The sequence below is a fragment of the Toxotes jaculatrix genome, chromosome 7, assembly GCF_017976425.1.
Source record: "Toxotes jaculatrix isolate fToxJac2 chromosome 7, fToxJac2.pri, whole genome shotgun sequence".
Lineage (NCBI taxonomy): Eukaryota > Metazoa > Chordata > Actinopteri > Toxotidae > Toxotes > Toxotes jaculatrix.
Genome location: NC_054400.1, coordinates 25759701 through 25903879, shown reverse-complemented (window position 1 = coordinate 25903879; position 144179 = coordinate 25759701). Strand labels below are relative to the sequence as shown.

Sequence of the window (144179 nt, the reverse complement as noted above, 5' to 3'; positions counted from 1 at the left end):
AAGTTTAATAACTAATACATCAAAATAATCAATTTTGACTGTCAGTTGGAAACAGGAAGCAAACAGCAGTGTCCTGTGTATTTTTGTCGACCTGTCCATCCACAGCCTGACCCCGTCCCTGTGCAGGCATTGTCACTATAACAGCGCCACCTGACTTCCTCCTTTGCTTCCATCATAATTACCACAGCTACTAGAGTCTAATGTTGTTTTGGGCCATTTAATGAAAAGACTGATGCTGTGTGAGTCAACGTCTGACACTCAACAGTAAAACAATGTAACTATGCACAAATGACAAACATACAAAGTCATAGAGAGCTGACGTGAAAGCAGAACTCCATTGAAACCCTGAAAGGCAAATGAAAATAATAGAAATGTTATTATTTTGATTAAAATGTCTACGTTGATGCTGGAAGGACACCAATCTCGAGTTCCATGAATGAAAAAGCAAAAAGGGCCTGTTCGTCTGTGGCTAAAGTTGTTATCATGACAATGCAAACACCCACAAACATCAACAGAATAATGATTTGTACTTTGGTTGCTTTTAAAGGTCAGCCTAAAAAGTTGCACTTTAAAGAAAGCTTACTGGGACTCGTCCTCTGCACCCAGTGGCTGAACATGTGAAACTTCTGACGCCAGCGTTTCAGGACGTCCAAAAGGCAAATTACGTTCCAACGCCCCCCTGAACTGATGCAGTCATTGTGAATATGCCTCAGTAACTCTGAAAGTTAACTTGACTCAGAGCTGAAGCTATGGAAAATTGAGGCCCCTTTTAATTAGTGCTTACAAGCTGTCTTTTTTTCTCTTTGTATCTACAAGAGCTTTCCATTTTTGTTCCCCAAACCGTTGCTTTCCTTGGCAGAGAGGTGAAGGGGCCCGGGCTAAATTTAGAGGTGAAGTCTGGGACCGGAGTTTTTCCCAGGAGAGTCTCATAATGACAGGCTACTGGATGGAAAAGGCTTCTGGTGCAATGGGTGCCAGATGCCTAGTGATTGAACTTCCACACACACACACACACACACACACACACACACACATTCTCTCTCTCTATACATCTTATACTCTTTCTATAGATTTCTACACATGCATGCATCAACATCACACACGTTAGACACTAGACGCTCATACACACACACTTCAGGCCACCCACTGTTGTTATGCAACTACAGCTCTCTCCCACTGTCTGCCTCTCATCACACCTCCAGCTCTCAGCCTGTAAACTCAGTGAACCGAGAATTGTCTTTCTGCACAGAAATGATTAACTTTTTCATTAAATATCAGACGTCAGCCAGAAAGTCAGGGCGATGGAGGTGACTGGTACCACACACAGGCAGCCACACTGTGAACTGACTCTCTTCACATGTGGTGTGAGTGAATTATTTAGTGTGTTGGGAAGGTGCTGACAGCAGAGCCCATTGATAAGTGGAAAGACTGAAGAGAGACTGTTTGTCTGGTAGCTGGGTGTTCACTTTGTTCCAGGAAACACATGTACACTCAATGGAAGCACATTCAAGGATCAAGACTTCTTTTAAATGAAAGACGTGGTCAAAAGGAACTGTCGACGCCTCCTGTTTTTTCAGATATCAACCTTACACTGCCATCTGCTGACATAGTATTAAATTGCAGCGCATTAACCTGTGCTACATTTCTGTTTTTTTCTTGTATCTCCTGTTTGTGTTTCTTCAGAACTGTCTGATCCGGGTGACGTCTCGGGGACGGGAGGCCCTGGTGACAGACTTCGGCCTGGCCAGGGAGGTGGTGGAACTACCAGTGAAAGATCCCGGTAGGAAGCTCTCACTGGTGGGCTCAGCGTTTTGGATGGCCCCTGAGATGCTCCGGGGGGAGCCATACGACCGCAAGGTAGTGGATAAACTACTGTTTCTCTACACATGAGAACAATTATAAATTTACTGTCAAAGAGAGTTTACTGAGACAAAGATAAACAGCAAATTCTAGAAGCTGGACCATGGTAAAGTTTGGTGTTTGTGCTTCAAAAAATAATTAATCAGTTATCAAAATAACAACCAAAAACAACCAATATGTTTGGAGTTTTTTTCAGTATCAATCTGAATGATTGCATCCTGTTTTACTTGTTCCAGGTGGATGTTTTCTCCTTTGGCATTGTGCTTTGTGAAATCCTGGCCAGGATTCCTGCTGATCCAGAGATCCTACCCAGAACACAGGTAGAGCTCAATGAAAAGCACTATCACAGCAGAAATCACATCAGGCTGCTTCTAAAGGGAGAGCAACCACACGCACACAGTCTGGAAAAAGATCTCATATCACTGCTTGGCAATATATTTTGCCTGACGTTAACCCTGATTAAGGTCTGTGTCATAGAAATGTTGTTTTGTAATTAAGAAAAGGATCTTCTGACCCTTCTTAGAACATTTTCTTTCACCACCAAAAAAATCTTCAAATTGTTTGCTCCAGGTTAAAAACTTAACAAATACTCATTTTTTCTTTTTTTTAATATATATATATATATATCTCATGACCATTTGTCACAAATGGAACTTGTTCATGAGTCAGTTGATCTAAGTACAGAACTTCACTCACATGATAACGAGTGGATGATGTTACAGTCTCCAGTGTTATGGCTGAATGTTCCAGGAAGCAGTAGCAAATTAACCTGAAGTTATGAATGTTTATCACAGACCAAAGTTGATTTAAGTATCTGTAGATTGATAAACTCATTTCAGTAGTAGATGATATTGCCCCTGATCAGGGATCAGTGTGCTCGTTGCCTTAAAGGATTTATTTGCTGCCAGTGAGATGAGAGGATTGTTTCCACTCTCAGTCTTCTCATCTAACTGAATAAGCCTGTTTCCCAAAATGTCTGTTTCTTTAAAACAGACTTTATTCAGAAATAATAATGGAAATAGAAAGAAGAACATGTATAAATATTAAATGGCAGCACTGTCAGGCCTTAGCAGTGTTTAACATTAAGCACTGATCTGCTTATGAGTCAAACGGCACCTTATGTATCATTTATGAACCAACACAAATGAGTGTTCCTCTTTGAAACAGCATGTGAATAGCAGCATATGTTATGTTAATACGTGTTGTTACCAACTTAACCAAGCTGTGAAAGGGACACAAATGTTCATTGTTCCACTTGGAGCACACACATGCACACAGCGCCTGGTAAAGTGTGTGCTGTAGCGTGCCTAGCTGCTCTGACTGTTGATGTTAATGTGTTTCAGGACTACGGGCTGGATGTGAAATCGTTCAGGGAGCTGGTGACCGACTGTCCTCAGCGTCTCCTGGAGTTAGCAGCCAGCTGCTGTATGGTAGGTAGATAGAAGAGGATACAGGGAAACACAGTAACACAAAAACAAGATCACAGCATTGCCATGTTGCCATGTTGAACAAAAAAAGTGCCATGTGAATCAGAAGGTATAAGACCAGCATGTTTAACACGTGAGGACAAATGGAGAAAACTAACTGCTAGACATGAAGTAATTATGTATTAACCAGTGGAACTTTTGTAGCAGCTCTAAAGCCACTGTCTTTCCTTTAATCTAAGCTGGAGTCCTTCAGGCGACCAGCGTTCACAGAGTTGCTGGATGAGTTGGGAGAAGTCGCTGAGACCCTGGAGCTGCCACCAAAATCTGATCTGACCGCAAGCTGAGCTGTCCATCATCTGGAAACAGCACCTATTCAGCATCAGGACCACAGGGTCTGGGTCTATTCGTCTCTGTCTGGACAGGAAACTAGACTGTCTCTGAGCAAAACAAAAAAACAAAAAAACAACACACACCTGATCAGCGTGATCAGTGTTCAGCACTCTCGGGCTTCACTCTCACTCTTCTCTGAGATGGTGCGGATATACAGTGTTAGATGTGTTTTTGCTGAGCGGTGGAAACTATCCTGACTTCTCATGGACAATATGCTTTGACACATTCGTGTATATATAAATAGCAGTTAGACTCGTTAGGAGTGAATATACAGCTTTGTTCTGTTATGGTTTTTTTGCCACACCTCTTACTTGACTGAAAAGTTACCCCGCCTGCCTCCTCTGTTCCCCCTGTTCTTTGTAAGTGGTTTGTTTTGTAACCAACGAGACAGATGATCAGGTCTGTCGATGTATTTTCTGCCTCCTGTGTCTGCTTGTCCGTCCCTTGTGATTCTGCGAGCCTGGATTCTGGTTCAGTGCTTCGCCAACAGGAAATTGCATTTGTTGACAGAGCGAGAACGTTCTGCTCTCTGCTGGGACTTCAACAAAGAAATAACCGGACATCACTTCATACTAGATGGGACACAAAACTGTTTGAGAAAGCGGAGCAGCCATGGATACACACAACCAATGCAGGACTAAGGAAACAGGGGCTGAAGAGATTATAGGTTGTTTTGTGGATTCTGAATAGTTGAAGCATCTAACAAACCAATGTCAAACCCAAATATACTTTGTGTTCAGGTTCACAGCTCATATCCATGGTCATATTTAATCTAATGTTTAATATAGTAGGTATTGTATTAAACTGTTTGCAGCTTAATATGATACCTATTCTTTAGCTTTTGTTATTTCCATGAAAGTATATTTTTCTTGAATAATACTGAAAGCCTCCAACATATCCGCTTCATAGGGACAAAGAAAAACATTTTGAGACCTCTAGACTTTATTTAGCATAATGACGTTGCATTTTTTGAATTACAGCATGGATTTTCCCGAAAAGATCCGACACTTTCTCAACAATAATACGATAAAAAAGCAGCCATTTTCAATAACCATATGCACAATTTAATGTCCTCATGTCTTTTTCCTGTGATATATTTTGTTGTTGTTTTTTTATAGGGTTACTTTGAGCTATGTAAATAATGAAGCTTTTCTCTTTAGCTCAGATTGAAAGTGTCCAGATTCTTTCAAGTTTACCAGTTTTGACTACTTTCTGGTTTGTGTGTGGTCTCGCAGTGATTTTTTTTTTTTTTTTTAGGCAGCTACAACACAAAATGAACTGAGAAAGGCCACTTCCAGTTTCTGCCTTATTAAAGGACCAGTGTGTAGGATTTAGGGGAATATACTGGAAGAATGTCTGAAATGGAGAAAAATAAAAATAATCCGCAACTTTTATTTTGCATTTAAGCATTTCAACAGGCAGTTTTTTTTTCCATTCATGGTGAATTATCATTTAGAGTCACTGTTTCAGTTTTCATCATGGATCATTAATGTAACCATTTTCATTTATTCTACTTCAATAAAAATGGGAAAACAGTTCATTATTCATTATTTCTTTCAGCTGTGAATTCAGTTTATGACACCTGCTCTTCTCTCTACCAGTGTGTGGAAGATAAGGGGATTAAGTTTTTCTAACATCTATTATTCCAACCATTCATCTTTTCCTGTAACAGTTTTCTTTTCAAACTCTTTTCATCCTCTTTTCATTACTTCATATGTGACAAGGAGGGGGGGCTCAGAAAGGGAAAAGCACGACTCCAAGCTGGTCTTTAATCCAGACAAGGTCGGTACACAGAAAGGCAGCCCAGAATCAGGCACAGGTATCAAAACCGTAAGGGAAAGGGCAAAAACCACAAGGAGCACAAATTAGGTCAGAACACACAAGGGGCAACACGAGGGATCAATGCTGGAACACTTGACTAAACAGACAAAGACCATCTGGTGGGGAGGCCAAGACTTAAATACACTAGGAGGCGGGGAAACAATTACACAGGTGCAACACATTAGGGGCAGGACAGGTAATCACAAAGGTAGGAAACAAAGGAGGACAAGAAGTGAATCTACAAACTACTTTCTAAGTTACTTACTGTAATTATTACTAATCCATTGCTCTTATCTCTTGGTGTCTCGCAGTCTAAAATCATTTTCTTCAATTTTTTAAATTAATTTTTATTTAGTACTCAATTTATACTTAGTTTTTTCTTTCACATTCACAGAGATGATAAGATGACACAGGAAATCATGTATATTTAAACTGATGAAGTAAAATGAAGGATAAAGAGTAGATAGTAAGAACAACTGTACTGCCATGTCTGAGCCTGACTCTTTAAGAGAGACACAGTTCTACGTCAGACAACAGGTTCTTTAAAAACAATTACAAACTGCTACTAAATAAAGAAAAATTTGTGGGAAATTTAAGATTTTTTATTTTTGTATTTTTGTTTTTTTGTCATTGATCTTATATTCCATCCCTTCACCCCTGATGCCCACCTGACTTGAAGGTCTTTTCTCTCTTGTGTATCTGTTTAAAGCAAATCAGAAACCCCACATACCCTCATGAGCAAGCACTTGGCGACTGTGGAAAGGAAAAAAACTCCCTTTAACAGTGACTTGCAGATCTTATTCTTCCTCTTTTCTTGTTCTGGGTGTTTACATTCAAAACCCCAAACTGTGATTAAAATGTGAACAACAGGGCCCTCCCTATCAACATTCAGAACAGGTTTAAAACCTGCTTTTGATCCTAAACGGACACTATGCTTTACCACGGGCCAACACATTAGGTTGAAAACACAGGACACAACCTTCAGATAAAATTACTGAGGGGTGGGGGTACGGAAAAAAAATCACAGTAAACAAAAAAACAGTTCTTGTAGAATAAATGTCAGTTTTTATAGTTATTTATAACATTAAGTGCATTTTCAATAGACCTGTTTTTACCTCATTTTCAATTTGCACATAGAAAATCCTGAGTGGAAACTCTGAAATGTTGAACTTAAAAAAGTAAAACAATATTGCAAAAAAAAAAAAAAGTTTTTAACACTTGGCAGAGGTGGAAAAGCATGCAACATAACATGAAGCTTCTTTACCATGGCAGAGACAACAAGTGGTGGCAGACAAAAACATCTGACCTGTGTGGAACGATGAGACAACTGTAACCTTCCTCAAAATAATCCACAAAACATACATTAATGCCTTATTTCTATCATGGGTTCTACTCTTTTTTTTCCATTGTTTGAGATTTGACTTGAGCTAATTGTCTCCTCAAACTGTTTATCTGTCTGACATTCGTATTGTCACATTGCTAATATGGCTATAAAGTAAACCATGGTTCATATACGCCCCTGTACAGCTGCCTGCTTTGCCTAGTGACTAATCCAGCCTTGATCCATTAAAGCAAATAATAAACCAATGACTTAACTTTTGTTTACTCTTAAAGTTTTTCTTCTCAGGATCTAAGAAACATCTGTGGCTACGGCTGTGGGTGAACTGCTTTCATGTCTGGTTACTGGAACACTTAGTGCCTTCATAGGAGCCGTTGTCCATGTTAATCGTGTCTTTGAAGCAAAGCTTTTTAGCATAATCAGTGTGGAAACATAATGAGAATATTTCCAATTAATGGACCAAAGTGAGGCTTCCCTTTGAGCTGTATGAAGCAGGTTTCCTGCTGCCTCTCAAGACTGTCCAGCCCCCCATCACCAGGCCACAGTGCCTACGTGACATTAAAGCACCGCACAAATCTATCAAAAGATCATGAAAGATTCAGTGGCTCTTTTCAGGGGGTTTTCACAACACGCTCTGTCTGCCCTCCACCTCTCCCCCAGCATCAGAATATAAAGAATAGGCTTGATGAGGATGAATTATACAGACGCTGATCTGTTTTTTGTGTGTGTGCTCGGTCTGATGAGGGTGATGATAGGTTGTATCTCTCTCTGAGTGCATAAGGTCAGACAGGGCATCATTTTACCTGAAAACAAAAATTCAAAACATTTTGTGATATAATCAGTGCAGTCTAACAGTACCAAGCAACAGGTTAGTAAGAAGGGACTGAATTACCATACAGAATTGGTCCAACTTTACACAATCGCTTCAGAAAACAAGAAAATGTCATGACTCTGTATCATGGACAAAGTAAAGATAGAATTAATAATGTGCCTTTAAAATCAGGGCCCAAAAATAATCAAGTACATGTACAGAGGTGAGTTCCACTGAATCGGATGTGAAGCGTCCTTAAGCATTGCTGAGCTTTTGCAATGGGTATAAAATGTTCTCAAAACAGTTCCTTTTAGCCTGTGAAGCTCTGAGTCTGTGACCTGTGAGGAACCCTAACAGGAACAGTGGAGGGGGTCAGACGGGCCTTTCAGGACATTATTGTCCACTCTGCTGAACGCCTTCAGACAGCGTTGGGTCGGTGACGGTTGCTGCTGTTGTTGTCCAAAAAATGTACCAACTCAGTGTGCAGTATTACTGTGAAGGATGGTGTGGTGTATGAAACTTCTCTGAATAAAAAGGGGAAAACATTTTCCAAAATCCATTCAACTCTAAACAGCAGACGATGATGTAGGGTTTAAGTTTATATAATCACATTTGAAAGAAGTCACACACAGCTCTTTTCCAGAACATCAAAATACTCAAAAATGGAACATTTCATATGAACCCAGCAAACACTCAGTGAATATTCAGATCTCTTCCACCTCTCAATGGCTTTATGTCTCGTTTCTCATTTCACACTCTCTCTAGCTTGAAGTGCCAGGTTGAGAAAATCCAAATCTTATGAAGTAGCCTCTCTGAATCTGCCCCTCAATAAGGAAACAGTGAAACTGTGCCACAAGCTCATTGGCAGCAGTGTAAATGATCTAAGATTCTCTATCAATGATGAGCTAAACATAAAGTGCAGTCTGTCTTACTCTCTTACTCTTAGCCTTTGCTGGGAGTCCAGTAACTTTGGTTTCACGTCGGTACAGGTGGCATTAATAGTGATATGCAATTAGTCATTGGCTTGTAAAACACAACTCACTTTCTATTCTTAGAACAGCAGGTTGTTGTTTTATATCTGACGGTCATGGTGGCAGTGATGACTCTGTAACTTGTCTGTTATGAGTTTGTGAGATCTTTTTTGGGTTTTTCATTTTTGACTCATTTGTACTGTTTGTACACCAAATTACCAGTCACTGGTCAGTCGTTACAAACCCACGCAGGAGAGGCAAACTTTGGAAAATGTGTAAAACTGGTGCATAAAATGGTGCAGCCATAAAAAGTGGTCACTCTGAAGTTTGTAACAGAGTTTGAATATATTACTTTTTTTATTTTATTATTTATTTATTTATTTTTACATTTTTTCCCTATATTTTATTGAAGAGCTGGGCAGAGTCAACATAGAATAGAACTAATGTCATCAGACAGAGTGGAGCAAGATGGTTTTAACAACCAGAAAAACTGGAAACTTGTATGTTCAGAGGTTAAAGTCTACAACTCCACAACAAGAAGGACACACTCATGCTGCGCTCTGAGCTGACAGACATTCTCCTGACTGGCCACAGAGTGGTGGTGTTTGCTCAACCAAGACTCTCTGCCACTTCTTTCACTGCTTATGTTGCTGTGAATGGAAGCTTCAGTGCAACTATAATGTCAACAGTACACTAACTTTAAATGGCAGGTTAAGATGAACAACAGTGTCAGTCACTGTGAACAAACACACATGGCCAAAATGCCACTGATTGTGCATGAGTAGTGGAGCCACGTTGTTTCTCCACACCTTGTTAAAGCCACGTTTCCCGTACACGTGTCACCTCATTATACAGTGTGTCTGGACACTTTTGGTCTTTGGTCTTCATGAGAAGAAAGACGTTTTATAAGAGTGGTTGAATAAATATGCGGAAAAGCTTTAAAACATGTTCTGATTCTACAGACAGCAGGAAAAGGACAGAAAAAATAAAAAAAAGCACTGACATCAAAACTCAAACATTAAATTATGCTAAAAGCTCATAGCAACAAACACAAAGAGAATCATCAGCTAATTGCACTCCCCCTGAGCTCCATATTTTAGCATCTTTTTACTACTGGTTTTGGATTTTTAAAATTTAAATGCTCCCACAAATGTACTGCTTTCACTCAGTCAGCCCTGCTCAGACAGTAAGTAGTTCAGTGATATGGTCTGGTGTCATATCATGCAAACCCTTGCATGTGATTAATAGTAAATGGGTTCTTAGGGAGAGTGTAATGAAACCAGGACTAGCGTTCTGGGTTCTATTCTGGCTGCTGAATTTTGAACAGCTCGATTGTTCAGAAAAGGGAAACTAGGCATTACTCTAGGCAATCTGTAATTATTAATTATGAATTACCTATAATCTAAGGAGGATATAAAATCATATCTAATTTTCTCTGTGTCACTGAAGGACAGAATCAGTCTCATTTTGGATAAATTCCACTGTTGATAAAAAAAACACTACTGCTGGACTACTTTCCTCATGTTGCTCCAGGCTACAGCCAATAATACCTTATTTATGGTAGCTGACTTTGTGTTCGGGGTGATGGTGGCATTGAGTGGCTGTATGTGTTTGATGATGACGAGTCTGATTTTAAAAAGTTATGGGACATCTAGTCTTTTATGGCGTGAAAGCAAAGCAATATCAGTGATTTCTTACATAAGTGAAACGTTGAAGCCGCTCCTTGGCGTCACAGGCCTACAGTTACCTACAATTCACAATTGCTGATCCTGACTCCCAGCCTCTTTCAGGGTAAATAAATGGCTATATTTAGTGAGTGTGTGTTTGAATGTGTGTCTGCCCACAGCAGCACTGCTCAGATTTACCTTGCATGACGTCTGCCCTAGTTATTAGTAACAAGAAGGTCTTGTCTTTGTCCTGGTTGGGAGTTTGAAGTGGTTAAGGTTTGAAAAGCAAATATCTTTGTGTGTGTATGTGTATGTGTATGTGAATGTGTGTGTGTGTGTGTGTGTACATGTGTGTAGCACATGGATTTAAATGTGATGAGCCCACACCTGGTGAGATAATGAGTTTCTGGACTTGTGGGTGAGACCATAAAGATTAATCTCCCTCCTGTCTCACTGAGCTCATGCAAAACGCCGTACAATCCCAGCAGCCCTGCAAACAACACCTTTATGAGCCAGTACAGCATGTACTCTCATTTACTTTACAGTCTGTGTGTAAGCTATGTCTGCATGCCCGTCTGTGAGTATGTATCTGTGCGATTCATGTGCCTGGGTGCATGCTTTTCTGAACTTGGTAAACTGTTACTGTGTGTGGTGTGTGTTAAAGTGTGTTAATGCGTATCGTAAGAGTCTGGAACTGAAGTGAGATTGCCATATTAAAGGAACTGTTAAGCTTTTTTTTTATGAGTCGTCCTGCTGTGGGATGTTATGAGGGCAATAATCACAGCCAGTCACACAGAATCTATTTCAATTTAATGTTATGTCCAGACTGAAGGTGCAAATGGGAAAACTCCTCACTCCTACAGGAGTAAGGCACGTTTACACTGACCTTCAGCTTACACCTCGAAACAACACAGTCCTGTGCAGAATGTTTACATGTGGCAAGTAATTACTAGGATAAGACGGAGACCGGCTTTAAACATTCATAGCCTTTTAGGGGCCACTTGGCAGCACCAGAAAGGACACTGACATAACTTTCTGTACATTGGGTTTATAAGATCTTGTGTACTTTAACAGGAGGGTTTGCAGTTGAAAAACAAACTTGTCAGTTTGTACATGTTGTAAATATGTACAACAATGTCTTGCTGCTCATAGTCCAACACATAGTGACGTATATGTTTTTAGCAAGTATTGGCTCATAATACCAGCTACATATTTATTAGTTTTGCTCTATTTCAGATCAGAGTAAAGAAAAACTGAATGAAGCATAAAGGGTGTAACAGGAAAGCTCCAAAGTGTTCTTTGAAGAGCAGCACAGAAAGCTTTAAGAAAGCTCACACCATCATGTTTTGTTCTAACACAGGAAGCTCCACATACAGAATACAACCCATATCCATTCTGAGCCTTAACTGAGCTTCGATTTCTATCACCGCTGATACACAATACACTAGCCACAAGAAAGAGAGAGAACGAGAGCAGTAAACAAACAGTCAGAGCTGGCAGGTTTCCAGCTGTGTTTCTGACTTACGTCACAGTCAGAAGCTCCGTAGAGCAAAACCTTTATTTCAACATGAAACTTTTCTTTCACAGTCTCCATCAAAGCTCACTTTAATCTCTGTTTTTTTTTTTTACTATGCTGTTATGTCTGTTATTGGAAGTTGCTTGTGTCCCTTCTGAAGCAGGTTTCCATTTTGTATTGCAGCGTAACATTCATTTTCAATGCTGGCAAAATTTAAAGCTAATAGATATTTTACCCTTTGTTTGTGACCAGTGCTCTATGACAACAAACAGATGCTACACAACTGGAATCAATATTCTTATATCAATTCCGATCATCCCACAGTACGCTAGCTGCCAGCACTAAACATCAGACATAGCCTTTCTTCCACTGGGCCAACATTTAAGTACCAGTAGGAACCAAGTGTTCCTGATCATTGTTGGCATAAAATCAGTAGTAAAACCATGGGCGTTCCATGCCAAAAAAAAAAAAAAAAAAGAAATTGCAGCAATGATACAACTTTAATCTGTTACAAGCTTCAGAGTGACAAATTCTACAAATTGACTTCCTCCACTTACACATTTCAGCAGTGTTTGCACCTCGGCTGGCATGTACCTGGCTCTTTCCTATCAGCCAACACATGGAGCCTTTGATCGATGAACAGCCTGGAAATGTCAGACCCCAGGCATGGAAAAAGCAGGCCAGAGGGATACAGCGGGATGTATGGCCTGAACGGTTCAGTCAGATGGGGTGTTTGTGAAATAGTGCATGAAGGTGTGTTGTGGGAGATGGATTTTAAGATCAATAGTTGGAGATAAAAAAAAAAAAGAGGGGGGGTTGTGTCAATGATTAAGTGTGTAGTGTGAGCAATAAGATCCTGGCTGATTAGAATGTCTTGTGACGTTGTGGCTATTTTGTGTGTTTGTCTATGTGTGTGTTCATGATAGAGAACAGGAACATGACAGACTATTTTGTGTTTCATTCTCTGAGTATTAAATAGCCCAGATAGCAAAGTTTGTTTTGTAACAGAAGGTTTTGAGTAGTTTTCAGGTCAAAGTCAAGAGTAACAAATTGCTGTTGTGTGTGCGTGTGTGCGTGTGAGTGTGTGTATTTGTGTGACTAAAGTAGGCCAGGAGGAGACTCTGTGGTCTGCAGAGAGGGGACAGGCAAAGGTGAATTAATATCAACGAATGAAGCACAAATTGATTTTGGAGGATGGATTTCTGGAAGGACATTTGTGTCAGAGTGAAGCAGCGTGTGCATTTTTTTTTTTTTTTAAACCCTGTTGGACAGACAACCAGTTTACCGTGGGGGCCAACTCCCTATCCATCTAAACTGGCAGGTGCCGAGCACAGGGGAAGGTGTTTCCAAGCCTCCAAACTCCTGCACTTTTTTTTCCATGTGGATGTAAAATCTGACTGGAATCTTTTCAAATCTGCTTCAGTACCTTTACTACTGACAGCAAGTTTTACTGTTCACATTAACACAATGTTCATAAGAACAGATACATCATATAAAACACATTTGGCAGCTTAATATTACAAAACATGTTGTTACAGCTTTACAAATTCACTGTGGTGAAATGTCCCGATTTACTGACAGCTGACACTGAAAGATGTCTGTTAATCACAGACGTCAAAGGGACACAGGGACAACAAATACAAAATACACACATTAATACTGACATTTCTCTGTTTAACCCAAGTAAGACTCCACCGCAATAGGCTATATCAAACATTTAACTTCAGACCAGCTTCAGAAAAACACTAGTGCTTGGTTAACACACACTAAGACATGTTAGTTTTGTAAGCTAAATAAGCTTTTCTCTGTCTGAAGAGCCGAAGCCTCACGAAACCCTATTACAACTAAAACTGAAAAATGAAATTTTGATTGCATCAGGATGAACAGTGGGTGGTTAACTGTAGAAGAAGAGGGCATAGTAAGATGACATATTTAATAGTGAGTTCGTCAAACCTCAAACGGTGCAAACCCATGTGTTTATGTATTAAAGTGAGGACGTTTGCAGGCTCCTAACCGCTGCTTGCAGATCTTGATGTTCTTATCTCTTCTGGAAGTTTGAGTGACAGATAAGTCACAAGCTCTCATGTACATCATGAATCATTATTTTGTTGATAGGTCAGCCTTTTTTCAGTATTTTGACTCAGGGGCTCCTGAGGACAACGGAGTGGCGCAGCAGAGTACGGGGAGCAGCCGGCAAGAGGAAGCGATGCTCACAAAAACAAAAGAGAGGAAAGCGGGCAGGCGCGCGGGCCCAGCTGAAGGCCAGCAGGCCGCCGGTTACAACTCTCTTTCTGGTCAACGTCCGCTCTCTGGACAACAAAGTGGATCTGTTACGTCTGAGTGTTTCTACAGAGATGAGGAACTGTGCTGTTCTCTGCCTCATGGAAACCTGGCTAAACCACAACATGCCGGACTCAGCCTTCCAGATCGACGGACATACAGAGCTCTTCCTCGCCCTCCTCTTGGCCTCTCCGACCACATCTCCATCCTGCTTGCACCAGCTTACCGCCCCCTGCTAAGACGGATCAGGCCAATTAACCCCCGACAACATCCCAGGGTGGGAACTGAGGGACTGTGCTCATCAGCTGTCTGAGGTGCTGACGGACATATTTAACACCGCATTGTCACTGGCATCTGTCCCCACCTGCTTAAAGACTGCCACAATTGTCCCCGTCCCTAAGTGCTCCACAGTGACAGGCCTCAGTGACTACCGACCCATAGCTCTGACCCCGGTAGTCATGAAGTGCTTTGAGAGGCTGGTCATGGGCCACATCAAAAACTCCATTGATGTCACTGTGGACCCCCACCAGTACGCCTACAGAAAGAACCGCTCCACTGATAACGCCATCTCATCAGTGGTCCACACAACCCTCACCCACCTGGAGAGCAGGAACTCGTACGTCCGTCTGCTCTTCCTGGACTTCTCATCTGCCTTCAATACCATCATCCCACAGACCTTGGTACAGAAGCTCTCCTTCCTCTGTCTGAGTCCCACACTGGGGAACTGGGTCCTGGACTTTCTGACCAACAGACCACAGACTGTCAGAATCCACAACACCATCTCCTCCTCCATCACCCTCAGCACTGGCTCGCTGCAGGGCTGTGTGCTGAGCCCCCTCCTGTTCACCCTGCTGACATATGACTGCTCGGCGAGACACCCCAGCTGACATATAGTGAAGTTCACGGACGATACAGCAGTAGTAGGACGCATCACTGACAACGATGAGTCAGAGTACAGAGAGGAGGTGGAACATCTGGAGCAGTGGTGGAGAGACAACAACCTCTGCATCAATGTGAAAAAGACCAAGGAGATGGTGGTGGACTCTCCAGCTTCAGGTACCTGAGTGTGCACATCACAGAGGACCTCACCTGGAGCACCAACACATCCCATCTGGTCAGGAAGGCCCACCAGCGCCTCTACTTCCTCAGGAAGCTGCGGCGAGCTGGACTTGGAAGCTCAGTCCTGAGGAGCTTCTACCACTGTGCCGTGGAGAGCGTCCTCTGCACCTGCATCACTGTGTGGCATGGCAGCTGCACTGCTGCTGAGAGGAAGGCTCTGCAGAGGGTGGTAAAGGCTGCACAGAGGACTGTGGGGAACAGCCTGCCAGCCCACCACCTCAGACCTCTACACAGCACGATGCAGAGGGAGGGCCCTCCGCATCATGAAGGACTCCACCCAAGCTGATGCATTTGTAATCATGCAGTTTCATAAACCTTCTTAACAATATATCTGAAATTTTTCACAAGCCTAAAAGGCCTAATGATGTATGAATGTTTCCACTTTTAAGAAGAACTAGCCTCATGAGCACTTACTGTGCACTTTGTCTGCTAAATATATTTAGTGCTTAGTTCTCTTTAAGCTCTATCAGTTAATGAACAGCATGTGTTGTGTGTGAACGCCTTCAGGTAAAGTTCATCAAGTACTGAGCCATTCAACTGTTGGCTCAGGGCCCCCCTGTTATTCTTTTGTCTCTCTGCTAATGACTGACTCTTAAAGTGCTGAGGCAGCTGGAAAGCATAGAGCCTGACTGCAAAGGCATCAAGTTAAAAGACAGTCGGAAGGAGATGTCTATAAAACGTACAACGATGTGAAGGGGGAGGGGACGTAAAGAGGGAGTCTGACCATTCCTCGAGGTCAGAAAGTACAGATGACCCCCCCCCTCCCCCACTCCCCACGAGAGCTTATTCAGTATTCTGGGAAGGCTCTTCCTGTGCTTTCAGTAGGTGTAAACGGGATTGTACATTACTGTTGTTTTCTTTAATTGGACTGCGCTCACTGACGGAGGATTTACTGGTGTGCCAATGACTGAAGATAGATCAGGGCTGGCAGAGCAGCAGCGGACTGTCGTTGGGCCTTGGTGACAGTGTCGTTTGTTATCCACCGACAACTGGCCAAAGCTGGCTCGATGCCAGCACGAAGACTCCAGCAGCGAATCACGAGCGAACAGTGATGAAGTGCAGCTGGAAAAAGATGATGCTGAGGGAATGAGTGTAATGGAGAGTTTTTGAACTAAAAAGGGGGTTTGTAGGTTATGTTGTGGTTAATACACAATGCACATACAAACACAACACAAATAACCCACAATGTCACTGTCTTAATGTGTTAATAAATGGGAGGACAGCTGCTGGGACACAGTGCAGTGATTTTACTGGGTTATGGGTCTAGGTCTCGTCTAATGATGTCATAATTTTATGTATTAATACTATGATTTCCAGCTGAGGAAGACAGTTTGTGTTTGTCTGATGCTGTTTATGTCTCTACTGTGGAGGACAAAGGTAATCGTAGCATTAGCAGAAGGAGGAGAAAATGGGATTAATTACTGCTACAGCTTGGAGAAAATGTGTCAGGTTTCCTCAAAGGAATGTCTGAGTATATATAGGTACATCAGTCCCATGGGTGTACTACACACACACACACACACAGTCAAAACCGTACAGAAAACACATAAACATATACAGGTACAAGAAAATGTATATTGTCTCTTTGTCCATATATTGAGGACTTGTTAGTGCTGAATATATCTGCAAAGTTCATTGACAATGTTTTTCCATCTGTTTTCTCTACATCATGGACCTTAATTCAACACAGCCAGTCAGACCTCGCACCCTGCTACACAACAGAAGAGCCACAGACACTGAATAACAACCCACATTAGCCTTCCTCCTTCTCATCTAACTTCCAACTACGAACACACATCTTGTCCTGCACCTTAGCTGCCCCAAACATCCTCCGGGGAACAGCACACTGCTAACATCAGTCTGCAGCCCAGATATGGAAGCAGCTGCTGAGCTGCAGCACATTAAACAGCCTGTAGACGTAGCTGTAAATGTCTCTTTGTCCAGTTAGATGTTGGTGTGGTTCTCACTCTTCAGCACCACTAACAGCACACTGTCTGCTCAGGACATGAAGCTACAGCCCAAATTTGTTTACTGTGTGTCTTGTTCTCTACTGTGTAACACACTCTGACTCTTTTGTCAGCTGCTGTCAATCAAACACAGACTCAGACACGCCCCTCCAGCCAGCTGAGAGGAAAAGGAGCATTTCTGATATTTCCCCAAAGACCCTCTGTTCTTCCTTTTGATTGAAAAAAATCTATCAACAATACATTTAAAAAACATGTTTACCTTATTTTTGACCACAAAAGAGACCAAATCTGATTTCAGTTGGACTTTAAATGACATTTAAATGTAACTTCTAATGGAGTATTTTTTAAATACAGCAGTGCTACTTTAACTTACGTACAGGATTTGAATGTTTCCTCCACCTCTCACTTTTTATTTAAGCAATGCAAAAGAAAAGATCATCATCACTATCACTACCATTAACAGGTTCATGTGAGAATCAATAACAGAGTAGAATTAAACCCATCCATGCATACATAGCACAGCTTTATATATGTGTGTAGAAATACTCAGTATATATATATATCCTTAATTACCTCTGCCCTTCACACAGTGCAGAGGAGACTCTGTGATGAACTGATTGCTGGTGTGGCTGAAAGGTCAAAGGCTCTACAACTATGTTATGTAATCTTCTTTTGAAATATTTATTGGGTTCTCCATCACACAAAGACCCACTTATTTTGCTGATGATGATGCTGATGAACAGGATGCCGAAGCCCGACAAGCAAATAAACATTGTCCAACAGAGAGTGGATTTTAATTAATTTTTTTTTTTCAATATTAGAAAAGAATTTATAAAAAGCTGGTCAGCTAAATGCTATAAAATCTGAAATAAAGTGTTGTTCAAGGACAATGAACTCAGTAAAGCACTTCTGCAAGTATTACATCAATATCTTTTTCTTGTGCTCTGTCAATAAAAAATGAACAGTTTTAAAGTTGTCAATTTTTACTTGGAAGTGACCAGTTAACAGACTAAGGCAGGACACAGGACCAGTAAGACAGACAGATGGAACTGGAAATGGGGTTAGAAACTGGCAACACTATTGCCGTATTTATTTCTTCTGCCATCATTAATTACACCTATTGTTGATGGCTTTTTGAACACTGTGATAGAACAGTGCACAGAAATGCACTGAGATAAAACGACTCACATCAGTCTGTTCGTGCTCTAACACCCTTCAGAACTGGACAAACTGTAAAAAGATCTAACTTCTACATACACCCTGAGAATGAATACAGCAGTACTGGCAGAACACAGATGGTATAAGTCACCATATTATTAGTTTCACAGGATTTTTCCTCCACAGATAGTTCAAAAGTGGCTGCTTCTCTCATTTTATTTGCTGCCTCTTGGTCCCAAAGCAATATATTTCCCTCCCCCCTCCCCATTTGATGGAATTTTCTAATTTCAAGGTTCCTACAAACTTTTGCCAGTAATTTTCCATAACTTTTCCAAAACTCTGTGGATTTACTAATTTTTCCCAAAAACCTCATGGCCTGGGAATTGCCATTGAAATTCCGTAATTTATATGCCAGTATAGAATAGAATAGAATAGAATAGAATAGAATAGAATAGAATAAAATAAAATAAGATTAAGTAAGATTAAATAAGTTTAGTGCTATGAATTGTGTAATTCAACTGCAGTAAAAGCAGGCTCCACAGTATGGCCTCTGAACCAGTGGAGACTCTCCAGCCCAGCAGACATCACATCACACTAGAAAATACTTACCTAGTTTTAAGTCTTCTACTCAAAATCAGTGAGCTGTCGGAGGAACGCTGTGGCCTGGGAGCTGACACTTGAAAACACCTCTCGTCTTGTGGCTTGTACCAACGTTTGCCATGCACTCGGTGCTCGCATCCCTGTTGGTCCCTATGAAGAATGCTGACAGAAACACAGTTTTTAAATTTTCATGTTAACATATAGAACAGTCATCTTTTATTCCTCTCTGTAACGAACTGCTGGGTATGGTTTTGTAAATATTGTACACAGGGAGGTTTGGTATTGATTGTGTTTTCTAAATAACTTGATGACCATGTACGGTAATAACAGAAGGCACTTTATTAGGGGAGTTTGCACATAACATACATTTGCACATAGCATATTTGCACACTGGGAGTTTCTATGTATGGAACATGTAAGGGCAATATTTATTGTATATTATAGCTGTTATGATTGAGGAGTTGGCCTCCGTCGGGTGCCGTGGTGGCCACTGGGCTCCGTCTGGGAGGGAGAGGAGGTCCGTTAGAACACGTTGGCAGCGGACTGTCCGAATTGACGGACACAGGTGTAAATGCAATTTTATGGAACTTATATTCCAGCAGTTATGTGAAGGATGGTGCAAGTAGCGCAAGCGCCTGAGCAGACATTGTTAAAATTATGGTTTAACACCTGCCTTTCCGTGTCCTGTTTTCGCTCCGGGGTGCGACGCTGAAAAGAGTCCCCTAGGTAAGCGGGCAGTGTTAAGAACGTTCCGGGCGCGACCAAGTTGCAGGACAAGAGAGGAAAGTGCTATAGTCTGGAAATTGTATATATTTATTATGTATGTATATATGTATATATTTATTGTAATTATATTTAGGCTATGGAGTTTGTTTTGGGGGTTAGATTACAGCAGGCAGGTAATTTTTAAATATTTTTGGTTTAATATAGTAATCACATTTTTATATAAGTCATTTATGCTTATGAATGTATACTTGGGAACACCTGTAAATGCATGCATCCAATTGGACCTTCCAGAACGCAGTATAAAAGGGCGCCGATTTATTTATTTATTTATTTTTGCTGGTTGGGCCTCACCTTTGGTTTGCTGTTGTACCTGTGCTGCTGCTGAAAAAAAGAAAGAAATCTATGTGTCAGCACATCTGACCATCGCCTTAGCATTTTCTTCTGTGTGTGTCTCAGTCGTCAGAATGGCCATTCTAACACTCTCCTTACACTGCATCTCACTTAGCAGAGCCTGGATGTCTTTGTTCAAGATCCTGAGTTTTCCATGAAGTACATTTATATTTATCCACTTCTGTTCTCCTTGTCTTGATGGCAGAATCATCACAACTACTGATATCACTGGACCTTGTCCTTGGCTGTTGTGCTATATGTGTTCAACTGTTTGAGAAGAATAATACCCACATCCCTGCTACTCCCCTTCCTCAGTCTTATCAGCAAAACGTATCAGGGTACATGGATACAATTGTTATAGCAGCTTGTTCACAGGCAGCTTTGTTTGAGGTTGGGGTTTGAACTGTTGTACCTGGACTGTTTCAACAATAGTTCTTATCATTGTTTCCCTGTCTTCTGAGTGAGCCAAGTTACATCTTTTCATAGCTTGTAACAGTCGGGCTGGCATCTTGTCCAGTCAAACTTCTTTTGGCTTGAGGAAGGTGGTTGACAGTGTGTGAGGCACAGGTGGTGAAGTACTAGGTACAATGTCACCCTCTGAAGGACTTGAAGCCACTTCCCCATCTGCTTTCACAAAGACTGAAAGATTTCAGAGTTAAATTTCAGAGTTTGAGAGAGAACACAGTGCTTGGGGAAATCATACCCCTGAAATGATGAAAAGGCCGTCAGCTGTGAATAAGATGGATAATAAGCTCTCACTATTTTTGAAACCTCGAATAATTTTTTTTGTCTCTGAGTTAGAAAAGAATCAATGCCATCGGTTCCAGCAAACACAAGGTCTTCTCTCTTTCTGACACCAGTACCATCTCTTAGGTGCACAACAAGTGTCCTCGGTGTCTGATCTTCCAGTTCAGGTAACGTCTTGTTAATTTCACACTATAGATTTTCAGCATCAATGATAAGTTTCAAGCCTGAAATGTGATATACTGGCAGAGGGTTGTAATCACACAAACTGTCAGTCTGGTGCTTCTGCAATAGCACCGCTCCCACGCCAGTGTCTGATGCTTTGATCTCCACTGTGAACTGCTGAGACCAGGCTGAACTAGGAGGAGGCGCAGAGGTAAACAACTCTTTGAGGCCAGATGAATGGTGATGTGGAGTCTGATCAGAAGGGTAATCCGCTGCTGAGGTTTCCAATGAATGTCTGGTAGAAGTTGGCAAACCTCAGCAATCTCTGGGGTTGCTTACAGGCCACTCTGCCACTGCTTGGATTTTTCGGGCGTTAAGTGTGCATGCTTAAATACACTTAATCACAGCAGCCGTACAGAGAGATTTTAGCATTTCAGAGAAGCTAAGATTTACAAGTGACCCCACAGTGTGGCTTGTTGGTGACCAGAAGTGATACAACGTGCTTATCACAGTGTCAGACGTCTGAGGTAGTCTGCTATGGCTCCCAAAAATTGAGCTGAAGTTTTTGGAGTAAACCAGCTTCCTGGTTCAGTTGCACTTGAACAGTCTAAGTTGCATGTTAGGTTTACTGAAGGAGGATGACTCAGGGATCTAAACCATTTCACCTCTGACAAGAAAACCAAACACACAAAGGAAAAGGGGAGAATAACGTGCTCAGCAGAGGTGTAACAGACCAGCAGCTAATTTTCTCTTTCAACCATCTCTCTATTTTCCTTCCATGCTCCCCAAGGTGCATAGATGTGCTACTGAAGCAGGTTTTTTACTGCAAAAGCAGGTGGAGAGCTGACAGCGCAGAGGGATGGAGCAGTGTTGAAACAGCCCTTTCAAAATCAGGTATTTCTAAAGTGTCATGATTTTATGAACTCAACAACAGGGTGAGCTTAAGGAATCAGCAAATCTTCTGAAAATTGCATTTTATTTTTATTTTTTTTGGAAAGTTTTACTCTATGAGCTGTGCACTTTTTTGAATAGTACTTAGTACTTATGTCTGTACTGTACTGGAGCCTGAGTGTTGTCCCTCACTTGTAAGTCACTTTGGATAAAAGCATGTGCTAAATGAGTAAACGTAAATATGGTTAGCATCTTCATCCCTAAACCTTGAGCATTCCAGCAGTATGGATCTTGAATCGATACAATTTTACCAAATTCCTCAAATTTTAACAACTGCAAATGACAAGATCACTCAAATAAATATTCTTTCATTTGATGAAACCTTTGTTTCACTCTCTTCATTTTTCCCTCAATTAACATGGTCCTGCTAGGAAATTATTAGGAATCTATAATACCCTAAAAGCTTGAAGAACTCACATGGTGATTTTTTGCCTGTGCAGAGAGCTGAAGCATGTTTTAAGAACAGGGCCCACAGGACTTCAAAGTACACTATCATAAAGGACACTATCATAAAGCACACTCACATTTATCGTGTTTTTATGGCACCCTGGCTGACCGCTCATAAAAACACAGCCAAGGCAGGGGAAGTGGTACCTCAGTAAAAAGGTTTAAAGGAATGCAATATTCATCCCTTATTCTACAATCAAATAAGCACTGATTCCTGTTTGTGTTGCTCACCAACATCCACCGCATCCACAGAGGGCTCTTTTGGACCTCTTTTCTAACTTATACACCCGGGGCCAGACTTATCTAACAAAAATAAATAATCAATCCCTTGCACAGAAACTGTAACTAGCCTATTTTTTTCCATTACACCCACATAAACTTCCATAATTGCCTTTATGCTGTATTTAGTCTGAATTATTAATTTTCTGCCTTCAACTGTCTGCAAATGATACTACCCATGGTTTTCATCATTTTTCTTTTATATCACTGCATCATGATAATTCTAAACATGAAAGACACAAATAAACTTGACACTTAATAAGAAATCTAGGCTTTACAGTGTCTATCTAGTGTAATCATTAGTTATATTTTCCCTGTCTTCACAGATAGATGCAGATGTACCCTGAAAGAGTCTGCACCTATAGGTTAGCCATGATGGCTGTTCCTGGGGTCTATATTCTGTTTTTATTCTGGGTCAGACTCAGAGACAAACATTTGAAACATTTATTCTGTAAGCTGTGGGACACTCGTGCTGGTTTCCCCCAGTATATGCTGGTTTGCATGAGATCCTGTTTCCCCAAATCTCAGCAATAGAAGTGACAAGTGCAAAGTTAACACAACACCACCTTAAGAGCCACATCGGCTGTATGCTTGCCCAACCACCTATCGAGAAATCAACAGCTGTGCCAAAGGAAAGACGTGTTGGCAGACCTCCACAAACCTGAAACAACAAATGAACATTGGTAGAGCCTGTCTCCTTGGTAACCCACAATACCTTCAAGAAGATCCGCCCACAGTTTGCTGTTAAGGTTACAAACTACAACCCTCCAACTGCTTTGGGCTCCGGCTGAGAGTCGTCAGGTCTCCAATAGACGTAGGTGAAGCCATTTTTTATTTCTCTGCTCATGACTGGGAGGATGCTGGCAATAATATCTTTATTCTTAAATTTCATTCACAGACATCTCAGGATCCATTAGAAGAAGAAAAGGCATATACATATCCCAAACACCTGATCTCCCACCATCAATCAGTTAATCACACTGTTCACTTCATCAGCTACAAGTTAACACTATTTATTACATCTTTGTTTGGTATCAGTCATTGCATTTAACATGTGACAGGAGGCAACAGCCAATACGTTTTCTTTATTCCAACCCAGTTGGAGATGCATTGAATCCATTGAATTGGGAAGTCACAGCTTCTGATATCAGACTGATTAAAATTCATTTCCTTCAGTAGAAGGTGGTGGCCTCTAAACAAGTGCATATTGAAATAAAATCCAAAGTTGCTATAGGGTGTAATAGCACGCAACACCCTAACCTGTGGCAGTCTTCCTGTTCTCCTTCATGTTGTTTTTCTGCTATATAAAGAAACTTTTTATTAAAGTAACAATATCAGAGGGAGCACAGCTGCATTCATTTTTTCTCCTCTGTGGTCTCTGTCTCCTCTGTCCCTGTGTAAGCCTGTCTAGTTTGTCCTCAATTTCAGCATGTTCACCCCTCAAAAGCTCAACCTCTTTATTCAAAACCATCTACTCTGGTCAAAAACCGTGACTACTTTGGCCTGTTTTCTTTTTATAGTAAATGGTATGAAGGTTGTCTTTTCTCTTCTCTGATTTCACTGTTCCTTCATCCCTCACAGAGATCCTGAGCTCTGCTTTCTGCTTGAACTACTGCCTGAACTCATCAGTCATGTACTGCTCACACTTTTCCATCACTTCACATATTTTCATGTACATTACTTTTATTCCTAACTACAGTTACTGTAATTGAAAATGTGTTTAATGTGCCTTATTAATTTGTGATCATAGTTTTCTGTTATATTGAATTTCAAATAAAGCTACTGTAAGGTAATGGCACTGAGTGTATTTTCTATTAACTACACAGCACTTGCCAGGTCTGTCCACATTTACCATAAATCTCATAATGAATCTAACAGGATGCTTTGGTGAATTAGTGTTTTCAGTGTCAGTGATACTGATATAAGCTCACTAGTTTCTGTTATGGGCAAAAATCAGTACTCCTGCTAGCTATCATTAGCTAGCTATCATCACTCTATCCAGTCAGATCTCTATTTATAGTAACATTCATATTTACATCTATATCACACAACACTCCATTCTGTACATTTACTATAGGGATAGTAGGGACCTGGCAAAGGAGGCCAGCTCAGTTTGAGACTGGAACAAAGAGGCTCAGTTAGATTACAAATATCAATGAATGTATTTTTCAGGGTAAATATTTTTTTTAAATTATTTGTTTAAACAGATGAAATAAATTCCATTGTTCTTAAATCCTCACTGACTGATATGTGTGTCAAACTGGCAGCTGGATCTTTCAGATTGTCATTGACGATATTAAGATACTCATAATTCATCGATAAAGACTTGTTCATACATGTTCCCAGAAGTACTGCGCAGCTTAATAATCAATTTCTTGTTCGTCAAAAAATAGTTCCAGCCAGCAATCAAACAATCAGAAAGAATACAGCAGTCCATGTGATGAAACTATCCTGTTATTTTACATGTGTCTTTGAATCTGAATTAGATATGAGATGAAAGGGACTTTGAATTAGAGCAGGTGAATGACTGAACCTAATACTGAAAGCTTTAAAGCATTCACATTTAACATGCTACACTTGTCTCAAAGAAATAGTAGCATACTGTCCCGGATGCCTGAAGCACATGGATCCCTTGACTGTAATTCATGTTTTTACAGTCCACTATAAAACTGACTGATGGTCATGTTTTCTGCCTTTTTTTTTTTTTTTTTCAAATGCCTGGCCCCTGGAAAAAATACTCTGCATGTTATTCTTTTATTTTCCTCCACAAAAATCTGGTTTCATAGCAGAATCCAGTCTGCAGACTGATTGCTGATCACTTTATATCATAATTCAACCACAATGGTGTTATTTTCAAATATTTAATCACAGGGATTTATAGTGTGGTAGCAGCTGTCGATGCAGATTCATAAGTTACTGCTCATTAAAACGCAGTGTGAGGATATTTAATTTTGAATTAAAGTCTGTTCAAAACAGAAAACCCTTTCACAAACAAGATATTATCTATTCTAAAACCGTCCATATGAACACTGAATTCACCACAAGTGATGATTCACCAGGGCCTCATCCAGACAGCAGAAGTCTGAGAGTTTGAGAGGGATTTAAGCTTGTGTTATTGTAAAGGCCTTTTATAGAATCTATAAAATCTGGTCTGTGATCAGCTTCCAGGAGGAAGAGTTGTCAGTGAAGAGGAGGAGGCTGAGAGGAAGGCTGGAGGTCAGGGCTGCAGTGAACTGTGTTGTATTTTACACCACCCATCTGCAGCAGGGTGCCAATGAAAGCAGTTAGGCTCCACTTTCAATCAGAGAGCCCAGGATGCTCCTCATCAAATGTGGGGTAACGACAGATTGCTGAGGAAAGGATGGCTTTAGTAGCTTTAGCCTCCCCCTTGTTATTGCTCCCTCTTCTTTAGCACATATCTCTTGGACATACAGGATCACAATGTAAAGTTCAGGTGGTATATGACCTAAAACTGTACTAAATGACCATCAGTCTCTGGATTGACGGTTTAATGAAAGCTCTTCTGTTGTCACTTTAAGGTTTTGACACTTTAGAGACAGCTATGCATTGGGCTTAATAAAAATCTACCCATGAGCTTGTTTTAAATCAGTGTTTACAGTGTGTAAAGGTTTCAGGGACTTTGGGGCTACGAACCCAAGGAGAAGGGATTTTCAAAAATCCTCCACACTTTCCTCTTTCCCTGCTTCTTCTCTCCCGCTCCTCCTTCTCCTCCTAACCCTCCTCTCTCGCTCTTTCACACATTAGATGGTCCTCACTCACCCCTCGCTCTCCCTGGCTGCAGCTCATCTCCTGGCTCTTCAGCTCTAACTTTGTTCTTGTTCTGGTGTGGTCTAGTTCACTCCAACCTCTCTTCAATTATTCATCACACGCTGGTTACTGTGAGGCTGCCGACTTCTGAGGGCTACAGTGTCCCTATGTGTCTCTGTGTGTGTTAGTGTGTGTGCTGTAGTACTGTATCTATGCAGTGAATTCATAATCATCTTATACTTTCAAGTGTTTTTGTTTGGTCTGTACCTTTAACATGCTGAACCCAGTCAGTCACGCAGCCAGTCAGGAGTTCCAGCATGATTTTTAATGAATCTTCCATTTTCCTGACTCGAGATAACAATGCACATCTGTGGCTTCTGCACATATGTTGCCTCCATCTGTTAAGTTAATAATAACATTTGTTAATCACAGTGGAGCTACTATGCATTTGGATCACTCCAGGACACATTTATATTATGCACAGTAAAAATCTCGGTGATTCTTAAGAAGTGGGAAAAGGACACGCGTTGATACTTTTCACAGTAAAGTGTCTTTGGAGAGAGGCAGCCCACCAGGAATGTAGGTGACTTCTCTCATCTCATGTGGGGTGGAGAAGAGGGAGAGAGCACAACGTTGAACGTTGAGCTGAGCTTTTTTTATTTTCTTCAGAATCTCTTCAGCTCTCCAGGTCCCCAGTGATGGGGCATGAGTTTTCACCAACACGGTGACTCAGTAATATACAAATTAGTTTCTGTATATTACTGAGTGTTTTATGTTCTTCATAGGATGGATGTGTGGCCGATTGTGGGAATCATTTTATGCCAATCTTCAATTCTTTTCACTCAGTCACGCAGCTCTCATCCTGGCTGAACAGCCAGGGGAGGGAGAAAATGATTTTGCTGCCAACCATAACCTGCCTGCCTCCATTCTGGGGCCTCTTACCTCCCTCTCCAGCGCCACAGAGACTGTGGCGCTGGAAGAGGAAATGAGGAAAGGAGCCACAACTACACTGTTTTCCTCGTATGGAGACACACAGGGGATTCAACCTCTGATTTTTCGGTTCATGGAAGTTTGGGGACAAATGTGGCTAATAGTGGATCTGCCCATGACTTTGGACTGCTCTGTCATAAAAGTTTTTTTTTTTTTTACTGACAACATCCACCATGTGACTGGTTAATTGCCACAGATGTGACAGTTACATATCTCTATAGCTCCTGCTTTGCCACAGGAAATGGTAGTTTGCCACCGGAGAAGGTTTTCAGCTCTGCTGTCTCACCTGTTTTTGACTGTTCTCATGCATGTGTTTTCAGTGTGTAGAAACTGCACCCAGTCCTGTCAGAGACAGAGGTATCATGCTGCTGAAATATCTGAGCCAATCACAGTGAAGTAAAACAGGTCAACATGTGAAGAGTCGGCCTCTCCACAAAATCACATTGTTGTCTGGATGTTGCAGAGACTTCATTTGAATAACCTTCCCATCTGGTCCTTTCCTCCCATTTCTGGATCATGTGCGCTGCACTTAGTACCAAAACACACAGACAGTCAAATGCTAATTTGAAAGTCAGGAAACAGAGAGAGCACTGCTTGTGCTCGTGGTTAGAATCAGTACCCAGAGGCTTCTGTCTCCCTCACTTGCTCATCCTGTCTCACCAAATTAACACATTAGTTACTGCATCCAAACAAAAATCAGCAACAATCAGCAACCCAAGTAATTCACAAAAAGCCTCAGCAAAATATTTCCACAATCATTTTGGGGAGGCCTATGGTCTCTTAACAGTACCGCCTATGGCATAACATGTGAAATCTAAATAGTAGTTACCTGGATGTAACTCCAGTTCTATGGTTATGTGTGTAGTCCTCTAACTATAGGTCCAGTTGGCCCCTGTACAAATTGTACATTGTACTGTAGATGATAAGTGAAATATAAACTATGAGTTTAGTAAGAGTATGACTTCAGCCTTCTACATTATTCCTGCTCCAGTTCAGCACTGTGGTGAATGAATGTTAAATGGACACCACCTATATGTTACTTTAGCAGTTTACAAAGTACTTTACAGTTTTTGCATTTCCTCCACACACCAGAGGCAGCAGAACTGCCACACAACTTGGGGTTCAGTGTCTTTCCCCGGGGAGGTGGACAGGAGGAGCAGGGGAACAAACCACCAACCCTGCAATTAACAGGCAACTCGCTGCACCACCTGAGCCACAGCTGCTGGAATGAACTTTACAGCTGTGCACAGGATCATCATCTGCTGATTAACTGCTCATGATATTGATTTTGAAAGGATCCTTACTAAACTTTTGGTGTCTAAAAGTTTTGCACATTACCATATGATAATTACTTGACCTGTACCATCTTTCCCACTATAAATCATCTGTCTCAAAACTCAGATGAAAATCAGATGAGATCTGTAGAAAGCATATTACCATGCTAGCATGAACACTTACTACAGTCTGACAGAGCCTGGCTGTAGGTTTTAAGCCTTGTTTTTGATTTTGTGATACACATGCAATTTAAGAAATAAATACTTGCATCCTCAGTACTCTCTGTAAATTAGTTATATTATATATTATTCTCTGCTGCACTGATATCAAATCTCCACAGGGACTAATAAGGAATAGTTTTATGTAATCCACTGCATGAACGGTCAGGGGGGAAATTTCATGCAACTTGCACACAAATTGAACATTAATAAGTTGGATAATTTATTGGAGACTTTCTCTGCGACCTACTGAGCTACACTGAGACTAGAACTCTAAACCTTTGTACTGTACTAACTCATGTCACTCATTCAATAACAAGACAGTGAAACAAGCGGTGTAGAACTAAGGTTTACTGGAAAAAATGCCTGAAAAACGATCATTACCGACCAACAGTGTGCAATGCAATCACATTTCTTTGCTAGTAGTTCAGATACGATATATTGCCACCTTGGATTAAAGTTCCAACTATAATGTCTATTCTAAGGAAGAACCCAAAAGCTCATCAAAGCTACCCAGATATATCTGTAACTTTTACTAGTATCAAAATCACCAGATACAGTACACAGTAATGTTAATTGCTATTATACCTTTTTCATAATAAACAAGATTTTCTTCATCAAGACATAAGGATGATGAACTTGTTTTTGAACCTTATTGTAACATCTATCACTCCTACAATCTCTAGCTATTCCAATATATAATGCTCAGTGAGAGGACTTAGAATTTGAATAAGTGAAACAGTTGCAAAGTGAAACAGACATTACATAAACACGTTATTTTCCGCTCTTCTGAAAATACAATCACAGCCCGACCGGCAGTGTCAGGGTAATCAAAGCAGCATCAATCCATCATCCTCATCAAACTCAATCACACTCCCAACTGAGCCCTGGCAATCTTCATGCTTGGGGGTGGAAATTTCCTCTTTTCTCAATGGTGACACAGTTTCATTTGGAAAATGACAGAAGAGGGGAGGTGTTCAAAGATCAATCTGTTGATTTGTTTAATTTCTGTACGTTCTCAGGAAATGGGACTGACTCCTAAAGTGAGGCAGCACAGCAAATCAATCTCTCTGTGTTGCTTGCATGGTCAACTCCAGTGTAATGGATTTATGCTAATGTGAATACGAGATCTCATTAAGGAGTCTCTTGACATCTCAGACACTGCGCTTGAGATATAGTTGTTACTGTAAAGTTGCCCACAGCCACAGAAGATTGCCAAGGCTGTCCTTGCATGACTCCAAGCAAGTACCCGTGCTTGACTCCTTCAGTGTTAGGAAAATCATTAGGCGAGGTCTCCTGCTTCCTCCAGTGCACAGATGCACAGTAGAGCTATTTTTTCTCTTACAGCTGAGCGATATATTCTATATTAACAATTGATCAGATATCTGTGTGTAGTGTGAAGGGGATCTTCACTGCATCTCTTGCAGTGATGAACACACAAAAGAATCTGGATCCAGCTCTGTCGATCCTCTCAGCCTATATGGAAGACGGTGACTATAGCAACTAGCTAATGCGGCCCTAGATACCAGTTGCCAAAAATACATCTTCATATGAATATTTATGTTACTGTGTGTCTGTGGGTTGTTTTTACTAACACATACGTCATAACTTATCAAGGTGATAATAAGGTGATAATAAAATAAATAGAATAAAATATGTCAATATTGAGTCTTCAGCTTGTTTTGTTGCTCCCATGTAGCCAAAAAAATAAATAAAATTAATGCAGCACTAAACATCTTGGACTGTACACCTAGAGTTAGCTTGCAGCCTGGTTCATCATGATTGTATCTAATAATGGAGAAATATAAAGTAAACCACCACCAGGAGTGGTCAGAACATAGACCTGTCTCATCTGTCCTGAAGCACTGTTCTGATCAGCTGTCTCCAACGATCACAGACATCTTTAACACCTCACTGGAGACATGCCATGTGCCAACCTGCTTAAAATGCTCCACTCTTGTTCCCAAAAATCCAAAGACCACAGGACTTAATGACTACAGTCCCATGTCCTGGCCTCAGTGGGCATGAATGCCTTGTGCTGTCCCACCTCAAAGCATCACCAAACCACTCCTGGAGCCCCCTGCAGTTCACCCACAGATTGACCATCTGGTGACCTGGTGCAGGCAGAACAACAGTGGAGACAGTGGAGAAAGCACCCCGTGCTTCATGTTACAAGTTCTGCTTTGAGTTCTGTGTTTCAGAGAGGTGACTGTCTTATCTGATCACAGCCTCAGGGAGAATTTGCTGAGCTTGGTGGTAGATAATGGATCTCTGTTTTCTCTGTGATCAGATAACTCAACAGAAATCTTTAGGCTCGTGTCAATTTTAAGTGTAACTCAACTTGCTATTTAACCCAACACAACCGCAGGATTAAATATATTGACTTCAGATGCAGTTACAACAGTTGAGCAGGAATGTAATTAGCCTCTGGGGTTTGGACTCAGTTTGCAAACTGAAAGCAGAGGAGAAAGCAGAGGAGTCCTCTATGAGCAGGATCACTGCTGGACTGCCCTCCAGTAAAAAAAATATGAAGGAGCCAAGCAGCAAGGCTGCATTCTGCTGTGTCAAGTCTTTCACATACTTCTCACTGTGTTTCTGCCCATCATCCAGAGTACTGAAAAGCAATAGTCGTTAGATTCAGAGGTATTACAGACTAATACAATACCTTGAACAGTGTACTCTATCCTGTACATTAAAGAAATGTAAATAACCATACAGAAATATTCTTACACAGTATATTGCTACAGAGAGTTGAAGAGCAGGTGATGTTTAAACAAATACATATCACCATGAGGCAAAATCAAGGATGCACAACAATTACAAAGGTCAGATCCAACCTTTGAGCAAAGAGATAACTGAGCACACAAGACAGCAAAAGGCCATGAGGTTCAACAGTCAGGGTATAATGATTTTAAGTAACCTTAAAGTGTTCTATGAATTTAACATCAGTGGACATTACATTCATTTTGAGCTTGGCATAAACACTGTGAACACACAAGACCACCAACATGAGTGGTATTCCCTACTGGCAGGAGGAAATTTAATAAAAAACAATATAAAACTGTGTACATTTTTGAGGGGGCAGGGTGGAAATACCTGAAATAGTTCACAATAGATTCACCATGATGTACACTGCCACGGCACTGAGTCCATCAGTCCATAACCAAGACTGAAAAAAACAGCAAAGTGGAAGTCAAAATTTCTGAGAGACCCTCAGGGACAGCAGCGTGATGAGTATAAGACTCAGTTGTAATACTGATGGAATCAGTGCTGTGAAAATGTGCAGTATGTTGTATTTTAAGACAACAGATTAAACTAGAGGAAGTTTTTCATTAACAGCAAACCTGCCAGTAAAACGGTTTCAAGGACAGTTTCTTACTAAAACGGGATAGAGGATACTCATAAAGAGGGGAAATTCAAATCGAAGCCCTGTTCCTGTTACAAATAAAATGCCTCTCTGCACTTTAGATAATTAAAGGACCTGACTACTCTTTGAGGATTTATGGTATGCTGCATGGATTAATGGCACAAACCATCAAGTTTGTCTCTTATCAGTAAAACTGCTGCTTCTCTTGGGCAATGTTAGTATTTTTAACCCATGCACACACCAGTGTTTCCAACTGTAACAGTTTGGTGTTGGCATAACCAACCACTATGATCTTAGCTGTTCACAGTAATTACACCAAATTATCACAATTCAATTTGACAGAGATCTAGTGACACATGCTACTTTGTGGCACAACAATAAGTTGACAGCAATATGTATGTGTAAGCATTTTTTATGTGACACCAGCACAGACATAAATCATAGATTACAGTGTATACACAAAAAAATATCAGCCCACTTTCATAATAAGGACCCAAATAATGCAATGGCCAGTATCAATGTTACTGAGGACAGTCAAGAACAGCTCTTTTCCTTTTCTTCATCCACTTAAAGGGCCTCAGTCCATTATACTATGAAACAGTAACTTCAGTAATATTTAATGGCGTGTTTTACATCCCCACTGGCAATAAGGGAGTATTTCAAATGCCTCAATGGCCCATTTTGGACCAAAGCTCTCCTTTTAGAGCCCATATGACCTCATGGATGAAGTAAGAGCTGCTCAAAACCAGTGTTCATTTCAAAGCAATGAACACTTCTTCCATGTCAAATGACTCGCACGGATCAGGAGGCAACAACAATAAAAGACATGAAAGTACAGATAAGCAGTGAAAGGCTCAGTCACGCAGACACAGGTCACGACACGCACTTACATGTGTGTGGGGGAAGCTGGGATATAACGTTAGGAAGCATGTGTGGATAAATGACTCATATGGTGTTACTATACTATATAGTCCATCCCTGAATCACTCAACTTTAAACTAAATCCACATTCCAATCTTGATCCTGCAACCAAGTTATTCAAGAAATGAAAACACAAAAAAAGTCTTCGTGTTTAGTGGATTCTACTCATTCTTTCCTGTCTTTGTGAGGACTCTGGGTCCGCAGGAGGAAGTTCAAGAACACACACACATACAGCGAGTCTTATTAAATGATGACGCTGCATATTTGAGGGAGAATGTTATAGCAAAGGACATGGCCACCTCAGCACAAGCTTGATATGGACATATGTAAATGCCACTCATCCTATCTGACAGTACCAATACCAGCAGTTACACTGTTCCAAAATCTTTTCAAACAACACACTCGCCAAAAACTTTAACTGTTTAAACTTTAAAGTAGCTTTATGCAGCAGTTCCTTATTCACCATTAGTGTGATTATTTTGTAGCTATACAGTACAACAGGGTAAGCCCTTGCTTTAAAAAACTAGAATTGCTTTTATAACAGGTTAGGCCAATAATGCAGCATCAGGGTAATACTGGCCTATGTAGTAAAATGGGTTACAGGAGCTTAAGTCTGATATAATGAACGATAATGAGTAAAACCTTTACTCATGCCTGCCTGGATTTTATAAGGCAGTTTATCATCATGAGCAGAAGTACTCAGCATGTGAAAACAGGTGTATAATATATGATGTCTGCTGTATGTGTTTTTAAAGTAGGGGGATAAGTGTCTGATGATGCCACCCAGGTTTCTCAGTTTGGGTCTCAGACTTCCTGAAAGCCTGAGTTGCAAAAATTGAAGGTCGGAGGTTGAAAGACATGGGCATTTAACAGGCAGGGAGGGTCTAATAAAAAGACGCTGTCCAGTTGCATTATGGGAAACGTAGGATCCAATGTTTTTGAAGTTTGGCCCACACAAGGGATTTAAGTCAGGATCCTCTGCTGCACTGAGTTTTCCTTACTCTACTCTTTTTTTTTTTAAACCTGTTTCTTGCAAGTCCACCCAACTTTATGGAAGCCTGATACTAAATGCGCCTTTAAGCTTTTAACAGTAACACAAAATACACATCATTTCATCTCTATGATGACAAATCTAAAATCTAAAACGTCCTGATGTTTTACAAAATGGACATTAATGCCAGACATGTGCATGGGAAGGACTGTATTTTGAGAGACAGACTTTCATATATTCATGAAGCAAAAACAACAATTTGGTGGTGAGGAGAAACAAAAATAACTCAGAGGAAAGCATCACCTCTACCACTCCATTGCTACTTTGAATGATTCAAGCTAAGTTTTTAATAAGAAATTCTAATTTACTCCCCAAAAAATGTGAGTAAATCGAGTGTTGAAATAAATTAAATGTACAGTACAGTATGAATGTAACCATTGTGTGTGTATTTTTATCCGTTTCTTATAAAGACACTGCCAATGGTGTGCAGTGTCTGGTGTCATAGTCTCAACCTGCAACCTCTTTAAAGAGTCATAAAATGCAAGTAGGATATGGACTCACATACAAACACACACAATATAAACACGCTAAAAAGGATCAGCGCCCACGAACCAACCGCTCAAGAAAGAACAGCACGTGTTGGCTCAGCAGGGTCAAATGTAATGCTGTAATGTTAAGAAACATGCACGGATACATCTGCCTGTTCAGCTACTGTTGACTCGAAAGACTATGAAAATGTAGAAAACCTCCACCCCCTCACACACAAGCTGTGACATCCCTGACGGTCATTACGTTTTACAGAAGATGGCTCTGTGTGGAGTACGTAGGCCTTGGATTCTGATCTACAGTATGTTGCAAACAGTAAGTACAATTCTTAGTATCAAACAAGGGATTTAACCTGAGTTAATACAACAGTCTGTACAAAATGATAATGCAGTTATTTGAAGTTTAAAAGAAACTATGTTAAATAGAGACCTCTAATTCTTTATCAGACTAATTCAATGTCTATGATTTCACATGACAGCATGGCGAGAGATGCTGGGAACTGATTCTCTAATGCTCCAGTAAGCACTTGTTTATTTACATATAGGCTCTAATTCCCTTGCAAACAACTTTCACACCTGACAAAGAAAATCCTTCCACCCTATAAGCCTCCATCTTAACAGATGAGGCAAGAAAGGCAAAAAATAAATAAATAAGATCTGTCACCCTCTAAACTCAGAAAGGAGTTCTTTCTGTTCTCTGCTGTCACCGTTTTGATCTAACATCCTCTCTGAACTCAGGAATCTAACTCTAGTTAGCGTCGTCTGACACATTTAGGATAGGGTGATGAGTCCCTCGCTTCTCCTCCTTTTTCTTGTCCCTCTCTTTCTCTTTTCTCAGAGAGATAGGCAGAAAGTGAAAATGGATACGGGAGAAAAAGTACACCACTGGCTGAATCTACAGGGCCACTGTGTTGCTTCAGAAGGGAAAAACAGACCCAACTGCGCTGCTGCTCCAGCTCCGCCACAGAGCCGCTCTGGGTGCCTCTAAGGCGCCCTTCAACCAAACTCCCTGTCACCGCACAACAGCAGGCTCAGACACGAGATAACCGGCCGACAAGCCAACGCAGGGTGGGCCACGTCACAAGAGGTCGTCGTAATCCAGCAGCTTTGAGTGCTGACGGCTTTTCCACAGGCGGAACAGACGGAAGTCAAAGTACATTTCGATCATCTCTTTGCCTGCAGGGAAAACAAACACACAAACAAACAAACAAAAAGAAAATGAAGTTAATAGTACAGCTACTACCTGAGAAAACCCGACCTCATCAAGCATCACTGCAGAAATTTTTATCACAATCTATATTTACTTTTTTTTGCACGTTATAAGTTGTTTACCACAAACCAACACCACCACTGTGTTCCTAAGAGGGCCTCACTGTTTTCAATATTCCATTTAATTTCAGTGCAGTTCAACTGGGGTGTGTTGTGGGTGGTGTGGTGTGTTAAGACAAGCAGTGCTTATCCAGTTAAAGCTAAAAACAGACATCACTTAAAACAATACCGAAGAAGAAGTAATATCTCTCCTCAGAGCAGAGTCTGTTTGTATTTATCATTACTGCCCTCTTGTGGCCACGGTAGGCTTTTGTCTCTGGAAGCTAGGTGGACTAGCGGCTGTCGCATCTATCATTTCTATTATTTTTGTAGCCGTGTCCTGTTGACAAAGGCTGGGGCTTGTCAAGCAGAGGGGGAGCAGCATTTTTTGGACCTGTGTACACTACGGATAATCCTGGGATCTCTGAGGGGCGCTCACTGCATGAGGTCCTGCAAATTACGCAAGGGCCCCTCCCCCTCCTGTCAAAGCAGGTGTCAGGTTTTACAACGTCAATGAGAGCATGAAGCGGAACTATCCTTCATGTCCTGAAAAAAGAGAGAGAAAAAAAAGCTCAGATTTACCCAAACGGATCAAACCAAGGTGGAAAATGAAGCAGAGGCCAATTAAACCAGACCAAACAGCACCGGTCTGAAAACACTCAAATCTTCAAAGTTTTAGTGAATGTTTTGACTTCTTGTATTGCAGACCTGGGCAAACTACGGCCCGCGGGCCACACCTGGCACTTTGTGCGTCCCTGTCCTGCCCGTGTGTGTCCAATACACAATCATTAGTAGTTATGCACTAAAGATGGAAGAAAATGGACATGAAGCCTAAATAAAAAACACGTTAGGACACAGTTATGCATGTGAAGTGTGTAAAAACAGTGAAATGTGATTAAAAGCGTATCTGCTCCACCAGGCACCTGTGTGATGGGTTACTGAAAATGTGTGTGAATTACTGTGTGATGCCGAGTGTACTTGGAGGTACTTGTCACTCGAAACTTGAAACTTAGTTGCATTCAGTCTATTAAACCCTTGCTGCACATACAGCATCAGTAAGGATCAGGACTCAATTGTTTAAAGACAGTGGGAAGTCTGGGACCGCGGGGTGGACCGTGGCGATGTGGTTGACTGCTTCGATTACCTGGCTGTAGAATAAATTTCCCTTCAGGGACTAAAAAGATTGAATTGAATCGAGCTGAAGAGTGCCATGAAATTCAAATGAATATATCCATATATTAGAGGTCCCATATCTTGAAAATGGGTTTCGAATGTGTTTAGCGTTTTTTTTTTTTTTTTATGGACTTCTAGCTCCCCCACAACAAGACGGCCCCCCAGCTTTACAAGCCAGTTTCCACATTGAACCCAGATGACCTATAAGCAGGGTTAGACAGTATAAACAAACGTGTGCCGGTAAATGCTTAACAGACACACATAAATGATGCAGATAGAACCACAAGTGTTAAAATATGGGACCTTTAAAACACGTAGGGGGTATAGAAATTATACCTGGAAGGGTATAGAAATTGCAAAATCACATCTCACATTTATGGAGTGTTATGGGCGACCTTTTTTTTTTTTTTTTTAACCTAAGATGATTCAGTCTAATGAATTCTTATCTAGTACTTTCTGATTTATGACCTCGTAAACAAATGCTCCAGTCTGTTCAAGAAAAGATATGTGCAAGTAATCAAAATGCAAAAAGCGATCTGTGCTGCAAAAGATGACCTCATATGCAAAATGCATAGAAAACAGAGAGCAGGCAAGATCTTGTACAAACATCTTCTGGGTTTTATCAGACACTGAGGTTGAAGGGCTGATCTCCTCCCTGCACTGATAATTCATTTAGTTTTCTCTCAACATTCAGTCCATATGAATAAAATAGTGCTGAAAGCTTCCTCACAGCACCACAGGTTGTACATACATGAAAAGAAACACAGGACAGGAGAACACACAGAGGCGATAATGACTTTTTTAATAGGAAAACAATTAGCATGGCATCAATACATGTCAGGAGAATGACTGATGAGGGATATGTTGAGAGCTCAGCAGAGTTCACACCTGTATGTTTGCTTGCGCTCCCTAATGTGCTCTCTTCATTGCTGAGCGGCTTACTGGCATTGATTAATGCCCACTATTAACATTCAGAGGGTGTGCTGGTCAGGCCGATAGTGCTAAATCAATACTGTATGTACGTTTTCTTTTTTTTTTTTGTGATTGTACATGATGTGGTGCGTGCAGCTGTTTTGTGGCACACATGGAACAAGCATGCATTATCTGTGTAAAGACAGCAGTGTGTGTGTGTGTGTGTGTGTGTGTGTGTGTGTGGTGCTCTCACCCTGTGCAGACAGCTCTAGTGGGGACTTGAATTCAACCGAGGAGGGCCTCATCAGCCTCTTCAGAGTCTGAATAAGCTACAGGGAAAAGAGGAGAGAGACACAGAGAGAGAGAGTGCGAGTGAGAGAGCACTTGATTCCAAACGCCATCAGGCATTTTGAAATGAAAACAGACAAAACCAGCACTGACGCACAGATATGACTGTATGGGAAGAGTGGGAGAAGGCCCCGCAGCACTTTGATTCTGTTCATGTAGCACTGCAGCTGAGTGTATGTGAGAAGGTCAATGTGCCACTTACAATGCAATAGCTGAGTATAAGTGAAAGGCACTTATGGTAATGTTTTCTGTCCATAAAGATGCATCTGTCAGGGTGGATCTATAGTGGGGTGAGGGCCTGACAGAACAGGGTCACATACAGGGAGGTAGTGTGGGGTAAAGCCACTTAACTCACTGTACCTGCCGCGAAAAGCTGACACAGACCTTTGTGTTCTAATTTAATGAGGTAATTCATGATACAAGTAAGAACCTGATGAGTTTGAGTGAGAAAATATATTTTAGAGAACAACTCGGCTAATTTTTTCTCCACCTACGAGCCTTTTTCAGACACGGAGGACATAATACTGCTTTATCTCTCTATTTAAGTAAAGGTTTTTGCTCATTTCACTGGTGTCTGTTTTGTAATGGCTATCTAGACATGAAAATATTATGCGACCACTGTGGCTTGTGAGATATTTGACACTTGGTGCTAAGAAGGCGCTGGGGTATAGCAGTGAATTGAAAAGTAATGATCTATGAAAGAAGAAAAGTGGTCTGAGTTCTCTTATAGGTGGGAAACTTATTTTGCCATGGAGCAGTGATTAATGACCATGCCAGTGTAAGAGATGCCCCCGCCCCTTTTTTTTTTGGAGACACACCCCTAGAGGAAAAATCATCTTAGCCATGTTAACATGGTCCCACTGACGGCAATGCTGGTCTGTTGGTCGGTCCGCCACTTTGGTCCAGACATTTATCTTCCTCTCAGGATAAACTGTAATCATCTTTACTGAACCTGTGATTTTCCATCTAGCGCCATCCTCAGGTCAAAATTTCACAATAAACTAGTGACATTCCCTCTGCTGCACTTCCGGTTTAGTACTAAATAGCAAGTGTTATATATGTTAGTGTTATATAATATTTCCCATATGTATTGGGAAATATGATCTGCTAACATCAGCATGTTAGCCTTGTCATTGTGATTTACACCGTTACATTTAGATCAATAGACAGTAGACATTTATTCTGGTTATAGACTCATCTGACATGAGAAGAATTCCCTTAACCTAAACCCGGCTCATTCGGTTTTTCGTGGTTTATAAAACTGATTTTTTTTTCCTCTAAGAAATGATAATTGAGTGCTACATTTATGGCAGTGCTTTTCCTTAGGTTTTATTTTTACCTTTATTTAACCAGGTAGATCCCGTTGAGGTTAACAATCTCTATGTCAGCATCACAACTTTCAGACAGAACTATACAACATTAGGCACATAAATAAATAGTGAATGGTGAATTCATTCCATTCATTGTTGTTCTTTAATTTCATTTCCCTCTGTGTAAATTAGTTCAAGTGGCTGCAGCAGAAAAGATGAAAGCTTTCTTTCACATCTCTGTCCGTATGCTGAGACACAGAAACAATGCCGAGAGAGTGAGATGCCAGTACAGAGCATAATGATGATGTAATGGTTTTAATCTGGTGACTAATGCACTGTGACAAACACTGTCCAACATATGAAGTAAAAATGCTAGTTCATGTATAAGAAGCCACTGCAATGAATAACTGGAATGAATGTGGCAGGAACCAGCCTTTTCCTGGTTTCCAAAGATAAACAAGATTTTCAGTCTTCAGGTTTTCAACATGCTGCTTAGAAGAGAAACATTCATCAAGCCAAACACCAAGATATTTATAACAAGTAACATCTTTTTTCTCACCCTGAGTTGTCACAGCACCAACAGTTTCTGACGGTTTTTTTTTCCTTAAATAAAAAAAATCACATTAACTGGGTTTTTTCTGTATTCAGAACACGCTTGAGTTGAATTAGCTGAAACTGTATGATATTAAAGGCACGCTGTAGTTTATGAAGTCCCTCTGTGAGCAAGGGTGCACAGTTACATAAAGCCACATCATCGGCATAACAATGAGTATAAGTGAAATGTGCATTAATACCTAAATTATTTATATAAAGAGAGCATCACAGTGGGCTGAGCACAGGACCTTGGGGAACTCCATTAAGAACAGTAAGTTTGATTTGAGTCCAGACTGATGCTCAAAGTAGCATTGGCATATAAAAATGTCAGGAATTTTAGTTTGCAGACAGATTGAAAATAGGCCTATAATTATTTACAGAGGAAGAATTATGAATGTGTGAGAGAAAAAAAGCAGTGAGATCTGCAGCAACATTTAAAAAGTAAGCATCTACATCATCTGGAACAACAGGTTTCCTTAAATCTAATTTTTCTTAAAATTCATTCACTTTCTGTATCAGTCACATTGTCACTGACATCTGCTGCATTTGCAGTTAGAGAGCTAGTGCCAGAATGAAAAGGCTGGAAGAGGCAACAAAACATTGACCATCAAAATGACTATCAGACACTGTAGCTTCTCACTAATGCAAGGAGGCAGATCAGGTTTTGTGAGCAGGTAAGGATTTAATTGATATCCAGGCCTTTCTGGGGTCATTAAGACTGTCAGTTGTAGCCCGGAAATAATTTTCAGGTTCTGCATTTTTAATGTTAGCTGTGCGTTGATTCTTCAATTGCCTAAAATGGAGCCAATCTAACTCAGAGCCCGTCGTTCTCTTTTTAGCCAAGGCTTTCTTTCTTTCATGCAGCATGTTTGACAGATCATTGGTCAAACAAGGATCTCTTTGGCCTTTTATTCAACATTTTTAAAAAGGTTCATGTTTATCTAAAATACTAATACTAATAGAAAAATAATCAGTGAAGAAAGTTTGACACAACCAGAATAAAACAAATCATGGAAGAAGCCTGGTTTTACAAAGTGCTTCATATCATATATTTAATAATTAATTTAGGGACCTTAGTGTCTCTTATGCTACAACATATTGGTCACTCAATTCATTATGAAACCCAATTTTGATACAAAGCTAGAATAAAGATGTTTCTTGAAATTCTGCAGGTCTATGTCTGTGTCCATATTGAGGTCCAGAGTTAAGCTAAACATTTTGGGGAATCAGGTGTAACAAGACCATAAAACATCTGTGCTTAGTTCTTCTACAAGATGCATCTATATTGTGATCCACAAAATCAACAGCAGAGTAAATAAGTTCTAGGCAATAAGTCTAAAGAACGATTTGCAGCCAAATACAAACAGGTCTCGAATCAGGAGAAGTAATGAGACATTTACCTGGACTGCCCGTCCCGAGTAATAAACCAACACATGCCTCAGTGGGTTCAGAATGATAAAGCTTCCCACACTCCAGTCACCACTCAATAAAGTGAATTAAACTGAGATAAACACCATAACTGTCCAAAGAAACGTGGTCATGAAATGTGGCTGTGACATAGGCTATTTATGTTGTGTCATCTGTGTCATCACAGAGTCACTGTAGTGAGTCAGAGACCGTCATAATCCAAAAGCTGTAGATACTGACATGCCCAAAAACATATGCTGGAACAAGATTTCCCACAGAGGTGTTATAAATAAAACCCAGCCTACACTGACACAGACAAAGGATGCGCTGCCATCTTGGGAAGTGAAGTGTAAAAAGTCCTGGCGCCGCATAAGAAGATGGAACAAGATGTGAATTCAGTCTCTGGGATCATTTAACTTGTTTCAGCCTTTTTATCTGACAGTAATCATTTCAGACATGTTAGAAGTGACAGAGAAACGTTAAACAGTCCGACCTCGGATGATTGTAATTGTGACATAATGAGCTGCATGTGAGAAGAGGCTTTAGTATAGAAACACTGGATCTGTACACAAACTGCAAAACCTTGAAAATGTCTTTAAAAAAAGAGTTAAAGTTTCCTTCTACTTCATTGAGCATGAATTGTATCATACAAACAAACTTGCCCTGTCTTCCCACCACATCGCTGAATCCAAGAGCTCCACTAGCTGTGTCCCATTTTTACTGGTGGCACTCTTTAAAGGATGTGGCCTATAAAGGTGTAGAAGGCTGAACCTGTGCAGCCAAATTAAATAAGACCACAGAGGATTAATCACAGCATCTTCACTAGCTCCCATAAACCTCAAAGACCAAAACTGTCTCACGCTGGGTTTGGGACATTGATAGAGCTTCTCTTGGCCTCATTTGAGGAGCCTTTGAAATGCTCTTTCAACCCACTATGACATGCTCAGTGTTGAAATGTGGATTTGATAGATGGCAGGTCTCTGAAATGGGACACAGCATATGTCTGTGCTCCCAAGTCACCAGCCTTTGCTGTGTGCTCATGCACTTTTATTTTCCACTTCTTTTTTGGTTGTTGCAAAGAGTTTTACATTGGAAAGACTCTGATCACGTACTTCAGGTTTCTACAGCACACGTGTCTCTGTGCACCTGGAAGCCTGTCACACTTGATGACATTCTTGCTTTTGGCTATCTCCACACTTTCCCTGCCTCCTCCTCCCTCTTGTACCACCTCGTCCTCCCTGTCCTGCCTCTCACTCCCTGGGGTCTGGTCCAGTGCCAGCTGGTGTGCCATCACACATGGAGCCTCGCCACATTTGCAGGTTTCATCTCCAGAACAGCGTGCTGTGCACCCATCAGTACAAAGAGGAAAGGGTCAGATTTCTGCGTACGCAGTGCTTTTTGCTTTGCTTTCCCTGATGAAAATAAAACTATTTCGCAGAACTTGTCAGTAAATAAATAAATAAATTATCAAATAAAATAAAAATGGATTAAATTTATGGCAGGTTCAAGACTTCACAGTTACTTTACAAAGAGTGGAAACGGGGAGAACAGCTGGCTCAGTTCCAAGGTCAAAAAAATCCACCAACCAGTACCACTATAGTTCAATAACTAACATATTTCATCTCCTTTGTTCAACACATACAAAAACCAAGTGTAATGACAACATATATTGCCTATATGTGTGGTTAAGTCCTGGACTATTTCTTAGGTGGGCCCAGGTCCTTCCATGCGTTCCTTCATCATTGTAAATGAACATTTAATCCTCTTTATTGATTATATTACAGCATTGAATGTGGACCAGCAGGCAGCCACACGATCTGCTGAAAACAGTGGTGGTACTGAATGCAGAGGGGCAGTACTGGAGCTCAGTACAAAGGTGAAAGGTCACGCAACCTGCCAGAGCCTACGTGTGTTGCTAATGCAACCTGCTCTGGTGCTCAACCTCGACATTTCCCTGTGGCTCTATAGCGACAGGCCATCAATAGAGCACGACTTTTCAAGCATGGGGTCAACGCTACAAATGCTAATGCAGGGAAGCTGTGAGCAGGTATTAATGTTTTACTGGAGCAATCAGTCTGAGCTAATTAACCTTTCTATTGTTAAACGCAGGCTCTGATCAGACCCAGTAATAACATGTGTCTCAGGAGATTGGATCACAAAGTGGGAAGCTCTACGTGCAGGTGTGAATGCACCCAAGATGCATTGAGGACACATTGAGATCTATTCAGACCACATTTGGAGGTGGTCTGGGCTCCATATGGCCACATTCTATTAGCAGTGTGTATGTGAATGTGTCGTGGGCCACACTGAAGGACATTTTATATTCTACTGACACACTTTGCATAAGTGTAAGTTTGTACTCATTCAGTTGGTTGTTAAATCATGTCAGCTGGCTTCATGCACAACATCTGAAAATTTCAAAAAGCCCATAGAGACATATTACAAGTACTTGAGTACGTGACTGGATGGGCTCGTAAAATGTGTGCTGCAATTCATTAAGGCTAAATGCATATGTTGTTTAAAACACTGAAAACACTATGGTTTTAAAAAATGTTGCAGGCAATATGTGTCGCCCTTAAAGCTAAATCTGACAAAATGAATACTAATCATGAAGGTAGATAGCAGGAGCTGTAAGGACTGATGCTGGGTGGAGTGGAGCATCATCTGAAGGTAGATCAGTCAGTCAGTCTATTAATAGTGGCTCTCCAGCTGAGCTTGCAGGAGCGCACACAGGCAGCAGCAGGGGGAAAATTGTTAAATGCAGCGAATAAGCCCTTCCCTGTTCATATCCCTCCTTGTGTTACTTGCGCTGAATCACTGTGGAGAAGATGCCAAATGTCACAGTGACTGTCACGGTGCACAGCTAGAAGCTCTTTACATCCAGAACGTACAGGCCCAGGGCACGGCTGGTTCACATGGGAGACTGATTCCACCAAATCATTTTTGTACATTTCTTCTAATGTGTTTATTGCACTTTATGTGTGTGTGCGTGTTTGTGCATGTACACATGGACAAAGCCAGTGTAGCCACACAGAGACGTTCTGTTTGCCTTCTTCCGAGTGTTAATCTCCACCATATTTGCAGGTTGTCTGGATTCACAGACTCCATTTTATGTATTTTGCTGTCAGTGGAGCCAAGTTCTAACCAGGTATGGAGAAGTTTTGAAAGCAGTCTATATTCTTAAACTGAACTGAAACTGAACTTTATTAGAACTGTAATATATAATATTGTGGGTCAACTGGTTACAGACTTCATTGTATATATTTTTGGGTGTCATTTCTCTGATGAGTTTTGTTTAGAACTCACGCTCAGTTTTGTGATTATAATTTCATAGTAGTTTAACTGAGAAAAAAAAAAGTTTATGAGTGTAAAGGAGGGAGCTGAACAAATCATTTCCAACACTTGCCTGTAATGACCACAAACAAATGGCTGCAATTAATGCAAAGCCACAGAGTTGTTGTTGCTTGTGATTTCCTCATTAAAGCTACATTTCCCATAAACCCAATTACTTTTTCTTATACCAAGTTGACATCATACTGTACAGACTGTAATTAGAAGCAACCGAGTGGCAAAACTCCTTCATTAGCCTCCTAGTTGTAATTATTAGTTTACATCAGGAAGTTGTTACTCTGCAGAGGAGTAAACAAACCCGCCCACCCCTGGTGCTGCCACCTAAATAAAATCAAATATTTACACTAATAAACTAAAATAAAAAGTAAAAGTTTTTTTTTAGTAGCTTGACATATCATATTAGGAGTACATGTGTAATTAATACCATTAATAACAATAGTGTAATTAGTACTAATGATGGCTCACTGACCTGACTTCATGAAATTTAAACAGAGCAGGATAATCATTATTGTTATTAGTTACTGGGCTTAGGATTCAATATCATTTTCTGGATCTGAATCATTTCTAATCTCTCACAGACTGTAATCAGGCCCAGCTTTGAACATTTGATTACTGAAGTTATAAACAACTAAAACTCAAAGATTCAGTTTATATCTACAGTTGGCTTTTGTTGACAGAGGAGGATGAAGTACAGGTTTGAGTGGCAGCTTGTTCTGATTCACTACTGTGACTTGTTCATGATCACTGTGGATGTGGATCGACTGGAGCTCTTTTAATGACATCATCTCTTTTACATCCTCTTCTTCTTCAGTGTTTTAACTGTTTATCTCGATGTGATCAACGTCTGATATTCACATAGCGGTAATGTACTGGTAGTGTATATAAGCTCACATTAATTCACATTGTCTCTTGCAGATTTTCTGGAAATATGGTTAACATTTGCTCTACATTTAGATGTTTGAAAATGGCTAGCACGCAAGCTAACAATGTTTATTTTCCATTGTCCTGAAACTCATGTTTGCACCATGCACATAACTACTGCATTAACCAGTTTTTACAGTCCTGTGGAAACTTACTGTATATAACTTAGTTCTGTCTTTCTGTACAACTCTGCAGCATTTCTCTGTTTACATGTATCTGCGGAGCGTATGCATTTTCATGTGTATTGCATATATATTTTCAAAGTTCTGAAAATGTTTTCCTTATTTTGTTGGAGTTTGATCTATTTGCTTGTGTTTTCAAATAAAACTTGCAGTATTTCCATCTCTCAACCACAATGACCTGAGCAGATTTCCAAACTACTGCAGAGGCTGCAAATCTTTGCAGTGATGGCTATTTTTGGTAATCATTAAAAATCTCAAAATTAATAAAATGCTACATTAATATTGTACTACATGCGGCACCATTATAAGGTTTATCAGTTCCTCAGTAAACATCTGTTTTGTGTTATCAGCGAGTGTCCTGACTGCCCTCTCAGCTTCACACTTTTCCAAGCGCTGTAGATCTCACAATTAAAGTCAAGAAGAACACAAGAATTCAATATGCATTATACGCTCTGCACCCATCTCTGATATCATGGGATTATTGCTCATTTCAAATTCAGATTTCTTTAGGAAGAGACCAGGAGAAGCTCTACATAGGTTTTTACCACCAAAGTGCAGAAGAGTGAGTGGTCAGCAATCATAAGAAGCAATGGTACACTGGTTCTAAACGGGGCTGCAAGAGAAAGTATGAATATTTCAGTGTGTGGGCATGTACATATGCTGTATGTGAGAGTGTCTGCATATAACAAGTCTGTATCAGTCTCTGTTGGGTTGGAAAGGTCGTGGCAGGAGTACTGGAGAAGGTGCGTGAGTGCATGTGAGTGCATGTGTGTGTGTGTGTAATTGCAGCGAGGGTGAGTGGGTGTAGCTTAATTGAGTGGATGTCAAGAAGTCTATTTTCCTGTCACTCCAAAGTGCTGTGTGTGTGTGTCCCCTCTTTTTCATTGTCCTCCCCCCTGCCTGAGCCGTGTCGCAGCCTGACAGCAGGATCAGAGCTGCAGCCAGGCAGCAGAAGGTGCTGGTAAGGTCAGATTTCATACGCCTGCCTCTAAGATTTATCAAAAAAAAAAAAAGAAAAAAATCTTTTTCCAATACACTATTATATCTTTAGCAGGCACAAAAACTGCTCCCTCTTTCATTATTTTACCATGCATATGCAAAAAGTCGCTCCTATGCTCTGAAATATCAAGAGACAAAGCCAACAGACCATCTAAATGATTTATCTGCATTGTGCTATTGACAGCACATGGCTTTGAGCGCGTGTGTGCATATTTGTGATCATGAGTGAGTATTCTGCAAATGCATTCAGACATTTTAAGCAAACTTTTATACTAAACTAGCAGAGTGTGGGAGTTTTTATTTGCTCTTGAGGCTCGTCATGACTCAGAGGACAAAGACAACTACCTTTTCTCCATTAGCGCTCCCCAGCACATAGCAGCCCATGATGTGGATGAGGTTGGGCTCCGGGTTCAGCTTACTCATCAGCCTGCTGAGCCGCCGCCAGAACCTGGTCACACAGCGGAGGCAAGAGGTTAAAAGAATCAGCAACAAAGAGATATGAGAAGCTGGGGATAAAAGTGAATTAGAGTCAGAGGGTTAAGGTCAAAACTGAGTGATGGTTTGATGAGGAATGAGAGTAACTGCATGATAGTCAATTATAAACGCAATTTGGAGGCACATTATAGTTGGAGATTTTCACAATATGCTTTCATGCAAACTACAATCATTCAAATGTAATTTACTGAAGTCTGTGGAAGAGTACAAGCTTCATTTTTTCAACTATCCGTACATTGCTGTCTTTTAAATTGTTGTATAGTATAATTTGTTACCTTATTATCCAAACCCACACTAGCTAACATGTGACCAGTGACTAATAAGATATGATTTCCTCACTGTCAGCATGCTGTTAATTGTTAATTTATGATAGTTACAAAAAAAGTCACCTTTTTTTTTTTTAAAAACATTTACTCCTGTGGTTGGTGATGTACCCAGCCCTGAACAAATACCCACACATTATAGGTTACACCTACAAAAATGAAGTAAGTCTTACTGGATCATGTCTTCCTCCTTCTCCACCTTGGCAAAGGTGGCCACTTTATTCTTCAGCAGATACAAATGTCCTGGACCTCCCTGGGGAAAGGTGTTTGCATTACTACAGATTCATGTAAGTACAGATGTCACCTCATTCCTTCAGATGAGGTAGAACTTGAATCTGTAATATTTCAGTTCACCACAGTGATCCATCAGCCCCCACACAAACCAGCATTTACCTCCAGTTGCTGAAAATAAAGAAACATGTCGACCACAATAACTCAGTAACATTAAGTGGCTTTCTAACCAATTTCAATTCCATTTGCATAAGAATAACAAGGCTAAATGTGGTATTTGATATTGATTAGGCCTAATATATTTCACAAAAGCAGCAGGACGTGTTACATTATTCAACAGGACTGCAAATGAGAGCAACAGGCGGGTGTTAGACACTAAACAAGTACGGAGGCACTGAAAAAAAATTACTTCATTTCAGTATTTCTTTTATAACCTTGTACAGAAGATATGCATCTGTGTAAACTGTGTAAAGTGTCCAGAGTCCCTCTGAATAATGGGACATGTAGACAGAATATTTATACCCATATCAGGATCACACCTAGTTCAGCAGAGTGTACCTGTGCTAACAGGCCAGTTTACAGCTGTGAAACTAGAGGCCTAAGTCTTGTGTTTGGCCTGTAGTTTTATTTAAGGCTGAAATGATTTGATTTTTATTTATTTATTTTTTTTAATCTAAGCTGCCAACAGCCAGAATCTGTTACAAAATATAAGACACAACTTCTAATATACCAGAAAAAAAATACAAACAAATTATCTTTAGTAGCTTATTTCAGTTTATCCTTCAGTCCATAACAGCTAGTTAGAAAGTACTAACCTCACTTATCGTAACCAAACTCTAATTCAAAGGAAACCATGACCCAGTACTGTCATAATATTTCTCCAATCTTGTCTCTCCTGTCACTCACCTGGCAGAAAATGAGCATGTTCCAGATTTTACAGCCTTTCCTGTAAGCAGTCAGCTTTTTCTCTATCTCCTCTGGTGAGAGACAGTTAGAGGGAGGCAGTGGGGAGGGGGAGGAGGGGGGAGGGGGAGAGAGAGGTGTCACTTTTCCCACTCAGCTATAATGGTGAGACGCATAAACTGGCTGTCCCTTGAGACACACACACACACACACACACACACACACACACACACACACAAACTCATAAGTAGAAAAACAATGAGTCATCTCTGCACTCCAGCAAGCTCAAACTTATTCCACCCTCATCTGTTCACTGGGAGAGTAATTTTCACTTGAGAGCTAACTTTTTAAAACACAAACTAAACAAATAATTAAAAAAAAAAAAAAAGGAAAACTGTCACACTCACCGAGGATGTCATCAAATGTGGCACGTTCATGGTCCTTTAAATGGAAAATTAAAACAGAATTATTTTTTAATGAAAATCCCACTGAGCACAGTTTGATTTAAAAGGTAACAACCTGCTGATTTTAGTTCATGTACAGTCATTAACGGAGTCAGACTTCATTTAGACTTTATTCTAAGAGTGCTGATTGCACTGTTTCATAATTAAAGTCTGTTCAGACTTTTGAAACGTGGCTTACAACAACAGAACAATAAATTCAAATCTTCAACATTTCATCTCTGTCCCCTAGAGCGGTGGTACCCAACATCTGGGTTAGGGTCTTTCCAGAGGGCCACAGGGTAACTCTGAGAGGTAAAGTGATTAACAGGACAGTTATAGTATCTTTTTCCATCCTTGTTTTTTACTTGTGAATTACAGAACTACTTGACATTTTCAGGAGTAAATCAGGGCGACACAGTGGCGCAGTGGTTAAAGCACTGTCACCTTACAGCAGAAGAGAAGGTTCTGGGTTCGAATCCACCAACCAGGGCTTTTCTGTGTGGAGCTTGCATGTTCTCCCCGTGTTAGCATGGGTTTCCTGCCGGCTTCTTCCCACAGACATGTGGATTAGATAAATTGCCAACTCTAAATTGTCCATAAGTTTGTCTCTATGTGTTTGCCCTGTGATGTTTGCCCTGGTGACCTGTTCAGGGTGTACCCTCTCATCAAATGTCAGCTGGGATTCACTCCAGCCCCCCTCATGACCCTTAAGAGGATACTAAAAGACACTACTTCCTGACCTCTTTATTTTATTTTGCAGTGTTTCTGTGTCAGAGCAGACTGAGTGCAGTGAGAGACAGACAGACAGACAGAACAGAGCTCCTTTCCACAGAGCAAAGCATCAGAATTTAACAAATGCTCAAATATTCAGTATAATCGGACCTATTTTGACTTCTACAGGCCTCTCTGTGTTAGCTTCAGCTTTAGTCAGACTTCTTATAAATATGAGAACGTACGCTTGTATGTTTCCACTCACATAGAAGGATCTGGAGATGAAACAATGGATCTGTGTCAGTTTTGTGTCCTGAGAACAAGTGATTCGATTTTAGTGCCTAAAGAACGTTGCATCATACTATAACCCTCTAGTGTTTTGTTCTCTTTCCTGGAGAGAAATACCAACAGGAACACAAGCAAATGATTGTCTTTATATTTTTATCTGACAGCAAGGTGCCACTTCACACAATCTCAAAGCCACTGGGTGTGTCTGTATATAGGAAAGACATCATTTTAAGTGGATGATTGACAGTGTTCCTCTTATCCGAAGCAAAATTGAACCCTGCACACTTTACTGAAAGAACCCATCACATACTGGGCTGTCCCTGGTTTTGCTTATAATTGTCAAACTGGGAAAAAAAAATGCTGGTTTGGAATCTGATCAACTTCCTGTTGTAAATTTTCTGGATAGTTAACGCATGTCAGCGATAGAACATATGACAGTGGTGTATCCTCATTAGCTGATGCACATCAAGTATCAACTAAGCATGTCCAGATTCTGCCACTGTGTGGACAGGTGCGCACTCAGAGGGCTGGGAGAAAATAAGAAAGAGATCTTTGATTTTTGCAAGATAGGAGATGATTCGCAATTTTCTTCCTGCAAAATGCAAGAGAACTAAAACATGACTGAAACATCATATTATTGTAACTTCATGTGAAAGAAAAAAAACCCTACACTACCTGCTAGGCTGTTATCATGCATAATACATGCCATTTCATACAGATGTCAACTGTTAATACCGGATGCTTTAACTAAGCTGAACATGAACTTTAATATTGACTTTCAGTCCAGTTAGAGCAGAGGGGTCAACACACACCACACTAGCTCACTGGCTCCTACCATTTGTATTTTGAACACAGCTCAGTGTGCACAGTCTTTATTCGGTCTGTTCCTCTCTTAGATGTGACCATTAAATTCAGTCTGAGGTAGCCAGAGCAGACGAGCCACCTGGAGTCACAGCAGTCCCATAAACTGCGTGAGGCTAATCACACTACAGGTCACGGGACTGATGTGACTGTAGCCATTTAGCATCTACGTAGCATCTTTTTACACATCGTGCAAAAACACAAATTTTGTGAGATATCGACCCGCTTGACTGAACTGACACTTTAAGCTAACCCTGGCAGGTTGAGTCTGAGCCATTCTTCCAGGCAGGCTCTAAGGTTGTAGCACGTGCACACTGCAACCACTGAATGGCTGAATAAATAAAATCCAGCACATGTCAATGTCATAAACCTAAATACAATGGCAGTGAGAAGCTGTCGGCGGCTGCTACTCACATAAAGAATGGGGATGATGGAGGGGTCATCTCTGCGGATGATGTTAGGAACATACTCAGCCTTCGGGACCTTGGAGGATATCAGCTATGGAAAATAGGGAACATGCAAAGAAATCTCATTGGCTGCATAAAAATCTTTAGGGATTTATTTTGTTCAGCTCGACTCCATCAGTCTGAAAGCTGATCGCCAGGATCCTCACCATGATTTTTGGCGGGATGAAGTCCTCTCCTTCGCAGGCCGCTCTCTCCATCTCCCTCTCCTCCTCCCACTCGGCATCCTCATCCAGCCCTTCATCTAGTGTCCCTGAGGAGGTCTGAAGCTCACCACCTGGCTCACACACACACACACACACAGGAACAAAGGGCGAGATGAAAGGATAACACACAAATGCGATTAGAGAGGGTGCTCCATTTAAACGTGCCTGAGGGGAGGAACGGAGCAGTTAGAATCAGACAGCAGACGACACAAAACAACACAGTAACACTCTCCTTATGCACTCAGCCAGATGCACACAGCGACAACACAAAGCAACAGGCAGATGGACAACAGGTTGAAAGATGTGGACGGCTGTGTGGATGGAGGGCAACAGCCATGTAAAAGTACAAAGAGTAGGAGTACAGACACAGGCAGAGAGGAGTCACAGGCCGCGCACACTGTAAACAGATACACTTTAGTCACACAAGAAGAGTGTATGTGTGTGTCAAAGTGCATCTGACAGTCTGTGTTTGTGTATCCTTGTCTGCGTGTTTGTCATGATGTGTTGGGGTATGTGTGTGTTTCCACACGCACTTCTTTGAGCATGAGATGCTGCCTTTAGTGTGTGTCAGCAAACACGCGCTGTCTCTATAGTAACACTGTGTATATGTTTATGAGAAGTGTCTGTAGAAAAAATTGTGTATGCATGTACCATGTAGGGTAAGTGTGTGTTTTTGTTCATGTCTGTGAGTGATTGAGAGTGTGTTGACTCACTGTCTCTGGAGTCATGCAGTGAGTCAGGCTTGACAGGGGTGGGGTCACTCCACGAGCGGCTGAAGCTCTTGGCTCGGCGTTCGGCGAAGGCTGATGGAGTTAGGGGGGAAGAGAGTCACAACCACACACACACACACATGCATAACTGACCCCAGAAATCAAGTGTCCGATCTTGCTGATCCAGTGTGTGTGAATAACATAGACACCGAAGTGATTCTAACGTCCCTTATTTTATGTTGAAATAGAGATAAGTGGTAATTAAATCATTTTAACTGATTTTCATTGAAATCATTGTGTTAAAATGTTAATCTTTTTTTCATCATTCTAACAACAGCCTGTTGTCTAAATTATTGATGCCAAGCAAACTATAGTCACAATCTCACAAACGTTAGCAGTAAATTCTCAAAATTATGAATCTGGAATCAAATATTTGGCAATTTTACTTGAAAAATGACGGTGATATCCATCTTTTATATTTCAAATTATACTGATGGCATAAGTGTGTGTGTAGAAAACCACAGGCCAATCCCAAACTGGAGCAGTCTTCAGCCCCTTCATCTCAGTCTCCTGGGTTAAGATCACAGGGGTTCCCACAGAGTACAACTAGTCAGGCTCACTGTATATTTTTTCCTGCAGTTTTCCTAAAACCTAGGGTTGAATTCAGTATATTTCCTTCCTGGATCCTTGTCTAAGCGTCTAAACTCCCTCCCTCATCGAGGCATTTGATTGTCGGGATATGATGATCCTGCCCTTCACCCAACCAAGACAAGTGCTGTAGCAAACACTTTACACAAAATCAAATCAGAGGTGTCAAGGATGCAGCAATTATACAAATGCAAGTGAGTGCTGATCTTCATGGTGCTCAGTTCATCAGGGTAAGAAATAACAGCACGTATGAACTTGGAGTAACTTTATCTTGATACATATAAATAGGCATCTGAACTTTCCAGTACACAATCCTTATGATACATTCTTTTTCCAGTGAGTGAGTACACAGTCACAGTAACACTGACACACTAACATACCGTACACATACACCAGTTTATACTTCAGTGCAGACTGACCATATGGTAAATAAGGATTTTGAGTTCTGATGTGTCTGATTCACAATCATACCGTAACACAATATTCCTATAAACATGCACTGTGACTGTCACTCCATGCACAAAGCATGAAGAAGTTCTGATAAGCTTCGATTCTGATGTTATGATGGTAAACACTGTAGAGCATGAATGCATGAAAATATAGTGGCATCAGCCCACGTACATGCATACAGACACAGAGGAGGACTTACTCTGGGCCTTCATCCTGCGGCTGCCCACCATCCGAAGGTGTTTGCGGAAATTTCTTCCATTTTAGGAGAAGAGAGAGGAAGGAGACAAAGATATCAGGAATAAGGGACAGGACCATTATGTGTCAAACTTACAGACACTGATGAATAGAAAACACACTATTCTGAATCCGAACCACAGGTGTCAGGCAGTGCGCTACATAATTAAAGGATTAACTCCACTTTTTGCAAGTTTTGGCCACTGGTCTACATGTCCAACACGCGACACAAAGACTGGTACCAAAATCACCTCTGAGTCTTCAGTGGAAGCTTTGTCCTGTGCATACCAAACACCCCATCTTTTCCTTTTTTTGTTGCACACTGGGCCAAAAAGCACGTTTCCGAGTCATTATCATTGGAAAAGGAGCAGGTGGAAAACAGTGAGCGTCACAAAACCCCTGAAATGACTCCTTCATTATCAGGTGAATATCTAAAACTGTATAAGAACAAACTGACCTCACCAGACATGCAAGACATTCACTTGTCAAAATATCAGCCTGCAGATGCAGCTACCAGCTTTGTTACAAAAACACTGTCTGACCCTCTGAAACATTGCAATCTACTGCTAACATCATTAGCATTGTAGCTAAGGTTGACTGTAGCACCAACGGGAATTCTTAAGTCGTAAATACAGCGCTGACGCATTTGTAATGCACGACCCTTGTTATTCCATTGAAATGTGAACAGGCTATTAGATGCTCATGCTGAAGGACTCCACTGAGCATGCTCAGCAGGCTCAAGAACGCAGAAGCATAAGTGTGAGGAAGCCTGTGGGGGCTTTTTATCTGGCATAGAAGCAAGTTTGACTGGAATGAATGGGATGACTTTGAATGTAGTATCCAGTTCTCCTTAAAACATCCTTAACACATTAATAGATGCACAAACTCAGTGCTAAAACATAATAAAGTGTTGCTTTAGTCTATTTTTGATGTAGGACAGAGGCATGTTTTTTTTTTTCTTATAAAGGAGCTGATGTACATCTTTTGAATGAACTGTGTGACCTCCCTGTCCCATTAGTGACCAAGCTTAGCTCGTTAGCTTGCCACAGCAGCTCACCACCTGTCCTTGTGGGACAACTAATTGTTATTATTTTCTGAGAAATGCCTGATACGACACATACTGCATGCTAACGTCTTAACGTTCAGTGAGGACAGAATTATCTATCTGTTAGTACAATGGCTTTGCACCAATCCTTTTGTTATACAACAGACCAAACTCCAGTGTGGTGCTTTAAATGATGAGTGTTTGAAGTATGAGGTTACTGAGACATGTTATGTCAAACTTTCTATGAACCCCCACAAGAGACTAAATAAAAAAAAAAAAAATTAATTTAAACAAGCTATTTGAGAAAGACAATCGAATGCATATTCCATCACAAATATTGGAAATCTCAGACTGAGTTCTTGTCTTTAAGTTGACTCTCTTCCCTTTTCATCTTTCATCTCTGTCAGGTGCCCGTTGGCATTAATTTTTTACTTTTACAGAGCTGTGTCCCTGATCACAAACAGTCCTGGATTTGATTTTTTTTTTTGGTCAAAGACAATGTATGACTCATGATCTGTACCACTGGAAAAAAAGAAGCAGGACAGAGAGAAGATCAGAAAAGAGAAACAGAAAGAAGGGAGAGGAAACAGAATACACAAACAGCTGTAAGTGGTAGCAAGTGGAACAATGTGTGGCCTAAAACACAGCTTTTCATTATTCATCAAAGCTTGTCTGACTGTGATGGTTCAGTGTAGTGCGGGCAGGCCTTGCACTCACTTAAATTCTTGTCGCCTGCAAATGTCGCTCTTTAAGTGATGCTGTGAAACTGAAGCAGAAAGGACACACTGTTCACCTCACCTGGGGTATTGTAAAACTACTGGTGCTAAAATGAAAAGCTGATTAACAGGTACTCAACTCACAATTGGGAGAACTAATCAGCCTGTGAAAACACTTGTATAAAGGGTTCTGTGGATCGACTGCAGCTTTGTCAAATCAGAGAGGATAAACCCAGTGGGGTTATCTCTGACTGGGCTTGGAGACAACAAATTTATAATGGAAACCTACACTGTTCGAAAAAAACACTGGGATTTAACTGGCAGAGAGGGTCTAACAAAAAGAAGATACTGAGTTGCATCATGGGAAATGTGGGGTCCAGCATGTCTTGAGAATGAAACATCTCCTGCAAGCCCAATTGTTGGAGTAAAGTCTCAGTTAGGGCTGGGCGATAGATGATGATATCAGTTCAATTCCAAATGTTGCTGCACAGTAATGAAAACTCAATTATTACATTAGGCACAAAAACATCACCTTTAGTCCAAACATGGTAACTAGCTACGTTAACTGTCCTGAGTAACAACAGTTAAACTACATGCACACCATTTGCAGTTAGTGTGACTGCCAGATGACTCCATCTCAAAGTGAATCTAAGAGTCACATCTACAAGGGCAACAGACTGAAGAAGACTCTGCACACAGATCTGTGCTCTCAGTCTGTGTTTGTTGATGAAAATCTCTAGTTATGAGAGATGGAGCGACGGAAGTTGACTCAACACAGTGTGTGTTCTACTTTGCTCAGTCTGTTCCTGTCGTGTAGTTGAGTAGCTAATGTTTGTACGCCAAAGGAAGTCAAATGACAGCCTTAAAACTGAAGCAGGACTTTTATTATTCCTGGACAACTGACTTGGACATAGAGGCCTAAAATGTATGACAGATAAATCGTGTTGCAGGTTTGCAGGAAATTAAAGGATTCAAACTGCGAATTGACCCCATGGTTAGGAAAACAGAGGTTTTATTGTAATGTACCCGGTGCCTGAACAGACAGCAAATCAATGTCAATTTTACTAATAAACACATGTAAAAATACTAAACATCTGACATTTGAGGTTGTAAGTAGGACTGTCTTATTATCCTTATCCAAGCACATATATTATCCAAGTCAGTGCAGGAGACATTTTTCTTACTGATATGATGATACTGGACCTGGGATTTTCTTTCAGATTTGTGAAGCTGTAATTTCAATTACACAGATGTTGCATCTGCAGAATAATGAAGCTCTGTGGTGAACTAAAAAACGTACTGATGTGAAACAAAGCCACGTGAAAGTGCGGTAAGGCTCTTGGCAGCTGATATGTATGGTCCACAACCCCACAGCTCATTATTTTTAATGAGCCCCACCTCCGTAGTCTGTTCTTGTTAGTGTTTCCTGTAGTGTTGCTGTCTTTTGTGCCACTCCATAACACTAAATGACAATGCCATCAAGTATTGTTAATAAAAAAAAGCCAATACGAACTTAATATATGAGAGAAACCCCAGCCAAATAACAGCAAGGTTCATGAACGTGTCAAAGTAAATGCAAAGCACACGCCCTTTCACGTGGATATATATATTTTTTTTTTGTCTGAAGCTATTTTGTATCCAGGGTGCAGTTTCAAGGCATTCCGAATAACATTGTTGACATGTCAGTGAAGACTGCAGGAGTCGTGAAGGCAGAGCCCAAAATAGAGGGATGACTCAGAGGAGAGGGGGATTCATCAGTCAACCAGCGTTGTATTTTCATACTGAGTGACAACAGCTTTTAAAATCACTAACATCCGTGCACCAAGACTACCAAGTCACATTCGTGTTATGAAATCCTGCAACTATCTCACCCAACTCTCGCTGTGACCTTTCCAAAAGCTTTGCAAAAACACCAAAAAACCCAAAAACATCTTGCTTATTCAAACATACATAATTAGATTTGTGGAGCTAAGATGTAAAGCACTGCATCGTCAAAGTTTGCGATGCAGCTTAGTACGTACAACACACGAAGAAAAATTATTCTCCTGTGCTGTTTGAAGAACTTCCAACACAAACACACACACATTCTCAAACAACAAATGGCGTCTGATTTGTTGGTGGATGTGAGGTCTGTTGCCAAACGTTGATTGATTCGCTCCCTTTGAGAGCCAGCCTCAGTGAGCAGTGAGCTACGGCCCTGTATTGATAGACCTTGCTTTTACATGTCAGTGTTCAGTGAGGAACACTGATTAAACCTGCCACCTCCAGGATTCATGGCACACACACACACACCACAGGATACCTGTACGAGGATTGTGACGACCCTACGGCAGCAGCTGACAGGACAGGAGTTTAAGGAGTGTTTTGTTTCATGTGCAAATGCTGTGAATGACCAACAATGTGTACTAGCAGTGAAGCAGATGAAGAAGAGTCAGCAACGCATGGAGGAAAAAGACAAACGCACAAACAACGTGCTGAATATATGTGTGACTATTTGTGTCCAGAGTCAGTGTTTCAAACTGCTGAGTCATCAGGAGAACAGCAGAGGCACTGCGTGTTTGTCTCATCGCGTTGCTTAATTCCACATGCTGAAAGATTATTGTATGTTATGATCTCCTGTGTCACCGGGTACCTCGTACTCTGAGCAGAAGCTTCAGGGGATGTTAAAGCCACATGCCTCATGTGCGTCATCATTTATTTGCCAAGTCTCTTTCATTTGCACTTTGTCTTTTTTAATTGTTTTTACCAATACACTGAATTTTCCACCTCAGCAAACTGTAAAAACTTTTTTTCTTCTTTTATTTTATCATTTTGTTTTTGAACAGCTCGCTCCACTGCTACCACGAAGACATGACAAAGGCAAAGGACGCACTGACAAAACATTTTCTGCTCTTCTTCCACAAACCAGTGTGTGAGCTGAAGGAATAACGACAGCCTACAGCCATTTTCTGCGGCTGAAAGCAAACGGCTTTAGAAAGTTTGCTCGCAGTGCTGGAGCCAAGTTGCATCGAGAAAACACTTTTCGAGTGCAGTCATCTCTGTAGCAAATCTCTACAGAGAAACAAGACAAGATGCTACAGAAAGCTTGAAAGCAGTTCACTGTATTTTACCAACAACAGACCGCTGGGCCTCCCACACCACTCAGAGCTATACCACAGTAACACAGTACACATCAGGAGGGGGAACCGGGAGATGGAGAGCCAGGCCTTGCAAACTCGCCCTTTGCTTGAATGGCACTTTAGAGCTAATGCTACAGGAGTCCTTAAACTGGCTGTAGTGGAATGGGAGCTGGACAGGCCATATCACAACATTACTGTGGTGACAGATAACGTGAGAAATATGTTGGTTGCACTGACAGCATTGACAGTTTCTTTTTTTTTAAAGTGAGCTGATTGTTGTGTCAGTGTTCAGCCCATTTGTTAGTGGATCAGTATGCATATGTAGTAAGTAGCAGCTATATTTGGAAGTGGAGTTTAAATAGTTTCTTATTTTATATTTTTGTTTTATTTAGAGAATATTTCTTTAACCTAATTTATTTTGAGAATTTATTTTACTTTACTCAATCTTTTTTTTTTTTAAATTAGGAGTTCAACTTGTGCTTTGCTACATATATGGTTATTTTTAAAATATCAAATCAAAGCAGTGCCAGTGACTAAAGCAAAACTGATCTGCAGTCATTCATTGTTGTCACTGAACCTCTAACTGTATTGTGCCTGAATCAAATCATAAACATATCGTGTATCGCACAGTATCAAGACAAAAACACATTGTTCCTAGTCTGAACAGTACAGGCCGGTTACATCATACTGTAAATTCTCAATTAAGAGCCATACAATTCAAATAATGGCTGAGTCAGCTAAAGGCTGGTTACACATAAAGTCCAAATTACAGCACTGTGGAGGGGTGAAATAACCTGTGCTGCAGCAAACAGAGTCAATACAACATAATGTGCATTTCTATAACCCTAGTACCAACAGTGTTGTTGTTAAGTGATGTTAAATTATGGTCAGTGAAATTCAATATTTCCTGCAGATGTTTCAAAATAAAAGCCCACCAGCAACAGGGAGAAATATCAATCAGTACAACAGTTTAACAGGATTCAAACAACAGAAAGGTTCTCTCTGCACCTGAGGAAAATAAAGGCTCCAGTCACTACCTGAAAATTTACAGTACACAAAGGGATACGGTTACAAATCAGCCAAGAGATCCATTTAGAAAAAGAGATTTTAAATTAGATATTTAAAAAGAGAAGAGTATTTCTTGGCTGTGAATAGGGGAACTGTAACAGGGACAGTTTTGCACTACACAGGACAGGACAGGACAGCCAGGACATGGTACCTCTCCATCATGGTGGCTGCCTCCTGCTCTCTTTTCCGTCTCTTTCTCTCAGCAATGCCGCGGAAAGCCCTGCCGGGACGTCAAAGCATTAAGTGGTTTTGTGGGGAAATAAAGTTTTATGTTTTAGCTGCGCCCGATCTAATACCAAAGAATTTTTGTCTGAACCCAAACTGACCCAAGGGGTAAAAAAAAAAAAACCTTAATAGAATATATTTAATTTAACACAGAAATCATTTATACTACTGTATAGACCTACAGCCTTTGTTTTTTATTTTTTAAACTACACCTGACCTACATGTCACAAAGCTGAAAGAAAGTGACCAGACTTCAGCCCTCTGGGTCTAGTAGGGTTCAGGCATAAAGTTCCAGTCAGGGTGGGATGGGGCAACAGTATACGGGTTCATAGTGAGGGGGTTTAATTCCATCAGGGTTAGTGTGGGGTTTGGTTAGCTATGCTACGTGGTTAGAGTGGTTAGAGTTAGCAGCACAGGGACATTTTTATCCACCACTGTGGATGTTCTCACAAAGTACACACACACACACACACGCAGCAGGACCACAACGCAAGAAAAGACAGTAAGGAGTAACCAATAAACTGCCCATCCTGCCCCAGTATTAACCATCCAGTTCCTCAACCTAAGGCTGTCATCTCTGAGTCTTATAATAATAAATTTAAAATTTAAAAATGATATTTAAAGCCTTAAATATCATTTAAAAATGATATTTAAAGCATTATTTTTTTTCTTGTGTGACTGTCTTGATGTTCATTATTTCTCTTTCTGCCACTGTGTGTAAGTTGGTCAGTGAGGGTGTGCCGCTCCCAAAGGGGACAGTAATGGCTCTGACAGGATGTCAGACATAATGAGAATCATGGGTGACAGTGTATGTCTGAAGAGAAGTCATGTCCTGTAGCCTTGCTTTGACTGACGAACAGACGGACAGCTGATGAGCTGACAAACAATGGGCTAAACTCAGTGGAGCCTGTACAGTGCTTATTATCCAAAACCCTGCATGGCTCTGCCTGTGCGTTACTATTACATCACTTTTGCCTTGGTGAACTCCATCACTTTCTGTTCCCTCTCCCTGAAAAAGATGAACATGTTGGAAACGACTCTTCCTTCAGCCTGTCACTCCTTCCACCATCTGCCATCACCGCAAACTCTGAAAGCTGAGAGTCCTCCTCGTTTTGGTGCCACAAAGAAATCCAGCAGATTTCCCGCCAAATTCAACCAAGTGGTCAGAAAAAAGAAAAAAAAGAAAAACAGTGTAGGCTGGTAAACCTTTTGGCAATAGGCTCCCTAATTAGCAATAAGAGACAAATGCAACAAGTTGAGTGTCCTGGTATATTAGCTTGGCTGAAGAAATTTGGAAGATCACTGTGATTTTCCCTTATGAATTATCAGTTAAACTCTGGGCCTCATCAACCATGATAACAAATCATCTTGTTTGTACATGATATCTGGCTTGTTTGATATCTAACTAAAGACCACAACTAATGATACAGCTGCGATCAACAAGATTGTTTAGGTCGATCAAGCCTGAGCACTCTGAAAATGTTTTTTTGAACCACAAGACTCCACCCCTCCACAATTTTCCAGCAACTTCAACCTTTTCAACAATGTAAATGACAAAGAGTGATGGATCTACTGATTTCTTGAAGAAACCATCTTTGCCTGAGTGTGATTAGTACAGACATCGGCATGCAGAGGACTCCCTGAGCAGACAGCAGGCAGGAGTTTTGGTTTCAGAGAATTAACGTTCACTAGGTACACCAAAGAACATTTACTGGTGACAACTGTCATATCAGCCAGATAAACTCTCACAATGACCAACTAAATCTGTCACCTATTACAGCTGGTTCAGACAATTACAATGCCATTTACATCATAGCTCTTAGTCAAATTACACTTTTGATTTTAAAATGATTGAACTTTCAGCCCTTTTCAGTACTAATGCAAAATCCTGTTCTCTGTGTCTCTTTATGCAGCATTAATGCTACATATATGAATAATATGAATAGACATTGTTAGACATCCTATTCATCAGCTTCATCTGTGTCTATCTTTAGATTAACAGCAGTGGAAATGGTTTTGCTTGAAGCTACGAATGCTTGCTTTGACCAATATGCTTTTCATGATAGTTGCATAAGCTAATGGCTTTAGGCACACACTAAGTGTGTACTAAGTCAACTCTGTTGCATTGTGTTTGAGTGTAATATGAAAGATCGCTTTAATCAAGCAACTGTGTCTATTCAGACAAAGTACTGCAATACTGCAGCACTGTAACTCAATGACCTGTGTGTGCAACTCACGGCTGCGGAATGTTCCTACGCGATGTGTGAATCCAGTGTGATTTTCATTTAATTTCTACTGTACAATACCTTCCTGCACTTCAGCAGACTATTGACTGAATCTATAACTTCAAACACCCAGTCCAGCAGACACCAGGGTTGAGGGGGTGAAGGACACAGCAGACTGAATAGCACAAAGCCACGAGAGGAAAAGGGTTCAAGACATGTTATCTAACTGACAGAGCGAGAAAAAGGAAGAGCAACGAGGAGGAACAGTGGGGGCAGTAAAAAGAGTTACTCACGATATTCTGCAGTCGTGGTTTGGAAAGCCGCCACATCAAGAGGAGAAAAAGAAGAGAAGACCAAATGAAAAAAAAGAAAAAAAAAAAAGTTAGCAGCAGGGCCAGCCAGATACTCCACATACTTCAGAGACTGCTGTGTGTTCCAGTTCTCAATTTCAGGTGAGGATACAATGAGCAAAAAAACTCACTTTGAATGAAAACGTCCTGACTATATATTCAAAATATCTCTGAGTAAGGAAGAAGTCTAATTAGAACATGCACATTTGTATCACTGGTGAAAAGAAAAGGGGAACATGATGATTATAATGCACATACATGCCTCTAAATCCAATCACAGTGTCTCATGAGAATCAGTTCATATCAGTGTCTGCCCACAGACAAACAGTTTGATTCATTCTACAGTAAATGTGTAAACAATCCAACTGCAACAAATCATATTGGATCATATCATATTAGAGGTGCAAGACAGTGATTAGCCAGTTTTATCTAAGGCCAGTGTCTGGACCATATATCAGTCTGACCCTAATAGGGACACGGACAGATGAAAACAGATGGAAAAGGGAGGAGAGAGACGCTGACATATGGAGAGAGGAGAGGGAGCGTGGGAGAGACGAGGGGAAAGATCGCGGTGGGTGAGCTTTGACTATTCTGTTTGAGGGTCATAATTATAAGATCTGGGTGACAGGTGATAATTAACTAGTCACGGAGAGTGGAGGGCACTGTGTGTGTGTGTGTGTGTGTGTGTGTGTGTGTGTGTGTGTGTGTGTGTGTGTGAGCATGTGAACTGTCAAGGTCAACACACATTTTCTACTTCCTAAATCTGGTCAATTCTAAGATTATTGGCAAAAGTAGACAACCTGACCAATCCTTTTGTCTGGATATTAATGTGTGGATTTACTGCTTTGTTAGCGTTCAGGCTAATGAGCTTGCCATCCGACTGCTTGCAAGCGTGTTAGCTTAGAGCCATCACACAGTTTCAGTGGGATGAAAACCAGAAGCTTATTTAACATTCAGTGTTTTCATCATTGCATAGCAGTGATTAGGAATACACTGAAAATTATTTGTCAGTGGATTTTTCATTTTAATTCATTTAATTCAGCAAATATGCATTTTCAAACATGAAAATTTATCTTATGAATTTATTTCCTAATTCAATATTCTTAACCAAATGGAAAATTTTCAATTTGGTTAAAAAAATTTCAATATAGGCAGTCACTGATTTCCACAGATCAGGGAGGAACCTAAAAGGTGAAACAGAGGTGGACGATGGACAATGTCCCATTTATAACAAGTTGTAATGGTTTCTTATATTGGTGAAACCAACACATGAGAAATGTGCAAAAGCTCATCATGATTTTGTAGTAGAGTGCTACATTTGAGTTGTAAGTCTTGGAAGGACAAGCCTGGGCCATATCCTGCCAACACGGTGGTGGTTCAATAAGATCCAGTAATGTACAGAGTGGGAGTGAAGGAGGATTTCCATGCCATACTCACGCCTGCATGGTGGTGGTGGCTGTCTGAAAGCTGAACATATTCTCTTTGGGGAACCAGCTATTAGGAGCGTCCTCTGCAAACACAGGAAACAAAAGGAAGGTGTGGTATCAGCGAGCAGAACATTCAGAGGAGGCTAATGAATGCAGGAAGGCACAACAGTGTTCAGTGAGACATCTGAGGGTGAATGGGGCGACATACTCCTTGCTTTATTGTTTCATTCACTTCAAATTTAAGGTATATGTAGGTTTCTTAAATATTTTTCAACCCTGTTACTTCACAAATTGGACTGTAGGTGATGAACCACAAAGCTGTTGACATGACAGATGTATATATCTACAATTCCCTTCCCTCTTCCATATCAGTTTAAGCCCCCACCCATTTTCCCATCCATCTTTTTTTACCCCTGTCATCAGTAGATGCTCTTTCCTCGCTGTACATCCTCTCCAGTTTCTTGCGGTGCTTCCCTCCATCCTGCGGTGAGGTATCCAGGTCAAGGGAGCGCTGGCTTTGGCATGGAGCCCGAATGCAGGCCACACAGTCTGGGGTGTAGTCGTCCCGCGACATCCCTCGTCTCATTCCCCACTCTCTGATGTTGTTTGTGTTCCCCGAGCTCTGCAGCGGCTGCGACGATGATGTTGGTGGACCTCCGTGATGCTGGTGGGCATGGTGATGGTTGCTGCGGTGGTGGCTACTACGATGATGGCTCCCGCGGGCAGCTGAGGCGGACGGTTGGCTGGTGCAGGAAGCGTTGTGGTTGGCAGTGGCAGGGGCCTGGGACAGAGACTGCTCCCTGGAGCCCTTCAGCACCTCTAGCTCCAGGCTCTCCTCACTGCTACGCCCCCCCAGGGTCATCCCTCCTTCCCTGGTTATTGTGTAAACCCTGGCTGGTTTCACCGCCACACTCCCCTCTGTGCCCCTGGCACCTGGTGGATCCTCTGCGGAGAGGCTGCGTTCAACAGAGAGTCGACGTTTGGAGGGTCCCAAAGGTGCTGGAGCCTGGAGGGTGTTGACCAGAGACTGAGACTGTGGATGAGCACTGGGATTGGATTGTTTGGACTGGTCTGGTTTAGCTACAGGCAAACAGCGGCTCTGTGGCGGCAGATTGTTGTTATGCAAACGACTGACGTCTGGAGAGTCGCAGTCCTGGCCAGGGAAGGTGTCAGACAATAGATGATCTGGAGATAAATGAAAAGAAGGAGAAAGAAGATGGAGAGAGGTCAAAAGCAAAGAAAAAGACAGATGAATCTGTTGTTGGTAATGTATAGCTCTTGTAAATGAGTATCAGATAAATGCCTAAAATGTAAATGAACAGAGAGTTTGTTTGTCTCTCTTTGGGATTTGTAGGGTTGGCAGCAGAGTGGTAAACATTTACAAGCCAGCAAAGCTTTCAGGAGGAGGAGAAGGGAAAGTAGAGACGTGGCTGAGTGATAGAAAAGAGCAACAAGAGGAATGATGAAAGATTTGGAAACGGATGAGTTGGTACAGTACATGAAGAGCTTTGGGAGAAACAAAAGCCTGTCATCCTGTAGGGTCTTGGACGATGGAGGCGCCTTCTCACAGAGTAAGCAGCTGCAAGGCTGCAGGCTTGTAAATAAGTGTTAGCTCATGGGAATGGGTGAGGGTTTTTTTTTTTATGCTCTCTGTGCTGTGCAAGTACGTGTTTGTTGCAGAGTGATGCTGGTAAAAACTGAGCCGAAAGCTAACTTTGTACTGTGTGACAATTTATTTAGTTATTATTACAGCGAATTCCATCTGTGCATCCAAAATGGACGGTGTCCGCAGCTTTGTAACGTCGTGATAATAAAGGTGAAATGCTGCAGCCGGAGAGCTCACACATGCTAACGCTAGTCAGTCACAACAAACTCTCCCAAACAAGCCAGCTGGTGTAATGGAACAATAAGTTGTTTATTTTTTTTTTAATTGCTCAAATTCACATCAGCAAGTAAATACACTGAAATGAACTGATTGTGTTGTCCAGTGTCTCTGTTTGAAATGCTGGTGAGACTGGGATGGAGCATCTACAGAGCACAGACACTGAATGTCCAACCAGGCCACAGAAATAGTAAAGAATTTGTGACTGCAATGCGGCTGTGCTGGCTGGTGTAAGACTATGTTAGACTCCTGGTTTTGGAGTTCCTTACTGATGTTCAGTGTTGGCTTTAAGATAAGGAATGTATGTGTGTGCCACCTACCTGCTCCGTTGCGGTTCTCTGGATTGGTGTTGGACAGGTATTCTCCGAAGGCTCTGGCTGCTCTGTAGAGACACAAGAAGTGAAGAGTTAACCCTGATCCCTGCTGCTCAGCCACTAAGTCAAACAGAGAGAAGTGACTCACAAAGAGTCAAGTCACAGGATTTTGTCCACGTAAACAGTCTGCCTGTCTGAGCTTCTTATCCATGAGGCTTCTTCATGGGTGACTGTCATTCCATCCCACCAGATGAGTAGCTTACACCACTACAGCAGTCTGCAGGAGGTGACTTTATTGTTAGTGTCCTGAATCTATACTCTATAGCAGCCGTCTCTCACCAGGGTAACAACATGTTCTTATCTAGTGCCTGCAGGACTGGGAAACAGCTTGAGAGCTACAGCTCGCCCCCCCCCCCCACCCTCCCCTGCACAGCCGATAGGCCATAGGGGACTGTGATATTGCATGTGCCAGCCATGAAGGAAAAAAATGCAGGCACGTACGAATGTAACGAAAGCGGCATATTGGCAGGAACAGCGAGGAACTGGCATGCTGTGCATATGTGGCAGACATAATGTCCTCTCTTACATGTAACTCTCCTCAGATAATTCTCTAAGCGTTGCTGCTGTCAGGCTTTGGCTGGGTATCACCGGGTTTCTGTATCAAAAATGACCCTTTTTGCACTGAAACACAAGAGATTTCAAAGATTTTTTTGTCCAAAGTACCTTACGCAACCATGAGTGCATTCATTTTCAGCGCTGGTGGAAACAAAATGCCATGTCCTGCACTGCTACAGGACATTATCTATAAACAACACTATGTTAAAACCATTCTAGAGCTTTGCATAAAAAAAGGCTCCACGGACAGCCTCTGAAAGGGGAACAGCCTTGAATAACTGTGATTAGCTCATGAACAATAGTTCAAGCTCTGTGCTTCTGAAGCCACGAGGCCTTCAGGCATCACTCCATTTAAAAAAAACCTCTTCTCAGCACATAATGGAACCAATCAACAGTATTGTAACCTTTATACTGTATGAAGCATGAAGTATATCTCAAGGACCTATTGTACAGTGGGTTTTTAATGCAGATTTTTAAGGGATTTGACTCATAAATGAGCGCTATGTTTTAAAGTTTCAAAGAATATGTGTATTCACAAAAACAAGACTTGTGTATTCATGAAAATTGTTAATTACCAACAAGAAAAAAGTGTAAGTACTAATAATATAATCTATATTAGTGCTCTGCACAAGGGCATGAATTTTTGATTGTGTCTGTAGGTGCTGGTAATTTGATTGGTGCAATCTCTGTGTGGGCAGGCAGTTTTGTTGTGTTGCTTCAGTTCCCTCCACTGTTGCCAATTTAGCAACATTCTTGATAAATTTGGTGACTTTTAAAACCCCTTTAGGAACATATTTCTACAAAAGGAGCACAGCAAAGAAATCTAACAACTTGTTGGTCAGAACTTAACTCCTCCATTGCCAATGTTTCTCAGCTGCACATGTTTCTGACTGTGCTCCAGCGTCACAGTGTTGGCCAGCCGTGTTCAGTGAATGGTGGAGAGCAGTACCACGCTCAGTTGACCGATCACTGATCTTCACTGCTTGTTTGGGGAACACGTTCTCCTCTTTTATTTAATTTTTGTCTTTGTTCTCAATGATTTAACTTGACTGTTTAAGTTTTCTATTCGCGACACCTCAGTTCCACTTCTTCTACATACAAAGGCTGCATTATCATCATACTGTGCTTAATATTTCTTTACACAAAAGCTAAGAAATCAAATTTTTGTTCAACTTTAAGTTCACTTAAAACAGACTGTTCGGTGTAACTGGAACAAGTAAAATCATTGTTTTATAGTCAGATACACATTTCTCCTACTGAAACACCCGCATTCTCACAATACTCTTCATAAAAGATATAGGCCACATACACACTTATAGGGGAACAGTAAAGCCTATAATCACTCTCCTCCCACTCACTACGACTTGGCATTCCTGCCATCTGCACGCACAGATACAAAGACAGACTCCCACATCCTCAGAGTGTGCATGTGAAACAGCATGCAGAAAAATAAATAGACTACACACACTACAATATGCTTTCTACATGCACACAGGGCAAATTCTCAGGGGGGCTGCGGTGAAATGGAATTGCTGTGTTGTTGCTGCAGCCTATATGCCTTCCTGCTACGACACTCTTAGTAATTAAATATGAGGCGGCACGTGCAGCAGCGCTCCCTGTGAAAACTCCCTTCGCAGCACGGATGATGGGAGAGGGGGGAGGGGAGAGGGCACAGTGAAGAAAAAGCAGTCATCTCCTGAAATATCTGCTTCAGTCTGTGAACTCTTTCCAATAAAAATTCCATATACTACGATCAGAGGAAAGACATGTCAAAACACGTGTCCATTTACAGAGGACAGCAGTGTCCCAAGCAAACACAGACTGGACTGGTATAGACAGCACTTCATAAATCTTGTGTAACCAGGCGATATGCTCTCATCTGACCAAATTCTCATTGGATGGACAATTGCTGCTGTTACTTTCATAAGGAGTGAATTTATATACATACATATCCATGGTTGTATGTTACAGTACATGTGACCAAACATTCATTTTGTAAGTTGTAAATTTTGCAATCAGCTTGCTTGCTATCATTAATTAATGTAAATAGTAAAAGGTGTTAATTATCTGCAATTTGAATTATTTATCACTTCAAAGGCCTGGTCACAATAGAAAGTGGGAGCTGGGAAAGAAATTTGGGGATTTGGGGTGAAATGTAGACGCTTTCCACACTGCATAATTTAACTGTTACAGTTCGTCATGCTAGTGCACAATGCCAGGGCCCTGGAACTGGATCAGCTAATTGGAATGAAGCCATTGTTAATATTACTGGTCACAATGTTTGCTGCAAAAACGTTCTGGTCCTAAAAAAAAAAAAAAAGACTACAGTGGTAATCAGATAAGCTTTATCGCAGAAGTCACCTTGGTTTTTAAACTGATTCTTTTTTTTTTTATCCCAGCAGACTCTGAAACACAAAACACACAACACTCCTGTCTCAGCAAGTTTTAGAGTTTTAACTCATTAATCACCATCCAGCTGAGGCCCCCATGCAGCCACGGTGGCAGCAGCTTTGCTCTGTGCTTCAGGAGCTTTTTTTTTCCTACTGCATGTTTTCTGCCATGTGACATGAGGAGGAAGAAGCAGAAACACGGTGACAGGAGCGAGATGCTCATAAGACCAAAATAGAAAGTAAGGATAGAGTGGGAAGTGGGATGAAGAAGGGAGACATAATAAGCGAGGAAAAACTAATAAATAAGGAGTGGAGGGAGGACAGATCGGAGACAGATGATCCAGAAACTAGATGGTATTAAGCTCTTATTTGCTGGTCACATGCCAGGCTTCTCCTCGTCCCTTCTCTCTATGTGTGAAGGAGTTGAATGACTATATATATATGAGACACATAGGAGTAGTGTGGTGTGTAGATGCTTGGGGAAAAACGTCCTTTCTTCCTTATTCAAAGAGTAATTGAACTCTAAATCCACTTTCCTGACTCAGTAAATTACATGAACAGGAACTGTATTACGCCATCAGCTGATCCTGGTCTTGTTATACAGTATTCATTAAAAAGAAGTTATTTAGCTTTTTTCCAGCGGACATAGAGTAGTTCTGTCCCTTTGACAACCCCTAATAAAATTAATGATGCAAATGTGCAAAAATTAATGATGCCTCCTAGGACACTCAGAAACTACAAAGCGATGTCACAGACTCCCACACCACGCCCTCTGACATATAAATACCACCATCAGCTGTCAACGGCTAGGACATTATGGAAGATTGAAAGTTTCAGGGCTGTGAAAGTTAAGAGCCAGTCTGGACTTCAATATCAAATTTACATGCGGAACTACAGCTCTGTGAATTCTGGGTAACCACCAGATGCTACACCTATTAAAATGGCTGAAATGCATCAGTTTACCAGTTTAGATGGAGAGAGGAACAACGGACCAATAATCTGACGGGGGGACAAACTTGTTGGCAAACAGCTGCTAGTGTACACATACAGCAGACAGAACATTAGCCTTCTTTCAGAGCTGTGTTTCTAACTGCTGAATGTTTGTTCAAAGTTCACTCTCCTTTGAGCTCTGTTCTGTTTTGGTCTCTACCAACTCCAGAGGAAAATATGTGTCTCTTTAGCTGCTAAACGTTCCACTATGTTCACCTCTCTCATGTAGTTTACTGTTTGGTGGAGGGCATGTATTGGAAAGTGGGTTTATCAAAGCTGAAAACAGTTGCCTGCTGCTGCTGCTGCTGCTGCTGGAAACGACACTGATGAGAGCGGTGAGGGTGAACCACACAACACAATTAAAGTTGCTGGTCAAAACCAAAACAATGAAATAAAAGAGATTTAAACCCTCTGTAGAGCTGAGAGGAAATGCAATTTGCTGTGGTCTGGTCACCATGAGCTGCTCCTATCACATTACATTTATTCATCTGACCTTAGTGCAGTTTTAATATCAACAAGAGCAATGACTGGTGTATGGGTTGCCATAAGGCTATGGGAATACATCATGCTACTAAAGGTGTGTATCGTGGTGCCTGGCTATGTGTAATGCTGCTGTTGAGCTCATAGAGTGCTGCACCATGCATGTTCATATCCCTTTTGTTTTAACGTTGTATCAACTATATCATCTAAGTACCACAGTAAGTGGTACAGCAGTGGTGAGTGTGTGACTGAACGCACATCAGCTGTGACGGGCTGAGAGGTGAGTGCAGCCTCTGCAACCAGCTCCAGCCGACAGAGGAGGTTTGTTAAAGTTTTGACCCTGCTGTGCCCCCCCCCCCCCCCCCCCCCCCCATGTTCCATCCGCTCGCTGGGAGGTGATCAGCGATACAGACCATAATTAGTCAGATCAATGAGTGAGACTGCCAGCCATCTTGCTGCTCACCTACCTTCCTCTACCATCAGCAGGGCATCGTTATAGCCCAGACAGCTAGTGTGAGTGTGACGAGGAAAGGAAGATATCAGTCATCAAAGAATTGATGACTGCAGATTCTTTACATAACACAGATATACAGTATGTGCATGTTAAATTAAAATATACAGCTGAATCATACATAATGCAGCACTCCTCTGGCCTCTTGTTAGACGATTACAGAGACGTGGAAAGAGAGTCATGTCCATTTGTATTGGTCATCGGACATTCACTTCCTACCCTTCAACATCCAGTTCCACTGTTTCCAGTGGTTAAATGACAACTGACATTTCAACCGAGCCTCTTTACTCTTTAAGTTACATTTTACCTGTTTTCAGCTCTCACTTCTTAAAGGACAGTTCCACTGCTTTCATTTCCTACTGTTAAACTGAGAGCGCATCTGCTGTCAGTGATTACACTTCAGAAGACGGACAAGGAAAAGCAGCTGCACACATTCTGTGTCCCTCTGTAGATTTATACAGCAGCAGATTGGCCTGTGTCTATTGTTATCTATCTGTGTCACTGTCTGTCCCATCCCTGACTGTCTCTCTGTGCACTAGGAAGGTCGGCCAGTAAAAGGCTGATGACTTCATTAAGAGACACTTGCTCCGCTACACTCCACGGACAACAAAGGCCATGAGTCAGGCAATTACCCATATCTCCCAAGAGAATGTAAGAGGGTTCATCAATAGGTGCTGGAGGGGGGAAAAAACATGTAAAGTATCTCATCAAAAGAGAGGAGAGGCAGGATATTCACTCATGCTGAAGCAGCCTCAGGTTCAGATGAGGTGAGACATGTTGGTTTGCTTTCATATCGGGCTGATATTGGCTTTTATTAAAGGTAAAAAGTTTACTGCCCTTTAGCACTAAATGAATCTACTGGAGATTCAAGACACTCCCAAAAAGTATGAGTATTATTTACTCTGTTCTATTTAACTGGATTAATCAAAATGTGATACCAGATACTAGATTACTTATTCAAATGTGACAGTTACAGGTCAGGATTCATTAGCTCAAGGGGACAATGAAAGGGAATTGATATTGCGGTTCCTCCTGGTCGTCACTGAAGGTCAGCAGAAGTCGTTCTCCATGACCTTTAACAGCACCGACTGTGAGTGACATCTATCTCTGATATCTTGGAGGGTTTCCCAGCAAAACAATCTGGTTTCTATTTTTAAATGGCAAGATAAATGACGTGATACGTAGAGGACAGCACAAGGAAAACAGAACAAAAAGGTCCATCACAGGAAAGAAAAAGAAAATAAAACACTGGACCTAATGTCAAGAATGGTGGTGACCGTGCTCTGGGGTTGTTCTGCTGCCAGATAAACTGGTGCATTGCACAAAGAGGCAGAATAATGCAGAGGGAAGATTCAACACCAAAGCATCAGCTGGAGAGTTAAATACTGGATGTAACTGGGCTCACAATGAGCCTAAACACACAATAAAAGTGGTTGTGGCTAAAAGGTTAAATCAAGTTCAAAATAAGGAATGATCTTCCCAAAGTCCTGATCTCAACCCCACTAAAAATATGTGGACTGCTGTGAAAAGACAGAAGAAGAAAACCATGTCCCTCACAAGTGTAGGTAAACATTTGACCTCATGTCTAAATTGTGAATGTAATTTCCGGTGATACCAGGCTGATCTAGCCATCATCCTTATTTATTATACCATACCTGCTGGATCTGGAGTTCTTAGGCCTCCCCCTCTCCCATTTTTAAAACTCCTCTTAACTATTTAAAAAAAAATAAAGATGTTCTGTAATAAAGCAAACATGTTATAACATTATTAAGGATCCTAAATACCATCTATCAGCACCGTCGGTTTAATAATCTTGTGTCATATTTGGCCTTCAAAGCCTCATATATAGTTTCCCACCAGTGATTCTGACAGGTTTATGTCTTACAGGGGGGACCCAGATGTTTTATAGCTAATAGCCACAGTGGACCATGACTGGAGCTAATCTGTGCAGTGATGAGGACGGGGTCGCTGCTGGTCACTCAGTCTTGAAGGAAAGAGGCCATGAAAATCTTTTTTTTTTTTTTACCAAAGTGGAAACTATTAAGGCCAGGTAAGTGTTGTGCTGTGCAATTCCTTTCAGAAGTGACTCAGACATTCTTGAAATATTAAAGGTGACGTTGGCTCTAAAGTGCTCGTAATCCTTCCTATCGAGTGGATGATCAAAGCAGACAACCTGGTCTTGGTGTGCTGTTCTACAAAGGTTTCTCATAAACAGGACAGGGAGACAGGGATGCTGCATTCTTTTATAAACCTTTTTAACCTTTCACTCTTTTTTTAGTAAGATCCTCTGGGTGTATCAGAGAAGAACAGGTATCAAGACTGTTCATATATTAGCATTACAATGAACTAGAATTCAAAAGAGACTATTTGAAATCAGCCAAACCTGCCACCCATGCAGCCAAAACAAATATCATAAATAATGGAAACTAGCTGGATGGCCTGGCTGTAATGAAAATAATCAAGCCCATGTTTAATTTCACAACAATATCAACCTTCAGCCAGAGAGCAATAAATTTAGGACACACAACAGCAGGGTTGGTCTGATTCACACCTGATTCCTGAGCAAATAAGCCAATTTCCAAAGCTAATGCAACATCACATGTCGTCAACAGCCTGAGGTTTCTATCTGAGAATCCACACCTGAATATCTTGATGAATACCCTGAAATGCTGCAAGGTGTTAGTGTCGGTAAACTGCACAGGGTGCGTTCATGTTTACCAGCCTGGCTGGTGTGTGATTGAATCTACCAAAGAACAGCAAAAGAATGAGAGAGGAAAACAATCAAACAAGGCATTAATCCAGCTCTCACAGGACAGACAGCAGTTTAAATTACACCTGTGACTTTTTCTTCTACTAATTTTCATCTGGACAAATGAGATGAAAGAGTAGAATGTCAGCTGAGGGCTTTATGAAAATTACAATTTGAAGAGTAAATATTATTATTTCCAAGTCAGCCTGTCAGGGCAAGTGAAAGTAAAGACAGGACTTTACTGAAGCATCTATCACAAACATAAGGTTGTGTGCAGGACGTAGACCCCCACCCCACAGCTGAATGCACTAAGCATAGAGTGGAGCTGTGACATGCAAAGTGACATATGACACATTAGTTTCTGTTGTAGATGAGTATCACTGGCAGTATTAAATTCAGTTTTTTTTCTGCTCTCTGGTGATTCTCCTTCCCCAGCTTTATTTCTCTCCCCTGGCTGTTATTCCTTCTCATTCCTGCCTGTCCCTGGTCCCCTGCAGGCTCATAATTATAAGGCTGAGGTCCCTCCTGTCATATGAATATGTATTTTCTACTTCATCAGTCTCAGAAGTAGCACTGAGATCCATAATTTTTTTGAGGTGTTAAACCTGATCTAGCGCCTTTGAGTGAAGTCACGTTCCAATTTCTCCATTTTGTGTGTAGTCCAGTGTAGTGTGGGTATATACAGTCCAGTATCCAAACTAGAACTTGCTCTTTAGAGGTTTTAAGGCATCAGTGTGCTTTAACCAACAACAGGGTCTGAAACCCTCTCACACCTTTCCATCATCAGAGTTGGGGGTGCAGGGGTGAGACAGTAAACAGTGTTTGAAATTTCTCTCAAGCTTTCTTTTCTCATTTTACACTCTACTTCTTTCACCTCTTGAGTTTACCAACATAGTGACTGGCTGTCAGGAAGCTACTGGGAAGGGAGGGTTGTCAAAGGTTGGTGCTGCACCTGGGCCCCAGGCCCTCCTTGGGCCTCTAATGGCAGCACATGAAGGTTCAAATAATGTAACACAACAATGTACAGCAATGCAATGAAATGAGGTAAGGGGGTGGTTACCAACAGCAGCAACATGACTCGTATTGTTTTCACGTTGTGAGTCTGTGTGTGTATGTGTGAGTCATCATGGTAAAATGTGTGTCTTCGAGGCACCTGCTGTAGCAGGAACTACCACAGAGGCGGTTTTGAGTAATTCATCAGGTGTCTGCCTGCCTGCCTGCCTGCCTGCCTGCCTGTCTGTCTGCCTGCCTGCCTGCCTGTCTGCCTGCCTGCCTGCCTGCCTGCCTGTCTGTCTGTCTGTCTGTCTGCCTGTCTGCCTGCCTGCCTGCCTGCCTGCCTGCCTGCCTGCCTGTCTGCCTGTCTGTCTATCTGTCTATCTGTCTGTCTGTCTGTCTGTGAACAGATTTTGTCACCACAATAGTGTCACAACTGTGTCAGATGCAGATACATGGGTCAGAACATCAACACGCTGACGGGCGTACAGGCTGGTGTGATCCTGTCAGAAGAACATTATTGTGATTATACCTCGTCAAATGTACCACCCGCAGACCACACTACGGACACACAACGGCCTAAACCAATCACTCACACTCACATTCACTAATAAAGAACAGTAGCTATAAAAACACCCTGTCATCCAAAATGCAACAACCATACAAACACATGTGTGGTGCTCAAAAGAGAAGGAGAAAGAGAAGGTGAAATTTGAAGTACAAAGTTTTTAAAGTGAAGAAAATGAATTCTTTTTTGGTTTGTTCTGCATCACTGTCAGCAAGTGCAGGTGAAGATGAGCTCACTGTTAAGGCTTATTCTGCTACTACAGGAACCTAACATATCCCAAGTCAACCTGTACTTGCATTACCAAATACCTAGGTCCAGATCTTTGCAGTAATTTGAAGTGAAATAGAGAATAACACTTGCAGGGACAGATGTGCGAGGCACAGGGTCAAGAGCAGAGAACACGCTGACTTCCAGCATAATCCTTCAGTGGCATTAGTATCCACACTACCACAAAGACAAAGATGTGGGATTGGATTTGTTAGAGAGGTGAAACAGCTTTGCCCCTGCTCATTCAGCAAACAGCGGATAAACTCTGATCATCTAACAGGATCGAGACACCACTAATCCCGGCTCAGCTCAGACGGAGCGGGTGGGATTTGGGGGAAGCGCTATTGTTCACGGAGATCCATTAAACTCCTTGTCAACTGGAGTGTGGCTGATGATCACCGATGGAGTGGGAAGTACGTACGAGACTTGGCTGCAGTCCACATGCGTGTCTGGGATGCTGGCCGCGATTGGAGTGATTTATGGAGAGTTAAGCGTGAGGTGTGGAGAAGCGAGCGAGGCGGAGAGGGAGGCGATAAACAGACAAACAGCAGAGGAGGACAAAGACAAACAGAGCTGGAGAATGTGTGCATAAGCAAGCGTGGTGCTGGAGTAGATGGAAAGGTCATACGTTGTGCGCTTCAGCATATGTGTGCACACAGGCTCGTGCATCTAAAGAAGAAAGTAGGTGTATGCACACATGACCGAGAGCTCAAGCGCTTCATTTGTCTACGTTCTGTATTCTGAGGTCAGCGAGTGGGCGACACCGAGTGCATCTCCCACCATAGAGCATTAGTCATCCTGCAGCCTTCGGACCAAGCACACACTAATCTGACACCCATAACACAAAGACCTTTCATGACATGACTCACACTTTAAAGTTAAATGTCATTAGAATTCGTCACAAGTCCAGTGAGTGGAAGTTAGTGGATGACCATGTCACTAAAGCAAGGATATACACACACCCTGGCTGTGTGTACTGTATACAACAAGCAACAAAACAACAAACAGGTCAAATCAAAGCTATTTCCTGATGTCATGATTATAATGCAATGACTCTAAAAAATACAACATTGTGCAAAATAGCCAGAAACCAGTTTTACATAAGTTATTTTTACAAGGTGAATTCATAGAGTGAGTCTATTCTGGATGTTTGCTCTCAGTTACACAAAGTGTTAGAAGTGGGAAAACATGTCCAAATATCACGAGGCACACTGACATCACAGCACTGATGTCCACATTATTCACATAAAGGGCTCAACCAAAGGTTTGCTTTGACACAGCTGACATGTAAATACTGCATGAGGGGGCTGCAACATGAGGAAGATGTGATGTATATTCAGGGAAGAGTCAAACATTTTATTCAGTAAAAACACAGATTCCTATCGAAATCTAATAAATCAGGGGTTTAGGATAACAGCAGGAAGCCAAAGTGAAACTTTAAAAGCAGCAGCGCAGCCTGCGCTCTGGTAAAGACACTCAAACTGATGGAGGAGTCACGAACCATGCAAAAGCACCAGAAGAGCAGTTTTACTCCGTTTGGGAACATTACCAAAAATCACTGTTTATTATTTTACTGTCATGTGTAAGAGTTCACCCACATCAGTAATGTGTTCAAAAACCATCTTAAAGTCTCGACTTTGGTTGTTTTAACGCAGCCGGATCATCTGCTCCGCTCGTCTCCTCCGCACGGCTTCAGAAACACTCCGAGACCCGCCACACGTCCTCCACACACACTCACCTAACTTTTGCGGCCACGGAAGAAATCGCATCACTCCTCAGATTCTTCCTTTTGGACACCGCAGTTCCCATGCTGAAGTGGAAACGACCCAGGGGAGAAAACGCAGACCATTCCACAGACTGATCGGCGAGGGAAACAAAGGAGAGAAAAATCAGCAAACGGGGAAATAAAAATCATCCGTCTCCATCAAGTCAGGTCTATAATTATTTCATATTTATCAGTATCATTTCGACGGATTAAAAAATAAATAAATAAACAAAAACTGAATGTTCCAGAAAGCTGCAGGCTGAGCGGGGAGCGCTGCAGCCCTGCAGGAGGATGGACGGAGTGCGGAGTGCTGCGCTCTCCTCCTTCATCCAACTGAGGCTTCCAGGAAGGAAACGGAGACCATAAAAGGAAGGTCAGCCCGCCTGCCCCGCACGGCCTGGGCAGGTGCGGGATGGGCGACGGCAGGAGAGCAGTGACGGGATGTTCCAGTGTCTCTTCCCTCGGTATATACCGGCTGCGGTCCTCTATATGCACTGTGCAGGGTTTTTTTTTCGAGTTTCCAGGACTTGGTGTTGCGCATCTTTCTTGCAACAAGAGCGCAGGACAAAACAATATCCACCATTATCTCACCAACACACTGAACTGCAGGCTACATGAATCTAACTTATGTTGTTTTAACTAGTGTAATGCTGTTTTTATTTAACTTATTGAGTTGATGCCACCAACTCACTTGTATGCCGTGTTAGTAGTAGAAATAAAAAAATAACTTGGTGATTATAGAAGTATTTAAATCAAAATACAAAACATTTATTAACCCTAACAGGCAATAGAAGTTGTATAACTTAACCAGGCTGCAGGGACAAGTCACTCCAAAGTCCACATGCAACAGCAATCAGCTGTTATACCCACAAATTAAAGGGGGGCTTTCATCATCATCATTTCCAACTCTATATCTTTATTCTGGGACTCCACTAGAGGAGCTTTGCATGAGTCACAGTAAAAAAAACAAAAAAAAAACCTCTCATACTGCCTGTTATACAGCCCTTCAGTTCAGCCTCTGACAGAAAGAGGCAGTATTAGTTCAGGGCTCTTTCATGTCCACCTCTCTAAAAGCCCACTTTCTTCTGACTGGCCAACTTCTGGAAGCCTGCTGAGCAGCAGCACCCAGTGCCTGTGAGCACCATCTCATCCTGGAGCTTTGAGGAAGTTCAGAAACTATCAAACTTTTTAAGCAGCATAATATAACTGACTGGAGTCTGCAGCTTCTCAAATCCATCTGTACATGTTGGAGCCCGAGTCTGATCTGGACTGTGAAAATGGACAACATGAACATCCACAGCAACAAAGATCACAGCAGGACGTCTCTGTTCAGTAAATATTATGTCCATTACCTGCTTATTGTGTGACATGACGGTGGATTTAGTGTACGTGTGGAGAATGTGTTAAAATGCCAAACGAAATGGAAAATGTCTGGGCAGGATATACTAAAGGTCATGTTGCCAGTAAAATGTTATTCTGCTGTTGCCAAACGACTCTATACTAAACATGCACGTTCGGTTATTTGTACCTTGTGGACGTGCTGCACCTGGCAGTGTGCTTGGAGTGAATGACTCCATAAAGAGTGAATTTGTAACACTACTGAAGGTTGTAATGCTTCCATTTATATGGCAGGCAGTTAGTTTGGACTTAGGAGTGCAAGCACATGGCTATTTCCTGGAGGCAGAGTAAACTGAGCTGGTATAAAACTCACATAAGTACCACCAAAAATTACATTTCTTTCATGTTTAGCTTGCAGTAGATACATATTGGATCTAAGGAGGTGTGGATGCTTGAGTTTACAAAGATTCTTGCAGCTTATTATCGATTAAAAAGCAAAAACAATGCCGTGTCATTCATTTGGACTGTGTGGGTCTAATAAATAAAGGTCCAGGTAACATTTCACTTCAGGTATAATCCTTAAGATTTTCAAAAATCAGAAATCAAACCCTGTTTTTAACACTATTTGCAGTTGGCATGTATTTGCATTCTGTAATTATCTCTCTATGGTGACTGCAGTGTTGACGGTCAGTGGTGAAACACACCAGTCCAGCACCGGATTCAGATTGCTCACCTCAGCATGAAGGATTCATTTCATCCGAGTGATATCAGACTTAGTGTTTACTGTTCACTCTCTTTACACCATATTAGAGCTGTATTAAGCTGATGCTAAGCCAACGTTTTTTTCTACCACTGCTTCGTATTAAAAGCATTTCACTAGTTCAACATCCGAGGGTTTATATTGTGAAGCAGCCCGAGGGAACACAATGTATTTATCACTGAGGTTAGTGCTGACCACTGAATATTTTTGTCAGCAGTGGAACAAGGAGCAGTTAGCAGTAAGATGAAGGGCAGCAGGCTGCACACCTCCAACTCCTCAGCAAGCCAACCAACTCTGTGGTCCTGCTGTTGTGTGAAAAACTGCTCGTGCCAGTCACAGCATGAGATCAGATCACGGTTGTATTATTTTTTTGTGACCAACACCAAAGCATTAGACTTAAGTGAAATTCAGACCTAATGATGGCACTAGGTGAAAAAGTAAGGTTTGAGGTATTTCACTCTGCCCTGCACCACCACCACGCTAAAGAACTACAGCCTCCATGACAGTTCACCAACACAGTCCATACTTAGTCATCACGACCTAGTTTCTCCCTTATCCATGATATCCACCCATCCTGTTGTTCTCTCATTGTCCTCCCACACAGGTGTTTTGACTTACTTTACTTAATTAGTGCTGTTCTTGATTGACATTTGGTGAAATCACACAGTTCCCAAATTAGCTCCACCAGACTGCAATCTGACCAGAGGCTTAATCAGGGAGACTGGAAACACCTGTTTGGATGTGCAGAGCCTTTGATTTGAAAAGGTAATCAGTATCTATAGCTGTCAGATAACTCTAGTGGAGTGCATAGTACGTACGTTATTATAAATGTTAGTGGGATTTTGAGGTTTCTCTACTTCTGGAACATAAACTGAATGTTCCAGGTTGATCTGTTTATATACCTCATGGCCTCCGGTGGCAGTGCTAAGTGCCAGTTGGCATGCGAGAAAGAAATCCTACGCCATCTTAGACCTAACATGGTTTGTATTGACTGAGATGTCTGCGCTCCGTGAAATAGCTAACCAAGTATAATTCATTAAAAAGGGGGATATGGTCGCATTAGAAACAGAAACAAACTTCTTATCAGATAAAAATCAGAGAATCACGCTGGTTTAATGAGCCAGTAATTCCACTGACCCCATAAATCTGTTTAACCCACTTTACTTTTTCCTCCCTCTAATGACTGGGAAGGTGCAATGGGACTTTGATTTTGCCAGCTGCACTGTTCAGCTGAAAAAAAGAAATAACAGATCACCCGGGGATTGCGGCGTGCGTCAACAAATGCAGAATGCAGTAAACACAGAGAGGATCATTTGATTTTCATTTCCAGTCCCATCAAGACATCTATCGACCTGCGAATCATGCTGAACATTTTTTGGTTCTCCAGGGAAACAAAATCGATTCCACGTCAATATTCAATAAACTGAGGGGACAGTACAGTGACAGCAGCCAGAGCACAGCTGCAGTCACACTCAGCCTATCATCATCACCCAGGTCCAAGACTGAGACTGTGAATTATCAGCTGTAACATGAAGTAAAACACCCATGATGACACTGCTGATCAGGTGCATGCAGCACAGCAGGTTTGGACAAGACTTCTGCTACTTCAGCATCACAACAGCTTACGTCAAAATAAATAAATAAATAAATAAAATTAATTAACAGTTGCGGGATCTCAAAGAATTCGGTCACTATTAACAGCAGCAAGCCACGGTGACTGTATGATAAGAATAGAACAGGGGAGGTTACCATACTATCTGTCATCACAGCCATGGAAATGAGATCTGTCACACAGGATCAGACTTCAGAGATTTTATACCTGCTTCATTATCACAGCCGTACAGGAGAAGGGAGTGGACTGTGAGGAAGAGTTCAAAGGATTTATATTACATGCTCATGAATAACCACTCAAAGAGCTGAACTGCACATGCATGTAGAGAGCTGAACAGTTCATCTCCCTCTGCCTTTGACCGTGAACTTACAAATCACCCCTCATGTATACACAGCGAATCCATCTGATGTCTGAGCTGATAAGCCCTCAGGAAAAGTAGCAGCTTTAAAACAGCGTATCCGTTTTTCTGAGCGTCACAAACCATGTGAAATGACCCCATTTATTTTCAGACTTTAATCCATTCAGCTCAGCATAAATAAAATAAATACATACTGGAAATAAAGTTTTGAAAATGAACACAGAATCTCACAAAGTGAAACAAATACAGAATTCAGAATCAAATATTTCAGTTGCTGATATAATTCAGATTATTATGGCAACAATTAGCTTCCAGGCAAACTGCATAAAGTATCTCTCTACCTTCAGATTGCTGGACAATCAGGCATTATTTTCTATCCCACAATGCTCTGAGAGACAATTCACTTATGCCTCAGAAATTAAACAGGGTGCTGCACCGCTTTCTGTGGGTCATGCTACTACTTCCTTTTCTTCTGAGACTCAAAGGTCATCATTTACTTTACAAAAGGTCCTTTTCATAAAACAATTCTGTCATTTTTCTCATGAAAGGTATCATGGGGAAAAACAGTGAGCAGCTGATATTAGCATGCTTTAGAAAAACAGGACTGAAATATGCAACAGTTCAGTCAAGGTCATGCTCATATGCTGAAAACATTTTCTTTTATCCGTGTCACATTTTATTTGAGTAGTAAATCACTGAAGTGAAGGCAGTAAATCGGAGTTTTCTTCATCAGAGTTCTAGTCACAGCTGAAGAGGTCAGACAGCAGCAGATGTGTTTTATTCACCAAATGGTTCTACTAGATGGCCAACAAGATACAGATGCAGACCCCCAACTCATAAAGTCAACTGGGGAGAGAGGTTCTGCACCTCTATAAATAATGTGAAGGCTGACTGATGAGTACAGGGAGTAAGCACCTCTTAGTGACTAAACTATAAAGTTTCCAGTTATGAGTCTCGGAAAAGAAATTTGGCAAAGCCGCAAACCTGGCCTCCATGAAACAGGGTCACCTGGATGTATGCACACGACAGACCACAACACTCAGTCCCCATCCATTACTCCACCCTCCTCCCTTTCTGCTATCTTGCCTTCATCCTCCTCCTCTTTACTCTTCTCTCGCTCCGCCTCTCTTCCTCCTCCTCCTCCTCCTCCTTCAGCACGTGAGGCTAGTCAGGCAGAGGTGAGCAGAGCAACGTTAACAAATTGACAGTATGAAAATTTAAGCATCCATCTGTTTTTTTTTTCTTTTTTTTCCCCCCGCTGTTAGTGTGTGGGTACAACACCCAACCACAGCGACAGTTCATCACTGCCCAGACGCACACAACCACACACAAACACACAACCTACTATGCTGCTACAGGAATGTGCCTCATGCAGAGGAAACTCAGCAGAGAAAGTGAAGGATTGTGGTTGTAGCTCGAGCTGAAATCCTACACACTGCAGCAACAGTACTGCACGCAGCATGTTTACATACCAGCACGAACCATCTGTAATCTGAGACATGTGACCACACAATACAAATCCAATGCGTGCAGTCAGAACTGGTGAGGAAACTGTGATCCTCTGAAATCTCTTATCAAAGACAGATGCTGTTTTTTGTTTCAGCTGTGAGGATGCTAATGAGCAGCAATCACAATTTAGCTGTGGAATGCTTTTTTTTTTTTTATATAAAGGTTGATAAACGACAGCATAATGCTGCTGATCAGCTGTTACTGATGTAGTGCGTACCGCCCATGATATGTAGAGTAATGAGGAGAGGGAAGTGAAGCAGACAGACGGGCACAGGATACGCTTTATGTAGCACAACGTAGATATTCAAGGATGGAGAGGAGAGCAAAACAGTGCCAGAAGCACTTCATCGCCTGAGGTTAAACCTCGCAGGAAGGCTGCATATTTTCAACCTCAGCGAGCAGACCATCGTTCAAATGTATCTGATTGGGAGAGGTTGCTGTGGGCAGTAAACATCATGCCTGGGAGCCTCAGCTCAGGGCAAAAAAAAAAACAAAACTGCACCTTTCCAGACAGTGTAGCCTGAAGCCAGGTTTCATCATGTGGCCTCTACCTGCCACAATTGTGCTGTTAAACTGTATGAAGCTTCTCACACCGAAAGAAATTCATGTTTTTCAGTAAACAAAGTCAAATACTGTAGATCAATGTGACTATACATTTTAAATTAATCAATACAAATTAGAAATTTAAAAATGTGCAACACTTCAATATTCACTGCCTTCTGAACTGGTTTACTAAGATAACATGGCAATAAAATCATGAGCTGCTTTTCATTTTCTTTAGGTCAGTCCCAGAGATCTACCAAGAGATCTACCATAAACCAAGTTGGAAGAGACCTGAAATGTGCATTGTCATGCCAAGAGCAGCAATGACTGACAGCAGGGTTCATGTTACATTCATGGGATTATGTTAACAGGAACCAACTGGCACAGCAAGATTGTGATGTTCCATTCATTAGCCAATCAGAGTCCCATTTGATCATGTAGATTTCATCATTCAACAGGACAGCAAAGACAAAGCAATAAGACCCGGGGCTCAATTTTAACAATCTAACCACATGGTCTAAAGCCCTTTAAAAACCACGTGTGTTTGCACACTTGCAGAGGAAAATTGAAGAATTTAGGATTAGATATTTGGGACACAAAATTTAATGGCAAATAATCAAATCGCTGTTGGCATCCATTTCTCTCAAATTGTCCCCCTGTGGGCAGAGCTGGAAGAAAAGTCCTGGGATCAGTCAGCGTGTAGCATAAATATCTGTACAAAGTTTTGAGGAAATCAAACCAGAACTTTTCCTGCAAGTCCTCAAGACTGAATTAAATACGCAAACTACGCATGTGATCGATCAAGAGAACAGAGAACCAAGAACAGACAAACCTGCTACAGTCGGTGTCTCCACAGTGATTTTAGAAGCAAATCACATCTTTGCATTGTACACTGTAATTTACTTTGTCATAATTTTGTGTTGGCTGGTTTGAGATTCCACATTTCTGTGTGTTTTAATCAAGAAATGTATCGGCTCCGAGGAGTGGGGGTGTTTGTGTGTGGAGCGGTGATGTGTGTGCATACCTGATCAGTCTCTCCATTATGCGGCTTGTTTAGCATGCCTGGGCCTCCGTACACATCAACAACTGTCCAACATTCAGCGGGATCCTGCTGACCGTCCTCTCCACTGCATTTCAAGTAGGGTTAGAGCGATTCCTCACTGCCAACCTGTAGAATATAAAAGAATCTCTTTTATGTTGTGCTGTAGATATTATTTCACAGACTGCCGCAAATACGTTATTCAGGGGTGTTGGGCACTAATACATAATTATAAACATGATTTGCTTTGGCCTTTTAAATTAAAACTGAACTGAGGTGGCAGCAGACGTTTGAGAGTTATTTACTTCAAAATGTACACATAAAAAACTGAAACTAAGTGTGTGGCTGAGTGCCAGTGTAGTTAGATAAGAAAATATTTCTTTTTTTTTTTTCTTAGGTACTCATTTGGGTCATTTGTGTTAGATATTGCTGTAAAACATTACAGTACGAGTGTTCCAGTCTCCGTCCTTTACCCTCTTGTCTCTGTTCATATATGAAGCAGATTCATAAAGCCTCAGGATTCTTGCACAACTTGTGCCACTCTGGCAAATTCACATGTAACTGCGTCTTTCAAATTAAAACCGAATAACAGGGCTTTTTCCTGTTCTTCCCAGTCTGCCCACATTGGTGTGAGTGTGTTATAATATCAGCACTGGAAAGGATTGCATCTAAAATCCCATACAGGCCATAACAGCATGGATTATCCCAGACAAAATATATCTATATATACATAGAAATGGGGGTGTGTAGCGCAGGGGAGAAAGCAATGACATGCTTAGGCTCTGTGTCCATCAACAACTCCCTCCCATGATAAAACAAGTTTATAGCTGTGATATCTTGTGCTGCTGTGGAGGTATACAGGGCTGTAAAATGCAATGCTCATGGGAGAGAGGACAGTAATGAAAAACATTCATGACTGTACAGACTGTACATGAGAAGTCAGGGCAGAGCATACAGGAAAAGATTCTGTCCTGCAAAAATACAGTATTCTGTCATTTAACCAAATATCAAAAAGTCATTTTAAGTGTATTTAGCAGTGTCAGTCCCTTTTCTGCCTTCTGTCAAGGCACTGACATCGGTTTCCAGTAAATTCTTCAGACAAACTCCAACTGAACAACTGTAAAAACATTACTTTTTGAAGATTCTGCAGTAAAACAAGAAGACTATTCACCTCACATCCCCTCATAACATTTATATATTCAGGATTTGATACTGATGAGTATGCGTGCTAATTTTCAGTGCCTCACAGTTTGACACTGCAGCTCCATTCGCTGATATGCAGTTATTAAGAATTGTAATGTTAATTTTTTGGAACCATATTCCCTCATCTTACAGAAAATATTCCACTAATCAAATTAAAATCAAACCAAAATTACTTTAGTTTCCATGAGGGACTTCATTTGTGCAGTGAACAAATAAGACAAGTACAACAATCACAAACAATCAGAGCACAGTCAGAACCACAATTAATTAATCACAACGTGCAGCCATAAAATTTACATACAAATTAAGATATAAAACCAAGGAAAAGAACAAAGAGTAAAAAACAAGGGCAGTGACAGAGCAACAATGCTAAGTGCAGAGGTGGTGGTGTCTATATCAACATCCGCAGGGCATGAGGTTGTAGTAGGTGTTGGAGTGTGTGTATATGGTGTCTTCACCTATTTGTGAGGCCTTCTTTACCGATGGTCTTACTGATGTACTATGGATCCCACAGAGGATCTGTAGAATGCCTGCAGGACTGATGGCTGGACCTCAACCTTCCTCATCCTCCTGAGGAAGAACAGGTGTTGTTGGCACTTGTAGAGTAGGAGTTGGAGTTAGTGGTTATCAATACTACTATGATTTTGGGTTCTCCAGATTTATGTGGGTCTGGTGCTGTAAAGTCAGCCCTGCATCATCCACACCTCCCTGCTGCTTGTTGGCAAACTGGAACCTCTCCCTCTGTAGCTGGGGCAGGATGAGCCTTTCAAAGCTCTTCATCACCAGCGATGTTGAAGCTACAGGATGATGAGTCGTTATTGCTGATAAGGTTACTTTTCTTAGGGACTGGACAGATGATGGAAGATTTCCATATGGCTGGTATGGAGAGTTGGAACAGTGAGTGGTTGAAAAGATTACAGAAGACCCCAGGCAGCTCCTTATGATGAGCCCCTCAATAGAAATTGGCTCATATTGTCAGGGCCTGGTGCTTTCTTAGGATTTATTCTCCGGAGCTCCATTTCAACACCCCCTGGGTGACACTCCTGTGTCCTCCTGTGTGAAGCTATGTTTGTCAAACCTGCAGTAAAAGCTGTTCAGGCTCTCTGCCATCTCCACACATTCCTCTGGTCACCTTCCCAGGTGTCCCTGGCTTGCCCTCCTGGAAAAGCCTCCCTACCTTCTCCTTATATGCTCTATTGGCCTCTTTTATTTCCTTATTTAGCTTCACCTGAATGAGTTTGGCCTTGCAAAGTCTCTCTACCCTCCCACTGCTTCACATGCTTTCTCAGCCCCATCCCAGTCAAAGTGGCACTCAACAGCCATTTAAAGCAAGTTTATTCTGTAATGCAAATGAGACTTGCTTCTTTGTTTGCCCTTTATCTTGTGTTAATGGGCATACCATATTTTTTCACAGCAATCTTACTTCAGTATTATTGAAGGGAGTGGTGGGCATGTCTTTTTGAGCCTCTGCCCCACTTCCTCCCTGGGTTAGGCCGCTGGTGACCCTGTATTTGCTTGCACAGTCTTATTATTAAATCATAACATCTGTAACGTGTCAGTAACAGGTGGTCTCCTAGCAGCAACAGTGGATCTTCCCTTGTGTAATGGATAATCCCAATTCCATTTGGTCCTGCCGGTGTGGTGGATGCAATTTGACAACTTTACACCTGCTACCACCTTTGATGTCTTATGGAGAGCAGGTGTGTAATTGTTGCATCTTGCTGTGCTTTACATGCAGGTAGGAGAAACAGTTACAACAGGACTGAGATATTGTTTGTCTATGCCAGACTGACAACTCGAGTATGACCTCTAACCTTTTGAGGAAAGACATTTTCAACTTTACACAACCTCCTGTGAGTTTCTTTGCTTCTGGGTCTCAGTTTATCCCAGAATTGTTAGAATAACAATAAGCCCACAGCGTGATGCCTGCAGCACTGTGTGGGGTTATTTTACAGCAGCCTTGTGTCATTATTTAATCAAGGTAGATGCAGTTTTATCATACACATCAGTCCTGCAAGGATTTATCTAACTGAAGCATAAAGCTTCCATGAGTCCCATTTACACTTCTCATGTCAAGTGTTTGTCATATCTGGATAACAGCCAGCATCGATTTAACACATCATCTTGATACTTGACCGTATATATATACAGTTGCAAGAAAAAGTATGTGAACCTTTTGGAATTTCATGGTTTTCTGCATTAATTTGTCATAAAATGTGATCTGATCTTCATCTAAGTCAAGAGTATTGGCAAATATAATGTGCCTAAAATAATAACACACAAAAATTCTGATCTTTCATGTCTTTATTGAGAACAACCATAAAAACCCCATAGTGCTTGTGGAAAAAATAAGTGAACCCTTCAAGTTAATCATCTTAAAAAAAAACTAAGTGAAGTCAGGTGTTAGCATACCTGGAGTCCTGTTAAGAAAATGAGTTGTGGTGTGGATTAGAGCTACTTTGACTGATAAAAACTTCTCAAAATTTTTGAGTTTGCTCCGCATAAGAAGAAGATGCTTATGTGAGCCATGCTTCGCCAAAAAGAGCTTTCAGAGGTTCACATACTTTTTCTTGCAACTGTATATAATATAAATGTGTGTGCACTGGGTTTCACAGGGTGGTGGACAACATCTGCAATTCTGACAATTCATAAACTAACACACACAAATTTCTCTTTTTACTGTCAGATAAAAAAAAAACAATTTAAGATGTGCTTTATAATCATTTAAAAGTCTTTCTACGTCCTCCATTTTTACCCTGAAACACAAACTACATTGCCAACAAAGTGCCCTAAAACATTTTTCTATCCAATGGGTGGCTTCAAAGTCGAGACCTTCCATTCACAAATCATTTCTACCCATTAGATCATGCCCCCAGTTTTTTCTCCATCCCACACCATTTATCTAGTGAAAAAGAGGAAGAAAGGAACCACACGATGCTGAAGGATCCATGATATCACTGCCCTCCTGTCTTTTGATCTGCACATGAAAGATGCTTTTATATTCGAGCTCATTATGATTCTGACCTTGCTCAAGGATACACTATCCAATCCAATCTCCATAAGTCAACTGCTTGCAGCTGAACATTAAGAACAGCCATTTAAACACAACCACCCCCACCCCAGCAAGCCCCATCTTCCCCACCACCATCTCGTCTCCCAATCGAGCCAACACCTCCTGGTGATGGATTGGGCCCCATTGACTTCTCCGACTCTCCTAGTTGCCATTTTACAGTCACGGTGAGCGATGGGATTGGAAGGCGGGATGGCGAGATGGGGAGGGGATAGAGGAAGATGATTGGGGGATGGTGGGGGAGGGATCGTGAGTGTGGAAGAACGGCACGTGCACAGACTGACAGCACTGAGACTCACCCTTCCAGTGGGTGCTGATCATATTTAGTGTAGCCTGGATAAATTGGATAAGCCTTCTGGCGGACCTGGAAGTCAGTGAGCCATCAATGTCAATACTCCAATCTATCAATCCACCACTCTCTCTCTCTTTTGCCCATTAGTTCTTAATGCGTCTCTCCCTCAACCTTTTCTTTTCTCTCTCTCTCTGACACATTTCCTCTGTCTCTTTCTCCCATTGTCTTTTCCTCTCTCTCTCATGCCAACATACACACACACACACACACACACACAGGTCCTCACTCTCCCTCTCCTGCCCCAGGCTCACTCTGGGTTGTGACTGGTAAATTGGGTATGTTTGAGTTTTGACAAGGCTAACATCAGTTTTAGCACAGCAGCAGCTCAGGAACACTTGTTTTCTACCATACTTACATCTGTGTTAACCTAAGACTTTACACAAACATAAGTATAATATTTAGCAGTTGAGGAAATAAAGTAACTCATTACGCTAATGTCAAGATACTGTCTCCATATAGAGAATAAAAAATGGTTATCACAGGAAACATGCCACTGGTTGACTTGGAAATGCTATTTTTACTGTAATGTTCTACAGTGAATTTTCTGACTTGTCAGGACCATTTCTCACAGTGTGCCTGCAGTCTCTGCCTTCTGACTGATGATTGCCAGGGGAATTAGGCAGGCCTCCCGTTAGCAAGTGTTGAGTCTCATCCTGCTTGTCTCAAGAAACACACACTAAATCACCTTAACCTAAATATCCCACCACACCGTAGCTGCCAGCCAACACACACACACTTGAATTTAATGATTAGAATCAGATCTTGTGTTCGTCATTTGTGTTACAGTTCAATTATTTCTGCACCCAAACGCAGACACATGCAGATGCAGTCAAAGTAAATGTAGCAACTCTTTAATGCACTTACAGTCAAGCGGGAGAACAAGATGGCCAAACAGGGTCCAGGTACCAGGGTGACATAAACTTAATGGAAATTGAGGAACTCTTCCATCAACAAAACAACGAAGGAGGCAAATCCACAGAAAAGTGGGGGAACGAACACAGACGATCTGATGAGGACAGAAGAGACCACAGAGACCTGAATACACAGGAGAGGCAAAGGTGACTGGGAACAGGTGAAACACATTAGGGCGAGGCAGGCAATCACAAAGGCTGGAAACACAAAGACAGGAAGTAACACACTTCATCACTGATACACGAGAAAAGCAACTTCAAAATAAAACAGGAAACACTAAACAGAAAAACAAAGAGTCCAAACAAGGGTCCTTGAAGGAGCTGATCATGACAACTTGCGGTTATGTTTGGGTGAGAGGGTTATGAGGGTCAGAGGGAGTGGTGAGGTACTCAGAATGTTACTGATAATCTTACGGGTTTTAGGAAGAGGTGTCTGAGAATTTATATTAAGAGAAAATATGCAACGTATGTTTGTGCCACACACATAGAACCTCAAAATTAGTAAACTGTGAGTATGTTGTACAATGAATCAAAATAACTTTGGCCAATTTTTAATCTCCAAGTAAAAAGCATTGATGAATTTACTTGTAACAATTCACAAGGTAAATACAAACTCAAACTCAATTCAGCGCTGCTCTGAGTTTTTCCTTTTCAATACAGATATGTTTTGTCATTCACTAATTTATTCTACTCACTTTTACTTTGCAGTTCTTTCCATTGATGTTAAGCTACAGTCAATGAAACTGGACACGTCTTGTAGATGTTTCACATTAAAAGCCTACCAGGAAAGAATGTGATTGTGCCCTACGAGCTGCTGGAAGACTTTTAATATGAAACATCAGCAGGAAGGAAGTGTTGAGTTTTATTGTCAGAAGCTCAAAGATGTAATTCTTAAGATCTGAGTCCTGGTTGATTTGGCAGTAACTGTGGTTACTGTGGTAACAGGGAGTGTGGATTAATACTACAGTCCACACTTCGAGCGGCTACTCTGTCAGAAACACAACAGAGGAGCAACTGTCGGAGTTACAGTGAATTCAAACAGTTAATAACTGCAACAGCAACCTAATTTCATGCTTCACATGGTGCGAACAGGTTTTCACACAACAGCAGGACACAGTAAAAGAACTTGGTTAGCTTGCTGAGGAGCTGGAGGTCTACAGCCTTCCATTACTGCTTCACATAAATAAAAAAATGCCAAAAAATGACCACTGCCTTGTTTTTCTAGAAGCATTTTTATGAACTGTAATGGTTAGTGTTAGCTATGGTGACAAATAAACTGTGTTCCTAGAGGCTGCTCCCCAATGAAACTGGGCTTAATACAAACAGTGCCTCTTTAGCTTTGGGGATTAGGACTTACTGAGGGAAGAAACAGAAAAGTGAAAAAGAAAGAGTCATGTGACAGCATCACTGTAAAGATTCTCCCTGCAGCCAAGATAGACAAAGGCCCTGAACTCTGAATGAATCAGTAAAAGTTGCTCGGAATCAATATCTGTAACGTTTCATTAATATAACCGGTTCTAAATGTTACATGGGAGCATTGGAGCTCCATACAGTTCCACAGTACCATCAAGGGAAGCAGGGTCAAACTGAGTGTGTGTAATGATTCTGATTATTATTCCCTGAATTCATAATTAAGCTAATTTCCTATGGCACCTACATCCAGGTTCAAGAGTTGCAGTGAAAATGTAATGTATTCAAAAATAAACATTATAAAGTCATAATAAAATGATGCACACTTTGTGCTCTATGCATATTTGTAAAAATGAAGCAGCAATTAATTAGGTTCATTCTATAGACCTACTTAAAATAGAATAATTGCTCCACCTAATGATGTGGATGATGTGATAATGATGTCTTACACAGACTGTGTCAAAGCCTAGAGTGAAAGAGACTAAAGAATTTAAAAAACACATATCAGAACCAGAATGAATTTCTAGCCATTGTGTTTCAGTCAGACTCTGTGCACACCTTCCTCCAATGTTTCTCAGAGCACTCCTCTCCTCATTTCCTCCACTAGTTGGAGCAAAATTTATAACACTGCAGTTTCTCTACCACTAACAAATCACTTAGTATTGACTGAAGGCGTCTTTCTGACTTCTGTGAAGGTCAAGGACTACTACAGGAGAAGATGCACATTAAGCTGATTTTTCACTTGACTGGATACAAAACAAAATGAAGGTGAGCTGTTTAGTGAAGGAGGCAGTGTTTGGGATTTTGAGGAGGTCAGTAACAGAAGAGTTTTTAGCTATGGGCTACTGACATGGCTCCAGTAATGACAATGTATACACCACTGACATGGGAGACCACCATCAACGCAATCGTCAAAAACTGGCCTTTCTGATGATTGCGTTTGGACCTTCTGTTTGGTATCACACACCAAAGAGGACAAGAACAGCACTGGACAAACCGAGATGCACCAAGATGATTGGTGCTGAAATTCAAAAACATCTGTAGAAGCAACAATATCTGCCTCCCACTTAAGACCAAGCCGTACAGGTCGTTGGTAAAATTCATTCTCTTGAACAGATGCACATCCACTACACTGAGCACTAAGTCCAACAAGTTTGTCAGGCAGCAAATCAACACCCCTGCAGGCAAGCAAGAACCATTTTGTTGTGAGGCACCAGAAGCTTACATGGTTCAGGCCATAGACTGTATGAGACATGGACGTAGGACCCATGACGTCACCCATTGGTTTCAGGGAGTCGGTTTTGTGACCAAACCATGGGCATTTGAGCTGCGCCATCTTGGATTTTAGTGGGAGTGTACTTTCCATATTTGGCGGAGAGGCAGTTACTCTGTGGGTCAGTCGGGGTCAGCCGGTCGAGAACCCGGTCACTTAGCTCGGACCAAGGGGGGAGTTGTAGGTTTCAGCAGTGAGGATCACTTCCGCGTTCAAAAAGCTGCAGTTCCTCGGCTGCCGCTGGGGGCTGGCTCCAGAAGTGAGCAATTCTCCATTGACCCCCATGTTAAAATAGCCAACTTTACAGCCTAAAAAAACATATTTACAGCCTGGTACATTTTTTGTTTTTGGTCTCTATTGATAGTTTCCACCTCCGTGAACACTGTGAGGGGGGTGAATTTTTTTGTACCACAACCGTTTTAGTGTTATTTAGGCTTAATAAATTGGGGCGTGGTTACGTTGAGTGACAGTCCGTAGACAGGCACTGAGAGTTAGCTCGTTGCTAAAGCATCGGCTGGGCTAGGCGGCTACATCCAGAGGCCTACGGCTACCTCCAGCGGTTGACAGGAGTTGCGGTGTCCGTGTTTGTTTACCAATGTTCGGATAGGTTTTTGTGACAGTATGGCTTGTTGTAGTGTGGACTGTACTAACCGACCGTCGAAGGAGTCTGTGTTGCAGTTTTTTCGGTAAGTAAATTTCTCAGTATTTTACCTGGATGTTTGCACTAATTAGTACAGGCATATTTTGCCGCTGGCTTATGACTTAATTGCCGATTTATGGTCGCTGCTGATACAGATAGAGGACCGGAGCGGATAATGTTAGGAACGCTGCTGCGGTGTGTTCCGTGCTCTCAGAGTCCGTTTATTGCGGCAATACTAGGCTACAACTTTATTTCGTCTCATTTTTCTGTTTAAAAAGTCCGACATTGCATGGACAGAGCAGCTCCGTCAGTCAGCGGCTGCTGTTGTTTGTGTGCTGATGTAACTGTAAATGGATAGTGGATGGAGGCAGCGGCGAAAGCCGGTAAATATTAAACATTTTAATATATTATCATCATCATTATTTTTTATCGTTCACTCATTATATATCATTAATAATAATGGCAACAATAATAATAATAATAATGTTTTAACTTTTTAATATATTTTATTAATATGAAATAATAATTATTGTTTCACAGTTAAATAACAGGCTAGAAATAAATCCCCCCCCACACAACTCCACCAAACCCTGCAGCTCCATCTAAAACCTCTCTATCTGAAACAGTCATGTTTAAAACACAGCAGCAACATTATGATCTTTGTTGTATGTTCTGTGTCGCAGTTACACGGGGTCGAGCTAGTCGGGTCGGACTCGGGGACTGGATGTAGCTGCGTGTAGCTGCCGCTTAGCTTGTTAGCCTAGCTGATTAGCTTTAGGCTAGCTCGGTTGGTCCGAGCTAAGTGGCCGGATTCTCGACCGGTTGACCCCGGCTGACCCGTAGAGTAACCGCCTCTTCGCCAAATATGGAAAGTACACTCCCACTAAAATCTAAGATGGCGCAGCTCAAATGCCCATGGTTTGGTCACAAAAACGACTCTCCGAAACCAATGGGTGACGTCACGGGTGCTACGTCCATGTCTTATACAGTCTATGGCTCGGACCAACAGAGCTAGCCTAAGGATAATCAGCTAATCAGCTAGGCTAACAAGCTAAGCGGCAGCTACACACAGCTACATCCACCACTCGACAGTCCCCGAGTCCGACCCGACTAGCTCGACCCTGTGTAACCGCGACACACAGCATACAATAGAGATCATAATGTTGCTGCTGTGTTTTAAACATGACTGTTTCAGATAGAGAGGTTTTAGGTGGAGCTGCAGGGTTTGGTGGAGTTGTGGGGGGAAATTTATTTCTAGCCTATTATTTAACTGTGAAACAATCATTATTATTTCATATTGATAAAATATATTAAAATGTTATATGTATAACGTATATTAAAACATTATTATTAATGATAACCATCAAAATAATGCTAATAATAATAATATATTCAAATGTTTAATATTTAATATTTACCGGCTTTCACCACTGCCTCCACCCACTATCCACTTACAGCTGCACACAAACAGCAGCAGCTGCTTACTGACGGAGCTGCTCTGTCCATGCAATGTCGGACTTTTTAAACAGAAAAATGAGACGAAATAAAATTGTAGCCTAGTATTCCCACAATAAACGGACTCTGAGAGCACGGAACACACAGCAACAGCGTTCTTAACATTATCCGCTCCGGTCCTCTATCTGTATCAGAAGCGACCATAAATCAGCAATGAAGTCATAAGCCAGCGGCAAAATATGCTAATACGTGCTAATTAGTGCAAACATCCAGGTAAATAGTGAGAAATTTACTTACCGAAAAAACTGCAACACAGACTCCTTCGACGGTCGGTTAGTACAGTCTACACTACAACAAGCCATACTGTCACAAAAACCTATCCGAACATTGGCAAACAAACACGGACACTGCAACTCCTGTCAACCGCTGGAGGCAGCCGGAGGCCTCTGGATGTAGCCGCCTAGCTCAGCCGATGCTTTAGCAAAGAGCTAACTGCCAGTGCCTGTCTATGGGGCTGTCACTCAACGTCACTCAACTATCAATAGAGACCAAAAACAAAAAATGTACCAGGCTGTAAATATGTTTTTTTAGGCTGTAAAGTTGGCTATTTTAACATGGGGGTTAATGGAGAATTGCTCACTTCTGGAGCCAGCCCCGAGTGCCGAGGAACTGCAGCTTTTTGAACGCGGAAGTGATCCTCACTGCTGAAACCTACAACTGCCCCCTTGGTTCAGGCATATTAACCGCCATGACTCTCTGGTCGAGATCATCCTCCAGGGCGCTTTATAGGGAAAATGTTAAAGAGGCCAACAACACGAACCCGGCTTGACAATGTTAAAGAGATGGATGCTGTGAACATCAGAGGACAGAGAACAGTGGAGATCACTGACTGCCCTCTCAGGGGGTAAACATACTTGACCAATAAAGCTGATTTCTCTGCTTCTTTGAAAACTATTACACATCACTGTTAAAAAGTCAGTCAGCTTAATGATGTGACAGAGCTGTGGTTAGGTTCAGAAACAGATTATGGTTTGGGTTAAAATAAGAACTTGTTTAAGGTGAGGGAACATTGTTGTTTGGATTTAAATGACTGATTCACGAAGGTCAGGGGACCTGTCTCTTCACAGTTATGATAAACACGTGGACAAGGTTAGAGGATGATTGTGGTCGTGGTTTTTAAAGAAAAGGAAAAAAAAATCCTAACCCCCCCCCCCCCACCGTTTTTCATTTTTCAATATTATAAATGTAGGACCATGGTTTTCTGATATGTATACATGAAAACGAAGGTGATGGAAGGTGGATGACTGATTGTACATGAAGAATCTTGCACCTATCAGCCTTCTAGTTCTCCAAACGCCCTGATTTAAGTATTGATGGATGCAGTGCTGAACAGTGTTGAATCAATAAGGAGCAGTCCTTTCTGCGTATCACCACAGAATTCTTATTCAGCTCTCATTTGAGAATGACACTGAGTTACTTGTGTGGTAATTTAGTGTTGCCTGGCATTCAGTCTTTCGATAATATTATTTGTCATGATTTAGCTCCTGAAATCTGTTTGCCCTTCACTAATCGGGAAATTCCAACCTTGGATCCTCTTGTGCTAATGCGTGTGTATATCATCAATGCGAATGCTCGCCAGGAATGATTTTATGATTAAGTGTTGCAATTTATGCTTTTGATGGTGTATCCTTGAGCTGGCTCCTAAATATCCTACATATTTCAGAGTGACTTTAAACAACCTCCAAAGATCTGGTGTGAAGTTGTTCACTTTGGTTGTTCCTTGTCTGTGACTGGAATAAAGCTCCATTAATACGTTAACATATGAAATGTTAAAACCAGTGACAGTAAATTGTTCTTTCCCAGAAAACATAAATATATTCAGCACTGTGGTTTTTCAACTTTGCTCTGAAAGCGAAAGTCTTTTCCACAAGGTCCTCATACCAAGTTGTCAGAGACATCCAAACAGAACTAAGAGTCCGTGGCCGTGTCAGCAGCTCTGGGAGGCTGTACCCTACCTAGGCATAACAGTGCTTTGAGCTAAATGTTAAGCATGTTAACAATGACAAAGCTAGTATGCTGATGTTTGGCAGGGATCATGGTTGCTATCTAACCCTAACTATACTGGGTGACTGTGACTCAGGTCATAGAGCAGGCCATCCACTGATCACATCCTGAGGGGGTCTTGAATTTGTTCAGCAAATTTCAAGGCAGTCCATCCAAGAGCTGTTCAGATGATGCATTTAGGCTTATGCTGCAGTTATGTTGGTTATTGGTATATCACATTAACCACTTGAATTTGACAAACACCGTTTGTCATAAGCTGCAGGTGTTCCTGGACTAAACATCACAGCTTGACAGAGGAGTTGAGTCCAAGAGAGAGCCGAGGGGTTGTGCTTAGTTTAGACTGTAGAAGAGAGTGTTGGTCAGTTTTATGGATATGTACAAAAGTTAAGATGATACAAGTACCTGTGTTTCCCATCTGTTTAACAGATGTACTTTGACAAACAAGCGAAAATAGAAATCGTGTAAACAAATGACATATGATGCAGTATTACAGATCCAACTATCCAGCTGTAAACGAAGCAGTTAAAATAAGCTCCACTCTGAAAAGACTATTCTGATGAAAGGACGGATCTACAGGGGGCTGATGGGAGCAGCTCAGACTCAGCCTTTCTATTAATGTGCAGGCCATGAACTCAAAGTGGCTTCAGAGCTCTACAGCATTGATACAAGGATTGATCATAGGTAATAATTGGATTCAGTGTTAAAATAAAAATGTCAGTTAATGCAGATTTACTGCACATATGTGCGTAGTTTAGAAGTAAAACAAAATTGAGCTGTTTTTGCAACAATCTATATGTACATCATCTGATTCATTAGAGACACGCTTCACAATTCATAATCAACGGTATATAATTGTTTTGTCAAGTCTGTGGTTGTGTGTGTTCAACATCCCTGTAGCAGGAGCTCATTGGGAGGAGCAAAGCTGCTATTACCGATCATTCTGTATCATTCACACACACAGGCTTTCACTGTGCAGGCTTTCTGTGAAATTCATCACTAATATTAAACATGAAAGTCAAGGTGTTCCATCATAATTAGCCGGACTGCTGCAGGATTTAGATTTTCTACACGGTAGAGTAGCTGTGAAAACTGGGTGTCTGTGCTGATGCTGACGGTGGTCATGAGGGTCGTTCACATGCTCCTGGTGCTGTTTTTAGATGTCTGACGAGAGGGTGACGCACATCAAGACCACCACCCCCCACCCCCTGATCCCCCCTCCAAACTCCTCAGCCTGCTAGCATCACTGAACTAAAATAGACAGACTCAGATCTGTGTAGATGCTGCCAGGATCTCTGATTTAGTTCAGGTCTTCTCTTTCCTTAAAAGCATTAGCAGAGAAGAGTCAACACTGGACACTGGAACTGAACACAACAACACGTCTCTATTTCTAATAGAGGACGTGTTGCTCTGGGTCTCTGGGGTCTCAGACTAAGATAGATTAATAACTTGTAAATGTGTTAGCACTTAACTGCGTAAACATAGATATGTAATCAGTTAACAGTGTAATCATTATATGTATAATAATATGTTATTAGTAAATTAACTCAAATATATGAATCACTTGCTACATACAGTGCTGTATACGGGATCAGGTACAAATTTACCCTTTGAATCTGTTCAAGCTGAAGAATCTATTTGATGCAGTGTGATGGATAAAGCAACAAGCACGACTCCTGTCCTGTCAAATCCAATCAGCCATGTGACATGGCTTTTGAACATACACACCCCCCACACACGCTATACATACACAGCATGTACCTGTAAAGTCCTGAATTCCTTCATCTTCTCTTCAGCCTGCTGTGACCTCAGCTCCACGTACCACCACTTAGTTGTTGGTTCAGGCTTCGTCTCTGTTTCGTGCTGGTAACAGTTACCTGAGGGGTTTGTGAACAGGAAAATGCACTTTGACTCAGAGTATTATTGGGTCCTGAGATGACCCCAAAGCAGCTGTGGTTGTTAAAACTGTGAGATTACACTCTTGGTTTAAGTGACAACATTTGGGTCAACTTCAAACAGAATGCAAATCTGCCAAACCATGTTGATCTACTCTGCTCATTAATTATCCATCACTTATCTGTAATTAGCAGAGAGATTATTCATGTGAAAACAACTTGTGTTTCTCACATCATTATTTCCTCTGGATATAAAACTTGAGCACTGTTCCAAATACTGTCAGATTGCAAAGACAGATGCCTCTTATCATTCGATCTGATTCAGCTCCACAGATCATCAGGGGCCACACAAGAGACTGCAACACTCAAAAGAAAAACTTCGGAAGAGTTTACTTGTTTTCTGTTCAACTGTTTGTCGAATAATAATAACTTAACAACAAAGCTGTCCCTGGATCTAAAGCATGAGTTGACCTGTTAGCGCCCATTCATTCCCATCACTGCTGTCCTGCTGGAACCTGCACCAGAAACACACTTTACTCTGATATTCCACTGCTGTCTGTGGTGTTTTATCTTTCTGGCAGAGCACTGGTGGTTTCCTCTCAATGGATCCAAACAGTGATATTGTCCTGTTGTTTACCATCACGTGACTCCAGTTGGCCTTGTTTACAGATCATTTACACACAGAGATGCGATGGTAAAAGAATAATTGGACATTTTGAGAAATAAATTCACTTTCTTGCTGAGAGTTACATGGGCTCATCAATACCACTTTCATGTCTTTATGATACATATGAAGCTACAGCCAGCAGCCACTGAGCTCAGGCCTAACAGCACCTCCAACGCAAAGTCACCGCTCCCAACCAAGAAAGACTTCCAAGTGCTGTGAGTGCCTAAAATAATCACAAAAGACTCTGACACAAACAAATGAAAGCCATCGTCACTAACTGTTCTGCAGATATGTACCATGTGAACACTTTGTAGCTTTGCAGATACGTTCAGATCACTTCCGTTTGCTAAAAATGCAAAACATACTGTATTTCCTGCTGTAAATAAATAGTATATGATAATACTTTTGGTTGTGACAAAAACCTTGAGCTAAGATAAACCTCTTAGCTTTTATCTCATGTCAACAAATCTGTCTCCATCTCCTTTAGTCCTCAGAGTGGACTGTGGATTGTCCCGACTTTTCTTACAACTCACAAGAACTGCCGGTGTAACCAGAGACTAACAGAGCACGCAGTACGACTCTATTGTTGTCGTCATCTTGTTCACTACAGAGCAAAGGAGAGACTGTGATGAAAGAAAGAGAAATAGTCTAAATTCTTCTGTGAAAGAAAGAAGCAAAGTGACTCATGTTTGATACTCTGACTTATGAAAAACACTCAAACATTTTGAGCTTGTTATTCTCTAGTAGAAGCTTCTGTTGATGTGCCTCACTAATTTACAATCAAGAACTGGAGATTTGCATAAAGCAGTGAAAGGGTTACAAAGTGAGCTCAGAGAGCTCAGATATTGATCAGTCTACAGTCTGATAAACTGTCCGTAAAAGGAGATGATTCAGTTCTGAGGCTGCTCTCCTCAGGAGTGGACGCCCTGCTAAGATGACTCCAAAGGCACAAAGCAGATCAGTGAGGTATAAAAAACAGCCAAGAGTAACAGCTGAAGGCTTAAAGGAATCACTGGAGTTGGTTAACATCTCTGTTCATGAGTCTGCCATATGCAAATCATGGAGAATGATGTCCATAGCAAAACACCATGGAGGAAGCAGCTGCTCTCCAAAAATAACATCACTGGCTGCCTGAAGTTTGTCAAAGAGCAGCTTGACTCTCCACAACACTACAGGGAAAATGTTTTGCGTTCTGAAGAAACTAAGTTTTAAGTGTTTGTGAAGAACACACAGCACTGCATACTAACATGTAAACTTACTAAAACTACATGAAGTACAGTGGAGGGAGCATCATGATTTGATGCTTTGCTTCCTCAGGACAGCTCAACATCATCCAGGGAAAAAAGTTTAAAAAAAAAGAAAAAAAAAAAGACCAAAGTCAGTAAGCATCATCTTCTGGGCACCATGAATGTCTTTATTAAATTTTCTGGCAGTCAGTCTCATAGTTGTAGAGATATTTCAGTCTTGATCAAAGTGGTGGACTGACCCACTGACTGACCAGCACTGCAATCCACAGAGCTGCTAGCATGGCTAAAAATAATACACTCATTTTTGAACTTTATAAACCATCAAAGCCAGATGTCTATCCACACATTTGTATATAAAACTGCAGGGATAAAATGAGGATGCTTAGTTGTTACCAGCACACTGGAAAAACCTAGACTTGTAAAGTGCATTTCATGTGGAGGAATTATTATATACTACTATAGGGAACTGACATCAGAATCAGCCACAGACTGCAACATACATGACTGGTGGCCGAGGCAAAGATGAATACAAGAGAAAGAAAAAAAGGTCTTGAGACCAAACTCAAGTACTACAGCCTTGTTGCAAGAGAGGAAATATGACAACAAAAACAGATTATAGTAAAACAGTCCTCCAATAAATAAGGCATAAAAAGCAAAAAAAAATCTAAGCAAATGCCAGGACAAGCAGAGAAGAAAAAATATAAATCATTTTTTATAGTGACAATTCAATTAAAGCAGGGTATGGTGGTGTCAGAGAGCGAACAGGTCATTTGGCATATTGATCGAGCTTCCTGTAGAGAAACGTGCCTTGTCTCCACATGTCTGATATCTTAGGGGAGCAGTTGGCAGCGTCTCAACACGTTCGGTACATAACCATGTGCTGAAGCCAGAGGGATTCACTACTGCAGCTGTGCAGTGACCTACCTACCTGTGTGACCCGCTTTGTTTTGCGTTAAAAATGGATGACACAGAAGCCCAGTGAAAAGAGCAGAGGAGTGCTACGATGGAGATGAAAAACACCAGATAAAAAAAATCATTTGCAAACATGAGGAAGCAGACCACTAGCACAGATTACATCAATAATGCCTCCGAGTGGAGGCGGAGGATGTGCGTTACGTATCTGCCCTGTTTCACTAGTAGTTAAAAGGGAGTAACAGTGTGGCTGTACTGGACAGCTGCTTCCAGTGAATGTGTGAAACTATGTTAGACTTTCTCTCATTGTAGAAATGACCCACTGAACATAAGTAAAAACATTTTCATATGTCTTCCTCCTTTTCCTCCTTTCACCCAGCTCAACCATCAGCAGGAGGGTCCCCCATATGAGCCAGTTTCTGCTCAAGCTTTCTTCCTGTTAAAAGTTTTTAATGTACGGAGCCCCCCTGGTGACATTGGATAAAAAAAAAATAATGCGTGGCCACAAGATAATAACGCGAGGCCACGAGATAGTAACGCGTGGCCACAAGATCGTAACGCGAGGCCATGAGATAGTAATGCGTGGCCACGAGATCATAACGCGAGGCCCACGAGATAATAACGCGAGGCCACGAGATAGTAATGCGTGGCCACGAGATAATAACGCTATCTCGTGGCCACGCATTACTATCTCGTGGCCACGCATTATGATCTCGTGGCCACGCATTAAATATCTTGTGGCCACGCGTTACTATCTTGTGGCCTCGCGTTATTATCTCGTGGCCACGCTTTTTTTTAATTTTTTCATCCAATGTCACCAGAAGGGCTCCGTAGACTGCAAAGGTCTGATGCTCAGAATAGAGAGCTGCTCTCCCTTCACACCGAGGACGAGATTACAGGAAGCGTAACAAGACCGTCGGGTCCTCATACATTAGGATATATATAATTACTTGTACAGTCTCGCGTCTTAGATGCCAAATATCGACCGTGTAGCTCTTTCCATAATGGAGGGATCCTTTATAGACGTTTATAGACTTGACAACACCAGCAATGTTATGTATTCATGTCTGAAGAAGGCTTATGGTTAATGTTGTTCTTGTTCCCGGCTAACAAAATTTCACACAGTAAACTGTCCATTGCCATGGACAGTGTGGTACTGTCAGGTCAAAAGTTCATTCTGTAAAATATTCTGGTCAATGACTAAAAACCTGCAGGAGTAATTACATGCTCAGCAGTGTCTGTGGCACTTTGTGTTTATCTCTAATCAACAACTGTTAGCATGCTAACACTAAACTAAGATGCTGAACTTAGCTAAATATCAGCATTGTCAGTGGGAGCATGTTAGCACGCTAACATGGGCTGTACTGTAGATGTACAGCGTGTAATATTCAGGTTGGTATTACTTTCATTATTAGAGGGTGTTGGGTCTAAAGAATATTCTGAGACTATAGTTTTGTTCATTGTATAACTGAATGGGATATTTACCACCCGAAGCACAACTGTTACCAGCAGAATGTGACAGATTGAAAAAATAACTTATGCTTAGAAAACACTAAGGCAGGCAGATGATGGAAATCTTTTCTCTTTCCTCCTCTCTCTCACCTGCCTTGTGAAGCTGCTGCAGCGCTGCAGCAAGGCATTGTCTTCTACTGCCCCCCTCTGGCTCAGGTGAGAAAAAACACCATCATGGAGGCGTCGACAGCAACTCACAAAATCTATGTGATGTCTGTCTCTCGTGGTGCTTTGAAGACATGGCCAGATTAACAACACTATGCCTCACAGCTCATGACAGACAAGTCTGTAATTTAAATCAGAATCAGCATCAGTGAGCTGAGTGTTTATTTTGTGCTTTTGTCCATTCAGATATGAGAAACACAGGGCGGCCTCAAGAAAACACGTGCATATCTGACCACAATGAGGATCAGGAAAAGCAACATAAGAGAAAACAGTGTGGGACTTCTATTACTTCCTCACCCTGTCTGTGGCTCTCAACTTTTTAAATCTTTGAAAACATGTCACTAAAAAATAGTTTCAGAAAAAAGGCTCAGTAATGTACTAAAATATCTGGGCATTGTAGTTTATTTATTTATTTATTTTTAGTAAAACAAACTCAAATAGGAGAAGGTGGTTTAGTTGCTGGGAACTATACTCTTGTGTAGACTTTTTTTCTGTACCCGCCACTTCTTCTGCCAGAACCTGAGCCTCTACTTTAGCAGCTGGGTCATTCACAGTTTCCCTAGCCTCAAGGAGAGCATCTCGGATTTTGGGGGTTTGATGTCTAACTGCTGCTACACTCTGAAGTCTGCTTTCCCATCTGACATCACTCCATGACTTTAGTTCAGATTCAGATTCAGAGAACTTTATTTGTCCCCGGGGGGCATTTTAAGGCACATTGAGCAGCATGAGGTGAAAAAAACATTTCAAACAAGACACACACACACACACAAAAAAAAAAAAATACCCATACATTATACAGATATTTAAAATACCAGGGTGAATAAAGTGCAGACAGTGTCAAAGTAAAATGGAAATTACAGGGATTATGTATTTACTAATTTATTGCAGAAGTAGTATGGTTAATAAATAATAAATAGTCACAGAAAAGGTGCAATTGAGAAGGTGCATAAAATGGTGCATAAAAAATAGTACAGTATAGACAGAGAGAGAGAGAGAGAGAGAGAGAGAGAGAGAGAGAGAAAGGGAGAGTGTGTGGGGTGCGGTGGGTGTGAAGATACAAGTGTCACACTGACATGCTTGGTCAAGATGCTCCATTGCTGTGTGGCTCCTGAAAAGAAAATAGAGAGCTTCTTCACAAAACTCAAGTATCCTACAGCATCCTTGGAAGACTTTGCTGAATCTGCTATTACAAGATTCATGGTATGTGATCCACAAGGTACAAACAGGGCTCTTGGATTTTTCAGTTTTGCTTGCACACCTTGGTTCTTCCCTTTCATGTTTGCCCCATTGTCATATGCTTGTCCTCTGCAACTGTCAAAGGGAATCTGCAGCTCTTCCAGTTTCTTCAGTATGACATTTGAAAGATTCTGACCAGTCGTCACTTCCACAACTACATATCCAAGGAAGTACTCCTTAACCTTTGGCTTGGGTTTCAGTGTCACACTCCGCAGTATGATGGACATCTGCTCCCTTATGACTTGCATCTGGGGTGCAATCCAGGATAAATGAATAATATTTTGCCTCTTGTACATAGGAGACAATGGCTTGTTGGACTTGGTTACCAGTTATCTCTATCAGTTCATTTTGTGTTCTCTGTCCAAGGTAATGAGTGTGTGTGCTCTCATCTTTTATTCTGGCTAGGTGATTTTCCATCATGGGATCAAACTTAGCCAGCAGCTCAACTTCCTTCAAAAAGTTGCCATTATCTGATTCATAAAGTTGTTGTGAAGAGCCTCTGAATGTCAGATTTCTTGAAGCAAGGGACAGTGTAATCTCAATGAGGCGTGTGAGCACATTTCACCACCTCTTCCTCTAGTAGAGTGAGCTCCCTCTTGCCCTTTGCGTGTCTCAAATTCCCTCCATTTAAGCACTGACTTTGTGTGCTCTGGATTGTTGTCACTAAAGAGCATACAAGCAAAACAAAACAGAGTTGTTCTGCTTTGAATAAACAAGTCAACTTCTTGTGACCTTGTCTCTATTTGCAAGTGACCTGCAGAATAGACCACTATGAAAACTTCCATTTGTCTTAGGGAAGGTGAAATTAGATGCAACTTTAAAAGGCCCTCTACGCACAAATTCGACCCAATCAGTGTCTGATAAATGTCCTGGCCAAAGACCAGGATCAAGTGGTTGTGCACTGGTGGTTGCTGTTGGCTCTGCTGATGTGCCTGGTGCTGCTGCATCCTCTGCAGCTGTTGAGCTGGTGGCTATCGGTTCTGCTGATGTGCCTTACATTTAATTTTATGAAGACAAATGTGATATCTGAAGAATACTTTGAAGGATGTTCTTTAAAGTTTGGACAAATGTTCACAGTCACTCAAAGATGGAGTGAGTAGACTTTGGAGGTCAAAGGTCAAAAATCAAGGTTGCTGTCACCTCATGTTCATTTTATGTCTGGATGGTCTTCAGACTGCACAAATGTTGACTGTGACTCAAGGGCGAACTGATTAGATAGTGGAGGTCAGAGGTCAAAGGTCAAGGTTGCTGTGACCTTAATGCAAATGTTGTGTTTCAGAATGTTTTATATCTACAATGCTTTGAGTGATGTTCTTCAAACTTTGCACACATTATCACTGTTAATCAAAGATGGAGTCAATGTGTATTGGAGGTCAGAGGTCAAAGGTCAAGGTCACTGTGATCTCGTATAAGTTTTGCTTGTGAACACCCAACACTAACCTTTCCCAAACACTGCCATTATCACTACAAAACACCCAAAACATCAACCTCTACACTTACTTCTAGTTTTTTTTCTTTTCTATTTAATTGTTCTATGCATTAATGTCAGACACGCTGAAACCATTCACACCATGTAAATTTCAGTAACAACTGGAAAAATATTCCAAAACCTTTAACCTGTAGTGCAGCTCATCATACCAATTGTAAAGATCCATATTAAGATTGTAACATTTCAGATATGCCAGGCAGGGAAATGTGTGTTAAATTATGCACCATATCATCACAAACGCCTCTAAACCGTATCCAAAAGATTTTATGCTTAGACATCCACAAATCGCTTCTGTGGAGCCATTGTGAAAGTTTTTTACACATTATTTCTAGACATTGCAAAAGCAGTGCTGTTGAAATGTTGATTAGATGTTATTTATGCTCATACCACATCGGGGTTTGTTGACTGTAGTGTACGTATGATGTGTGAATGAGGTTGTACAAAATATTTTCTATGTAACCATAACCATTGCAACAAGTCTGACAGCAGCGACAATGAGTCAAATTCAAATCTATTTAGTTATTTGTTTATTTATTTATTTTAAATTTGGGGTTAAAAATGGGGTGTGTGGGGGGGGGGGGGGGGGGGGGGGGGGGGGTGAAGGGGCTGTGGGGGCGGTGAAGGGGGGGTGAAAGGCGGGTGGGGGTGAGGGGGTGAAGGGGGTGGGGCGGGTGAAGGGGGTGAAGGGGGGGATTGAGGGGCTCGGCTTGGGGGGGGTGAGAGGGGTGGCTTTTGTTTTTACTCATGTTGGGATGATTTTTGTTGTTATTAATATTTAACTCAACAGAGGGTTGTTGTTTTTTTTTTTTTTAATTGCCCACATTAAATTTCCTGAAAGGGTGCTAATCAAAATGAACTAATTTAAATAAAACTGACACCTACCCAGACCTTAGACCTTCAATGAGAGCAAGGAAAACTCCCCAAATTAGGAACTAGGAAGAAACCTTGGGAGGGCCCACTCAAAGAAGGATCTCCCTCCAGGACGATCAGCTAGTGGGTGCCAGAAGTGGGCTAATTGTAACAGGAACCACCCTCTGAGACTTATCTATGGCCTGATTAAAAAGAAAGGGGAAAGTGGGGGAGTGTTCTGAGAATTTTGGACCCCACTGTATGTGCACAAATATTTCACTATGTTAAGGTTTAAGCCGTTTGCCCCTTCTCCGTTCATCGTCGTCATTGTCCTCGTTATCCTCGTGATCATCGTTATCGTCTTTCCTTGAGCTCTTCCTACTCCTCTTCCTACACTGTCTTGGCTGTGTGGCTTCCTCATCTGCTTGCTGGTTGGCTTCCTCATTCGTCTTCTCCACAGCACTTGCATTTTCATCCAGACGAACAGTGCTAGAACTGTGGGGGCTAACACTGTCAGTTCTGACTGTATCAGTGTGTGAGTTGTTGTCAGCAAGCTCATAACAGTGTCTTGATTTTTTTTTGCTTCTCTCTTCTTCTACTGTGCCTTCCTCTCTTGACCTTTTCCTTGATGGGCCAGGCACAGGGTCTTCTTCGGCAGTCTCTGCATAAGCACTTGCATGTTTGACTGGGCTGTTTCCAATAGTCTTGCAAGTGTTATCATTGTCACTGTCAGAGCTGCTGCTGTCAAAAAGCTCATCCCACCACCTGAATTTTTTGCTGCTTTCCTCATTACTGTCCTGTCCATCTTCCTCTCTTGACCTTTTCCTTGATGGACCAGGCACAGGGTCTTCTTCGGTAGTCTCTGCATAAGCACTTGCATGTTTGACCGGGCTGTTTCCAATAGTCTTGCAAGTGTTATCATTGCCACTGTCAGAGTTGCTGCCGTCAGAAAGCTCATCCCACCGCCTGAATTTCTTGCTGCTTTTCTCATTACTGTCCTGTCCATCCTCCTCTCTTGATCTCTTCATCGATCTTCCAGGCAGGGGTTTGTCTTCATTTACACCCTGGTCAACATCAGCCTCAGCCCTGGCATCAACATCTTCTGCATTTTGGCTATTATTTTCAGCACTGTTACTGTCAGCACTGTCATCTGCATGGTTGTGGATGTCATTACTGCTGTTGAGGTTGTCAGGATGGTCAGGGTTTACATTGTTGTCGTTCTGAGGATTCTCATTGTTGATGTTGTTGTCATCATTGTTGTTGTCGTTTTGGTCATTGTCAAGGTTTTCATTGCCGACATTGTTGTCATTGTCAGCATTTTCATTGTCAGGGTTTTCATTGCCGACATTGTTGTCATTGTCAGCATTTTCATCGTCAGGGTTTTCATTGCCGACATTGTTGTCATTGTCAGCATTTTCATTGTTGACATTTTCATTGTTTTCATGGTTTTCATCGTTGGCGTTGTCCTCGTTGGCGTTTTCATTGTTGTCAGCATGTTCCTCATCGAGCTCATGCTCAAAATCATCGAAAAAAATAAAGTTAATTAGTCCAAGATTGTTCACAAACTCAAACCAGCCAACGATTTCAGCTAGCTGCTCATCTCCTCCTGGAACTAAATTGTTGTTCTCATTCGGCTCTGCAATTAGAAAATTCTCAGTTAGAGCATGAAGTATAACATCATATAATAATAAAGTATATATAAATATAATAAAGTATGATACAAGTATAATAAAGTAACTCTTAATCTTAAAATGCAAATCAATCTCCTTTAAATAACTTTTAGAAAGACTGTATATCAGCGAGGTTTGTGTAAAATGATGAACCAAGTACTTACGATCTTCACCGTTGTGCTCTCTGTCTCCACTTCCGTCCATTTCGAATATGTCTCCAACTAAACACTGCAGGTGCTGTGATGTGTTGCAAGTCTTGATGTGAACTAAATGATCAGACCTTTATTGCTTTATCTTTGATGTTATATGTGATGTCATAAGTGATGTCACAAGTGATGCATGTCACATGACCTGTGGAGTTCTAGAAGTCAGGGGTTCCTTTGATGTTTCTCTTACACTGATAGGGAGCATTATTTTCTATCTGTTTGTTTTTTTATGATTTTTTTGTGAGGAAATCCAATGAAAAGACCAAAATCAACAGTGAATTGATCCTAAGCAGTGTTACCTGTGTAGCCAAAGCCTGATATATAACTTGTTTCTCTGTGCCATATGCCTCCATTGTCCAGAAACAAATAAAAACACATCAATAATCCATAATCCTTTGTGTTTGTTTGACATGTTTAGTCACTTGGATGAACATGGATACTTTAATTTGCATTCGATCTCAAATACAGAACAAAATACACTACTTACCGCTGTTTGAGTAACATTTGCTGAAACCTAGAGTGTCCAGCTGCTGTAAATTACTTGGTCTTTTTTAGTAATTAAACTGTATTGGGCAAGAATGAATCTACTGTAAAATGACAACTTTGTTTTTTGTTTGGGTTAATTCTTTCTGTCATGTCTAGTCCCTAAGCCTGATCTGATGACTATTTCCTTGTGTTGCCTTTCATGTTTGACTCATGTCTTATTTTGAAATCTGTCTCTGCCTGTTTAGTTCTAGTTCACTTCCTGCCCTTTGGTGTTTTCCCTCCAATTCTGATTACATGCCCCACCTTTATGGTTTTCACCTGTGATTAATTGTTCTTCCTGCCCCCTAGTGTATTTCAGTCTTGCCTGCTCCTTTGTCTGTGCCAGATCGTCTTAGTCAGTAGTGTCAAGGGTTCCAGCATTTGTTTCCTTGTGTTTTCGACCCAGTTTGTTCTTTTACGGTTTTGCCTCTTGCCTCTCGATTCGGATACCTCTGCCTGATTTTTGGACTACCTTCCCGTGTACCGACTTTGTTTGTATTAAAGACTAGCCTTTGCCTTTTATCCCTGTGTTTCTGGAGTCGTGCATTTGAGTTCTTTTCTGAGCCCCCTCCCTGACACTTTCATGTTCACCATATGAGTATTTCAGCTCAAACTGAACATCCATTGTTGTATAAAATCATTGAAAGACTTTGTTGACTGACTGTATTAAAAGGGAATTCATTACACCTGGGTTTCCTGCCAGAGCAGAGGTGGATCCAAGGCTGTGATCTGCTTGGGTTATCTAACCACTTGCCATGTGGCTGTAACATTGCATTGCAAATGTCAGTGAAGACCATAAAGTGCCACTATATGTAGACGTCATCTAAGTTAGTGTGTTCTGAGTGAGTTAACTGCTCAGTTCTATTTAATTTAACTCAAAACTATTTTTCCTTCCATGTATCCTCAGGTGTTTTGGGTCTGTGAGTCACTGAGGTTCACAGGTGAATACACAAAGATTAGACACAGATTCATACACTTCAGCTTCAGTAGTTATCTTTCAATGCACTTAGGCATTTCAAACTATTTGAAATGAAGGTTTTTCTTGTCAAAAGAGCTTGAGACATATTGTTCGTGCTGAAGAGACACAAAAAGAAACATGTTTCTTATTACTGTTGTAACAGCTGTAGCCAAGAAAACGAGGGAAGGACCCAAACACAGACACACCAGGCAGATGGACAGTGATAATGTCCTTTCATTTCACTCAAGATGACTGGTTTAGAGTCAGTGGCCAGGAAACCAAAAACAGCTCGGGCAACTGAAAATCATCCATGTGGGAGAGAAAACACCAGAAACAGAAACTCAAGTCAAACCAGGCACAGAGGTGAGTCCAAAGGAACACACACAACCACAGGGACAAACACAGGGATGATGACTGCAGGTACAAACACAGCAAGAACACAAAAGGGACAGACTTGGACAAGAACCTAGACTCAAACTTGACAACAGACAAACTGACAAAAAGACAGGAGAACAACAAGACTTATATACACAGAAGGTAACTGGCCTCAGGGGATCCACATTAGGGTGGGGCAGACAATCAACAAAGGTGGGAAACTAGACAAAGACAGAAAGTAGTCTAGTAACAGATACATAAGGAAAGGGGCTTCAAAATAAAACAGGAAATACTCACAAAACCTGGAACAGGTACACAGAGGAACCAGGATTTCAAAATCTCCAATTAACAGTAGAATATTGTAAATAGAAATGTGGTTCTCTGTATTACAGCAGTGATTACATTTTCTTTCAAATGTAAGGCTCAGTGGTTGACTGGAGAGCAGGAACTGGCCTGATGCTATTGTTTGATTCTGACCAGTCGTCACTTCCACAACTACATACTTCCAAGGAAGTACTCCTTAACCTTTGGCTTGGGTTTCAGTGTCACACTCCGCAGTATGACAGACATCTGCTCCTTATGACTTGCATCTGGGGTGCAATCCAGGATAAATGAATAATATTTTGCCTCTTGTACATAGGAGACAATGGCTTGTTGGACTTGGTTACCAGTTATCTCTATCAGTTCATTTTGTGTTCTCTGTCCAAGGTAATGAGTGTGTGTGCTCTCATCTTTTATTCTGGCTAGGTGATTTTCCATCACGGGATCAAACTTAGCCAGCAGCTCAACTTCATTCAAAAAGTTGCCATTATCTGATTCATAAAGTTGTTGTGAAGAGCCTCTGAATGTCAGATTTCTTGAAGCAAGGGACAGTGTAATCTCAATGAGGCGTGTGAGCACATTTCGCCACCTCTTCCTCTAGTAGAGTGAGCTCCCTCTTGCCCTTTGTCAGGCGTGTCTCAAGTTCCCTCCATTTAAGCACTGACTTTGTGTGCTCTGGGTTGTTGTCATGATTCTTAAGAGCAGCATTAATATTAGACCAATCACTAACTTTTTTGGACGTCACCTCAGTTGCAGGAAATTGACATTAATTTTTTTTAATGACAAATATCAACACTGTTATCAACATGATTAATGAATACTAATATAGATTATTTGTGATTAAAGTATTTGTTAGTAATTATTATTTATTTATTTATTTATTTATGTTTTTATGCATTTATTTATTTGGAAATGCAACTTGTTGTAAATTAGGCTTCAGAAAATAATTTCATGGCACATAAGAGCCTTGATTTTATTCGAATTTCATCAACCGTCTCTGATTTCATCTCTGTGGAAGCAAGTGGCCATTCGGTTCTGTTCAGCATACATCAAAAACGTTTTCCACTATGGGCTGATGAGGACAGAGATAATATAGACATAAACATTAAGTCAAATGTGTAAAAATGGTCACCTCATATAATTTTTTATTTGTTATTTTTATTGTGCTTTAAAGTGAATATGTAGGTGAATTACATTTTTTTTTTGTATTCCACTAAGTGTTGAATGGTGTAATGCGCAAACAGGTCAGTAGGTGGCGCCTGGCGGGAGAGAGGAACATAAAACCGTTAGAGGCAGACACTGTAGAATAAATCCTGCGGCCGAGCTGAGCGGAAGTTAAAGTGTTGTGCCTCTTTTGTTTTGTGTACAGGTGACTTAATGTTCCTCAATATGACGTGTGTGTCTCAGTATGAAAGAATAAGAAGGGTGTTGTGAATCTTTCGTTACAATGTATAGTGTTTAGAGTCGACCTGTTTTGTAGTAAGTTGTGAAATAGAGATGTTTAGCCATGCTAGGCTAGCGGACCTGTTGCTAATGGTCACAGTAAACGTTAGTAATACCATAGAACCGTTAAAGGCACGTGCGAAGAACTGTTTTACTGTGTTAATGATAGATAATAGTTTAAATGTAAATTGATATGTTAACTTTCTTTTTCTGTGTACATATATGTTGCTAATTGACATAAATATTCTCAGATAATCAGTTATATGCTGACAATTGGGAGCTAACCTGATGCTGCTGAGAGCAATTTTTAACTCAGGAAGCTGAATATTGAGCTATTCTTATGTTCAGTAGAATAAATCCTGTAGCCGAGCTGAGTGGAAGTTAAAGTGTTGTGCCTCTTTTGTCTTGTGTACAGACAGAGCTACAGTATAGTACACGATCTACACACTCCCTGACACTCACCAAGCCAGGGGGGTAATAACTCTGGGGGCTTGTCCGGGATTAGCGCCTTTCCTGATGGCGGCTAATCAGCTATAATGAACCTGACCTAAAGTTCCTGGACCAATGTGCTACACGACTGACTCCTGAGTTAAAGAAATGTCTGCCCTATGAGAACATACCAGGGGATGATGCAGCTGGAGTAGAACTATATATGACTTCATCGTGGACTTCATGAAAAGTGACCAGTTGGCGAGTCAAGAGGACCAAGGCATGTCCCGTTTGCTAGTCTTCAGTGATCTCATCACAGAACTACAGCGACCCTCACTGGCTATAGAAGAGCAATATGACCCAGTGGAAGAGACCGAATCACTGGTGGCGCTGTCAGAAGTTAGTGCTAAGGCAGACAGATCACCAGTTGAAGCCAGTCAGATTATCCAGGTAACTGATGTGATAAAGTTAGCAGATGTTGCTGCTTTACTGCCTCGCAGAGAATTCAAGATACATGGTGGACAGATTTCTGATTCTGATTTTAGTTATAGTTCTCTGTGTAGGCAGATTGATGAAGGGTTAGCTGAAAATTTCACAGAGGCAGACGTAATTCGCACTGTCCTGAGAATAATCAAGCCTGGTACTTTTAAAGACATACTAATGACCAAAGATATGTTAACAGTAGCTGAGCTCAAGCGCTTCCTAAGAGCACACTTAAGAGACAAAAGTAGTGCTGAGTTTTTTCAGGAGCTTAGCAATGCTAGACAACTAGACAAAGAGAGCCCACAGCAGTTTATGTACCGATTAATGGGGCTTAAACACAGAGTACTCTTCGCTTCCCAGCAAGGAAGCTCAGAGTTTCAGTATGACAATAAGCTGGTGCAGGGAGTATTTCTTCACTCACTATACCAGGGAATCAGTGAGAAATATTTATGTTAGGCGAGACCTTAAACCCCCCATTAGTCACGTGAGTGTGACTGAGGATTTCATCCTAGAGATAATAACAAAGTCAGTTAGTGAAGAGGTAGAGAGACAGGCACGCCTTGGCCACACATAAAAATCCAAAACAATCGCAGTCAACGCCACACAGCCAGGGGACAGACAACATCCAGTCCAGCCTCCTGTAGAAGTTCAAGCCAGCGTTCTGCAGACTCAAGCTGAAGTTCAAGCCAACTGCACAGCAATCCATGAACTGACAGCCCATGTCTCAGCTTTAGCCAAGACTATCGAGAAAGCCTTCACCTCTACAGCAAGAGCCACCACCAGTTAATCCTGCAAGTACTGTGCAACCACTCAAGTCTGCCACAAAGGGAAAATGCAAGCTGTGCATAGCACAAGGGACTGTCAGCTGCACCCATTGTTTCAAGTGCGGCCTGGAAGGACACCGAGCTGTCCGTTGCATGTCAGAGACTAAGCTTGCGGGAAACGTGACGGAGCACTGGGGTGGGACCACCAGTGATCAGGCAAAAACCAGAGTCCCATGCCAGAGAAACTAGCCATGACTGCACAACTCCAGCTAATAACCAGCCACCATCAAAACACAGAGTAAGACAAGGTAATCGTGTGGCTAAGCTGATAGGCAAAAGGTGTATGCTTACCTGTTATCTCAATGGTGTACAGACTGACATGTTGTTAGATAGTGAAGCTCAGGTGACAATACTGGAAAAATACACGATCTACAATGGAATTACTTTTGAAAACGACAGTGCCTAAAATTATTCACGTTAGCTGAAGCTTTAACATTAACAAGCATTGTTCGGTCGCTAAGTCACTACTCACAAACCAGAGCTAGGCTGGTAGCTAGCCTAAGCTAAATTCGCTAAGCTAGCGAAAAGAACAAGCTGCGAACATTATATCTAGCAGCTCCCTCATGGCAGGGAATATGCTTTTTACATGCTAGCGAGCCACGAAGATATAGGCAGGTGGTGATGTAGATGTATGAATCCAGTATTGGTAGTGGATGCACAGGCAACATATTTTTGCTTACAAAGATGGGGACTTGGTGTACGTGTGCTGTCTTTAAAGGTTAAAAATAGTATTTAAAGTTCATAAGTTAAAAGTGTTAAAAAGTATAAAAATGAAAAATGTTTCCTTTGGTTCATGGAAGTTGTATCACAGTGAGTCTGTACTTTTCTTAGTTTTTGGAAACGGCGGCAGAGTGAGCGCTCTTTCTGTTAATATTCCAATTTGCATCTTTGCCGCTCCGCTCCGTTCCGATGCTTCAGTCAATAAGTTTGGTCAGTTACACAGAGATCGTAAAGTTGGTTAATGTGGTTGCACACGTTTCAGCCAGGGAATGCACAGTCTGTAAGTATTGTGTGTGTATGTAGTTTGCATATTTCTAATAATTTGTCTTTTTCTACTCGTGCAGATGGAGTCATGAATTTTGATGACACAGCCAAAGAGGACTTCATAAGGATGAAGCAAAGGACCGCAAAGAAGTGGAGGATACACAGCAGTCACTCAGGACTGCAGACCACTATGAAAACTTCCATTTGTCTTAGGGAAGGTGAAATTAGATGCAACTTTAAAAGGCCCTCTACGCACAAATTCGACCCAATCAGTGTCTGATAAATGTCCTGGCCAAAGACCAGGATCAAGTGGTTGTGCACTGCTGATGTGCCTGGTGCTGCTGCATCCTCTGCAGCTGTTGAGCTGGTGGCTATCGGTTCTGCTGATGTGGCTTACATTTAATTTTATGAAGACAAATGTGATATCTGAAGAATACTTTGAAGGATGTTCTTTAAAGTTTGGACAAATGTTCACAGTCACTCAAAGATGGAGTGAGTAGACTTTGGAGGTCAAAGGTCAAAAATCAAGATTGCTGTCACCTCATGTTCATTTTATGTCTGGATGGTCTTCAGACTTTGCACAAATGTTGACTGTGACTCAAGGGCGAACTGATTAGATAGTGGAGGTCAGAGGTCAAAGGTCAAGGTCGCTGTGACCTTAATGCAAATGTGTTTCAGAATGTTTTATATCTACAATGCTTTGAGTGATGTTCTTCAAACTTTGCACACATTATCACTGTTAGTCAAAGATGGAGTCAATAGCTGTGTCCCAATTCAGGGTCTGCATCCTTCGAAGTGCGCAGCCTACGTGGTCTCCGAAGGATGCGGCTTCGGAGGATCCTCCGAAGGCTACGTTAACCGTTGGTAATTGGGACAGTGCTTCGGGGCACTTCCTGGTTGCGGCATAACGTCATAACCCCCCCAAGCCGGACGAACGGCAGATAAATGGCAAAACAGACAACAAACGGCAAAACAGACAACAAACGGCAAAACAGACAACAGACAAACAACAAAAAAAGACAGTATGGATTTAGAAGTTTGGATTTTGTTTTTTGTAATATATTTATTTATTGAAGAAGAGGAGAGGCGGTGTCGTCAGCTTAACAGAAGACGGCTGATTTTGTTTCGGCTGAGAGAGCGCAGTGGGCAGGTAACATTAACTTATTTTTAACCCATACCAATGATCATAATTAATATAAACAGACAATATATAGTTAAATGTCATTTATGTTTTATTCATTTGTAAGACTTGATAAAGGGTTTTGTTTGTAATTTTAGTACTTTGAATTGAATATGTGTATGAACCCTGTAAATAGGCTAACCCTGACTTAAATCACTGCTTTAATGTTATGTCATTAACTGGTCTAAACTGTGTAACAATCACTAGAATTGTATGTATTGTAAAATTCAATTGCTGTAGTTTAATCCTCTTGTTCTAACCCTCATGTCTCCATCCAGACAAGGCTGACTTACTGCCGCATGAACATACAAGTTCCAGTGTTACAGTTTTTTTTCAACAATCATGACACCAAACCAGATTTCCGGCTGAGCAGAGAGTCCCTGGCGGTGCTGCTGGAGCTTCTCCACCAGGAAAGACGACACGGATGGGGTGCCACAATAGAGACCTTGGTCTTCCTCTTCTGGCTGGCGAGTGGGACATCCTACAGAGTGGCTGCAAGGGTGTTCGGGATGCCTCGCTCCACTGTTCACCGCATCGTCCATCGGGTTACTGAGGAGGTGGTGGCCATTCGCCACAAGGTCATCTACCTCCCCAAGACCGCAGAAGACCTGTCGGCAGTAACCCAGGGGTTTGCAGGGCTGGCAAGACACAGAGCTTTTTGCAAAGCTGCTGGAGCAATCGACGGCTGCCATGTGAGGATCAAGCCTCCAAGCGGCCCAGATGGTCACTGCTACCGCAATAGAAAGCTGTTTTCATCCATTATATTGCAGGCAGTTTGTGACCATCAGGGCCGCTTCATTGATACGTACGTGGGCTGGCCGGGGTCGGTGCATGACTCCAGAGTACTCCGGCACAGCCCACTGTACAGGCGTGGCATCTACCCTCCTCCAGGGCACTTCATCTTGGCAGACGGCGGGTACCCGTGCCTCCAGCATCCACTCCCCCTCATCACTCCCTACAAGCGGCCAGTACAAGGTGTGGGAGCCCAGCGCTTCAATAGCCATCATTCCAGGGCACGCTCCATCATAGAGCGTGCCTTTGGAATGATGAAGACAAGGTTCAGATCCATCTTCCTCCAAGCGCTGGAGGTGCACCACACCTTTGTACCTCAGGTATGTCAGTACACAAGAGAATTATTGCTTATTGTTATATAGTGAATGTCTTTTAAGTAATTAATTGAAATTTAATTACATACACTTAAATACACTTTTTTTCTTCTCTTCTACAGGTCATAACAGCATGTGCCGTCCTGCACAACATCTGCCTGGGTGCCGGTGACATCATGGCCCCAGAGGATGGAGTGCAGGATGACATGCCGGAGGATGAGGGGGAGAACGGGTTGGAGGCAGCCAGTGGTGCTCCCTGGCGGGATCAGCTGTCTGCTGAGGTGTCTGCCCTGGAGGAGGGTATGCTTGATCATGATTACCTTTAGAGGGCAAGTATAGTCATTTTATAGCTATTCCTATTTAAAGTGTTTTGGAAACAGTTCTGCTGAAGTAATTATTGTTTTTTATGTTTTATTTTTGCCTCTTTTTAAATATTTTTAGTATCATGGCAGCCATCGATTGTGTCAGCCCTGCAACCCTGATGGACGATGTGGTGGAAAGTGGAGACAGGCGTCCCCAGTCCCGCAGATGGTATCCCACTCACAGCCAGAAGAAGGTCTTCAATGTGGCATCCCATCCAGTCCAGCAGCACCACCAGGGACTCCCACTCAGCCAAAAATGAATATATTGTAAATAGAACTTTTTTCTTTTGTAAATAGTTGTAAATTGTCCAATTATTTGTAAATACTTGTATAAAACAGAAAAAAATAAATTACATACTGTTTAACTGACAAGTAGTTCAAAAGTTTACTAAAATTGTAAATGAGTAATGAAACAGATAGAGGACTTTAACAACACAATGACAAACGCAAGTTAACAATTTCATATATTATTTAATAAATATTAATTTCAATAACAAACAACAGAACTATATACATCATAAAAAAATAAATAATCCTAATAATAAATAATAAAATAAATATTAAAATTTAACGCCTTTCCACAAACCTTTCTAATAAATTAAACAATCTCTCCATCCTCTCTCTACTCTCTCTCTCTCTTCTTTCTTCTTGTTCCCTCTGCCACCTCATGTCCTCCCTAATTAACTGTATCATGTCATCCATCTCTCTTTTCCTCTTCCTTTCCCTGGGCCTCTCTTCCTCCTCTTCCTCTTCCTCATCGTCCTGTTCACCCACTGCAGCAGCTGGCCCTGGTGTGTCCTCAGGGATGGAGGCAATTAGGACAGGCGGCACAATAGAGGGCCTCTGTCCCAACACCTCATCCATGAGGACAAACCAGGGCCAGGTGGCAGCAGTGGGCTTGCCGCCACCCACTCCCTGTCCTGTCCCTGGATCTTTGCATTCCTAAAGCAGAGGAAACCAATCGCATCAGCAGATGCAATGTTCTGCAGTGTTTATTCAAAGTATTGAAAAAACAGTGCTTCATGGACTCAAAAATAAAAGTGTTGATTAACCTATGTAGTTTCCCTATATTATCCAAACCTGCACATACTTTGTATTTTTTTTTCAGGTTGTCCCATTTTTTTTTCGCCTGTTGGGGCTCTACTTTTCCCTCCAGGCCCATTTTTTCCAGGATTGTTCTAAATAAGAGAGAAGCATGAGAAAAGGTAAATACACAAGATCACACAGATATGTGAAGATTCACAAAAAGTGGCATCAGGGCATTATTTGCCTCAACAGTTACCTCCAGCCGAGGACAGCGGTATTTTTCGCCCCGGTAAAAAGGTGATCATTTTCACCTCGGAGTTTTATAAACTCCGAGGTCTGTTCCTTGCTCCCTACAACAAAATGACATGTAAAGCAAAGGTTTTGTTATGTCAACAGACTAAATGATTGTTTGATATAATAATGATAATATTGCTCAAGTGAACTATGCTCTATACTATACTATACTATACTATACTATACTATACAGTCAATAAACTATGCATTATTGACTATTCAATCAAAACGTTTACAGTATTTACAGCCTAGACATACAGCTGGGCTCACAACACCGTTAACTTTATTTCTTGAGCTGCATTCAGCTTTGACAGCTCCTGTCGTTTGTAAGAGGGGTGAACTGTAACATATGACAGCAAATTTACCTGATGTGAGGTATACGAATATCAGCTCAGTTACAAAAGGTATAAGTTAACATCCAAGCTTGTGACAACTGAAAGTGTTACCGTTACCGTTAACTGAGCATCTCGTATCAACGGTTAGCCTTCAGCTACATCAAATTGCTCATCCTACACATTCCGATGGTTACGTGTTAGTGTAATGTATTTTAAGAGGTAAGACCCGTATTGATCTCCTGGCCTTAAACAAAAACCTGTTACTTACATTTGAATGCGTATTCTCCGCTGCTGCTGGCGGTGCTGCTGCTGCTGCTGCTTGCCATTGCCGTTAGTACAGGCGCGCAAAGCATCTTGGGATATGTGAGGCCACGAAGGATGGTAGTGATGCATCCTCCGAATTCAGGGAAAAGTGGGACGCATTAGAAGGGCGCATTTTAAGGACCCTTCGATTTTTGGCGAATTGGGACAGCCTTCGCGCAGCGTTGTGACATAAGCGGCCTTCAAATGCGCACTTCGAAGGATGCAGACCCTGAATTGGGACACAGCTAATGTGTATTGGAGGTCAGAGGTCAAAGGTCAAGGCCACTTTGATCTTGTATAAGTAATGTCAGACACGCTGAAACCATTCACACCATGTAAATTTCAGTAACAACTGGAAAAATATTCCAAAACCTTTAACCTGTAGTGCAGCTCATCATACCAATTGTGAAGATCCATATTAAGATTGTAAAATTTCAGATATGCCAAGCAGGGAAATGTGTGTTAAATTATGCACCATATCATCACAAACGCCTCTAAACCGTATCCAAAAGATTTTATGCTTAGACATCCACAAATCGCTTCTGTGGAGCCATTGTGAAAGTTTTTTACACATTATTTCTAGACATTGCAAAAGCAGTGCTGTTGAAATGGCTTTTGTTTTTACTCATGTTGGGATGATTTTTGTTGTTATTAATATTTAACTCAACAGAGGGTTGTTGTTGTTTTTTTTTTTAATTGCCCACATTAAATTTCCTGAAAGGGTGCTAATCAAAATGAACTAATTTAAATAAAACTGACACCTACCCAGACCTTAGACCTTCAATGAGAGCAAGGAAAAACTCCCCAAATTAGGAACTAGGAAGAAACCTTGGGAGGGCACACTCAAAGAAGGATCTCCCTCCAGGACGATCAGCTAGTGGGTGCCAGAAGTGGGCTAATTGTCACAGGAACCACCCTCTGTCTGAGACTTATCTATGGCCTGATTAAAAAGAAAAGGGAAAGTGGGGGAGTGTTCTGAGAATTTTGAACACCACTGTATGTGCACAAATATTTTACTATGTTAAGGTTTAAGCCGTTTGCCCCTTCTCCGTTCATCGTCGTCATTGTCCTCGTTATCCTCGTGATCATCGTTATCGTCTTTCCTTGAGCTCTTCCTACTCCTCTTCCTACACTGTCTTGGCTGTGTGGCTTCCTCATCTGCTTGCTGGTTGGCTTCCTCATTCGTCTTCTCCACAGCACTTGCATTTTCATCCAGACGAACAGTGCTAGAACTGTGGGGGCTAACACTGTCAGTTCTGACTGTATCAGTGTGTGAGTTGTTGTCAGCAAGCTCATAACAGTGTCTTGATTTTTTTTTGCTTCTCTCTTCTTCTACTGTGCCTTCCTCTCTTGACCTTTTCCTTGATGGGCCAGGCACAGGGTCTTCTTCGGCAGTCTCTGCATAAGCACTTGCATGTTTGACTGGGCTGTTTCCAATAGTCTTGCAAGTGTTATCATTGTCACTGTCAGAGCTGCTGCTGTCAAAAAGCTCATCCCACCACCTGAATTTTTTGCTGCTTTCCTCATTACTGTCCTGTCCATCTTCCTCTCTTGACCTTTTCCTTGATGGACCAGGCACAGGGTCTTCTTCGGTAGTCTCTGCATAAGCACTTGCATGTTTGACCGGGCTGTTTCCAATAGTCTTGCAAGTGTTATCATTGCCACTGTCAGAGTTGCTGCCGTCAGAAAGCTCATCCCACCGCCTGAATTTTTTGCTGCTTTCCTCATTACTGTCCTGTCCATCCTCCTCTCTTGATCTCTTCATCGATCTTCCAGGCAGGGGTTTGTCTTCATTTACACCCTGGTCAACATCAGCCTCAGCCCTGGCATCAACATCTTCTGCATTTTGGCTATTGTTTTCAGCACTGTCACTGTCAGCACTGTCATCTGCATTGTTGTGGATGTCATCACTGCTGTTGAGGTTGTCAGGATGGGCATGGTTTACCAAGGGGGGGCATATCCAAGGGGGCATCTCAATGAAGCACGTGAGCACACTTCTTCCTCTCTTCCTCTATTAGAGTGAGCTCCCTCTGGTCAATTGTCTTGCCCTTTGTTAGGCGTGTCTCAAGTTCCCTCCATTTAAGCACTGACTTTGTGTGCTCTGGGTTGTTGTCATGACTCTTGAGAGCAGCATTAATATTAGACCAATCACTATGGCCATCTGTGGTCAGCTTTATTTCTATGGTACTAAAGAGCGTACAAGCAAAACAAAACAGAGTTGTTCTGCTTTGTATAAACAAGCCAACTTTTTGTGACCTTGTCTCCATTTGCAAGTGACCTGCCCCACTAAACATTAGACGTCTGAAGGATGTGCAGATCATGTCTATATTGCATCCATCAGTCCATGACCAGTTCTGGACATTTACACGACGTGCAAACTAGGTCCGATATTTGGACGTCTAACCACGACCCCACTTGTTCTCCTGCGATTGGCTGCCTGCGTCCGGAACCTTAGAATAAAAGGACCAGGCTCGCAGAGTATCACTCTCTCTTTGTTTCCTCCCTGCTGCCTGTATGCCGAAGCAGGGAACTTTGATTTATTGTTGTTATAAAGAGGTATGTGGAGGGAGGTTGAGAACATTAGGTAAGTTGGGGTACCCTATACATTATTTCACACACATAGTTTTCTTTGTTAAACACACCAGGTTAGCGGTTGGTGCCACCCCCTGTATTGGTTTTGGTTAAATCACTTTTTGTAGAGAAGCTAGTTAGCCTTTTGTTTGGATTTACTTTTTGAGGTAGGGGTAGTTAGGCCTGGTTTTGTTTTATTGGTTTCATTTATTTGGCACAACCTCATTTTGCTCTTCCTCCCCCACATTTGTTGTAACCTCTGTGATTTGAGAGCGAATTGGATTAAAAATAATTTAGCATTTGTTCACTGCTCTGACTTTCTCAGTTTTTGTTGTTCTATTGTGGCCATCCAACTTCCCCTTGGGGACGTAACAGTCGGACTAGGTAACTTTTTTGGACATCACATGGATGTCTAAGACAGGTGCAGGAAATTGACATTATTAATTTTTTAAATTATCAACATGATTAATGTTGTATAGATTATTTGTGATTAAACATTCTTAGTAATTATTCATTCATTCATTTTCTACCGCTTAATCCGTCAGGGTCATGGGGGAGCTGGAGCCTGTCCCAGCTGACTATGGGCGAGAGGCGGGGTACACCCTGGACTGGTCGCCAGTCAATCGCAGGGCTGACACACAAAGACAGACAACCACACACGCACACCTACGGGCACTTTAGAGTGGCCAATTAACCCATGCATGTTTTTGGGATTGTGGGAGGAAGCCAGAGTACCCGGAGAGAACCCACGGCACAGGGAGAACATGCAAACTCCACACCGAAGAGCCCAGGCCGGGGTTCGAACCTGGAACTCTCTTGCCGTGCCACCCTTTGTTAGTAATTATTTATTTATTATTTGTTTATGTTTTTATTCATTTATTTATTTGGAAATGCAACTTGTTGGAAATTAGGCTTCAGAAAATAATTTCATGGCCCATAAGAACCTTTATTTTATTCGAATTTCATCAACCGTCTCTCCGTCTCTGATTTCATTTCTGTGGAAGCAATGTGGCCGTTCGGTTCTGTTCAGCATACATCAAAAAACGTTTTCCACTAAGTTGAAAGTAAGTTGGTCATGTTTGTTCATTTATGTATTTATAGTGTTAGCTGTTCTAGCTTTGTTGTTTTAAACTATCTAAACCTGCTGTGGCTACAATTGTCATTGCATGTCACCCCCTCAGCTCGTGTGAAGGGTTATGAAACGGGCTGATGAGGACAGAGATAATATAGACATAAACATGAAGTCAAATGTGTAAAAATGGTCACCTCATAGAATTTATTATTTATTTTTATTGTGCTTTAAAGTGAATATGTAGGTGAATTACAATTTTTTTGTATTCCACTGTTGAATGGTGTAATGCGCAAACAGCATGACGTGTGTCTCAGTATGAAAGAACAGAGTTTTGTGAATCTTTCGTTATAATGTATAGTGTTTAAAATCGACTTGTTCTGAAGTAAGTTGTGAAATAGAGATGTTTAGCCATGCTAGGCTAGCGGACCTGTTGCTAATGGTTACGGTAATCGTTAGTAATACCATAGAACCGTTAAAGGCACGTGCGAAGAACTGTTTTACTGTGTTAATGATAGATAATAGTTTAAATGTAAATGGATATGTTAACTTTCTTTTTCTGTGTACATATATGTTGCTAATCGACATAAATATTTAGATAATCTTAGATAATCAGTTATATACTGACAATTGGGAGCTAACCTGATGCTGCTGAGAGCAATTATTAACTCAGGAAGCTGAATATTTAGCTATTCTTATGTTCGGTAGAATAAATCCTGCAGCTGAGCTGAGCGGAAGTTAAAGTGTTGTGCCTCTTTTGTCTTGTGTACAGACAGAGCTACAAGTAGGCTATAGTACACAATCCACACACTCCCTGACACTCACCAAGCCAGGGGGGTAATACTAACGTTAGCTAAACATTGGCCATAGTTAAAATGAAATTGGAATTACTTTTGAAAACAATAGTGCCTAAAATTATTCACGTTAGCTGAAGCTTTAACGTGAACAAGCATTGTTCAGTCACTAAGTCACTACTCACAAACCAGAGCCAGGCTGGTAGCTAGCCTAAGCTAAATTTGCTAAGCTAGCGAAAAGAACAAGCAGCTATATCTAGCGGCTCCCTCATGGCAGGGAATATGCTTTTTACATGCCAGCAAGCCACGAAGACATAGGCAGGTGGTGATGTAGATGTATTAATCCAGTATTGGTAGTGGATGCGCAGGCAACATATTTTTGCTTACAAAGATGGGGACTTGGTGTATATATGCTGTCTTTAAAGGTTAAAAATAATATTTAAAGTTCATAAGTTAAAAGTGTTAGATCAATTGATAGATCGATCTTTATTGTCACTTGCACAGAAGTACAGGCGAAATTTCGTTCAGGAGTATAGCCTCCAGGCCACTGCAAAAATGTTCGCACCACCACACGCTTTCCTGAAGGTTAATTTGCAAGTTGCGATACATACGTTTAACACAACAATGACATTATGACATTTGTACACAGTACACGTGGAAATGTGCTGGAATTTTTTCATGGACACGGGGGGAGCAAAAGATAAGGTTTGGAGGCAGATGGGAGATAGGGGGCGGGTATTGAGGGGAATGTGTGTGCATCAGTCTATGAGAAGTGTTTGCGATTTGTATGACTGAAACTGCCAGGATGTTTACAGGTCAGTTCATCAGTTGTCCTTGAAGGGAGATATGAGCTGCATAGGAATTTGATAGGAGCACAGCTGCTGAGCTGTTCTTCCAGGCCGGGAGGTGGGGGGCAGAACAATACATTCAATATGCAAGAAGCAATTTGTCGATCCGCGATCAATTTATCCAGATCAGTAATTAATCAATCAGTCTGGCCTCAGTGCTCGTCAGCCCCTGCAGATGCATGGAGTAGCTTTGACATCTCCTCAAACTTTGGCCATAGTTAAAATGGAACTGGAATTACTTTTGAAAACAACTGTGCCTAAAAATATTCACGTTAGCTGAAGCTTTAACATTAACAAGCATTGTTCGGTCGCTAAGTCACTACTCACAAACCAGAGCTAGGCTGGTAGCTAGCCTAAGCTAAATTCACTAAGCTAGCAAAAAGAACAAGCTGCGAACATTATATCTAGCAGCTCCCTCATGGCAGGGAATATGCTTTTTACATGCTAGCGAGCCACGAAGATATAGGCAGGTGGTGATGTAGATGTATGAATCCAGTATTGGTAGTGGATGCACAGGCAACATATTTTTGCTTACAAATATGGGGACTTGGTGTACGCGTGCTGTCTTTAAAGTGTTCAAAAGTATAAAAATGTAAAACGTGTATTTTCCTTTGGTTCATGGAAGTTGTATCAAAGTGAGTGTTCTGTACTTTTCTTAGTTTTTGGAAACGGCGGCAGAGTGAGCGCTCTTTCTGTTAATATTCCAATTTGCATCTTTGCCGCTCCGCTCCGTTCCGATGCTTCAGTCAATAAGTTTGGTCAGTTACACAGAGATCGTAAAGTTGGTTAATGTGGTTGCACACGTTTCAGCCAGGGAATGCACAGTCTGTAAGTATTGTGTGTGTATGTAGTTTGCATATTTCTAATAATTTATCTTTTGCTACTCGTGCAGATGGAGTCATGAATTTTGATGACACAGCCAAAGAGGACTTCATAAGGATGAAGCAAAGGACCGCAAAGAAGTGGAGGATACACAGCAGTCACTCAGGACTGCAGACCACTATGAAAACTTCCATTTGTCTTAGGGAAGGTGAAATTAGATGCAACTTTAAAAGGCCCTCTACGCACAAATTCGACCCAATCAGTGTCTGATAAATGTCCTGGCCAAAGACCAGGATCAAGTGGTTGTGCACTGGTGGTTGCTGTTGGCTCTGCTGATGTGCCTGGTGCTGCTGCATCCTCTGCAGCTGTTGAGCTGGTGGCTATCGGTTCTGCTGATGTGCCTTACATTTAATTTTATGAAGACAAATGTGATATCTGAAGAATACTTTGAAGGATGTTCTTTAAAGTTTGGACAAATGTTCACAGTCACTCAAAGATGGAGTGAGTAGACTTTGGAGGTCAAAGGTCAAAAATCAATGTGTATTGGAGGTCAGAGGTCAAAGGTCAAGGTCACTGTGATCTCGTATAAGTTTTGCTTGTGAACACCCAACACTAACCTTTCCCAAACACTGCCATTATCACTACAAAACACCCAAAACATCAACCTCTACACTTACTTCTAGTTTTTTTTCTTTTCTATTTAATTGTTCTATGCATTAATGTCAGACACGCTGAAACCATTCACACCATGTAAATTTCAGTAACAACTGGAAAAATATTCCAAAACCTTTAACCTGTAGTGCAGCTCATCATACCAATTGTAAAGATCCATATTAAGATTGTAAAATTTCAGATATGCCAGGCAGGGAAATGTGTGTTAAATTATGCACCATATCATCACAAACGCCTCTAAACCGTATCCAAAAGATTTTATGCTTAGACATCCACAAATCGCTTCTGTGGAGCCATTGTGAAAGTTTTTTACACATTATTTCTAGACATTGCAAAAGCAGTGCTGTTGAAATATCGATTAGATGTTAGTTATGCTCATACCACATCGGGGTTTGTTGACTGTAGTGTACGTATGATGTGTGAATGAGAAAAAATATTTTCTATGTAACCATAACCATTGTAATCAGTCTGAAAGCAATGACAGTGAGTCCAATTCAAATCTATTTTTTAATTTATTTTAAATTTTTAAATAAATCTCGGCTTGAGGGGGATGGGGGGGGGGGGGGGCTTTTGTTTTTACTCATGTTGGGATGATTTTTGTTGTTATTAATATTTAACTCAACAGAGGGTTGTTGTTTTTTTGTTTTTTTTTTTAATTGCCCACATTAAATTTCCTGAAAGGGTGCTAATCAAAATGAACTAATTTAAATAAAACTGACACCTACCCAGACCTTAGACCTTCAATGAGAGCAAGGAAAAACTCCCCAAATTAGGAACTAGGAAGAAACCTTGGGAGGGCCCACTCAAAGAAGGATCTCCCTCCAGGACGATCAGCTAGTGGGTGCCAAAAGTGGGCTAATTGTCACAGGAACCACCCTCTGTCTGAGACTTATCTATGGCCTGATTAAAAAGAAAAGGGAAAGTGGGGGAGTGTTCTGAGAATTTTGGACCCCACTGTATGTGCACAAATATTTCACTATGTTAAGGTTTAAGCCGTTTGCCCCTTCTCCGTTCATCGTCGTCATTGTCCTCGTTATCCTCCTGATCATCGTTATAGTCTTTCCTTGAGCTCTTCCTACTCCTCTTCCTACACTGTCTTGGCTGTGTGGCTTCCTCATCTGCTTGCTGGTTGGCTTCCTCATTCGTCTTCTCCACAGCACTTGCATTTTCATCCAGACGAACAGTGCTAGAACTGTGGGGGCTAACACTGTCAGTTCTGACTGTATCAGTGTGTGAGTTGTTGTCAGCAAGCTCATAACAGTGTCTTGATTTTTTTTTGCTTCTCTCATCTTCTACTGTGCCTTCCTCTCTTGACCTTTTCCTTGATGGGCCAGGCACAGGGTCTTCTTCGGCAGTCTCTGCATAAGCACTTGCATGTTTGACCGGGCTGTTTCCAATAGTCTTGCAAGTGTTATCATTGTCACTGTCAGAGCTGCTGCTGTCAAAAAGCTCATCCCACCACCTGAATTTTTTGCTGCTTTCCTCATTACTGTCCTGTCCATCTTCCTCTCTTGACCTTTTCCTTGATGGACCAGGCACAGGGTCTTCTTCGGTAGTCTCTGCATAAGCACTTGCATGTTTGACCGGGCTGTTTCCAATAGTCTTGCAAGTGTTATCATTGCCACTGTCAGAGTTGCTGCCGTCAGAAAGCTCATCCCACCGCCTGAATTTCTTGCTGCTTTTCTCATTACTGTCCTGTCCATCCTCCTCTCTTGATCTCTTCATCGATCTTCCAGGCAGGGGTTTGTCTTCATTTACACCCTGGTCAACATCAGCCTCAGCCCTGGCATCAACATCTTCTGCATTTTGGCTATTATTTTCAGCACTGTTACTGTCAGCACTGTCATCTGCATGGTTGTGGATGTCATTACTGCTGTTGAGGTTGTCAGGATGGTCAGGGTTTACACTGTTGTCGTTCTGAGGATTCTCATTGTTGATGTTGTTGTCATCATAGTTGTCGTTTTGGTCGTTGTCAAGGTTTTCATTGCCGACATTGTTGTCATTGTCAGCATTTTCATTGTTTTCGGGGTTTTCATCGTTGGCGTTCTCATGGTTGTCGTTTTCGTGGTTTTCATCGTTGGCGTTGTTCTCGTTGGCGTTTTCATTATTGTCAGCATTATGTTGCTCATCGAGTTCATGTTCAAAATCATCAAAAAGACCAAAGTCAACCACTGGAATTCCAAGATTGATTAGAAACTCCAACCAGCCAATGATTTCAGGGTGCAGTTGATGAGCTGGCTGCTCATCTCCTCTTGGAACTAAATTGTTGTTCTCATTCGGCTCTGCAATTAGAAAATTCTCAGTTAGAGCATGAAGTATAACATCATATAATAAAGTATGATACAAGTATAATAAAGTAACTCTTAATCTTAAAATGCAAATCAGTCTCCTTTAAATAACTTTTAGAAAGACTGTATATCAGAGAGGTTTGTGTAAAATGATGAACCAAGTACTTACGATCTTCACCGTTGTGCTCTCTGTCTCCACTTCCGTCCATTTCGAATATGTCTCCAACTAAACACTGCAGGTGCTGTGATGTGTTGCAAGTCTTGATGTGAACTAAATGATCAGACCTTTATTGCTTTATCTTTGATGTTATATGTGATGTCATAAGTGATGCATGTCACATGACCTGTGGAGTTCTAGAAGTCAGGGGTTCTATTTCCTTTGATGCTTCTCTTACACTGATAGGGAACATTATTTTCTATCTGTTTGTTTTTTTATGATTTTTTTTTTTTTGTGAGGAAATCCAATGAAAAGACCAAAATCAACAGTGAATTGATCCTAAGCAGTGTTACCTGTGTAGCCAAAGCCTGATATATAACTTGTTTCTCTGTGCCATATGCCTCCATTGTCCAGAAACAAATAAAAACACATCAATAATCCATAATCCTTTGTGTTTGTTTGACATGTTTAGTCACTTGGATGAACATGGATACTTTAATTTGCATTCGATCTCAAATACAAAACAAAATACACTACTTACCGCTGTTTGAGTAACATTTGCTGAAACCTAGAGTGTCCAGCTGCTGTAAATTACTTGGTCTTTTTTAGTAATTAAACTGTATTTGTGACTCATTTTTAAAGATTTGTATCTTCAGTAGTAACATTGGGCAAGAATTAATCTACTGTAAAATGACAACTTTGTTTTTTGTTTGGGTTAATTCTTTCATGTTCACCATATGAGTATTTCAGCTCAAACTGAACATCCATTGTTGTATAAAATCATTGAAAGACTTTGTTGACTGACTGTATTAAAAGGGAATTCATTACACCTGGGTTTCCTGCCAGAGCAGAGGTGGCTCCAAGGCTGTGATCTGCTTGGGTTATCTAACCACTTGCCATGTGGCTGGAACATTGCAGTCAGTACATGAGCAGATAACAAGACACATGACCAGTCAAAGGAAATGTCAGTGAAGACCATAAAGAGCCACTATATGCAGACGTCATCTAAGTTAGTGTGTTCTGAGTGAGTTAACTGCTCAGTTCTATTTAATTTAACTCAAAACTATTTTTCCTTCCATGTATCCTCAGGTGTTTGTGAGTCACTGAGGTTCACAGGTGAATACACAAAGATTAGACACAGATTTATACACTTCAGCTTCAGTAGTTATCTTTCAATGCACTTAGGCATTTCAAACTATTTGAAATGAAGGTTTTTCTTGTCAAAAGAGCTTGAGACATATTGTTCGTGCTGAAGAGACACAAAAAGAAACATGTTTCTTATTACTGTTGTAACAGCTGTAGCCAAGAAAACGAGGGAAGGACCCAAACGCAGACACACCAGGCAGATGGACAGTGATAATGTCCTTTCATTTCACTCAAGATGACTGGTTTAGAGTCAGTGGCCAGGAAACCAAAAACAGCTCGGGCAACTGAAAATCATCCATGTGGGAGAGAAAACACCAGAAACAGAAACTCAAGTCAAACCAGGCACAGAGGTGAGTCCAAAGGAACACACACAACCACAGGGACAAACACAGGGATGATGACTGCAGGTACAAACACAGCAAGAACACAAAAGGGACAGACTTGGACAAGAACCTAGACTCAAACTTGACAACAGACAAACTGACAAAAAGACAGGAGAACAACAAGACTTATATACACAGAAGGTAACTGGCCTCAGGGGATCCACATTAGGGTGGGGCAGACAATCAACAAAGGTGGGAAACTAGACAAAGACAGAAAGTAGTCTAGTAACAGATACATAAGGAAAGGGGCTTCAAAATAAAACAGGAAATACTCACAAAACCTGGAACAGGTACACAGAGGAACCAGGATTTCAAAATCTCCAATTAACAGTAGAATATTGTAGATATAAATGTGGTTCTCTGTATTACAGCAGTGATTACATTTTCTTTCAAATGTAAGGCTCAGTGGTTGACTGGAGAGCAGGAACTGGCCTGATGCTAGCAGACTGGGAGGCTGGCTGGAGCTCTGGGGTGTCCACAAAGCTTTGGAGCCATTCAGGAAAGTGACTCTGTAACCATGGCTTCTTTGAGATTTTTTGTGCGTCCTGGTAAAAACTGCAGCCTGCGTATACTCCTGACAGATGCTGCTGAATGACTCATGGTACAGGAGCATGACAGTATATGACAGTTTCTCATATTTGGCTGTAAAATTAGTGTCTGCTGGGTCCATTGTGGCTCAGATCAGGCTGGTATGCAGAAACCAGGAACACAGCAAAAATGACCCCAATGCAGAGACCCAGGCAATCTGATTAATGACCGTATTTAATAACAAAAGTCACTGTCTTACAGAGTCTGTTCGGCCAGCACACCTGACAGCTATCACATCATCACCCCACCTCCAGTAGAGGTTACCGACCCCCTGATCAACAGTGTCCAACAGATCCTGAGACTACTTCGGAATGGTCAACACGGTTCACTTCCAGATTCAGCTTTGCCTGTGTTTGTTCCTTCAGCTCGTCAAACCTTGAAACAAACAGATGTTGTGTTTTAGGACAGCCCACCTCTCCCCCTGCATAATAAAAGCAACCTGTAAACACGCCAGTAAAATGTCTCACTGTGCAATATATGACAAAATGTTTAATGGCCCCATTTGAATGTTTCTCAGAGTTCTCCCTCACTCGTTCTGTTGTTACTGCTGTTATCCCTCTTCAGTACAAAGTCCTCCCTGTCCCATCTCTTTAACAAGATTAAGTGTTAGGTGTTAAGCATATCAGATACTGAATATGTCACTGTGCAACAACACACTTTGAGAATGGCCCAAGGTGAAGGGAGGGGGTGGGGGATTATGAGAACATCTCAAGAGAAATCAGCAGAGACATCAATCAGGACTAAAACCACACCACAAGACGAGGACGTTAATGGAGATTTCCTCGCTGTGTCAGAGTTATAAATTTTCCTTCCAACCACAAGCGGCCTATCAGGAGATGCTTTCATATAATCATCGTCATTATCAAATCCTCCACACAGCCACAGGCATTAAACTACTACCTGCCATGTGAGCTCAGAAACAAATGCAGTAATCCAGACTGATTACTGCATCTGTCACATGCTCACTGCATGTGACAAGTCTAGCATCTAGAATAGACAGAGTGGCCTGAAAAGACATGGTACATTGCTTACCTATCTATATTTATTTCCCATGGATGCATTGTGACATCAGTGTGATATGAGTATTCCACTAGTGTGTAAAAAATACAATAAACCCACTGCTGAATAGAAACAAGTTTTGATATATATATATATATATAGATAGTGTCATTCTTCTTCGTCTTCCTCTTCAATTTCCTGCATGTGAAAAAAAGATACAAGAAAGTAATAACAATAAAATCCTTAATCAGTCACTTATTTACAACTTGATTAATATTATTTGTCTTCATCAAAATCTCGGATTAGTTCCTGATCTACTCTTACCGACTCTTTTGGCCTGCTCTGTCCTGTTTGTTTTGCCAGCTCCTTTTCTTCTGCATTCAGTTTGCACAGCTCGCAATTTATTTCTCTTCTCTTTTCCATTCTCTCATTTTCCATCTGAACCATCTAAATCTGCGCACTTTAACATCTTCTATACTGTACAGTACAGTACTGGTCAGGCTGTTTCATTTTAAAGGGCTTAACCCTTAATCCAACATTCACAGGCCTTGCTGAGTGCATGCTGAGTTCTTGACAGTGATTTAATATCAGTGATTTCATTAGATTGCTCACTAACATACATGCAAACACACACCAGTGAATAAGCCATTCCCAGGTACCGTGCTCTTGGCAACAGACACGCCTCTTATTTTTTTGATCATCTGTTTAAACACTTGGAATTGTGGGTTAAATTTGGTAAAATGAATGAAGCTAAAATACAACCAATGCTAATGCTAAAAGTTCTGGCAGCACACTTACTGTACCTGCGTTAGTTTGTCTTCACTGTTATAAACTGTGGCTCCTTTAACGTAGCTTTTTGGTCAGAGCATGCCTCCTCAGCTTCTCTTCTTCAATTTCTTTCCAGAGTGACAGAAAAATAAAAAACAAAATAAATTACACTTTATTAAACTTCCACACGTAGAAGAAGAAATGTTTCCCCAGTCTCAAAGCCTTCTTTGCTAATGAAAAGCAAGATGGAAGCTGGTTGGTTCTTGTATGGATTAATGTCATGCTAAAAAAAAAAAAAGGAAAAACAAGCTTTACCTTTAGAAGAGCTTAGCTTTTGTCTTGTTGTACGTTTGTCCAAGTCTGGTTTTGAAGCACTGTCCTGTGCTTCAATCTCCTGGTCTGAAAATAAAAAAATGGACCTTTCCAGAGACTTTCAGACAGCTAAAGACGAGCTAGACTTACCTGGTCATCTTAAAGGTGATTTAACAGCGATTATTATTTTACTCTGCAATATTGTTTTACTCACCCGAACATGTCATCCTATTTTGATATCACTTTAAGTTTGTTTAATGTCCAGTATATGTCTCTGTTACAGTACAGTGTTTCTACAGAGGCATTTGTTTCTAATGTCTTAGGTCAGGGGTCTTCAACGTTTATCAGGCCAAGGACCCCGAAACTGATGGAGAGATGGAGCAGGGATGCTCTCAGTCTTTTGAGACTTCACTCAAAAGACCTCACTAACCACTGAGATCCTCACTAACCACTGTCCCCTTTTGTCCCCCATGGTTACTGTTGCTACCCCTGTCAAACTTTCCATTGTACAGCACTTCCTGTCTGGGAGTTTAATATGTGTGTCTCAGCATATATATAAAAGCATATACTTTAGCTTGATTTCACTGTGTTTACAAGAATTTCCTACATGTAACACTCTGCTTGGCTGAGATAAACAAGGAAGCAATTCTGCTTGACGCTGCTGAATAATTCATTCTGAAAATAAGGCTGTCTTACTCCAGGAGGATCTGACAGTGACCTGTGCAGTGACACAGTGACCTGTGGCCCAAGCCTGGAACCAGAAAAAACATCACATAAATGGAAATGACTCAGACGTGTGGGTTTAAACAGGCATGTGTGCTGGTTTATTAAGCAGAGTGAGAGTAATCATCATTTCAACTGTTTTCCTTTCCAACTTCTAAAACAAGTGATAGCACAAAATCAGAAATTACAACAAATGATTGGAGAGAGTAGGTGTTGAAAGTGGTGTACATCATCTTTCCCAGCACGTAATGTGAGGTTAGATCTCTTAATGTCTATTTAACACAGGTTTTATATAATCATGCCATAACTTACCCACTAGCTAAATGTCTTCTATCATGTTTTCCATAACATATTTAAAGTTATGGAAAACATGATATGCCTCATATGACAGTGGTGATAGTAGGTTCTCAGCGTATTCCTTTTTAAAGCAGGTGCTTTGTCTCCTGTTGGAAACTTTCCTTGCCAAAAGTCTTTGTACATGGCACATACAGTTTTATATGTCCTTTTTTTTTTACTGGTACCCCAGTCCACGTCGCTTGAAGTGGCAAAAGATAGAGATGGTGATACACAGACAGATAAACTGTAAACAAAGAAAAATACAGTAATCAGTAATTAATCTCAGTGTTTTGCAAAGAGATGGAATACAAAAATATCTCAAAGATAATAAGACAAACTGTCAAAGAATATCACACATTGTTCTGGCTTTAAACTACCAGAAAGTAAACATGATGCCAGCTGCAGTTATAACAGTATTAACCACTGAGCTAATGTGGCATCTTAAAGCAGCTTTTATTGATATTTTGTATTAAAAATGGCTCAGATTATTTTGTGTGATGTTAAAAGTGTAAACCCACAGAGAATGATTACCCAACACACGGCACTTCCCCTCAGCCATACAAAGCATTTTAGCACCTTTCAGATGTTTTGTCCCACTCTCACTACTCTCATCGTCATTTCAACAAACAGCTTTGATAAACTCACTGTACACTTCCTGTCAATCACAACATAGACAGACAGACACAGCAACATGGCAGCCGTTGTTGATCCTTCAAAAAAAAAATCATTCAGCACTGAATCTCAGAGCAGTAACGTGCAGCTTTCAAATCACTCATCAGGTCTTCAGGTGTCTAAGAGCTAATGGACACCCCCTGCTGAGACATCACTGTGTCATATGATGTGCAATATGTCTGACAGTGTTTTCCTTGCAAGCCTGTAGTAAGGAAAAGAAAGGCTGAATGTACTGTACCTGTATGATAAACATTGTGACGACGCCTGCACCAGTGCTGACGTAGTTTCTGGCAAACCAGTTCCTCAGTTTAAAGAGACAACCCTGAAAGGCAAGACATGAAGAGAACAATGTAATGAATAATGAACACGATGGAATCTCAATCCAAATAAGTTAAAGACAAGTAAAGGACAGTTATTGAAAGTTTGCCATGCTAACTAGGTGCACGGCTGCATGGTTGTAGGAATGACAGTGTTAGTCTGTTGCACCTTTTCTAATGCAATAATTCAAAATGAGCATAAAAATACACTGATGGTAACACTGCTACTGATGACTACTGCTGAAAGATGGATGAAAAACTATTCCTGTTTCTGAATTTCTAAAATTCTAACTGTACACTAACAAACCGGTCTCTTATGCAGATCAGGCAGAAGTCTGCATAATGTTTAGACACTGAAAGCAATTAATCCAACAAGTTTTTATTTATCTTTTTATTATTTGTGTCTGCATTTATTTCTGTTTGTAAATTCATTATGTAATTATCCAGGTTATGATGAGCCTGTCAAACAGGGATTTTCAATCGGTTAGAAAGTGATATTTGATTTAGATGTTCCCACTGCTGAACGTCGACAGGCTCTTCCTCTCTCTGACTGTAGAGAGATTACAGGTTAAAATGGAGAAATGACTAAAAAAGGAAAGAAAAATGTGGAGAGGCTGTAAAATTAAGCTTTAGATAAACCAATTTCTGTTTTCTATGAAATTTACATAACTTTTTTGGTTTTTAGTGACCTGAACATTTTTTTTTCTTTTTGCCTCAGGCAGTTTACTGTTTACCTTTGAACCATTTAAGCTTACTCACTGGATAACTGGCAAAATTAGGGTAAAACTTTTGACTGGTAGTGTAGGACTCCTCTGACATCTATGGGCTGCAGTGTCATAAGGACACCATAAGCAGTGAATGGCTAGACTGAGAGCAGAAACCTGCAGGGGGCTGCACGCACACAACTGGCATTTGAAGGAAGCATCCCTATGTGATCATTCTCAGATATAACAGATATTATTCTCACTCAGCTCTAAACAGCTGTCAGAAAGGAAAGAAGAGGTGGCGTTTTTTTTTTCCTACTTGTTGTCTGACAACAGTTGGAGATTTATTTCCCAACTGAAAACTGACAGACTCATCGACTGTTCACTGATTAAACTTTGAATAACAAACAGAATTTGAAATGGACTACAGGTAACCTCTTCCCAGTTGGTGAAAGTGAGGGTGTTGCAGGGGTTGTTGATACAGCAGGAGATTGGGATGTCCCCCTTCCAGTCAGCCACACCATGAACTCCACAGCACCTAAACTGTATGAAAAAAAAAAAACTTCAGTGGAGTGAACATCTGTTTTATTTGATTAATACTTAAATTCAAAAGTGTGTAAAATATGACAATAACAAAAAGCAACAGAGTTCATTTGACGTTGGCAGAGCAGAGCAGTGAATCATGTACCAGGTGCTGGACAGCATCAAAGTCATCTTTGATGGTCTTGTTGCCTTCTGGACTGGACTGTCTGTAGATCTCCAAGCTCCGCATCAGGTCTCTCTCAAAGTATGTGTCAATCTGTACAACACAGAGACAGGCTCCATTATCTGCTCTATACTGCAGCCTACTGGACATGTAAGACAATGGCCTGTAGTTTCACAGCAGTGTGATCTGGCAGAGAGAGCAGCAGCTGTAGGGGCAGAGCTACAGCTAACTAAGAATAACAGTTTATCTGGAACACCTAGTTCAACACCTAGAAATACGCTTTATAGAAACTCTCCTACCTCTCTGCTGTAGACCAGGAACACACAGGCCATGGCCAGCTCCACCAGCATCAGAATGAACAGCAGCACGAAAAACTGAAAGCGGTGCAAATCAGATTCAACCATGAGTGAGTTCCTGTACATTCATTTGGTATTTGTACTCGAGTGAGACGCTTAACAGGAGCTGAACTTTAATGCACTGAAATAAACTGAAAGCTAATTAAAAACACAGACAAACTAATGCTCTGGTAAATGAAGCAAATGTCACGCTTCATACTCACACTGATCAGCATGCAGCGGTTCTCCTTCATGCCTCCTAACACTCCCACATAACACACACAGGTAACAATAGTACCGGTGACCACCAGAGTGTTGGCGGGGTAGATGGGCCAGAAGGTGGTGATGAGGGAGGCAAACCTGGAGTGCATCATCTGGAATTCTCCGAAGGCCACCACGAACGCACCACACAGCTGCAGAACACACACACACACACACACGAGAGACAAAAGACATCTCACATCTTTATTCTGGATTTGTGAGTTTAGATTTGATCAAAGTCCACAATACACTGTAACTGTCCACTGAAAGCCAGAATAATAACAATGAAACCAGTACTTGGGACCTGACACAGAGACAGGAAGTATCACCCCCCTGCTGCTTCTACAAAGTCCCCCAAATTTAAAGAAGCTACATAATAAATTGAACAAAAGTGTGCAAGGCTTTGACCTGAGACACTGCACAGTAAAATGGCTGCACTTCTTTTCAAAATTCAAACTAAATTCAAGTGAATAATTCAATAATAGAAGATAAACTTCAGAAACTCGGTTGGAATTTAAACTGGTTAGTTTCTGATTTATCAGTTCACATTAAGGGTTTCACATAGACAACCTCTGGAATATTGATCCATGTAATTAGTACAATTTTAAGGTACTTCTACTCCATTACATTTCAGAAGGAAATGTTTTACTTTTTAATTCCACTACATTTATTTGACAGCTATAGTTACTAGTCACTACTTGACTCCAATCCAGCTGTAGACACATCTCATGGATACTTAAAGCAAACAGGAAGCACCTGAGCACAGTCTGGAGTGCCACAGCAAAGGGCCTGAATACTTCTATAAATGATTTCAGTTTTTCACTTTTAAACAGTTACAGAAACATCTCAGAACATGTTCTTACTTTACACAACAAGCTCAAGTTTCAGCTTAAAAATGTCACAAACATGTTGTTAGTTGTAGAAAACTTTGTGCATATGACATTCAAAACTGCAAACTACATATTTTAATAACAGTCAGTGACAAACATGGATACATAAGTTTAAAAAGAGCTCTGAGTACATTACACTGTAACAGTTCACAAGCATACTGTGTTTAGTTTGCATGAATAAACAAGAGATATTTAGAGTAGTAACATAATAAATAAATCTAACACTAGGCCAAACCATGCCCATGGCTACTGTGCTAAGCTAAACCAGTATTGCATTGGTGCAATTTTGATCCAGTGATTTCTGATCTGTTAATAAATATTATTCTATAAGAGGAAGAAACATTTTCATTTAAAGAAAACCTGCCTCCGTTCAGAACAACAACATCAGAAAACCCAAACTAACAACCACAAGACCCTGGTTCTTGATGCCTTTGTCTCCTTCAAAGGGAACATTACGTCAGTCATCCCTAACAACAGAAAGTGACCATAACACAGTCTGAATTGTCCAACAATGGCCCAAAAATCCAGGTTTATGGGTCTGGGTCTACTGTGTCTTATGGCTGTAACAGGCATTACAAGATAAGCCAGTGTTTGGCTTGGCAGTGTGTGCAGCTCTGTAACTACCTACCCAGCAGAGGAAGTTGAGGTGTATCAGCATAGTTTTCAAGCAGTTCACACAGGAGTGATTCATCCTTCCACTGTAAAATCTGCCAAAGGAGACAAGTTACTGTCATATTTATTCAAACATTTCTTTACAAAAACAGAAAGTAGACCAAATGGCAGTGAGCCAGATATCCTGAAGTACCATTGGAGATAAACAAGTGAAACTTCTGTTCCTCTCAGCAGCACACTGTTTACAGGACACCTCTGTTTGATATGACAACACTCACCCATGAGGCACAATGGACACTTGTGACCTATTCAGACTCCAGTTAATCATTATTACCTGCTCTTATCTCCAGATTTTACCATTTGTTGCAGGTTTGTCCCTAAATATCCAGGAATGTGTTTTGCTTAAGCAACTTGTAGTTATTTATTTTTTACAACAGCACATCTTCAACACATTTTCTGTGTGAATATTTCTTCTTTGCGTATTTTTTCAAGTTTAAGAATGAATTTTCTTTGTGATTAATGCCAAAAAAATTTCTCAAATACTTTTAAAACACAAGCAATATCGGTGTGTATGTCATGTTAAGTCACTTTAAACTGATTTCACTCTGAATTTTCTTTGGTTTTCATGCATTGTTTTTCACAAAGAAAGTTCATCTTAACACTTAAACACTTATAACATTACAGTGTGATTCCTGTGAAGAAGTTCCACAGCGTAATAAAAGAGGGGAAGTGTCTGAGGGCTTACCTTAACTACACTGTATCCAGAAATATTCCAGTGACAGATGCCGTGAGCAGTATATGGCTCTAGTTCGTACCATTCCCAGAGTTGACTGACGACAGACAGGTATGAGGAGGAAGAGAAATGAGAGGGTGGAGGAAACACAAGACCTCTGTCTGCTGACAGGCAGTGAGAAATATCTGTTTGGCCAGGAGGGGCGTCCACACTTCAGAGCTGCTGAGTCAGTGTCAGAAAACTAATATTAGATGAAATTATCATCAGTTCATTGGTCTCCTACTTTCTGAAGTCACCGCATTCTGTTCATACATTCACCGCAAGTCATATTCACCCATTCACATACATCCATGCAGCACTTGTACTATGCATACAGCTCTTTACTAACACACACTCACACACTGATAATACATCGGTTTATGAAGCATTCATAAGATTTCTGTTGTAGACAAAAAAAAAAAAAAAACATTACAACATGAGCTAAATCACCATGTACACTTTTACTGGAGAAAAAAACAAAAACAAAATTAAAAAAAAAACATATGTGCTTCACCACCATTTTTCAGCTTGTTCAAAGATTTTAGTCAGCAAATTAAAAGCAGATCATTACAATTGAAATAATTAACTACAAGGCTGCTTGCCTCAACAATGGCTCATGAATCTAATAACAAATAGGTGAACATTAGGTAAAGAACACAGAAGCAGCTACAGAGAAGATTAAAGGAAAAGAGAAATAACAGTAAAACAGCTTAGAAGGAAACAGCACTGGACTACAGAACTTCAAGAAGCAGCTGACAGAGATGTATTTCTGAGCATGAACACAAAGTGGTTTTAATTATAGTTAACTACTGATTGATATGGCTTTTAAGAGCTATGAGAACCAAAATGACATATACAACGATACACAATTACATGAAAATCTTCCTAATGGCTAACACTCCTCCAAATATTTCACTGTAACAAAGATATAAAAGCTATTTGCTTTAAAAAGCTTTATTTAGCTGTTCTGTCCTGTACTGTGCTGAGCTGCTGCTGCTGGTTACCAGTTGTTTTTTAAGTGCTTTGCTGGGCAGTGGTCTCTAACATACTGACATTAGTTATTTAATGAATGAATGAATGAAGTGCTGGTGCTCTGTTTAACTTGCCTGTTGTGTTGTGTGAACTTTAAATGAGTGCTTTGCCAACTAGGGAGATTTTCATCACATACTTGAGTTTTACTCACAGGTTTCTCCACAGATGAACACACAGATTACACCTGACCACAGTGTGTCATCAAATGGGGTTGGTACAGTTTTGGCTTCTGGATCCACCCCCCCCCTCCCCTCCTCCCCTCAGGGGGTGTGAAGTCAGAAAGAAGTGAGCTAACCAGCCCTCTGTAGCCCACTCCTTATCTCTGATTGAGGCTAGCTGCCTGAAGCTACATTAGCTGCTAATAGCATAACACACCTGGATCTCCCACTGAACTGTCAGAGATGCATTGTGGGTACTGTAGACTCACAGTTTTGACAAGGAAGAAGAATGTATCAAATAAAAAAAGTGATTTTTCACTATGTCCATCGTACGTCAAGATAGAATCTTTTGAGTTCAACCATTTCCCAGTGGACTGCATCTGCACATATGAGGATTTCACTTTCAGTGGCTACAGGCCTCGATATTAGATGTTTTCATGGACGACACTTTGACATGTCACAGTGAGTCATCACAGGTGTAAATAATCAACAGAACGATGGATGAATTCCATTTAGCTGCTTCAGTTTCAGGGTCCTGGTACTGGGCACACTGTAAGGACCTACACCTGAATAGAACCGAGCCATGTTTAACATTGCCAGTAACACCTGTGATTTTTCCTGCTGTGACAGGTCAAAGTGTATGCACTGAAAAAGGCCTGCCGTACTTAAATAGCTCCTTGTGTCCAGTGGCTGTGTCACCTCTTATTTCAGCATCTTTAACCATTCAAGTTAGGCAGCACCCTGTCCCATCTATGTGTAACAGCGGAGGGGGAAACCAGGAAAAATGTAGCCCTCCCTCTTGTGCTTCAGAAAAACTAGTTTTACTGTAAGAACATAAAGACAAAGTAAGAAAATAAAAGTGACGCATCTCATTTTGGAAGCATGGCGTACTGATTTTAACTGTGCAACGGAGCGCTGGAGCAGACTGGCAACAGACTGTCAGACAGGCAGAGTGGAGCTTTTCCTCTTAACAAGAGTGTCTGTGTTTTACAGATGTTCAGAAATGGAACAGGCTTATTTAGACTTCTAGGGGATACTACGTATTGGTTCCAGCTCAGTCGGACATTGGATGGATGCATTTTAAATATGTGGACACTAACTGCTCTGTTAGGATGTGTCCTTTCACATGGCTGCTCCACTTTGTACATCTGGTTACCTGGATACATGGCAGAGAAATCAGCATTATCTACAAATCTACATGGGGAAACCAGTTTTATCTAAGTCTCTCATTTACATGACAGGTGAAAGTTCTGTAACCTGCTCACTGATTGGCATGAAGGTCAGTGGCTCATCTCTAGCAGCTGTGAAGGAATCTGCACTGTGACAGAGCTCCATCCACTGGACACCAGGGGTAAGGCACCAGCTCGTATACTGGCAGAAAAAAGCACTGCATCATTTTAACAGCTATATTACAGGTGACACAGCTAAACAGCAAAACAGCATTCAGATTCACATACTCTCCAGTTTACTCAAACTCACATCTGACAACACAATCCTGCACATGGCCAGTAAATTCACAGTGCATCCTAGAAGAGAATTCCAAAGCAACATGATCACAGATGAATAAGCAGATAACGCAAATGAATATTTCTGCTGATCTGATAAAAATCCAGTGCCACACAAAAAGTCAGGGATATTGTTAACATGAAAACTCAAGCTAAAAATTATATTTAATGACAACAGTGACAATTTCATCTTTGATAAACAACAATAGCAACTTATGAACTGTTTCAGACTGTTGTGAATGAAGCCAATTCATCTGAGAGGTCGAATAGAAAATAAAAAAATCAAACCTGCAGAAAGAGCTGGGACATAAAGTAAGACCTCGTCTTTATTGGTCCTAGCTAGGCACTTCAAAGAGATCACTCCTTTAACGTACAACACAGAGCACGATGTGTCACTGATCACACGTTTAAAAACAGCTAACTTAAATCCACTTGTCACAGAAGCTGATGTAAGTGCTTTGCCCGGCTTATAAGGTGCTCTCAAATGCATCGGCGAGCTCAATACAATCTGTCCACTTCAGTGCAACGAGAAGTCTGCAATGATCCACAGGTTGATCGGTCTTCACAGCAGCTACAAGAGGGATTAAAGCTGCATGCTGGCAGCACCGAGGGGGCAGTAAGAAGTAACTAACCTTCAGTAGCACAAAAACCCTGTAACATGGCGTCAGTAAACTACGTACAGCATCTGATTTAGAAGTTTTTTTTTGTTTGTCTGAAATCTAGGGTGTGTCAGTTAGTGCGATGGGAGGCTGCATACCCACTGTGCTTTAGGTTGAGATGAGCGTATTTTAACACACAAAAAAAAAAATCTACTACAGCAGCTTCATGTCACCCATCTTTCATAACACTAAAAAAAAAAAAGATTTTTCACAGCTGGCTCGCCTGTTCATGATCTCCTCACCTGTTCATCTTGGCTCTTTTTTTTTTTTTTTTTCCTCTTGGCTTTGGGCGTGACACCCATGAGGTTGTTCATTTAGTTTGATTGTATGGTTTCAGTAAAGCTATGGCAGTCTTTGCATTGTTGTAATGTATGTTGATTAAGAAACATACATTCTGAAAACCTACATAGATCGACTGGTCTCTGATCAATAAAAGCGTTTACGTCTTTTTTCCGTCCAGCGCCCGTAAACCATCAGTCCCACCACTGCCAGCACACCCAGGCCCAGCACGGAGAAGAGGAGGGTGAAGAAGAGCTGGACTCCACTCATCCCTTCCTCCTCGACATCCACTGCAAAGCAAAAGGATGACAGGCTCATTATCAAACAGTTTCAGCAGTGTAAATCAATAAATAAGACCTGGTTATGTCACCATGTGCTGAGCAACACAAACTGTCTATGACAGTGTTTCCCTACAAAATATTCTTCTTGTTTCACATTTAGTAATCAACGTTTGATATTATAGAGACTCAAACTCTGAAGTGAGCCAAGAAAAGCCATGGTGCATCTACCTTGGAACTGTTCCATGTTGTCGACTCTGGGTATGGTGACCTCCTCTTCCTCCTCCTCCTCCTCCTCTGGAGTCCTTGCTACCATCAG

The 144179-nt window shown here is 41.3% G+C and overlaps 4 protein-coding genes across 8 annotated transcripts in view; 1 reads left to right on the top strand and 3 right to left on the bottom strand.

Moving 5' to 3' along the window:
- The window catches only part of zgc:162952 (PKc_LIMK_like_unk domain-containing protein), a 23839-nt gene extending 20037 nt beyond the window's left edge, over positions 1-3802 (top strand). For all 4 annotated transcript variants that reach the window (XM_041043325.1, XM_041043323.1, XM_041043326.1 and 1 more), the window contains 4 exons: positions 1684-1857; positions 2097-2180; positions 3204-3290; positions 3527-3802. In XM_041043325.1, the coding sequence (XP_040899259.1) occupies positions 1684-1857; positions 2097-2180; positions 3204-3290; positions 3527-3631 (450 nt within the window). In that variant the 3' untranslated portion in view covers positions 3632-3802. The remainder of the gene's footprint in view (positions 1-1683; positions 1858-2096; positions 2181-3203; positions 3291-3526) is intronic.
- Positions 3803-35781: 31979 nt separating this feature from the next.
- On the bottom strand, positions 35782-77918 carry nsmfb (NMDA receptor synaptonuclear signaling and neuronal migration factor b). Its single transcript, XM_041042652.1, has 16 exons — positions 77848-77918; positions 66553-66614; positions 64762-65535; positions 64361-64433; positions 62867-62872; positions 60275-60343; positions 54141-54193; positions 52847-52936; positions 52077-52204; positions 51878-51961; positions 49568-49601; positions 49164-49234; positions 48200-48279; positions 47554-47656; positions 38350-38425; positions 35782-35879 (listed from the first exon to the last, which is right to left on the bottom strand). The coding sequence occupies exons 1-16, from the start codon at positions 77916-77918 to the stop codon at positions 35782-35784; spliced, it is 1872 nt and encodes a 623-aa protein (XP_040898586.1).
- Positions 77919-134418: 56500 nt separating this feature from the next.
- On the bottom strand, positions 134419-140059 carry LOC121184598 (leukocyte surface antigen CD53-like). The gene is made up of 8 exons (XM_041042383.1): positions 139923-140059; positions 139194-139272; positions 137639-137827; positions 137379-137453; positions 137062-137172; positions 136809-136916; positions 135591-135674; positions 134419-134924 (listed from the first exon to the last, which is right to left on the bottom strand). Exons 2-8 carry the CDS (start codon positions 139254-139256, stop codon positions 134856-134858), a joined length of 699 nt encoding a protein of 232 aa, XP_040898317.1. The 5' UTR covers positions 139257-139272; positions 139923-140059; the 3' UTR covers positions 134419-134855.
- A 332-nt stretch (positions 140060-140391) lies between these two features.
- Positions 140392-144179, bottom strand: part of lman2lb (lectin, mannose-binding 2-like b) — a 7870-nt gene continuing 4082 nt past the window's right edge. Inside the window, exons 7-9 of one of the 2 annotated variants that reach the window (XR_005894300.1) lie at positions 144092-144179; positions 142405-143872; positions 140392-142295 (exon numbers count right to left, since the gene is read on the bottom strand). The exon at positions 144092-144179 is cut by the window's right edge and continues 35 nt beyond it. Coding sequence is in view for 1 of the 2 variants with exons in the window: in XM_041042214.1 (XP_040898148.1) it covers positions 143730-143872; positions 144092-144179 (231 nt within the window). In the remaining variant the exon portion in view is untranslated. Of the gene's footprint in view, positions 143873-144091 lie in introns of both variants that reach the window. The other variant, XM_041042214.1, reaches the window with a different exon arrangement.

Bases quoted from the DNA above. Each gene is read 5' to 3' on its own strand.
- nsmfb (XM_041042652.1), bottom strand. From the start codon at position 77,918: ATGGGAACTGCGGTGTCCAAAAGGAAGAATCTGAGGAGTGATGCGATT. The intron at 48,280-49,163 runs GTGAGTGACAGG...ACCTTTCCCCAG, and splicing joins ACATGCTCATTTTCTGCCAG to GGAGGTCCAGGACATTTGTA. The intron at 38,426-47,553 runs GTAGTTGTCTTT...TTTTCCCTGTAG, and splicing joins GGAGCGCTAATGGAGAAAAG to CTTATTCAGACTCTGAAGAG.
- LOC121184598 (XM_041042383.1), bottom strand. From the start codon at position 139,256: ATGAATCACTCCTGTGTGAACTGCTTGAAAACTATGCTGATACACCTC. The intron at 136,917-137,061 runs GTACATGATTCA...TTTTTCATACAG, and splicing joins TTGATGCTGTCCAGCACCTG to TTTAGGTGCTGTGGAGTTCA. The intron at 135,675-136,808 runs GTTACCTGTAGT...CTTGCCTTTCAG, and splicing joins CTTTCACCAACTGGGAAGAG to GGTTGTCTCTTTAAACTGAG.